General features: G+C 50.1%; 4 protein-coding genes across 6 annotated transcripts; all 4 read right to left on the reverse strand.

The window, feature by feature from the left end:
• Nucleotides 1–7,028: 7,028 nt before the first annotated feature.
• BPIFA2 (BPI fold containing family A member 2) lies at nt 7,029–11,957 on the reverse strand. The gene is given in 3 exon segments (XM_082362343.1): nt 7,029–7,664; nt 7,668–7,795; nt 10,599–11,957. Coding segments are annotated over 3 exon segments (378 nt in total). The 5' UTR covers nt 10,774–11,957; the 3' UTR covers nt 7,029–7,589.
• Nucleotides 11,958–47,815: 35,858 nt separating this feature from the next.
• BPIFB4 (BPI fold containing family B member 4) lies at nt 47,816–72,836 on the reverse strand. 3 transcript variants are annotated; one of them, XM_082358852.1, is made up of 17 exons: nt 72,753–72,836; nt 70,642–70,762; nt 69,610–69,672; nt 68,739–69,246; nt 67,670–67,774; nt 66,769–66,912; nt 64,270–64,333; nt 63,767–63,827; nt 62,680–62,771; nt 60,924–61,127; nt 59,491–59,544; nt 56,452–56,622; nt 55,810–55,877; nt 53,863–53,905; nt 53,472–53,535; nt 51,458–51,534; nt 47,816–48,174 (listed from the first exon to the last, which is right to left on the reverse strand). In XM_082358852.1, exons 2-17 carry the CDS (start codon nt 70,745–70,747, stop codon nt 48,151–48,153), a joined length of 1,848 nt encoding a protein of 615 aa, XP_082214978.1. In that variant the 5' UTR covers nt 70,748–70,762; nt 72,753–72,836; the 3' UTR covers nt 47,816–48,150. The 3 variants fall into 3 exon arrangements, with proteins under 3 accessions (XP_082214978.1, XP_082214979.1, XP_082214977.1); XM_082358853.1 differs by having other exon boundaries at nt 68,739–69,118; nt 69,620–69,672; nt 70,642–70,765; nt 72,753–72,835; XM_082358851.1 differs by having other exon boundaries at nt 70,642–70,765; nt 72,753–72,835.
• Nucleotides 72,837–72,957: 121 nt separating this feature from the next.
• Nucleotides 72,958–97,635, reverse strand: BPIFB3 (BPI fold containing family B member 3). Its single transcript, XM_082362344.1, is given in 17 exon segments — nt 72,958–78,808; nt 79,635–79,711; nt 80,321–80,570; nt 81,122–81,212; nt 82,403–82,470; nt 83,355–83,525; nt 85,477–85,530; nt 86,759–86,865; nt 86,868–86,937; nt 87,074–87,153; nt 87,156–87,164; nt 87,951–88,011; nt 89,798–89,861; nt 91,307–91,447; nt 91,870–91,974; nt 94,189–94,345; nt 95,065–97,635. Coding segments are annotated over 17 exon segments (1,950 nt in total). The 5' UTR covers nt 95,225–97,635; the 3' UTR covers nt 72,958–78,523.
• Nucleotides 97,636–97,720: 85 nt separating this feature from the next.
• Nucleotides 97,721–114,855, reverse strand: BPIFB6 (BPI fold containing family B member 6). The gene is given in 14 exon segments (XM_082358954.1): nt 97,721–103,936; nt 104,351–104,414; nt 105,223–105,274; nt 106,568–106,635; nt 107,415–107,588; nt 107,952–108,005; nt 109,158–109,331; nt 110,115–110,200; nt 110,203–110,205; nt 110,990–111,050; nt 111,512–111,575; nt 111,734–111,883; nt 112,368–112,472; nt 113,560–114,855. Coding segments are annotated over 14 exon segments (1,311 nt in total). The 5' UTR covers nt 113,646–114,855; the 3' UTR covers nt 97,721–103,766.
• Between the last annotated feature and the right edge of the window lie 6,918 nt (nt 114,856–121,773).

Consider the following 121,773-nt stretch of genomic DNA (forward strand, 5'->3'; position numbering starts at 1 on the left):
GGGAACACTTATCAAGTACTTCTGTGAGACCAGCCTTACCCTACTACCAAAACCAAACTAAGACCAATACAGACCAATATCCATTATGAACACAGCGACAAACACCCTCAAAATTTCAGTGATTTAAATATGGCAATGTATAAAAAGGATAATACATCATGACTATATGGGGGTTTATCTCAAGAATGAAAGATTGGTTTAGCATTTGAAAATTATCATATTAACAAACTAAAAAAAATTGCTTGATCATCTCAGTAGATGCAGAAAAAGCATTGGATAGATCTCCAACATCTAACTTTGATTAAAAACTTTCATCAAGCTAGGAAGAGAAGGGAGCTTCCTCAACCTGATAAAGGGCATCTACACAAAACCTACAACTAACATCATAGTTAATAGTAAAAGACTGAATGCTTGCCCTCTAGTTTCAGGAACAAGACAAGGATGTCTGCTCTCACTTCTATTCAACATTGTTTTGGAGGTTCTACCTAGATAAGAAAAGGAAATTAAAATCTGGATTGGAAAGACAGACATAAACTATCTTTATTCACAGATGATATGACCATCCACATAGAAATTTTGATGAACTCTACAAAAAAGTTACTAGAACTAACATGTGAGTTTAGCAAAGTTACAGGATACAAGATTGAGAAACAAAGTCAATTACATTCCTATATGCTAGCCATGAACAATTGGAAATTGAAATTAAAACAGTGCCATATTGATAACATTAAAAATATTAAATACTTTGGAATAATATGACAAAGGATGTATAAGATCTGTACACTGAAAACTACAAAATATTGCTGAGAGGAATTTTTAAAGATCTAAATAAATGGAGAGATATGTTCTGTTGTAAGACTCAATATTGTTAAGAAGTCTTCTCCTCCAAATTGATCTATAGACTCAATGAAATACCAATAAAAATCCCTGCAAGATTTTGTAGAAATTGATAAGGTGATTCTTAAAATTCACATGGAAACGTTAAGGACTTAGAATAGCTAAAATAACTGTGAAACAAAAGAAAAACAAAACAAAAGCAAAGTTGTAAATTCCGTGGTACTAGAAGCGTTTGTGATAGGAAATAATAACATGTGGAGCCTTTGTCAAGCCCCAGTAGAAAAATCACAGCACATACCCCTTGGAGTTCTAGAAAAAAGCCATGCCATCTGCTGCAGAGGACTATGCATCATTTGGAAAATAGCACCTAGCTTGATACCAGCACCTGGTAGGTAGACACCTGTGTCTGACCATGGCTATCAAATAACCATGTGGTCAGAACTACTTCTCATGAGCTGAGTACACCCAGACCCAGAAAATAAGCCAGAAAGTCAGGTGGGCCCAGGAGCAATCCATCATACATTGGAAATGTCATATCCAGGATTAGGCACCTTATTAAGGTGCACAGGCAGGTGGCCCAGACCCCATGTCATCCCTCACTGTTGCACTGGCACCTCTTCCTCAACTAACATTTACGGCTTCATGGAGGTTTCCTCTGACCAGCCGACAGAGGAGAAAAAATCTGGAATTTGATTCATGGATGGGTCAGCTTGGTATGCTGGTATAAGAGGAAAATGGTCTGCTGCGGCACTACAGCTCCACTCATGAGGAGCCCAAAGAGGGGACCAAATCATCTCTCTGGGCAGAGCTTTGGGCAGCGCACCTGTCATCTACTCTGTGCAGAGAGAGAAGTGGCCTGAGGTAAGGCTAGACATGGGCTTGTGGGTAGTGATGAAGGGCTCATTGGTCAAAGGACTGGAAGGAACAATATTGGATGATCAGGGATATTGGATGGGTCTGGGGAAAAGGCACATGAATGGACAATGTGAGTGAATACTGCTATAAATGGAATTTTTGTGTCCCCCTGAAATTCATATGTTGAAACCTAACCCCCAATGTGATGGCATTTGGACGTGGGGCCTTTGGGAGGTGATTAGATCATGAAGTTTGCAGGATTAGTGCCCTTATATAGGAGACCCCAGAGCAAAAGATGGCCATCTATGAACCAGGAAGCGAACCCTCAGCAGACACTGAATCTGCCGTTTACTTGATCTTGGGCTTCCCAGTCTGCAGAACTGTGAGAAATAAATTTCTGTTATTTACAAGCCACCCAGTCTATGGTATCTTGTTATAGCAGCTTGAATGAACTGAGACATATACAAAGGGTATGAATCTTTTTTTTCTTAACATCTTTATTGGAATATAATTGCTTTACAGTGTTGTGTTAGTTTCTGCTGTATAACAAAGTGAATCAGCTATATGCATACGTATATCCCCATATCCCCTCCCTCTTGTGTCTCCCTCCCACCCTCCTTATCCCACACCTCTGGGTGGTCGCAAAGCATGGAGCTGATCTCCCTGTGCTATGCAGCTGCTTCCCACTAGCTATCTATTTTACATTTGGTAGTGTATGTATGTCAATGTTACTCTCTCTCTTCGTCCCAGCTTACCCTTCCCCCAACCCGTATCCTCAAGTCCATTCTCCACATCTGTGTCTTTATTCCTGTCCTATCCCTAGGTTCATTAGAACCATTTTTTTTTTTAGATTCCATATATATGTGTTAGTGTACAGTATTGGTTTTTCTCTTTCTTACTTACTTCACTCTGTATGACAGACTCTAGGTCCATCCACCTCACTACAAATAACTCAATTTCGTTTCTTTTTATGGCTGAGTAATATTCCATTGTATATATGTGCCACATCTTCTTTATCCATTCATCTGTCGATGGACACTTAGGTTGCTTCCATGTCCTGGCTATTGTAAATAGTGCTGCAGTGAACATTGTGGCACATGACTCTTTTGAATTATGGTTTTTTCAGGGTATATGCCCAGTAGTGGGATTGCTGGGTCATATGGTAGTTCTATTTTTAGTTTTTTAAGGAACCTCCATACTGTTCTCCATAGTGGCTGTACCAATTTACATTCCCACCAACAGTGCAAGAGGGTTCCCTTTTCTCCACACCCTCTCCAGCATTTATTGTTTGTAGATTTTTTGATGATGGCCATTCGGACCGGTGTGAGGTGATACCTCATTGTAGTTTTGATTTGCATTTCTCTAATGATTAGTGATGTCGAGCATCGTTTCATGTGTTTGTTGGCCATCTGTGTATCTTCTTTGGACAAATGTCTATTTAGGTCTTCTGCCTATTTTTGGATTGGGTTGTTTGTTTTTTTGATGTTGAGTTGGATGAGCTGCTTGTATATTTTGGAGATTAATCCTTTGTCAGTTGCTTCGTTTGCAAATATTTTCTCCCATTCTGAGGTTGTCTTTTTGTCTTGTTTATGGTTTCCTTTGCTGTGCAAAAGCTTTTAAGTTTCATTAGGTCCCATTTGTTTATTTTTGTTTTTATTTCCATTTCTCTAGGAGGTGGGTCAAAAAGTATCTTGCTGTGATGTATGTCATATAGAGTGTTCTGCCTATGTTTTCCTCAAAGAGTTTTATAGTGTCTGGCCTTACATTTAGGTCTTTAATCCATTCTGAGTTTATTTTTGTGTATGGTGTTAGGAAGTGTTCCAATTTCATTCTTTTACATGTAGCTGTCCAGTTTTCCCAGCACCACTTATTGAAGAGGCAGACTTTTCTCCATTGTATACTCTTGCATCCTTTATCAAAGATAAGGTGACCATATGTGCGTGGGTTTATCTCTGGGTTTTCTATCCTGTTCCATTGATTTATATTTCTGTTTTTGTGCCAGTACCATATTGTCTTGATTATTATAGCTTTGTAGTATGGTCTGAAGTCCGGGAGCCTGATTCCTCCAGCTCTGTTTTTCTTTCTTAAGATGTTTTGGCTATTCGGGGGTCTTTTTGTTTCCATACAAATTGTGCAATTTTTTGTTCTAGTTCTGTGAAAATTGCCATTGGTAGTTTGATAGGGATTGCATTGAATCTGTAGATTGCTTTAGGTAGTATAGTCATTTTCACAATATTGAGTCTTCCAATCCAAGAACATGGTATATCTCGTCATCTGTTTGTATCATCTTTAATTTCTTTCATCAGTGTCTTATAGTTTTCTGCATACATGTCTTTTGTCTCCTTAGGTAGGTTTATTCCTAGGTATTTTATTCTTTTTGTTGCAATGGTAAATGGGAGTGTTTCCTTAATTTCTCTTTCAGATTTTTCATCATTAGTGTATAGGAATGCAAGAGATTTCTGTGCATTAATTTTGTATCCTGCTACTCTACCAAATTCATTGATTAGCTCTAGTAGTTTTCTGGTAGCATCTTTAGGATTCTCTATGTATAGCATCATGTCATCTGCAAACAGGGACAGTTTCACTTCTTCTGTGCTTATTTTTTAATTATATGATAAGTGATATTAATTTCTATTTATGATAGTGGTATAAAGTTTCCTTTTAAAAATAAATGTATTTAAATAAATTTAAGTAAAATTGTGTTGATTAAAGAAAATATTAGCTAGAAGGCCTACTGGCAGTACATGGGTATGCAAATGGTTCAAATGTGGGACCCAGTGATTTCAGCTAATTGTCAGGCCCCTGCTCCCCTCCTCCTGCTGCCAGGCCAGGGAATGTCACACCTGCCCCCCAGCAGGCCTGGCTCTGGGCCCGCAGGAGTTGGGGACTCACCTCATACTGCACCACAAGGGACATTGTCTTTCTCACGAGTTTGACCACAGTGTTCACGGCTTCACTGACCAGTCCAATGGGGCCGGAAAAGGGAGGAAACTGATAAAGCTTGGTGAAGTTGGCAGAGCAGCCAAGCAGGAGACGTGGGAAGAGGGTGGAAGATGGTGGAGCACCTTGAAGTCAGGTGACTTGAGCCTCTATCCAGGGGTATCATCACTTAGAACCCCATGTCTGACCAGCAGCTCACCCCAATACCCCATGAGTCTCATCACAACCCTGAGACCTCATCCATTCATCGATCCATCCATTCATCTATCCATCCATCCATTCATCCATCTATCCATTCATTCATTCAACACATATTTATAGAGCACCAACTATGCGCCAGAAACCAAGTGAGACTGGGGACACAGGGATGAGCAAAGCACAAGCAGCTCCTAAACTGGCACCTAAATAGTATATTAAACAATTTTGGCTAAAGCTGGCTCCTTCCCACCTGCAGCTCTCAGCATAACTGTCACCTCCTCAGAGCAGCCCTCCGTGACTGCTTGCCTAAGGGAGGGCTTTGTATCATAGTACCCTGTTAAGTGTGCTGCTCTGCCCAGGGATCATTGCAATGTGACACTTCCCTTGTGGGCTCTTTATTAGTGTACTGAATGCTCGTCTGTCTGCCTTTCCCTCAAGAGAATAAACTCCATGAGAACAAGTTCCTTGTCTGCTGTCACCAGTACCTTCTCCAGAGCTCAGAATGGTGGCTGCCTGGCATGTAGCAGATGTGTAATACATTTTTGGCTGAAGGAATAAATGAAGTAAACATACAATTAAATATATAATGAAAACTTGTGACAAGAACTCAGAAGGGCAAGGGTAGATTCTTACAAGAGAGAATAGGAGAAACTTTGTTTTAGACCCTGAAGAATGAGACGTACATTGAGATGACTTGGGGGAAAAGGTGTTCTTTGTAGCCAGAGCAGCCCGTGCACAGGTTTTGAGGCGGGAAGAAGTTTGTCTGAGGCACAGAGCAAAAGCTAGCATGTCCAGGGCAGGGTGGGCAAAGGGGAGAGCACAGGGACACGAAGGTGGATCCAGACCAAGCAGTGCCTAGATGGCCCTGAGGAGGGCTTGGGATTCCACCCAAAGTGGAGAGAAAAGCCCTGAGAGAATTTGGAGCAGCAGAGTGGAATGCCATTTTACAGATATGGACACTGGGACCCAGAGGGCAGGATGAATTCCCTGGGACTATGCGCAAGGCAGTATCCAGCAGGGCTCAGGCATTTGGACTTACATCTCAGTCTTTCCAAGTAATAGTAGGCTGTGGAGCCTTTCTTTGGCTTTGGGGGGTCTTTAGGTAACCTGTGATCAGATTCCTTGTTGGGGTAGGATGGATTGACTTCTGCTCATGGCTCAGCCTTGTTCCCTGCCAAAGGCAACCTTCCCCCAGCCTTCAGCTTCCAGACCACTTTTCCTCTGCCAGCCATGACCAGAGTCAGCCTTTCCCCCTCCACTCTCCTCCCTGGGCTACACATGCTCTTTCAAGCACACAGTTTAAGATGTAGATTTTGTGGGTTACCAGAGATCAGTGATTTAAATGGAGAGGATTATGTTTTCAAGATCTCATTTTTGGAATTTTCCAGTGGGTGGAGGATGATTTGGGGAAATCTGAAATTAGAGCCCATGGTAGGTACTCACTCCTCTTTCTCCCTCCGAACTGGAGGCAAGAAGGTAAACACAGTTTATTATTATTATTGTTATTATTATTATTATTATTATTAAGAGACATTATATAATAACAAAAGGGTCAGTTTTTCAAGAAGATATAGCAATGCTAAATGTGCATGCACCTAACAACAGATCTTCAAAAAACATAAAGCAAAAATGGGTAAAGCTGAAAGGTGAAATAGGCAAATTCACAGTTATGGTTGGAGAGGTCAACACTCGTGTCTCACTAATGGGAAGAACAAAGAGACAGAAAGTCAGCATGGATATTATTATTACTGAGAGCTTAGTATATGCCAGGCTGAATGCTAAACACTTGCATTTTCTCATTTGGTCAGCACAGTACCTATGAATTAGGTATTATTATCATCCTCAGTTTACAGATGTGAAAACTGAAGCTCAGAGAGGCTAAATTGGTTACAAAGTCACAAGTTAGTGGCAAAGCAAACTTGACACAAGAGTCTGAACTCCTTTTCACCATACTATGTTCCCTCCCAGGTATAGGAATAAGGTTTAAATTAGGGGTCCCAAATCCTCTGGGAGCCCTGCTCTGGTGAGATGGGTGGGCCTGACCTATCCGGTAAGGTGAGTGAGATGTTGGCTGGGTCGTTGGTGAATTATTCCACGACCACTGTGGAGACACCAGTCTTGGCATCAGTTTCAATGCTGACACTAGTCTGGAGGTCCAAGTTGAGGCCCAGGTCGACAAGCTCACCCAACAGAGGCCTGCAGGAAATAAGATTCACAGTGAACAGAAGTCTAGAAGTCCCTTCACATTGCCCACTTGAGTTCCTCCATCTGTGTGGACATTATATGGGATGTCTATGGATAATGTCAATATGGTCTATTTTCTTTATGGAATCTACTTTTTTACATTAGGAGTTTATTCACCTGGCCACATGGGTTTGGTTCATGTGATATTTCTATACAGTATCACACTGATGATTAAAATAAAAATAATAGTTAACATTTATTGAGAACAAATTCTGTGTTAGGTGTTTCAAAAAAAACTATTTTACATGGATTGATCCATTGAATCATTACACCAATACCATGAGGGGAAAGTACTATTATTATCTCTATTTTCAGAAAGAGGAAACATTTGGTATAGAGAAGTTAAGTAGCTATCCCAAGATCTCATAGCTAATGGATGATGAAATCATAGTGCAGTTAATTTATAAAGACTCTTCTACACATCCTCATTTTCCTATCTCTGTATCTGATTCCAGATTGGAGATTCATCGGCCATGCTGCACTGCCTCTCCCAAACCTCAGATTCTAATGCCTACTCATAGGGTCAGGGTGACGTTAGTGGTGATGGGGATACTCAGGCTAGCGCCTTTGCCATCAGGAGTCACTTCGAATTATTTGATATCCAGGATGTGGACGTTACTGATTTTCAACCTGTGCAAAAACCACAATTCACCCTTGTCACTCCTCATGACAGCCATTGCTGGGCACTTCTCTATGCCAGCATCGTGATGCGAATATGAGCCTCACTGACCTTGCCTGCTTTGTTCTTCATGAGAACCCTGTTCAGAGGTTTGAATCTCTCCATTGGATGGCGTGGCATACTGAGATTCAGACAAATGTGGTTTCCCCCAAGACTCCAAGGGTAAATATGTGCCAGAGCCAGAATTTGTTGTTGTTTTTTTTTAAATTGAAGTATAGTTGCTTTACAATGTTGTCTTAGTTTCAGGTATACTGCAAAGTGATTCAGATATAGATATAGAGATAGATTGAGGTAGATAGAGATATATATTTTATTTCAGATTCTTTCCCCTTATAGGTAATTACAAAATATTGAGTATAGTTCCCTATGCTATGCAGTAGGTCCTTGTTGGTTATCCATTTTATATATAGTAGTGTGTATAAATTAATCCCAAACTCCTAATTTATCCCCCCACAGCGCTTTCCCCTTTGGTAACCATAAGTTTGTTTTTGATGTCAGTGAGTCTGTTTCTGTTTTGTAAATAAGTTCATTTGTGTCATATTTTAGATTCCACATATAAGTGATATCATATGACATTTGCCTTTCTCTGACTTACTTCACTTAGTATGTTCATCTGTAGGTCCATCCATGTTGCTGCAAGTGGCATTATTTCATTCTCTTTTATGTACAGTCAGAATCTGAACCCAGAACTGCTGGACTCTAGAACTTCGTGTGTGGAGCCACCCATGTATTGTGGATTCTGGTTTCCTCTCTCCTGAGGGCATTCAGACTATATATACTCAGCTATTTTCAGAGAAGACAAGTCTTATTCCTTGGAAAAGTGGTTTTAGGCACCAGCAAACAGGTAGAGGTAAGGGTAAAGAGAACCTTCATCCTGACCCTGAAATCACAGAATGAGAAAGCCCAAACCCATGAGATGCCCAGATAGGCCCTGCAGCCCTGCCTGTAATTTACCCAAGCTCTGGTAGAGCTGGCCTCAGACGACTTCCGCTCTGCAGGGACACACAAGGTTTATTCACCTTTCTGTCTTTGACCTTAATCTTACGTCCCTTAAAGATATGTATTCTCTTTTCTTGGAACAAAGATTTCTACCATGAAGCAGCGACTCACCCCATAACCTTTTCCACTACTTGAAAAATTTTAGAAAGGACTTTGTCCAACAAGTTCTCAGCTTCCTGGATCTTCTGCTGGGCCTCCTGCCAAGACGTGAATTCCTGGAGCGCCTCCAAGTCGGCCTTCAATTCCTGAAGGATAGCTGTAGAAACAATCTCCATTTAGTGTGATACACAACTTATGAAGCAGCTACTATGCACCAGATACTAAATGAGACCATTTGCCTCTGTTATTTCATTTAATCTTTATAACAACTCCATAAAGTAGATATTATTATTGTCTGCACTTTCAGATGAGGAAATAAAGGATCAAAAGGTTAAGAAATGGGCCTAAAGTCACACAGCTAAGGAGACCTTGTTCCTTCCATGCTGCCTTCACACTAAGATATACTCATCATTCATCAACAAAGCAATCGATCCAGTGACCAGGCAATAGATATTGATTGCACATCAGCTTCTAGTAGTGAAGCTCTAATGAGATGCTCACACAAACAAAATAAACTTAGAATAAACTAAGAAATGGAAAATCTAGAATCAAGGAAAAAATATGGCTCCAACTCACGAAAGTGGCAAATAAGCTGGATTACAGCTTCGCAGCAGGCCTAGAAAGCAATAATTCATACAGGAGCAGGAGGACAGAGTGTCCTAAAGGGGGATCTTCAGAGAAAAGAGGGATTTGGTAGAGTAAGTGGTATGGTAGAAGTTGAATGGCACATTTGAAAATAATTAAGAATATATGTGCAGAAAATAATTCAAATAAGAAGCAACAAGGCAACAACTCACTCAAGGAGAAAAAAAAGGCTACAAGAAAAGATATGTAATCAATAGTACAACAACATGGCTCTGCAATGGACAGTATCTATCTACCTAGTTATAATGACGCAAACAGAGATGGAAACTACATCTGGTCCTGAAACTAACTAGGTGACCTTGATCCAGACACTTCTGTTTCTGAGCTCAGTTTTATCAGCAATGAAATTGGAGAGTGGATCCCTTCTGTTTCTTTGCAAGTTGCCTAAGCCCTGGCAAGGTTTGAAAGGCAGTCATGTACAGAAGTTAGTTTCTCCTATAAAGAATGTTTGTCAGTGTGCTGCCAATGTTTCCAGAAAATGAAAAGCAGGCCAAGTTCTTTCAAGAAATCATAATTATAAGGAGATATGATTAAGTAGAAAGGTAGGTAGTTTTAAAGCTACCTAAGCTAAGTAGGGCTCAATTTCCAATCAGTTAATACAAATTACTAAGCTAATTGAATGACTCAACAGAAGAATATGCTAAAAATATAAATAAAATATTTGAGTTAAAATATGTAGATTCTTTCATAATTAGAGAGATGGTAAGTGAGATGAATTATAACCTTTCATCTGTGAGACTGGCAAAATATTTAAGTTTTCCATACCAGTGCCGTCAAGGGAGTAGAAAAAAAGACTATTGGAGAAAATGTTAACATAGGGGATTATTTGTCAATATCCAGTATAATTTAAAATGTGCATACCTTTTGAACTTTTGAAATGTTACTTTTAGGAATTTATCCTATGCATGTATTAGAAAATTTACCGTGATATAATATGTAAAGTTTTATTTATTTAAGCATTACTTGTTTCTAGAAAAATAAAAAATGAATGAACCAGGAACCAAATCACCACCTCTCTCAGGAAACCACCCATAAAGAGCAGCCCCTGGTGGCAGCCTTTGGTAATACAGGCATAGTGTTTAGGAGGCAAGCTCCTAGTTGCCACTGATCATCCCTCTTGCTGACTCACGTCCAAGTGTACTGTCAACGGTCTCAAGTCCTTTATCGAGAACAGGTTTCAGCATGCTAACAACATCATTGCCGAGATCCTCAAGAAGAGACGCTGAGGTCCCAGTGAGCAGGCCGCACAAGAGAACAAGTTTCCAAAGCTGAAACATCTTGTCCTGACACCTGGACAGTCATGGGGGGAACAGGAGTGAGAATTACCCATAGAGAAAAGGGATCTTTGATGAGCACCTATCACTCTTACACTCAACAGTCCTTTAAGATCGATGTGGTTATCTCCTCTCTTACAGATGGGCAGCACAGGTCAGAAAGCTAGAGCAACTTGCCCAGACATACACAGCCAGTGAGTGGAGGAGCTGCTATATGACAAGTCACACTTGACTCCAAGTCAATGCTCTTTACACAGAGGTCCTTTGCACATGCTGTCTTCTCTGCCTGGAACATTTCCCTCTTCTTTGCCTTTTTACCTAAGTCACTTCCTACTGACTCTCCAGCTTTGGTAAAGACATCTTGTCCTCTATGAAACCCACTCTAGGCCCCTCCCCAGAGTCTAGGTTTAGGGGGCCCCACTCCACCATTTTGCTGCCTTCATTCTCTAATCGGAGTCCTGGGTACCAATTAGTGATGACTTGTCTATCTTTCCCTCCACTCTGTGAACTCCTTAGAGGAGGGACTGTGACTTATTTCACTGTTGAATTCCCAACCCATAGTAAAAAGTCTGCACCTCGTACAGTACAACAAAATAAAGGTTTGCCAAATAAAAGTATGAACAAATAAAAGGGTGCCACATCATGACCCTGCATTGCTCATCAGTTTGACACTTCTAATATAATCTATCTATTTCTTAATTTCCTATTTTCAAAATAGTAGCTAACTCAAGTGGCCCTTCCCTTTGCCTCTTGCCCCCAACACCTTCTGAAGGCCTCCATGTGGGGAGACATTAATGGGGAAGTCCACCATTCACAGGTTTAGAGGAAAATACCAAATCCTTGCTCCCCTGCACAGTCTCCTGAAATTGTGCTGGGTGGTGATGGCCCTTACATGGTGGCGATGGGATGGGAGGCTGCCCATGGAAGCAAGTCCTGGTTTCAGAGCCATCCAAGGAGACTCCAAAGAAAATAACCCCTGTCCAGAGTGAACACAGAGACTTCCAACCCAAAGGTCACCGAGGAGGCTTGAACTGGAATGGATGGATATGGAGAGGACTTTGTGCCAAGACTAAGATCAGGTTCTCATAGAGCCTCCAGCTGCCAAGACGGTTGCCATTGTGGGTGGGGGCTGGGGTAAAGACTGAGAATGGATAGAATTGATGAGTTGGAGAATGTTCTGGTAGGAGGACCCAGAATATACGGGTCCAGGCTGATCATCCAGCTTAATCCTGTCTTCATTTGGAAACTCAGGCTCAGAGAGGGAAAACAACCAGCTTGAGGTCACCCAGTAAGACAGGGACAGAGATGGAGCTAGAATTGTGACCCATAGAGTCAGGGTCAGAGACCAGTGGGGTCATTTATGCCAACCCTCCTCTGGCTTCTGAGTGCTCTCCACAACATCCCTCATGGTGGAGCCAGCCTCTGGGCAAATGTTTGCAATGACGGGTTGCTCACTACAATCCTCCCAAGCCTGCCTACTCCATTTATTCAGTAGTGTTCCTCCTGAGAGTGAACAAAATCTGCCTCCATATTAACCCCCAATATTCGGTCTCCCTCTGCACACTTGCCCCCAACCCCTCTACCTTCAATGCAGCAGCCAGAGGGGTCTCTCAGCTTAAACCCAAAGTGCTCACCACGGCCCACAAGAGCCTGTGTCATCTGCTCACTGCCTCTCCAAACTCATCTACCCCTCCCTCCCTGGCCCCTACTGTCTTCCTTCTGTTCCAGAAAGATGACAGCCTCTTTGCTGCGTTGGGCCTTTGCACAGACCATTCCCTCTTCCCAGAACTTTCCTCCGCAACTGTCTCTGGCTCTCGACATCACCTCAGAACCTCCGTGACTGCCTGCCTGAGGTGGTCCCTCCCCGTCTTCCCCGATCTCAGCTCCTTGCTGGCTTCTTTCATGGCAAATCATCAAAATTTGACTTTTTTCCTTTGCTCTCTGCCCTCAGCCAGTTGTTACCACACCCACTCTGGGGTTTTCCTCTCACATGGGTCCCCTAGACCCTGACCTGTCTGTAGAATGCTCCAAGCCTCTCTCTGGGGCATCCTATAAGGCCATCTACTACCTGGGAAGGTGGCGAAGGCCCCCTCACCAGAGATGCTCAAGAATTTGATCAGATGACTGCTAAGGTCCTGTGTGACTTCATGTGACTGTGAACCGTGTGTGATTCTAAATTTCCTCAGTCTATTGTTCAAAGACCATTGTTGCATATTTGTATGATTCTTCCCCCCAGATTTTCTTTCTACCTGAGTCTGGCTGCCTCATGGGGATATGGTTCCCTCAGGCTTCCTGCCTCTTTCCTTTTCTCACCCTCCCTCCTCCCAAGACCCCACCTCCACCTGGCCGTGGCCTCCTGGGGTCACAGTGGCTGGTGTGGGTGCTGTTTCTCATCATGGACCACACCCAGGACAAAGCCAGCTTCTCCCACTGATGTCGGCCGCCTCTCATGGCTGAGCTTTGAGGTGAAATTAACTAGACACTCTTGTCCCCTGGGGGTGGGCCTGGAGGTGGGCACACATGCACCTCAAAGGTCCTGCTTTCTAAGGAGCCATATTCTCAGGGTCGCTCACTCCTCTGCAGGGTCACTGGCTCCAATCCACATGAGGATAGGACTTTACCACACCCTCAAGGGCCCCCTTCTGCTAAAGGTTTAGTGTACACCAAGTCTGAGGTACACTAGACTAAATCTACCTAAGTGGAGAGAAACCATGCCCCCCTTTTTTCTGAGGTCTTCTGGATCCTAATCCCAGCAGTGTGTGTGGGACTCTTGAACAAGCACATACGTACTTACACATGTGAACATGTGCACATTCACACATGCACGTATGCACACGTGCAAGAACAAGACAGCATAAGCTAGACTCATATGAAGAAAACACATACATTTCCATCCCTACACAAGGGGTACATTTACAGTATCATGGAGACCATATAACTACTGTTCTGGATAAAAGAGCTCACTACCAGCAAAGGGGGCTTTGGGTTTGCACAGATTGCCTGGGTCTGTTTTTGTCCTTAAAAAATTTAGATACAATTATCTGACAAATCTCACTAGAGAATGAAGCCATATTAAGGGAATGAGAAAATGTATCCTTTTAGTGCCTGGATTCAGCTGTGCCTGAAGTCCTCTATGCCCAGGACTTTCCAGTTCAAATACATTTCTCCCTCCCTCTTTTATATTTGTTGAAGCCAGTGTGAGTTGGATCATGCCATTCAAACCCACAGTAAATCCTGACTTAACACATTTGTAGATACACATCTGCTTCCTCCCTTCTGATGACTACTCAAGGGTCACATGACCACATTGGAAACATAACAGACATCAAAGCCACAGGAGAGCTTAGAGTTCATCAATTTAACCTCTTTCCTGGGAAGTCTGGGGAGGCTGTGCCCCAGAGAAGGAGAAGGACTCATCCAAGGCTACACGGTGACGTGAACCCCACTTATTTTCCTCTTTCATTTCATATCTTTTAGGTTTGTTGAAATTTTCTACTCTGGGCAATAACTTTTTAAAAAAAGGTTAAACAAAATCACCTAATAAGTTTGTTTAAACTATAGATGCCTGATGCCCTCCCTAGATACTTAGGGTCAGGGGCTCCGGGATGGAGCTGCCTGGGGGTGGCTGGCTAGAAATGGAAACAACTGGACTAGATGGCTTGAAGGTAATTTCTACCTGAATTCTATGAGCTGTGACCTCCACCCCATCCTCTGGAACCCCAGCTCAGCCCAGATGTGACCCTCACAACCCTAGGTGCTTATCCTGCTTCATCTTGTTTCATCCCCTGAGCAACCACGCAGGGGGTGTTACTGCCCCCATTTCCCGGCTGAGGAGCGTGAGGCTCAGAAGGGGAGCATGACTTGCTCAAGGCCACACAGATGGGAAAGGGCAAGGCTGGAGAGTGCACGCAGTTCTGCATCCTCTCCCATTGAGATCGGCTGTTCCAGCTCGCAGCCTCTGGGGGCAGCAGCGAGTCGCATTCTTTGGCCCCAGTGCCCAGCACCCAGTAGGTGCGGGTGAGTGCCTGGCCCTGGGCTTCTTACTGCAGGTCCACTTTCACCGTTCGTGCCCACGACAACCCCGTGAGGAGGTTTGGAAAGCGCCATTTTCCAGCTGAGGAAACAGGTTCAGGGAAGGGAGGTGGCTCGCCCAGGACTCACAAGGACAGAAATTTGGGTCCCCAGGGAAGGACCTTTCTACCATGTCACTTGAGGCCAGCTGGTGGAGCAGGAGAGTCCTTGGGCTAGAATATCCTGTTTATTCCTCAGCCTCTGCTGTTTGATTTGGTTGTAACGCCTGGTGCATTGGGCCCGTGTCAACCTGGAATACGGTCCAGGAAGCACAGATGGGTGCCCACTTGGCATCAGGCTGGGAGCACCAGCAGAGAGCTCCAGGTCACCCAGTGTCCATCTCCTCCGGTCGCCCACCTGCAGCTCAGTAGGGACCTGTAAGCCTGTCCTCCACATGGACGCGTCCAGAGCAAAGTAGGGGTAGGGCTGGAGGCTTCGGGAGCTAGTTTTCCTCACGCTGACTGTGGTCCCACCATCAGAGCACAGAGCAGGGAGAAGGTGGCAGCCCAGGTGCCCAAGCCTGGGCCTGGGATGTGGAAGATGCCGTCCAGCAGAGCCTTGGGCCGGTCAGCAGACGCCTCTCCCTGGCTGTCTGTGCCCAGTTCTGCAAACACATGAGGTCCCTCTTGCCCTGGTTGTGGGCACAGAGCTGAGGGCTGCGCTGAAATCTTGTGAAGAGAGTTTTTCCCGCCTCAGGAACGCAGCCCAGGGGGCCAAGTGTGATGTAGTGACCTCAGACCCGGTGTTCACACCAGGCCTTAGCTGTCTCATCGTAAAATGGGTAAACACCCGCATGCCTGGATCCAGGTTACCAAATGGAAATTAAAAGGGTACTGAGGGGGTGGTAGTCAGACCCCGGCTCTGGAGTTGGGCAGGCTGGGATCGAATCCTCTCTCGTTGCCTGTTGCTGGCTGTGCTGCCTGGACAAGGGGCTTCATCACCCTGAGCCTCAGGTTCCCCTACCTGTGAAATGGGACTGATGATGGGACTTTCCTCCCAGGCATATTGTGAGGATGCGGTGGGATAATGTGTGGTAGGCCCCCGATACATGGTAACAACAGTGATGATGATGATTATAATTATTGCTGGTTTCTGGTCACTTCACTCCCCTCCAGCTCAGGTCTCCCATCTGTATGCGGCCCTGCCCCACAGGGTTATGGAGAAGATTAAATGAGAAGATTAAGCATCCAGTATGCTTAATGCTTAATCAATGGCAACAGCATTTCTTATTTTTGTGTGCAGTAAAGACCAGATGAGCTAAAATGGTCTCAGGCCTCCAGTATACCAGTGTCTGGAAATTCCGACTCCCTTAGGTGCTGGTGTATAGCCCTTGGCAGGTGTGATTCCTCACTGAGCCTCAGTTTCCCTTCCGGGGCCACGTAAGGGAACTCTTAAGAACTATGTTCTCAACTACAAGTCTGATTGATTGTAGGGACTGGATGGAGCGTTCTGCTGAGAAGCCCTCCCAGGCAGCTCCTGGGCTTAGAGGGCATCATTGATTAGTAATGTCTGCCACAAGTTCAGGAGGGGAGAGTGGAGCAACCGCACATTTGGTGGTACGGGACCAGGTCATCTCTAAAGATCCCTCCAGCTGGTGATGGACACATTGACACCACATGTTCATAGAGGGTGGGACTCTGGGGCCTGCCTGGTGCTGGGGTATGGAGGAGGAGACCCCGATCTGGGTTCCAGTCTTGGCTCTGTTAATAACCTGCTTCGTGACCTGGAGCAAGACACTCATTTTCTCCTAGGGTCTCTGTTTCCTCTAACTACAAAAATGAGCAGAGGTTCCCTGCTAGACAGCTGAGCTCTCAGGACTCTGAGAGGTGGTCAGGAACATCTGGGGGCTACTTGCTACATTCCCACCAGCTGGGGCACCCCACGCTCTTGCTCTGAGCAGGAATCCCACCAGCTCCTAGGGCACAGTGATAATCGTCCCTGCTCTGAGGCCATGAGGGCCAGGACCACAGGGCATCATCCCCAGGGCCTGACACACAGTAGATGCTCAATAAATATTTATTACAGTCTGCAGAAGCATTTTTCTTTATTGCTGATTAATTAAAATATACACATTTAAAAATTCATGCATTTTATTTATAACAGCACAATAAGCTTGCTCTTAGTGACAGCCTCGGCTGTGCATCCCAGACTTTTCCCTTGTTGGCTGTGTGACAGCAGGCAAGTACCCTAACCTCTCTGAGGTCTGGGGTTTTTAACCATAAAATGAGAACTAGAATGTCCTCTACCTTAGAAGAACTAAATGAGGAAATGTCAGTAGAGAGCCCAGCCCAGCCCTGGCTGCAGAAGGTGCTCCATGAATAATTGCGATCATCATCATTACTATTACTACAATAAATAGTAGTGAGTGGTGACCTATCACAGCATTTAGGAGCCCAGGAAAATAGGAGGGTGACAAGGGGCAGTGTGTGCAGTTCTCAAAAGCATGCTAGGCCTGGGTTCAAATCCTGACTCTGCCACTTACTAGCCTTGTGACCTTTCCCTCTCAGAGACTCAGCTTACTCACCTGTAAAGTGGGCACAATGGGTCTACCTACCTCACTGAACCAGTCTGAAGGGTACACAAGTTAACATGTATAAACCTGGACACAATCTCTAAAGATGTTCTCCTCTTGCTCTTCCACTGGAATGGGAGCCCCATGAGGCAGGGCTTTTGTCTGTTTTGTTCCCTGATGTGTCCCCAGTGCCATAACAATGTCCTGTAATAGTAGCTATTGAATACATGTTCCCTGACTTGTCATTGTTGTTGTTGTTGTTGTTATTATAATACACAGATCAGGGATCTTGCCCACGGGTGACTTCCTGAGGGAGAGCCATGTTGCTCTGTTTTCAAGTACTTTGCTTGCACATCTGCCTCTCCCCAGACACTTGGCACGTTTGCTGCATTACGACCCATTGCTCCTTTCTCTCAGGCCCCTCCATGTTATGGTGACCCCAGGTCTGTGTAGTGGCTGAGAGCGTGGGCTTGGTTGGCCGGGGGCTTCTCCCCTCAGCTGTGGGCCCCTCTGAGCCTGTTGTTTCTCTGCTCTGGGCGCTAATGCCAGGCTGAGTGCTTCTCCAGGCGCCTGTGACGTGCAACAAGAGGATGACAGTCGGGTGGGCACAACTCGGGGTGCATCAGTGCCCCTTCCCGCCCAAACACTCTCCAAACCCTGCAGGGCCTGGGTATGGGGGGCACGCAAAGGGCGCTGGTGGTGGGTAGGGAGGTTGGTACCCTCTGAGGACACCTGAGGTCCAGACAGGCTGGTCCAGGTCATCCCGGAAAGAGAAGTGATGACAGCTCCTTGCACCAAAGGTATTTGTCTTTCAGGGACAAAGGTCCCAGCCACGAGGGTCGTGAGATGGATTTCTTATTGAAAATCTTCAGCGAGGCATTAAGGGTTAGCCGTCCCAGGACTAGGACATGCTACTCACCGCGTGACTGCTAAACCTCAGCCATGGCAGCTTCCTGGTCCCACTGACTCAGCCCTTAAGCTCCGAGCTGGTATCTCTTTCCACACACGGCTCAGCCCCGAGTCGAGAAAGGTCCTAGGAGGTCATCCAGGCTGCTGAGATCAGAGAGGACGTGGACGGGGCTGAGGTTGCACAGAGGCAGGGACAGGGCTGGCTGAGTCTCCACGCTCCCACTCAGCTCCCAGGTTCTGCCCACAGGCTCCCCTCCCCCACCACTTCCCTCACAATGGCAGACATACGGAAGGGCACCCACGTCCCATCCACCAAATGTAATTTCTTCATGTTGCTATAAAAAAAGCTGAAAGAATTGTCAGTTTGCTTTTGAAATCAGTCAGGCAGGAATAATTCACCCAATTTATAATAGGCTCGCATTTCTCAGACTTGAATTGCTTCCTCGGGAATTCTTGCCAAATACGAAAGATCGAAGTAACAACTGTTTTCAAACATATTGTCATGTTCATGACTGTTAAATATAACAATTAACAAAGTTGTTATAATGTTACAGTCTGAAGACCTTTAATTTAAACTTCAAGATTTTGACATTTTTCTGATTTTGAAGGTGACACATTTTGTTTTTTTTCAGCTTGCAAACATTTTTCTAAGCCCTGGACTCTGTGTCTGGAACACCTATTGGGTTAAACAGCTCCCCCAGGTGCCAGCCCCTAGAAAGTGAAGAACTACTTTTCATGGACTGACCGATGGACAGGCGGCTCGTCCCACACCCCTCCCAGGTTCAGGTCTTCTTCCTTCTGCCGCATGAAATGTCCCCTGAACACTTTGCCCAAATCTCCCAGAGAAGATTCAGCACACAGTTGAAAGGAATGTTCAGCGGGTCTGGCTCCTTCCCCGAGTCCCTTGAAGTCTGGACACCTTACCTTTTTTCACCTTGGTTCCCTCAGAGCAAGATCTGATTAAAGTAGGAATCAAATGATGTTTGTGGGAGGGAAGAAGAGAGAGAGGATGGAAAGAGAGGGGAAGGGAGGAAAGGAAGGAGAAAAGAAGAAAGAGAAGGGTTGGGAAAGGGAGGTCAGCTATGTCCTATCAGATCAGATCTCTGAGGTGAGGGATCACATCATCTCCGAGGTCCCAGTGACCAGCACAGGACCTGGCTTGGCTAACTGGCATTGGCTGACTGTCTGAATGAATGAATGGGCAAAAGAATGAGGTCAGCAGCCCATTGACATGAGTGAGTTCTGAATCCCTCCCTAGTCTTAGCTGACCTCCCAGAATTTGACCTCTTGTCTGTCTTCACCCTGTGTCATCTTCCAGATCCTTCCTGCTAAAGTGAACTGGGCCCCCCATCCATCTATCTATCCCTTCATTCATTCATTCATTTAACAAATGTTAATAGTTTTGTGCTGGGACCACTCATCCATTTGATAACTGTTTATTGGGCACTTCCTGAGGGCCAAGCCCTATGTCAAAGATGAATAAATCTTGGTCCTTGTCCCAGAGATGGGCCACCCTCCAGGGCAGTAGATGAGCCACTGAGATCAGCTCATGACTGTAGGAAAGTGTAATCTCATTGTTTACTCCTCCAAACAACCAGAGGCAGGTAATATATTATCCCCATTTTATAGACAAGGAAACTGAGGCACAGAGAGGGAAAGTGAATTGTTCAGGGTCACTCACCTAGTAAGTGGCTGAGCTGGGATTCAAACCTAGGTAGCCTGATCCCAGAGCCCATGCTCTGAGCCACTTATATCACACTGTCATTTACATCTTAATAACTGACATCCCTCTTGGACTGTCTGAGCCCTTCAAGGGTAGGAAGCACTCTGATTCATCTCCGTTTCCCTAGCATCACTCTGTGTCAGAGGGGTCACTCCATAAAAGTTTGTTGGTTGAAGGAATGTGTGTTAGCCCTTTCCCCTCTGCTAGACTGGGGCTCCTTCAGGTCAGGGACCACGGTTCTGCTATCTTTGTGTCCCCAGGAGCCAGCTAGGGCCTGGCTTGTGGTAGGTCCCAATAAGCACTACATTGAATTAAAGTGAAAAGAGCAACTTAATCAAGTTTGACCAACTGGCTGAATAGATGAATGTAGGGGATGAGACCCAGAATCTAGCAAGAAGAATCCAGAATTCCATCCATCCATCCATCCATCCATCCTCCCACCCTTCCATCCATCCACTCATCCCATCATCCATTCATTCATCACATTTTTTTGGAACTTCTGTTCTGGCCCTGCCCCATGCCAGGCTCTGGGGTCCCAAAGAGCACTCGTGTGTGCCCACCCACAGCGCCCACCAGCAGTGGGTGGAGGCAAACATACATACTGACAACTATTTTCCCCAAAGCAGGTAATGTTCTTGAAAATGTTCTGTACATTGAAAACTTCATGCAAATGGTCAGAATTTTCCCTCTTCCTGCCTTGGCTTCTGTCCCTGGCACAGAGCCTGGTCCTGAGGAAAGTCTTTCATAAACACTAAATTGGGTTGAATTGAGCACTTCGGGACATGAAAGAAGAAACAATATGACATTATGGTGTAGCTGGAGATAATACAGATAATACAAAAGACCGATGTTGGCAGAATCCCCAAACTTGGGGTAGCTCTGAGTGTGTTTGTCTCACAGGGCTTTCAATAATTAGCCAGACCTCAGCTGGAACCCTAACCTTGCTGCTGACCAGCTGTGTGACCTTGGGCAAGTTACACAGACTCTCTGAGCCTCCACTCCTCATTTGCCAAGTAGAGCTCACGATAGTGCATTTGATAAAGTTGGTGTGAGGATTAGGTGAGATTTAAGCCTGAAGGCAGTTAGCCCAGTGTCTGGCACATGGTGAGTACTCAGAAAAGCTAACTCTGCCCAGGGGAAGGATTAAGGGTGAGAAAAAGGACAGGGTCTCTTTCCTGACCCTACTTCTTACAGGTGGTGATTTGAGGCAAGTCAGCTCTCTGAACCTCTTCTCTAAAATCAGATGCTGATCCTGGCTGGGAGACACTGGGGATGCACTGAATAAAAAGGAGAATAAAACATCCTGGAGGGGCTTCCCTGGTGGCGCAGTGATTGAGAATCTGCCTGCCAATGCAGGGCACACGGGTTCGAGCCCTGGTCTGGGAAGATCCCACATGCCGCGGAGCGACTAGGCCCGTGCGCCACAACTACTGAGCCTGCGCGTCTGAAGCCTGTACTCCGCAACAAGAGAGGCCGCGACAGTGAGGGGCCCACGCACCGCGATGAGGAGTGGCCCCCACTTGCCGCAACTAGAGGAAGCCCTCGCACAGAAACGAAGACCCAACACAGCCAAAAATAAATAAATAAATAAATAAATTTTAAAAAATGAAAAAAAACCCCAAAACGTCCTGGAGCCTTATGTGGTGGCCACTGAATTAAAGGAGAGGAAATGCAGAGAAAATAGCAGAACTCTTTGCCTTTCCTCACGGGACCCATGTCATGTGGGGTCTCTCTCACTATCATTCTCAGGCTTCTTGTCTCTCTGGACCATCCCCAGGGCCTCCTCTCTGGCTTCCTGGACCTGCTTTGCACCAACTTTTCCCAGTGCCCAGAGCCAGGTCTGACGATGTCACACCCTGCAGATCTCCCCCATCTGGCAGGACAGGAATAAAGGCGCAGACGTAGAGAATGGACTTGAGGACACGGGACGGGGAAGGGTATGCTGGGATGAAGTGAGAGAGTGCCATGGACATATATACTCTGCCATATGTAAAATAGATAGCTAGTGGGAAGCAGCTACATAGCACAGGGAGATCAGCTCGGTGCTTTGTGACCACCTAGAAGGGTGGGATAGGGACGGTGGGAGGGAGACGCAAGGGGGAGGGGATATGGGGATATATGAATACATATAGCTGATTCACTTTGTTATACAGCAGAAACTAACAAAACATTGTAAAGCAATTATACTCCAATAAAGATGTTAAAAAAAAAATCTCCCCCACCCTTCAGGGAACATCCCCTATGAGACCCTCAATGATCCACCCCGCTGGCCCTTCTTACTTTCCTGCCTTGTGGTTTTTGAATAGGTCTCTTCCTTTTCCACACACACACACACACACACACACACACACACACACACACACGATTGTCAACTCTGAGAGGCCAATGTCTGTCTGAGATTCTTCTCTTGTTTCCCAGGATGGCTTACACAGAATGAGCTGAAATGTGTTTGTCAATTGCATCTGTCAGGATTATTTGTGTTATTTGTAATGGAAAACACTACCCAAACTGACTTAAGTGTAAAAGGGAGTCATTGGCTCACATTAACTCAAAGGTCAATGGATTTCAGGCATGGCTGAATCCAAGTGCTCAAAGGAAAGTTTCAGGACGGGTTTCTGTCTGTGACTTGGCTCTGCCTTCTTCTTCATTGGCTTCATTCTCAAACCGATTCTCCCCAAGGGGTAGCAGAGATGACACCAGGCTCACATTCTCTCTTAACAACCCTAGCAGAAAGAGCATTATCTCTCTCCTAATATCTCTTCCAAAGTCTAGGGCTGATCTGCATTGGTCCGGCTGGGGTTACATGCTGAGCTCTGAGCCAATCACAGTGGCTGCGGTGAAGGAATACACCGATGGACCAATATGAAAACATCATGCCTGCAAAGGCGGCAGAGATGGAATGGTGGGCAGGGCAGGAGGACAAGCAGGGGAGGATGGCCAAGGAAGAGCTGGTTTCAAGGAGGAGGAAGTGATGTCTGCGCTGCCATCAAGTAAGATGAGGCTGAAAAGGGCCCGCTGGTTTCTTCCACGTGGAGATTGTTGACGTCCTGCTGAGCCCTGAGCTGGTAGGGTGACCAGTGAAACTGGGTGGGCAGAGGGGTAAACGTGTCCCAAGCAAGCGTGCTGCTCAGGGGGTGCCCTGTGGGTCAGTAGCATCAGTGTCTCCAGGGAGCTTTGAGGAAATGCAGACTCTCAGGCCCTGGCCCCAACCAACCCACCAGAACCTGCATTTTAACAAGAGCCCCAGGGCGTTTTGCACCTGTTCCAGGCTGAGAAGCCCAGCTCTGGGGAAACCTGGCTGTGAAGGGGGAGAGGGAGGGGAGGAGGGAGCTGGAGGGAACGTGGCATTAAGAGAGGAACCTTGACTCTTCCTTAGGAGGGAGAGCCTGAGACGTGTTCAGTTGTGCATTCTTAACGATGAGAAAAATTAACTTTCTGTTCCCAACATGAAACTTCATTCATATTTTGCAAGACCCTGTTTCAGATTTGCCTAAATCAGATTCACGTAGATGTGACCTGAACGTATTTACTGCCTGAGGGAAGGAACGTCGTGGTGGTGGTGTATCCTGAGAGTCTCCCACGGCAGGTCCTTTGGTGCCTGGAAGCCTTCCTGGGATCATTGATTCTGGACGAGGGACACCTGGCCCCGCAGAGACTTGGGGAAGAACCAAAGGCCACTCCAATTCCCTCTTCTCTCCCTTCTTTGTCCCCCCATCTGGCTCCACGTGACTCTGCCCCAGGCCCATGGAAACCCTCGGAGTGTTCACAGAGATGGTGCTGGCAAAAGGAGGTTGACAAAACAAATGCTGTCACATGTGTCACTGGACCAGAAGGGCACATGAGCCACCACAGTCAGGGTGTCTTCAGGCCGGGGCCCAAGGGGCACGAGGGAGGCCTAGAGAGAACTGGGCTTTGGCGTCGCTTTGTGTGGGGTGTGGGGAGAGCCCTGGGGGCTTGGGACCCTCCTGTCACTGCGGGTTCCCAATGGCCTGACATGGCACCTCCAGGATGTGGTCTCTTGGCTGCCACCCCATGAGTCCCCCCATCCCCAGGATAGAGTTGTAGAACCAGGCAGTGGTGAAGGGGCCCAGCTTCATGAATCCCAATTCCCTGTGGTACCAGTGGGGAAACTGAGGCCAGAGCAACACGGGGGACTCAGCAAGGATATGGCAGGTTAATGCTGGGCCAGAACGAGAACCTAGGGCATCTCTCCTCCCTGAGGCCCTGGGCACCCTCCCTCTTCCAGCTCCTCCTGCTCTCTGCCAGAAGACCTGGGTTCTAATTCACTCTACCTCCTCCCAGCTGTGTGGAAGTCGGCTAGGCAGCAAACCTCTCTGAGCCTCAATTTCCTCATCTGCAAAACAGGGATATTAACAGCCACTTCCTAGGATGGTTGTGAGGACCACATGGAATGGCCCATGTAAGGAGCACAGCACAGGGCTGGGCAGAGACTAAGAATAAACAAACAGCTAAGGTCTATTACCTATCGTAATGGTATTGCTATTATTATCCCTATTTTTCAGATGGGGAGACTGAGGTTAAGTGTCTCAGGAGACTGAAGAATTGGGATCTGAGCCCAAGAGTTCTGACTCCCAACCCACACGTTTAGTAGCATCACTTCTCTGAGCCTCAGTTTCCCATCTTTAAGATGAAGCTAATTACACTGACCTTGAGAGATGGCTTTGAAAATTAAGCGAGATCATGAAAGCCAAGTGCTCAGCACAGTACCCGGCATAAAAAAAAAATGCTGCTTTATACACGTTATCTTCACAGTGTAAGAAACATGAATTTGCAGGGTCATGGCTCCACCTTGTGGTGTCATTTGGGAACTGCACGTCTACCACCCAACCTGGGCCAACCCCATGGATTCTTCTTACTCCTTCCTCACGGGGCCAGGAGGGTAGGGGGGTAGGGGGGTTGGGGGGAGTGGAGAAGAAGGTGACTGAAGCTCATGGAGTCTCCAGCCCCTGTGATTGCGGGGGCTCATCTATGGGGAGCAGGAGTGAAGCGGGGTGGGGGGTTGACAGTGTGTTCTCACAGCCCTTTGCATTTTCCCTCCACATCTTTGCACCAGTACTTCCCTCTGCCTCTCAGTTTTTGGACCACCCACCGGTGGAGGCAGTTTGTGACACTGTCCCAGGCTCTGCATCTAGGCTTTCCTCATGCATTGTCTCAGGATTATCCTATAAAATAGCCACTATTCTCACTCCCATTTTGCAGAAGAAACTGAGGTTCGGAGTCAGTGGGAAGGGTAGCATTTGAACGTAGGTCTACCTGACTCCAAAGCTGTGCCCTTCACTGCACACCAAAGTGCCACAACAGGTCACCCACTCACTGAAACACACAACTGCATCATGAAAGTCTCATGCGAAGAAAGGGTTCAGGGCTTCAATTGTGTGAGACCAGCAGGCCCGACATTCCCACCTACTGGGAAGGGCCTGGGATTCCCAGGGCCTTTGAGGCCAGGATTCTGACCTTCTGGAATTCTAAATGTGTATTATCTTACGCTTCAATTTTATCATTTCTAGGCAGATGCTGAAGTGTACCTTATACACTGAAAAAGCGGCTTTGGAGCAATTTTCTTTTTCTTTCTTTTTTTAAAAAAATTTTGTTTATTTATTTATTTATTTTTGCCTGTGTTGGGTCTTCGTTGTTGTGCGCGGGCTTTCTCTAGTTGCGTTGAGTGGGGGTTACTCTTCATTGCGGTGTGCGGGCTTCTCATTGCAGTGGCTTCTCTTGTTGCAGAGCACGGGCCCTAGGTGCACGGGCTTCAGTAGTTGTGGCTCGCGGGCCCTTGAGCACAGGCTCAGTAGTTGTGGCGCACGGGCTTAGCTGCTCTGCAGCATGTGGGATCTTCCCGGACCAGGGCTCGAACCCGTGTCCCCTGCATTGGCAGGCGGATTCTTAACCACTGTCCCACCAGGGTAGCCCGGAGCAATTTTCTTATACAGGAAAGGAAGGCAGAGTACAGAGGAGCAGGATTGGGAGATACAGGATTAGAGGGTTACAGGCAGCTTCACTAGTAGCACCTATTGATTCTGAGTCCTAAACATCTTGGAGCCAGTCCTTCAGCCTGGCTTATGCATCTCACTGGAATGCCATTGCTGTACTGGGTGGAACATCTCCTCGGCCTCAGTGGTCCTCAGAAATACGCAGACCCTAGGCTGCAAATCAGACCAACTGCCTGAAGGGGGAGGACATTCACTCCTGTCCCTCACCCATTAGATCCTCACTCTTTTGGTTGGGTTCTTAGAGGCTTTCCTGCCTCAATCAGTACCCACCCTGGAGAGGTGTTTCATCTGATCAGTTCTGAGCAAATCCAAACCCAAGCTCTAACGAAGGGACTATTTGCAGTTTGGCTGTGAGAGATCAATTGTGGGTAAACCAAGATGGCAGTTTCTCGAGATGGGGTCAGAGGGCTCCACAGTGACTCTCCTGGGCTTAACATCCTTACCATGGTCCTGGCAGGGTTCCCAAGCTGATCCTAGTGATAAGAGGACTGCTGGGTCTCTGCAATTGACAGCAAAGAGAGACATTAGAAGATGCCACCGTGAGAAAGACCTGTAGCGGCCACAGTTTTGTCAAGGGCCTCTCTGGCCTCTGGTCTTGTCCCGCCCCCGTTTCCCCGGCACTCATCATTGACGGAAAGATCTTTAGAGACTGTGCATGTTTTATAGATGGGAGAAGAGAGGTCCAGAGAGAGGATGGGACTGGTATAGGGTCACCAGAGAGCTGGCAGCTGAACTGGGATTTGAGCCCAGGTCTCCGGATGCCCAGGCCAGGGCATCTTTCTGGTCATCTTCTCTGGCTTTCGCAATAATCATAGAGAATTCCAGGGAAGCAGCAAGAGGGCTCACGGATAAGTCAGGCCCTCCCTGGCTCCACAGGGAGACTATAGGCTGCCCCTCCTGCTTGGCAGGGAATCCTATCTCCTTCCTGCTTCCTGCCTGGGACCCAGTCTTGGTGAGAAGCCCAGAGGAGGTAGAGGCGGCTTGAAAGAGGCTATTGATGAAAATCCAGAAGCTTGGCCAGGACAGCGCTCCTTCTTTGTCCAGCCCAGGCCCCCACAGAGGGCATAAGGGGTTTGGGGATGGAATGGAAGCACAATGACTAAACAAATTCCTTTAAGACTCAGAAATCAGTTGGCTCTACTGGAAAGCTCCTCACAATAGATCAGTGGAGTATCTCCAGAATCTCACCACAATGCTCTTTACCATAAAGTGGGATAGGCTGGAAACTTAACCATAATATGAACAAACGCCTCACCAAGGAAAGGGACTGGCCTAGAAACCTAATGGAATGAGATATTCCCATTAACTGACCACCAGAGTGAAATATTTTAGGAATCCATCATGTAGTCTTCCCTACGGGGTGAGATAGCCCAGGAATCCCATAACACTGATCATTATGGAGTAAAGAATTTCAGCAATTTCACTAAAAGATTAATCATTATAGAGTAGGTGATTCCAGGAATGTCATGACAGAACTCTTCGCCATGGAGTAGGTTAGTTCAGGAGCTCCACCTTGACACTGCTGACTCTGGAGTGGGCTGTCCCGGGAACCTACTCTAACACTCATCACTATGGAATGGGCTGCTCCAGACATCTCTCTCTAGCAAGAGTCACTATGGAATAAGACAGCCTGGACGCCCACCGTCACAGTCATCACTATGGAATGGGCGATCTCAGGAACCCTACTGTGACACTGGTCCCTGGGGAGCCGGTGTCCACGAAGCCAGCTTCAGTGCTCGATGTTGATCAAAGCATGGAATCTGTGTCCGGTGGGCTCTCTGTGGTCCCAAGATTTTACACCTGCTTTCAGGACTCTTGAGGAAGAACAGTTCAACATGAAGATGGAGGGGACTGGGAGACAGTGGGGGTAGGTATGAGAAGAAAAAACTTACATTCAGTCAGCCAGTTAATGAAAGAGGCCGGGAAGTGTTTGTCCTGGGAAAAGCCAGAAAGCCCACGTTAACTGAGCACCTACTACACCAAGTTCTGCGCCTCTCATTTAATCCTCACAACAACCTCGCAATATAGGGACCATAGACAAGGAAGAGAAGACTCAGAGATGTGAATGGCTTTGCCCAGGTCATACAGGATGCTGGTGGCAGAGCTGTTCCTAAAATCTGGACTTTTGACTTTTATCCTGAACAGCTGAGTGCTGGGAGCACAGGGGCTGTTAGTCCCAAGGTCCCTGAAGTTCTTACTTTGTGGAGCAAAGCACATTCCCCATAAATCAGGACTTCCCATTAGTTAGACGGGGCTGGCAGTATCATGTTAATGCTTAAAAGAAGCTCAGAAGGGAAGGATGCATTTAAGACCACCATGAACCACTCCTCCATTCTGGGGTCCCCATGTACTGTGATGCCAAGTACCTAGCTTGATTGTTTGTTTTAAATATTTAAATCAAGGGCAAAGGGGAATAAACCACTAGTTTTTTCGTTCCTCCTCTGCGCTGGACAAATAATCAGACATCTTCTCATCTAGCCATTGTACTATATTACATGCATGCCAAGATATCATTTATGAAGGTACACATTATTTAATATGTCAGTAAGAAAAAATTTTAATTCCCAGTTGAACTGTGGCATACCACTGAATGTAGGACACAAGCCAATTTTAGAAATGTTATAATGTGGGGAAAATGTGTGTCTTGGAAGTGATGCTCTATGATAACTTTACATGGGTATGATAATCATCCTCATCTGATAGATGAGAAAACTGAGATGTGGAGAGGTAAGGGGACTTGCCCAAGGTTGCACAGTCAAAGCAGCAGCTAAGCCTGCCTGTCTCCAAAACCATGGCGCATACACTTCTCTTGATGGGATAGCAGTGGGAACATTTGCCTGGCCAAGGAGACTCCAGTGAGTGATGGGGTGGGGCCGCCATTAGCTGCTCATACCTGAAAATCCAGGCAGTAATATGGCTCAGATGCTGGGGGCACTCTGGAGAGAGCAGAGTGGAGGTTCCTAAATAACTCAAGTGAGTGGACATCTGATGAAGAGAGAGGGAGAGAGGTGGCAGTGAGAAGGGAGGACAAGAGATTAAGTTGACTGAAACACAGACTCATAAAACTCATTCATTTGTCCCTGTCATACACAGACTTATCCAGAAGAGGGAGATTATTCCCAAACTATTGGAAAATACACTGTAGCCCCAATGCCCTACCATCTTCTAGCACAAGAGAGTGGAGCAGTCTCACCTTGGCAGGTAGTAACCCATCCATCCATCCATCCATCCATTCGTATGTCCTACTTGCCTCCCTTACCATCATCTTTCTCCTCATCTTCCCATTTACCCACCTATCCATCCACCTAATATTCCCTCCCTCCCTTCCTTTTATCCATCCACCCTCCATCCATCTCTATAATTTCCTTTTTTCTTCCTTCACCCATTCAATTAATACATATATTGTCTATACACACCTCTCCACCATCCATCTTCCCACACAACAGTAATAGACCCTTCTTTCCTTCCATTCATCCACTCACCCACCTGTCTATATATGTACCCTTTCACCCATTCATCCTTTTATCCAACCATCCTCTCTTGCTTCTTTCATTATTTTATCCATTCTTCTTTCCATCCATTCATCCGTCTATCCCTCCATCCCTCCATCATCTTTCATCTTTCCAGTTTCTCTTATATCCATCAATCATTTTATCTCTTTCCTTTGTCTTTCCATCTATCCATAAATCCACTTATATTCCCTTTCTTCCATTTTCCCCTCCTTCCATCATATTCTGTTCACACTTCCTTGTATTTATCCATCCACGCATCCATCCATCTATCCACCTACTCTTCCATACATATTTCCACTTATTTATATTTATACTTTTGTCCTTTGTTCCATTCATCGATGTTCTTCTCTTTCATCTCCAGTTCATATTCCAACAAAGTATACTTGGAGTGCCTCCTCTGTGCCTAACTAGGAACTATGAGACAAACACAAGAAAGAATATAATACAGAGTCCCTGCTCTCAAGGAGCTTCTGTTCTCGTGGAAGAAACAGCCAAGAAGCAGACAAGTACTACACAGTCTGGTACAAGTGATGGATAGGTGTGCGTGGGAGTCCTGAGGAGGGAGTCGTTCTACCTGGAGAGGTCTGCAAAGGCTTTGGGGGGAACTAACCATTGGAGTCACACCTTGAAGGGGTGCAGAAATTTTCCAGGTGCAGAAGGAGGGTGTGGGAAGTCATTCGGAGCAAAGCTATAATGTCTCAAAAGGGCCTGGAGCGTATGGGATGATTGAGATCAGCTGGCTGAAGCAGCATGAGGGGGACAGAGGAGAATAAGGCTGGGGCAGTTGCAGGAAAGACCTTGACTGCCAACTTTGGGGGTTTGAACTTGATCCTCCTACAGAAGACTCTGAGCAGAGGTGTGATTCAGAAAAACCTCTCTGGAAGCCATGAAAGGGAGAAAACAGGAGCGGGTGTGTGGCTACTGCAATAGTCTAAGCCAGAGAGCAAGTCTCAGGTCCATAACACAACTTACTTTTCAGGATGCTCAACTGTTGATTGATGATGTAGAACCAGAATCGGACCACTGAGCACAGGTAAAATACAGAGGAGCAGAGGCCTCCCACCTTCCAGCCCAGCCTGACCTCTGACTGGTTGTATAAAACTGAGTGGTTCTATCAGAGGCTTTTATAAACACAATACAAATCATCCTCTCCCACAGGTGTAAACTGCTTAGCACACATTAGTCCCTCAGTAAATGTCCCTTTCCCAGTAGCAGGGACCTGGACAAAGGACAGGACAGCAAAGCTCTGGGAGGCTGGAGAGTCCAAAGAAAAAAATCGCCTGCCCTGGCTGCCTCTCTCTACCTTGGTTGCTTCTCTGTGCCTCCAGCTGCAAAGCCTTTCCAGCTAATCTCTAGGGTCTGCCTGGGGCCCACTTTGTCAAACTCACCATGTTGGGTAGAGAGCTCTGCAGGATCTGTTTCAGCATGGCTTCTCTCACTGCAGAGAGCAGGCCGGGGAAGGCAACAGGGACATTCGAAATAATGACAATTATGGCTAATGGTTACAAAATGTTTCCTCCACTCCAGGGACTAGCCTAAGTACTTGGCATATACTAACTCAAATTACTATAATATTAAAAACACAGATTGCTTGAATCCCAGCACCACTACTTCCTGGCTGTGTGACCTTGCCCAATTTACATAACGTCTCTGTGCCTCTCCTGTGTAATATGTAAAATAGAGTTGCTGTGAGGATGCAGTAAGTGAAAGAAAGAGATGGGCTAGAGGACATTCAACCCCCTCACCAGCAGGGCTTCTGCCACCTCACAAACAGGTGGTGTCTTTTACATTCTTTGTGACTTGATTTAAGGCCCATAGAGGGCATTTCCTCTTAGAAATCAGCTTTCAAGATAGAGGCTGCAGAATAGTAGGTTGCAGCCCAAATGAGGTCCATAGGTGTGTTTTCTTTTTCAAGGACAGTCTTTTAAAACTTTACAGTTTTAAAAATTCAAATTTACAATTTCTCTTTAAAATACAGAAAACTGACAAGACTGGGCCCACCTTCCCACATGGCCACAGTCAACTGGAGCTGAAGAGGAGCTGCCCTCTTCAGATGAGGCATGTGCTGTCCAGTTTGCCACAGACCCCACCACTCTCTATTGCCTCCCTAAAATTAAAATTGAACTTGTATGCTGTACTTCTCTTAAACGGGGCTCCCTTACTAATTTATGCTAAATTCTTACTTCAATAGGCATTTAAGTTTGTGATATCTATGCTAAGTTGTTGAATTCAGAATCTGAGAACTACAAAGGATCTCAGATACCAGGCAGTTGGGTTCTCAGGCTAGCCTGCCTATCTTTTAAAACTCATAATGAAATTTAACTGTAGCACTCCTGAGTTATAGCACCTATCTGTGACTTACAGCATCCTTCTCAACCATGAAATAATGACATTAGAGATCATCTTTAAGGTGGTGATTGGGCGCAGCCCAGGCTCTGGACATCATTTTAGAGAATGGCCTGTTTGAAATATAGTGCTACAGAATCTGATTAACCCTTAGCTCATTGCTCTTAAATTAAGTAGGCATGCATTTTCAGACTTCATCTAGTGAAACAAGCTTAGGTTTTCAGGGTACTCCACAAAAGTCTTTTTGTCAGTTTATCTCTTCACCCTTCAATCCATTCCTCCATCCATCCATCCATCCATCCTCCCAGCTACCCATCCTCCCACTCATCCTCCCACTCATCCTCCCACTCATCTATCTGTGCAACCATGTACTCATCCTTCTCTGTCTTGTTCCCCAATGTATCTCCAGGAACAACTCTGTAGTGGCTGGCTCAATATTTGTTGAATAGGACTTCCCTGGTGATCCAGTGGTTAAGAATCCACCTGCCAACGCAGGGTATATGGATTCGAGCCCTGCTCCGGGAAGATCCCACATGCCACGGAGCAACTAAGTCCGTGCGCCACAACTACTGAGCCTGCACTCTAGAGCCCGCACACCGCAGCTACTGAGCCCACATGCTGCAATTACTGAAGCCCACGTGCCTAGAGCCCGTGCTCCACAACAAGAGAAGCCACCGCAATGAGAAGCCCGCGCACCGCTATGAGAAGCCTGCGCACCACAACGAAGAACCAGCGCAGCCAAAAAGAAAAAAATTTTGTTGAATAAATAAAAGAACTACGAATCCATGTGTGTGTGCTTGAGAGTCTGTGTGTGTGTGCCTTGTGTCTGTGTATGTGACTGTGTGTGTGTGTGTGTGTGTCGGGGGTCTCTGGTGTGCTCCTGTCTCCATGTGCACATCTGCAAAGTTCTGGGAAGAGGCCACATCTTTCCCCAAGGCAACCTCAGCCCCCTGTAAGTTAGCTCCCTATTCTAAGCCCCCTCTCTGTGAAGTCTCTCAATTTTCTTGGAGAGAATCACTGACTTGGGAAGACTGTCAGCCCTCCTGTGAGTGCCTCATTGTTCCTCAGAGACATCGTGAAATTCCTATGGGAACTGAGGGGACACGCAGAATTCCCGAGGAATGCTAACTTTTCCTTGTGAAATCTCTCTCTTTCTGAGAGCCTTTTTATTTGTTTCTAAAAGAATTCTCAGTGTTTCCTGACAGCTCAGTGTTTCCTCAGAAATACCAGTGTTGCATAAGCATGTCAGAAATAACAAATTCTGGAGAAGGTGTGGAGAAAACAGAACCCTCCTACGCTGTTGGTGGGAATGTATGTTGGTGCAGCCACCATGGAGAACAGTATGGAGGTTCCTTCAAAAACTAAAAATAGAATTGCCATATGATCCAGCAATCCCACTCCTGGGCATAATCTGGAGAAAATTATAATTCGAAAAGATCCATGCACCCCAATGTTCACAGCAGCATTACTTACAATAGCCAAGACATGGAAGCAACCTAAATGTCCATCGACAGATGAATGGATAAAGAAGATGTGGTATATCTATATACAATGGAATATTATTCAGCTGTAAAAAGAATGAAATTATGCCATTATGGATGGACCTAGAGATTATCATACTAAGTGAAGTCAGAAAGAGAAAGACAAATACCATATGATATCACTTATATGTGGAATCTGAAATATGATACCCAGCAGGGGGATCACCTTGTCCCATTAGCCTGGGAATATCCTGGTCTCAGCCCTGAACTAGCCTTGTCCCAGAAATCCTCTCAGTCCTGGCCAAACTAAGATAGTTGTTCATGCTAAGATGACCTGAACATTTCTTGCAAATTCTTTGAGACCAATGGTGAATATGATGTTCCAGTAAACACATTGAATAAAATTTTCAAATAAGGAGAAATAAAAAAAAATAAAATATGATACAAATTAATTTATCTACAAAACAGAAACAGACTCACAGACATAGAAAAAAAACTTATGGTTACCAAAGGGGTAAGGGGGTAGGGAAGGGATAAATTTGGAGTTTGGGATTAGCAGATACAAACTACCATATATAAAATAGATAAACAACAAGGTTCTACAGCATAGCACAGGGACCTATATTCAGTGTCCTGCAATAAACCATGATGGAAAAGAATATGAAAAAGAATATATATATGTATAACTGAATCACTTTGCTGCACACCAGAAATTAACATGACATTGTAAATCAACTATACTACAATTTAAAAAAAAATACATGCAAAAAAAAAAAAGAATGTCAGTGTCTCTGAGGAAGCTGCAGGAATCCTGTGGGAATTCCGGGGAACTTATCAACATTCCTAAGGAATCTTGGTGTACCTGAGAAATCATGGTGCTGGCTGACAGAAGGTCCACTATTTCTCTGGAAATGCCAGAAATAATGCCAGCACTCTCCCTCCTCCCGAGGGGCACCGAAGGAGTTTGGGAGCCCCCAGGCTGCACCTGGAGTCTGCACTGGGGCCTTAGGGTCCCACAGGCCAGGTGTGGGACCTTGAATGTATCCCTTCCTGTTGCTGGGTCTCAGGTACCCGCTAGGTACTGGCCTTAGCGGTGCCTCCCTGATGGACGGAGAGGGTAACTTGCAAACTGTAAAGGGTGGTACCCATTGAAGGGGCTGTTATGGCCACGAGGATGGGTGTCTCTGTTGCTTTTCGCTCATCCTCAGTGTGACTCTCCCAGGGCCCATCCTGGGTAGAGAGGAATCAGAGGAGAGGATGCCAGGGCCCAGAGTGGCAAAGGGGCCCAGCAAGGTCACACAGCAAATCAGGCTCCTCTGACCCCTGTGGGCCTCTCCTAAGCCCACTCCCTTATCCCTCCCAGGCACCCAGGTGCCAAGGGGCACGTGGGCTGGGCAGGCTGCCTGGGAGGGCTGGCTGGCCTGTGCCCTGCCTGTAGACTCTTGGCCCATTTCACACCTCACTTAGCAGGAGGAAGACTAACAGCCCTGCCAGGGTGGGGTGATGCCAGGCCTGAGGGATAGGACAGTGTGACCAGGCTGAGTCAGGGGTGAGTGCATGCAGAGCCAAAGAGCCAGGATGGCCCCCTGGGTAAATCCCTTCCATTCTCAAGCCTCAGTTTGCACCATCTGTAAAACAGGCATATCAGGGTCTGGAGACAGCCATGTGGGAGAGTTGGCAGGAGGGGTATCTGCTGATGGTGGGGCAAACCTGACTGGCCAGCTCTCATCCCCAACCTGCAGTCAGCTCTGCCCCAGAATCTGGACGCGGCACCTAGTGGGCCCTCCCTTTCTCTGACTGTTCGCAGCCGCGAGAGTTTATGTGGCACGTCACTCTACAGCCTTGGAAGATACACTATGATTTTTAATCAGAGCAACTTCCACCTGAGAGGGCTCCAAACCTTTTTGTTTGTACTGAGTTATAGAATTTTTAAAACCATGTACCTCTCACACCTTTCTTGAAGCAGAGCACACAGACATAAAGTGCACCATCATAAGCATAGAGCTGGGGGAACTGGTATAAAGTGAAGCTTCCCACGTATTATGGGCTGAATTGTGTCCACACCCCCCAAATTGATATGTTGACGCCTCACTGCCAGAACCTCAGAATGTGACTGTATTTGGAAATAGGGTCTTTAAAGAGATGACTAAGTTAAATGAAGTCATGAGGGTCAGCTCTAATCCAGTAAGACTGGTGTCCTTATAAGAAGAAGAGGATGGTGCTCAGGGAGAGAAAAGCAAGGCAGGGAATATAAAGGATTGAGAGGGAGAGAGAAATTTTAGACACAGAGGTCAGAGAAGACCTTACTGAAAAGGTGACTTAGGGAAGATTGCAGGGGGTAAGAGAGCCACCCATAGTTATGTCTAGGGGGATGAGCAATCCAGGCAGAGGGACAGCATGTGCAAAGGCCCTGGGGTGGGAAAGGTGCTGGTGTGTTAGAGGAATAGTTAGGAGGCCAGCAAAGCTTTCTTGAAGCTGACAAGTGGTAAAAGAACACGGGATGGGGTCGGACAGGCAAGGAGAGAGATGTGCTTCTTTGCATCAACAATATGTATCTTGATTAAAATCTTTTTCAAATTCCCCCTTGACCATAAGGCACTAAATATTAAAAATAATCTTTTACATTGTTATTGTAGGGGAGGAACACTTTTTTCTCTACCCTTCTAGGTTCTTTTGGTTGGTCTATTGATTAAATTGATGTAAGACAGATTAACAGGAGAAAACCAAATTTAATTATGTATGTATGGGAGTTCCATAAAAATATGAGAACCGAGGCCAAATCCAGCAGCTGACACTTCTATGCCATCCTGAGCTAAGGAATGGGATAGTGGCCTGGGGCTTCAAAGGGGAGGAGGGTAATTCACAGGACAATAAGAAGAGGAGATGTTTGGTAGTTAGATGTTTGCCCTGCCATACAGTTAGGGTATTCAGATAAAAGTTATCTCCAGTAATAGCTCTATCTCTGAACCAGACCCCCTGTCTAATTATTTTAGGTGGTTAAGGGAGACGTAAAAGTTTTTCTTGAGTCTGTATGCTGCGCTTGATTGCCTTCAGCTCAAAATAATCTACAGGCCAAAGTAGGTTATTTTGGGGTCACATATTCTGCTCCTCTTCATTATCATGACAATTAATGGTCACATGCATTCTATTAAAATTTTTAATAATAATTTAACACAGAGAAGTATTGGTTGAGAAATGGATGTTTTAATGAAATGGACAGTTTTTTCCCAGTTAGTCGTTTTATCTGTGAATTACTTTACTCATTGCTAGAAGGAGGCAGGGTTCAGCACCCATCAGAGACCTAATTTTCATCTTTAGAGATCTAAGTGCTACAAAAAATTCTGTGTACTTGTTCAACAAATAAGCAGATGGACATGAGAGGAGTTTGATTAAAACAGTGTTGCTCAATTCTTTGAACTGCTTTCAATGTATATGACAAAAATCACGTGGCGGTGGGGGCGGGGTGGGGGGGGCTTCCCTGGTGGCGCAGTGGTTGAGAATCTGCCTGCCAATGCAGGGGACACGGGTTCGAGCCCTGGTATGGGAAGATCCCACATGCCGCGGAGCAACTGGGCCCGTGAGCCGCAACTACTGAGCCTGCGCATCTGGAGCCTGTGCTCCGCAACAAGAGAGGCCGCGATAGTGAGAGGCCCGCGCACCGCGATGAAGAGTGGCCCCCGCTTGCCGCAACTAGAGAAAGCCCTCGCACAGAAACGAAGACCCAACATAGCCAAAAATAAATAAATATATAAATAAATAAATAAAATTCTGTTATTAAAAAAAAAAAAGGCAATGGTCTATTTAAAAAAAAAATCACGTGGGGTTGTATTATCAAGAAATGTTTCTCAATAACTCCAAGCAGATTAAGACTAGGAACAGTAGTAACACTCTTCTTTAGTTGAAAGAAAATTGAAAACCACCTGGCTTATTTCCTGGACATTCTAGGATCACTCAGAGCCCATTTATTCCACGTCTTGGAGGTGATGTTCCAAGGCAATGCTCTTGAGTAGGGACTGAGGCAAAGAGAAAATGCTTCATAAGGAGGCGGAAGGAACATTTGAGGAAGGGAAGGTGGGAAGGTTTGTGGAAGAAGCCACTCTTGAAAAGAGGGTTCTTGGGAAAGAGAGCATAGAAAAATTGAGAATCAGTAAATGGTTTCTCATAAATATCCTATAAATGAACCACGGACAGTTTTTTTATATCCCTGCTCCAACCCACTAGACTCACAACGTAGTGACGCATGGAAGATGCATCTGCGGATTCTGGGTTTAAATCCTGAGTCTTCCCTTTATTATCGGTGTGTTCTCAGACTGCTTATCTAAGCTGACTAAGCCTCAATTTCCTCCTTTGTAGAATGGGGACAAGAATAAAGAAATGAAAGAATAAGAAAATAAAGGGCTTGGCCATGTGGTACCCAGCACAAGGCAAGTGCTCAGAGGATCTTAGCTGCTATTGTGATAATACTTTACATCTGTCTTTGATAGTGCTTTATCACCATTTTGCCATTATTATTCTCGTTAATTAGGCTATCTTGGGAGTGAGGGAGCCCGAGAGGCAGGGCTTCTGAATCCCACCTTCCTGCAACCCAAGTAGCTCATCTGTTTTTCCATTTGGGCTGTCCAGAAACCCTCACTAATTTTCCGTCTTGATTATACTATAGTATAATCACCTCAACCCAGGCAGAAACCAGCTGATGAGAGGGCTCAGTGTGAACACCCCTGGTGCAACATGGGCCGCCAGTTATCAACTTCACCCCCACCTCCTCTGGTCACTTCGCAGGACCCCATGTTTGGTTGGGTTTAAATGTCACCCCATCATCTCTGTGGCTTAGGTTGGAAGCATGTGCAGCAAAGTCAGGATAACCTGCATTCGAATCTCAGCTCTGCTCTTTGGGCACTGGGTGACCGCAAATCCCCTCTCTGAGTCTCAGTCTCCTCATCTATAAAGTGGAGTTAATGGTTGCACCTGCCGTGAAGCGTTGTTGTGATGGCTGAATGAATCTCATGCCAAGAGCTTATCACGCTACCAGGCACCAAGTAAACTCATCCACTGTTGCTGTTAGGATTCGCACAAAGAGCCCTGCAGGCGAGCTCAGGAGGCCTGGGTTGCCATCAAGCACTGCCTTTTCCTCACCAGGTAGCCTTGGCAAGTCACACCTTTCCCGTGCCTCCGTTCCCCCCTCTGTGAAATGCGAATCCCAATCCCTCCTTCGCCTCACAGTTCCCAGATGAAGGTCAAATGAGGTCACAGCTACAACCTGCTTTGGAACCCTCCGGTGAGAGACAGGTTGCCCAAGTCTGGGAAGGAGCAGTGAGGCCTACACCTGGCTCCTGGCAGTACCCTGGAGAGAGGATAGGACCCCAGAGGTTAGAGGCTGTGTGGGAGCCAAGGTGCCAGGACGCAGCCTGGGCAAAGATTTCCAGGCTCAAACCTGGCTCCCCAAGCAGTAGAGCTGCCTAAATTCAAAGGATCGCAGGGAGGGGAGGCTGTCCTACTCCTGCATCCTGGAATATAGTAGTTGCTCATTAGATGAAGGATCAGATGTGTGGCTCACAATAGGGTAGCGACAGGAGCTGGGAGATTTTTCTGGTCCAGAAACCAGGGAACAAGGACTGAACCGAGACAGGGACAACAGAACAGTTTGAAAGGTCCCAGCAACTTGGAGGGGGTGCTGGAGCAAGTCTGAGATGGAGGAAGAAGGCGGGTAGAGGGAGGACAGAGAGAGCTCTGAGGGTGCCGCCTGAGTGACTGGGAGAAAGACGCAGAATTCCCCAGGGGGAGATACATGCCGTAGGCTAACAGGTGGGATGGATGTCAACATTCAGGTGAGGCAGGGGCGGGGCCCTTGAGGGTCAGCTCAGGGCTCAGAACAAGGGCTCTTTATCGCTGGCCCCGCAGCTCCCCTAAGGCAATTGCCTGGTTTGTTTTTATCAAGCCCAGGCCATGGCAGCTCCTGCGTTTGCACTTTTCAGAGTCACCTCTTGCCTGGAAAGCGACTGGGGGTGGGAGTTGAAGGCTGGTAAACTCTGTCACAGTTGGTTCGTACCTCGATGCAGGGGAGAGGAACAGACTCAAGGGCTTGGGGGTATCCCTTGAAACACCCTACAAGTAAGGCAAGCCCAACCGAGTTCAGGGCTGAGCATCGAATATCAGGTCTAAAACCAACCCTGTCACCTGCTTGCTCTTTCCCGGCCTCAGTGTCCCTGACTGCACAATGGGGATGGTAGACTAAAGTAATATTCGTCAAAGTCTTTTCCCCAATCTATCTGTGAAACTTATTAAACTCAGATTCCAGTCCCCCATCCTGAAGCTACTGAGTCAGAAGCTCTGAGGAGTAGGGGTCCTGGGAACCTGCCTCTTTACATGCTGCCCGGGGATTCTGTGCTCACCAGGATTTGAGACCCGGAGATGTTGCAGAAGGAGCTTTGATGTGGACTCAGGGGACTTGGTCCTGACCCCACCATACTACTCCTGGCATGTGGCCCTGGGCTAGTCCCGTTGCCTCTCTGGGCCTCTGTTTCCCTTTTTTCCAAAACAGCAAAGGCTGTGCTTAAAGATCTGCAAGGGGGTGGGGTCTGCATTTCTTGAGCACCTGTCAGGTGCCCAGCAACACACACTTGGGCTTTCAGGTTGACTGTGTCGTTGAATCACACACGTTGACTCTACTCCAGAAGCATGTGCAAAATGGGAAGTTTAACCATTTGAGAGCGAGACTGGACAACATTGGTGGAGTGCCTGCATCCAGTCAGAGACGCTTTGGTGTGGCAGGAAGAAGGTGGTAGCTGGGGGCACGGGAGCCTTCCGTGCCTAAGCTTAGACCTCGGGGCTCGGCACTGGGGAACCTCAGAGGCTCAGATTGGGTGGGCATCCTCTTCACACAGGGAAGTCCTGGGAAAAAGAAATGCCAATATCCAGGTGACCTAGGCCTCTCCCGGTGGCCTCCTCTCTTCCTTCAAGACCCTGACTGAGGCTCCAGCCTTTCCCACTGCGGTCTGCCTTGTCCACTTCGGCATATCCAACACCAATGTCAGGTTCCTCCTCCCCGCCCTCCCTGTAAGACCTTCCATAGCTCCCCACTGCCTACCAGAGAAAATTCAAACTCTTTGGCCAGCCTTCCAGGCTGCTCACCTGCTCTGATCAGACTATTCCTTTTTCTCTTCCCCAAACCCTCTGGGCTTCCTTACTCTCTGCCTTTACTCGCTGCGGTGCAGTAGAAGAGAGCAAGTTCTGAAGCCAAACCCAGGCCAGGTTCCGGGCAAGTCACTTAAGACTCCCGGAGCTCACATCCTCATCTGTGAAGTGAGGATCATACCCTTTATCCCCCAGAATGGCTGTGACAATTTCACAAGACAATGCGTGGGAAAGTCTTGGCATTTGCTAGGCCTTTAGTCAATGGTGCTGCTTCTCCTTCCACCCTCTCCCCCCTGTCAAACCTGATCTGCATAAATGGGTTTAAACTTGGACATCCTTCTCCCCCTCTTGCTTTGATCCAAAGACGCACCCAATAACGCCCAAAGGCGCAAGGCTTTTTTTGCTGTGGGTGCTGCCTTCTCCGAGGTTCCCAAATGGCTTTCAGGTGGTAGCTGGGGGCTCCCACCATGTCCGGAAGCACGGGGACGCACAGGGCCGAAGGGGTCACAGGAAGGGCATACTCAAAGAAGAGGCGCTCTCGGGCTGGGATGGCGCTGGCACGGGGAGGGCCACGCAGAGCAGTGACACCCCTGCGGCTGGAGCAGCACGGAATGTGGAACCACTGGCCAGGGAGTGCAGTCCCCCATGCGGTCCGTCGCTTTCCGGGGGACATCATCTGTGAGCAATGCTCCCCGGACCCCCGGCGGAGGTCCCGGCAAAAGGACCACTGGAATACAGGGATGAACGTCACCTCCAGGCAAAGCCAAGACACAGAAAAGCGCGTGCAGGGAACACACATGCGCACGCGCACACACACAGTCTCCTCAGCCTTCCTCTCGCTCTGCCAATTCCTTGTTACGCCCCCACGAGACCACCACCACCACTGCCACCCAAGCTGTCGCCACCACCCCCTAACCACCCACCACCAGCTAGTAAACGTTTTCCGAACAAGGGAACCTCGTCGACAGGCCGCCTCCAGCACTCAGCCCTGTTGACACGGCTGGGCGCACCTCCGGCAAGGCCACGGCCAGATGCATTCACTTGCAGGGACTGGCTGCCAAAGGCCAAGATTCCTCCCACCCCCGCCCGCCGCGGCCCCCTCGCTAGCACTGCGGTGCCGTCCTTGCTGCTCCCGGACATGAAGTCTCCTCCTAGGCCCGCACGGCGTCCCCAGACAAAGCGCAGCTGCAGGGCTGGCCACCCTCAGCATCCCTGCCACCTGCTGCCACCCCCACAGCCCTCACTGCCGTTGCCCCCGCAGTGAACCGCCTCCTGCTGTCCCCCCAGAGCACCTGACACCCCGACTGTGCCCCCGTGAAGCCTGTTCAGCACGACCCCGGATATCCTACCACCTACGTCCCCAAGCCCCCCCTCGCTGCCTGCCGTCCGGGGCGTCCTGGAGCAGCGCTCCGCTCAGCACACCAGCTCCTCTGTTGTCACTCACACTCAGCTCAGCGACCTGCTCCTATCGCACCACCCGCGCCGCTCAGCCATCCTCCCCGCAGCGCAGGAGGGGTCATCTTCGGCAACTTCTCTCTGAACTCTCTGAGGTCTATCCTTCGGCAACCCCGAAGCAGCAAAACATTTGAAAACATCGATATCTCGTATGTGCCCTACTCCACCCTTCCTTCCCGTGCACCCTGTATTTAAACCTCATGACAATCCCATGTGGTGGGGACTTCTGTCATCGTTTGACAGTAGGGCACCAGCTTCAGCGTCGTAGGCCTAGGAGAGAGTTTCAGCCCTGCTGCCCACATACTGCATGCCAACGGGCAGCTTAGCCTCTCAGAGCCTCCGCTCCCTCGTCTGTAGAATAGGAAGGATAAGTAATCATACTGCCACGATGGTAGTTGTGAGTGCTCAGTGCGGCACCCTGCACGGCGTAAGTGCTCAGTCAGTGGCTGTGATAACCTTGATGATGAGGATGAGGATGAGGATGAGGATGAAGATGATTTCCATGTGTTGATTCAAAGGACTTAGCTTCTTGAGTTGTCAGAGAGAGGTTAAGGCTCCACAGTACAAACTAGAAGGGCTCAGCCTGGGAGTCCAGGGCTGGTCTGGCACCCGTAGGGACTACAGTCCACTCCACACTGCTTCTAGGTGCTTCTGGGGTTGGTGGTAGGGTCTTGGTGCCCAACCCCAAGGTGGGACCTGGGCACAAGCAGGGCCTGGCAGGACTTGCAGGGGCATCAGAGGCCAATGCAAATGGCCCACCTGGGGCCTGGGACAAGCAGGCTCTACTGGAGGACACTGGCAGGACCCAACCTTCTCTTTGAATGCTTGACAGATGCCAAACAATTGTTCAGGCCGAAGGGAAGTCCTTAGGCCCAACACTGGATGTTCCAGCCATCCCAGTGCCCCAGCCAACACCACATATGACAGAAGAACTGCTCAGTTAACCCACAGAAGCATGATAAATAATAAGTTGTCGGGCTTTTAAAGCCACTAGGTTTTGGAGTGGTTAGTGATCAGTGATAAATAACTGAAACAGAGCATTTCCTAGGAATCAGCAGCCTCAAAGGCAATTTTATCACACATGTCAGCATCCCATGTTGTGCCTGTTGCTTCAATCTGTGGGATGCCCTTGCCCTTTCTCAACCTCACTTGATTCATCTGAAAAATGGAAGGATTGGACCAGAAGACTACTCTTTCTCCTAGTGAAACTACAACTGAGATTTTAGGTGTGGGATTGAAGGCCAGGGTGGTGAAGTTAGGAAGGAAAGAAATGAATTTCAGAGGCAGTGGGGTCACTCGCAGGACTTTGTGACATTGTGACAAGACTCTGATGAAGTAGCCATTTCAATGAATCTGGAAGGACCTTTGTGAATGATTTGACTAAATGAGTATAACAGATGTCACACCACGTGACTTCCAAAACTGGATCATAAAAATGCCATTCAGCTTCCATTCTGTGCCTTTGGGATGCTCAGCCTTTGAACCCAGTACATGGACAGGCCACGTGTAGGTGTTCTGACGACAGCCACCATCAACCACCAGCCAGGTGAGCGAGGGACCCCCCCAGGTGACTCCATCCGCCAGACAGCAAGTCACCCCAGCCATTCTTCCCAGCTGAGGCCTGACATCTTGGAGCAGAGATAAACTGTCCTGACCCACAGAATCTGTGCAAAAACTAAAAGTGTGCTTTATGCCATTAAGTTTTCAGATGGTCTGTTACTCAACATTAGTAGCAGAAACACCTACTAAGTGAGCTCTTTGGGGGGCTTCTAGCATTTGTTATTCGTCAGCTACAAATGAAATAGGACATCAGTGGAGTTACCTAAGAAGTCTCATTGCATGTCCTGCCATGAAATCTGCTGTGCTGCAGTGCTTCAAGGAGCAGCCTCGCTCACATGCAGAGAACTGGAATCCCTGCAATTCTGAGGAGCATCCTTGGTTTATTCGTGGAAACTCAGTATCATCCAAAGCTGGTGGAGATGCTTAATAGAGCCTCTTCTCACTTTTAAATTTAAATGAACTGTTCATTTGGTTTTGTCATTGTCAACTCAAGATGTAGTGATGGTTTGGTCCATTTCACCGTGAGCGGAAGGAGGAGGGGGCAGTGCGGTCTGAGGCCTGAACAATCAGGCCGGGTGTTGAAGACTCTCTTGAGTCAGCGGCACTGATCTCATCGAGCCTCACTCCTCTGCTATACCCGGCGCTGCCCCAGAAGTCCCAGCGTGCCAGACCACTCTTTATCACTTGGATCGTCCACCCCAAGCTACTCTGCCCAGATTCTAATCTGATCCGTGACTCTTTCTCCTTCCCTAGTCTTCCAAATCCACTTTCTCACTTTGAAAGAATGCTTGAGCATACCCTTTGACTTTTGAGAAATCATAGCCGATGGGAAATGAAATGAGTTATTTATAACCGCAAAATGTACACCGCCCCCAAAGTTTCAATTCTTTCAGAAATCAAATAGCAGAAAAACTTAAACCTGTTGAAGGCTGTGGGTGTGTTTTAATGTCTGAGGAAGGGGTATGAGGGCCATATGGAGGGCTTCACCATCCCTCCTCCAGCACAGGACCAGTGGACAGATGGGGCTGAAGAACAGGGTGGGGGCAGAGTTTGCAGGGCCTTGTGAGCAGTGGTGAGGGGTCTGCATTTTGCTCTGGGTGCCATGAAAAGTCCATAGAAGAGCTTGAAGCAGAGAAGGGAGATGACTGGATGTGTAGTTTTAAAAACCCAGCCTTCTGGCTGCTGAGTGGAGAAAGGATAGTAGGTGCAAGATTGGAAGAAGGGAGACCAGTGAGGAGGCCGGAGCAGTGGTTCAGAGGAAAGGTGATGGGAGGGGGTAGAAAGGTGGAGGTAGGAACAGAAACAAACGGATGAATTCATAAGGATTTGTAGGAGGTGGTTCTAACATTGGAAGTAGGAACAGAGCAGCCTTAGCCACTGGCCTGGAAATCAAGTTCCTGTGGCCCTCTTGAGGCAGGACTTCCTCCCCTCTAGCCTTTCCCAGGGCAGACTGGACAGGAAATCCTGCCCTACTTCTCTCTGAGCCCCCTTCCCAGGAGCTAGGATTTGGGTGTTACCAAGGAGACCAGGAGAGAAAGAGACCCCGGATCCTGGGGAAAGGAAGGGTGATAGACTGTGAAGTCCCCTAGAGGGGTCTCTGATGATGCTTCCTCCTCAGAGAGACCTTCTCTGACCACCCAGTGGTGCCTCCCCCTCCCCCTTCCCTCCCTGATATGCGTCCCCGTTTATCCCCCTTATAACCCTCAAGACGATCTCAAAATAGCCTTTTTGTTTACTAATTTACTTGTTTTTGTTTCCTTAGACCTTATTGTTACAGGTCTGTCTTGCGGACTAGGATGTAAGCTCCAGGAGGGCAGAGTTGGTAACCACTTAGTGAATGAATGAATGATGCAGCCAGGAATAAACACAATATATTGGGTTACAATAAACTGTTGCAACTAAACTAAATAGTTTAGCTCCCCAACATTTAAGTGAAAGAAAAAACAAGACATGGGCGGGGGGAAAGGCTTTTTAAAAATCACTGGGAGGAAGAAATATCTTACTTGTGTAAAAGGGACTTCAGTATTTATATGTCCCTTCAAGGCTAGAAGCTGGGATCAAATAAGTCTGTTAAAACTGCTCTAAATGTGCTGTGTGGCTCTAAACATAGACATGGAGCTGTTTGGGGGATCTGCTCCTGCCTTGCTCTAGGAAGGATCCCTTGGGCATTCTCTTGCCAGCATGCCAAGTGCCCCTCCTTGTTCTCCGTTTAGCTCTGATCAGAGGTGTAAAAGTTAATAAACAGAAACCTCAATTAATTAGAGTTGGGAGACCAGAAAGGGGAGCTGTCACATCCCACAACAATAGCAGAGCCCAACAGGAAGAAGAAAGACTCCTCTTCCCTGATGAGGACTCGGCCCATGAAAAGCCACGGGCTCTTTGTTCACTACAACCCCAGCAACTCCCTTTCCCCCCTCTATAAAAGGGTTCTCTTCCCTTGCTGCGGGGGAACTTGCACGTGGTTCACCATGGTGGCAGACCCCAGACTGCAATTTTCTGCTGATCCTGAATAAGCCCATCTTTGCTGAAGAAATAACTGGCAGTCTATTTGTTCTAGGTCAACAGAGGCAAGAGGTCCCATAGGCTCACACTCTAGAAATTAGCTCTAACCACAGCAAGCACAAATTAAGCACTTACTGCGTGCCACACTCAGTGCTAAGCACCTCAGAAAGAAAATGATCTCATTTAAATAGCCTCACACTCATTTTAGAGTATTATTACTATTTTCCATTTTATAGGCGGGAAAACTGAGCATCAGAAGATTAAGGGGTTCACTAAGTCAACCAAGTGACAGTGATGGAATGTGAGCCCCATTCTCCTGACTCCAAAATTCTTCCTCTTTAATGACCTCCTGATGCCTGATGTAATGATACATCCTGATGGTGATGTATAAAGCTGTCCTGCGGCAGGGGAACCTCTCTATAGAACGCTGTCTGATTGTTCTCAATATGGAGACATTGGCTGTTTCCCTCACTGTCTGGCAGATAGGGTTTCCAGGAGCAGTGGGGTGGGGCTTGGGGAGCAGTTGCTTTGAGCAGACAATACACGGCCAAGATCTAGGTTTCATTGGATGTATAGTTACTGGGCTTTATTTCTAGAAACCAAGGGCTTGTCTGTAAAGAACTGATTTGGGAGCTTCCTTGCTCACTTTGTGGGCTGCTGCTGCATCCGTGCCTCCCCAGCTTGGACCTGAAGGCATGAGGTGCCTAGTATTTCTGCAAAATCTCTATGGCAGCAGGAGCCTCACCTCCCCTCGGCCACGTCTCCAGCCTCACCTACACAGGAGGACACGGGAGAGTGTGGAAGACATTACTGTGCTCAACGATATACCTGTTTTTCCTTTCCTCCTGATCACACTTCCCTACCCCTTGAGGTCAGGCAAGATCACGTGACCTGCTTTGGCCGATGAACTGTCAGCGGAAGTGATGTGCTTCTCTTCCTGGTGGAAGCCTGGAAGTGCTGATGCTTGACTCCCTATGCTTTCTTTGTTCTGGGGACTGTGCAGCTTTGGGGCCAAATTCAGCCCAGGGCTTCTTCTTGCAGCTTACCAACAGAGGAAGTGTGGTGTGGAGAGGACATGGGCCCTGCAGCTAAATCATCAGGTTTAAACCCCAGCTCTGTCACTTTGCAGCTGTGTGACCTTGGGCAAGTCACTGCATTACTTGGTGCCTCGGTTTCCCCACCTGCAAAATAGGGACCATCCTGGTGGTCTCATGGTGCTCTCATGAGATTAAATGAGATCAAGTCCCAAAGCCTCAGTGCTGGGCTCAGCAGGTAGCAAGCAGTCAATAAACGTCTCTCAGGAAGATGAGGCAGGAGGATATCTTATTTTTGCCTCTTTCATCTCTCCCCTGGGACCTGAGACGTGCCCATCCACCCTTCTGGACCTGGGCAAATCACATGCTGGGAACACAGAGGGGAGGGGGTGGCGAGAGGGCAACTGAAAGCTGAGAAAGGAGAGGAGACCCTTGTCATCGTGGTGCATGGCAGTTAGGCTAGAGGGCGGTCTCTCTGGCAGTGTGCAGTCAGTCTGATGACTTTGAACTTGCTGCTTCTGAGTCCTGGCCCTCCCCGTGTGCTGCGGAGTTGGGGGGTGGGGGGACTGAGGCATGAGGGATAGGCCAAGTGAAGGCTGAAGAAGGCAGTGAGACCTGAACTCAGGTCTCCTCCTGCCCACCCGCGGCATCCCCAGAGGCGTCTGGCAGTTTTCAGTCATGAACTGAACCACCCTTCAGGCGGCCGTAGCTACATCTGCCAGGTGCCCCCCGCGAAGACTTGAAGGAAAGAAACACCCAGACCCCGAGGGAGGGTCCTTTGTGGAGACTCACCCCAACTGCAGGGAAAGTGGAATCTTTTATTGAAAGCGTAAAGTTCTCGGCTTGGGGTCTGGGGGCGGCCTGGAGTCCGAGAGGCCTCAGTCCTCCAGGCGACCGCCATCCCCCAGCGGGGGTGGGGAGCAGGGCTGACCGTGGATGAGATTGTTTGTCAACAGGGGCAATGGCTGGGCCCTTTCTCAGGGTGGGGGCAGGTGAGAAGAGGGTTGGAGGACTGGGGAGGGGACTGTCGAAGGGCTGAAGGGACTTGGAGCTGGGGAGCGTGTCAGGATGAGCCTTTCCAGCGCTGGTTCTGGCTTCTTTCGGGGCTGTGCCAGCATCTCTGCCTCTGTCGCTCAGGTGCTCAGCACCAGAAGGTCCTTGGAGGGCAGAACAGAGAACCCAGTTAGTGGGTGGGGTGGCTTCTGGCTGCAGCCTCCACAGACAGTCACCTGCCTGTGGATCGAGCTAGTCGCATTTCTCGGCAGCAGTAACTCTGAACGGAGGAGACAGCTGGGGTCAAAGGGGCCTGAGAATCACCCTGGCCATGTCATCAGCTTGCTGTGTACAGGGGATCCTGGGCAAGACCTTTCCCTCCCTGCTCCTCATTTCCTTCTTTTCCAAAATAAGAGAAGCAGGTCTGAGCCCCTTCCACACTCTTCCAAAATCCAGTTTTTGTAATTAAAAAACAATAATAAATAATAAAAGTAATAGACCTAATCCATAGAACAAAGGAATACCCATGCGTCCATACTGATATAAATCATTGAGTAAATAAATAAATGGGGGAGAAGGGACGGCTTTTCTTTACAGCAGAACTCCATTAATAAGTGTAAAAGGAATTACAGAAATAGAAAATCACAATCGGGCAAACAGCACGGTAATAACTTAGGCAAGAACCATTAATGAATGTCCAAATCAGTGGTAAAAGTATAGTGAGAAACAGGATATTTGTGTAGTGTCAAAGAAGTTTAAGTCCCATGAGATATTTATTAGTTGCAAAGGGAAAACATAGTAACTTAGTGGAGAAACCTAGCAGGAACCACCTTAACCACAAGATCAAAGTGAACATCTCCAGGAATAAGATGCTGACATCATGTGCCCCGACACAGTGCACAGCAGCATTTGGTGGAGTTCTTGCCCAAAATACATAACCTCAATCTAATCGTGAGAAAATATCGGTCAAATCCAAATCGAGAGACATCCCTCAAAACGGGCCCGACTCATCAGAAATGTGAAGGTCATAAAACACAAGGAAAATTGAGGAACTGTCACAGATTGGAGGACACTAAGGAGGCTCACGTGACTGGAGGCAAAGTGGGACCCTGGACCCTGAACCAGACAAAGGACATTAGTGGGAAACCTGGTGGGTGAGGCCTGTAGATTAGTTAATAGCTTTGTATCAATGTTAATTTCCTGATTTTGATCATGGTACTCCGGTTATAGCAGATGCTAACATTAGAGGAAGCTGGGTGAAGAGTGTTCTGGAACTCTCTGTACTATTTTTGCAATTTTTCTGTAAGTCTAAAATTATTTCAAAATAAAAAGTTAAAATAAATGGCTAGACCCGTATAATAGTTATAATAATTAGAAGAATAGCTACCATTTACAGAGGGCCTTCAAGATCCTCTGAGTCTTTCTTTTGTTTTTCTGAGTGTTTCTTTGAACCAGTGGTTCTTCACCTTTCAGACTCAACACCCATTTTACATTTTATTATAGGTCTCCATATTATTTCCTTTATTATTCTGAAACAAAATTCATAGATTATACAGTCTACTTACACATTTTTTTTTAAAAACTAGTATAAATTCACTCACCGGAATATAAAGAAGAAATAAGAGGTAAGTAATTTATAATAAAATAATATGTATTTTGATGTGAAATATTGAAACATGATTATTCAGGAGAGAAAGACTCATCCCCACTAACTTCAAAAATCCCCTCAGGTTGGGAGGTGGGTTGCAGTACAGCCCTGGTTGAGAACCACTGGTTTGAGCTGCCTCTATTATTTCAGGGCAAATCCTACCTCTCACTAGCTGAGTGACCTTGGGCAAATGGCCTACCCTCTCTGATACTCAGGACCTTCACCTATGATGTTAGGGCAAACATCAACCGGAGCCCTGGTAAGGCCCAAATGCCTACAAAACAGGGCAGGAGGCACTGCACATGCTCAGTAAATGGTAGAAATGATGATGGTGCTGCTGCTGCTGATGATAAATTTGTGCCAATCCTGTTCATATTTCCTAACCTATTTTTCAAAGTGAATGATAACCGTTAACACTAAAATGCTGTATCTCATTTAACCTGTCACCATAAATTCCATGAGGTGGGTAGTGTTGTTCCCCATTTTCAGATGAGGAAACTGAGGCTCAGAGAGATGCTGAGGTCATGCAGGAGCTCAAGAGAAGGGACCAGGACCGGCACCCCTGAGGACTGTCCCACAGCCTGCATCTGACCGCTGCTCACACTGCCTATCCAAGGTCTCTGCCACTTGCCTTGACTGCTCCCCTAAGGGGGTGGGGGGCTGCCCCTGGGCCGAGGCCCAAGCCTGGCATGAGCGTGAGGAGCTGGGCTCTCTGCACACGGCTGGTGGCTGTGCAAATAGGTGCCACCTTTGGGAAAGGAAATTGTCAATCTGGGGCAAAGGCCCATTCACTCTGCTTCCGGGAGCATGTTCTAAGGAAGTAAATCCTGAGGCCAGAAACAGTTCTGTCCACCAGGATTTACACTGGAGCCTTCTTTATTACAATGATGACACTGATAACGATGGACACTTCTAGAATGCTTACTATGTGCCAGGGGCTGTATAAGGCACCTATATGCAGAATCTCCTTTTATCCTAAATGCAGTCCTATAGGTAGGTACTATGATTAGCCCCTTTCTATAGAGGAGAAAACTGAGGCCCAGGGTTACTCAGCTGGAAACTGACAGAGTCAGGATTTGAACCCAGGCTATTGGGCACCAGCACCCTTATTCTTTAACTCCAATGCTCTACTGACTGACCCCCTGATCAAGTAATGTTTAAAAATAAAACTCCAGAAAGATTGGAATGAAAAACAGCAAAATGTTCTAAGGGGTAATTTCTGGGTTGCAAATACATCAAGGAGGATAAACACGTTTTTGATTAATCTTTTCGGTATTTTCCAAATTTCAGATGCTGAGCACTTGTGTTTTTTGTAGTGGTAGTAGACCCCCTTCATGGCACCAGCCATGATTATAATTAGCGACTATTTCAGGAATATTTACCCAAAGGCCCATCTCCCCACTGGTTGGGGAAGCTTTGCAAGGGCCAGGATTGTGCATGTTTTTGTTCACTGCTGTATCCCCAGCCCCTTGGGAGTTGTCTGGCACACAGCAGGTGCTCAATAAAAGTTTTTCTGATGAACCATGTCACACTTCCACTTTGGGCAAGCCCCTTACTGCTCTGAGCCTCAGTATTCCCATCTGTGAGATGGGGCAATGACATCTGTCTTGAGGACTAAATGAGAGCATGGATGTGAGAAGCTTCATTTAAGGCTCTTTGGCAGCTTTGTTTCTTGTTTGCTCAGCCCCATCCTTTGAAGGAAGAGACGCCTGTTACCCCGCCCTTCCCTTCCCTTCTCTTTCTCCTCCCAATTCCTAGGTGTGGAGGGGAAAGCAGAACAGAGCTCTATCTCCCCTTACCTCCAGGATGTCGATGTCTGCATTGCTGAAGTCAATGTTGAGGATTTTGGGGAGAGGGATGCCAGAGCCCAGCACGGCTGCAGAGAAAAAAGAATGATTGGGCATAGTCAGCATGGCGGCAGCCTTTCAGAAGCCACCAGTGTCTTCAGGAAGACTAACCATGTCTTTCATGCCTCTAGGCCTTTGTCCTTGCAGGTCCTCGTGCCAGGAGCACACTGCCTCACCCTTGCCTGCCTGCTGAGTTCTGAGCCTTCCCCGAGACTCTGTTTGGATGTCACCTCTGTGACCCTTCCTCCACCCCAGACCAAGCAACTCTGGGGCCTGCCACTCTTCCCGAACAACTCCATTCCAGAAATCACAAAATATTAATCCCCTGTCTCCACATCTGTCACCTCCCCAGATTGTGAGTTTCTTCAGGCAGGGACTGTCCCCAGCATCACCCAGCCCTGGGCCGGGAACAGAGGAGGAGACAGATATTTGCTGAATGAAGGTGTGGAAGGATGCACATGGGACCCCAACAAGTGACCGCCATGGGATGTACTGTTTGGTTTAGATCATCAGAGCCTAAGCTGACCCACTGATTAACATTCCAAGAAGGAAGGAAGAAAGGAAATGAGGAAGGGAGCAGGAAAGGGCAGGTGGGGGAAATAGGATGGAGTGAGGTTGAACAGACTTCCTGACTCCAGCAGGATTTTTCAGAGAGCTAAGAACACTGTGAATCTACCCCAGAGGAACCTATTCAGTATTTCCCAAACTTGCTTGACCACGGAACCCTTTTCGCAGAGTATCTTGTGGGACTAGTTTTCTATGTAACCCTCTTTGGGAATCATGGATCTAATCCACTCTCTCACTTTTGAGAATGGTTAAATCGCACTAGAGCGAGATTGAGGGACTTGCTGCCAGGTTCACAGTGCCTCTGCCAGGACGAGTGTCTCCATCTCTTGGCTTCCAGGTCAGCCCAGCCTGGCCAGCTCCTGACAGCATCCTCTCCTGCCAGGGAACGAGCATGGGCCTGGTGACCAGCACTTCCCTGTGATTCAGATTCAACCTCCTCTGGTGACAGTTCCCAGAATAAGGGTCTGTTTGACATCCAGAGCTCTCCAAACGAACCCGGCTGGTACAGCTGATGCTGCCCCTCTTCATCCTCTCTTCCAGGAAGCGGAAGTGGGGAGAGAGAGGTTGGGGCCCAGAAGCATGAGGGTTGGGAACTGAGGTTACTGATGGGGAGGCTGTCCCAGCCTCCAGTGGCCCCAGAGTTCAACAAGGAGCCGCAGAGAGGAGGCACCACGCTCAGTCTGTTCTATTTATAAATTTGGGTAAGAAAACTCTCTAACTGACAATGTGACTGCCTAGGGGGCAGATTCTGGGTTAGGAGGTTAGGGATCCTGGCAAAAGCAACTTTAGCTTTGTACTGATTGAACTTTTTACAATAATAATGTGTGCACGTGGTCCTTATGAAAGGAAAAATAAATACACAATTAAAAATAAGTCAGGAACACAACCATGTGAATATACTTAACTTAAAAATGGCTAAGAAGGTAAATTTTATGTTATGTGTATTTTACAACTAAAAAGAAACACTTAAAAAAATAAATCTGGAAACATCTTGAACTGTATGCTAAAAAACAGAGGAAGAAGAGTTTAGAAGGAAATATACCCAGATGTTGGGATTAATTGTCTCTGGGAGGTGAGATTTTCTTTCCTAGACTCTTCTGGACTCTCTAAAATGTACACACATATAATTTTCATATACAATCAGAAGTTTACATAGATAATCAGAAAAATCAGCCAAATACGGGCGGCAGGAAGAATATAGCAAAAGCGGCAAATAAAGAAGTTGATGGACTCTTGGGGCAACATTTGCATTCAGAGGCTGAAATAAATAAGCTTAGAGTGAAGTTCTCAGAAATACTATTGAGGTGGAACAGCTGTGCATCAAATATGCCCAACAAACCAGTAGCCACCCAGTTCCCAAGTCACAGGCCCCCAGGGAGGCCCGGGCACCTGCTCTCACCATTCATCGCGGGCATGAACGCCAGGTCAAAAATCTTTCCAGCCAGCACCTCCAAGAGGCCAACCTGCAGAGGAAGAACAAAAAGGCAGTGGTTGGCTCAGATCCGAAGGGATACTTGAGGCCTCCCTGTGGCCGGAAGGAAAGCCGCAGAGCTGCCCCGGGAGAACCTGGGAGGCGGCAGTCAGAGCCCCTGTGATTCCAGAACCCCCAAGGTGGTAGCCCCGAAGCGCACCTGGTCAGCCTGCTCCCTGTACAGTTGGGAAGCGGAGGCCCAGAATGGGGCAAGTGCTGGTCCAAGGCTTATGGTGAGGCAGGGGCCGAGGGAAGCCCAGCCAGCCTCACAGGGATGCTATTCCTAGATCTCACTCTGGGGCCTGAGCTTGGTACTTACATCAAAATTGCCCACATTTGAGGTTCTGAGATTGAGCCTGGTCCTGCAGATAAAGAAAACATCTCATTAGAAGTAGCGATTGCCTGAGAATCATAAGGGGCTCACATTTCAATAAACTGCCAGAAGCCCCTCCACCAACATCCTCACAGAGACCTCTTTCAGTCTGGGGGAGGTAATAAGAACAAGGCTGGTCTCCACGTGGGGAGCACCAACTATGTACCAGACACGATGCCATATGCATAAGGCTCACATCACAGCTGTGTGTCCTTGGCAAAGTACCTAACTTCCCAGTGCCTCAGTTTCCTCCTCTGCAGAGTGGGTGGCTGCAACGACTAAATGAGATAATTCAAGTAAAGCCCTTAGAATCACGCCTGGGACCCAGTGAGCGCCGTGCACGTGAGCATCGCTACTACCTCGTGTGATCCTTCAGGAACCCCGTGGAGGAGGAACCGGAGACTCCCAGGGAACTGGCCAGGGCCACAGAGCTGGGGAGAGGGCGCCCCAGTCTCGCACCCTGAGCTGCACTCATGGCTGCTGTGCTGTCCTGAGCAGGGAGGCCCAAGGCCTGGGTTTGAGGTCTTTCTCTGCACCGTGAGGGCCTCAGTCTCGCTGCACCTGCAAACCGACAGTCCCACCCAAGAGGCCAGACCAGACCCGTCCACAGGGCAGAGAGACATTGGAGCCACTGGCGTCCAGAGCGAGAGAAACAAATGAGGCTTCTCAGGGGAGAAGACTCTGCTTTGAAATGTTGGATTCCTTCCCGACTTCCACTCCCATCCCTCCTTCTCCCTCGACCACTCCATCCACGACGCCCAAGCTCTTTCCTGCCCCTGGAAGTTTGCCTGCGCCGCTCTCGCTGCCGGAAACCCCAGCTCTTCACCTGGCTGCCCCCTTCTCCCCATCCAGGCCTCAGTCTCAGATCTCCTTAGAGACTCCTGAATGGCTCTGATTAGCATCACCTTATGAGTAGCTCTCACTGTTGGGCTTGATAAATATTTGTTGTAAGATGAAAACCTTACAATGAACTAGGCACATGCTGAAAATGTTATATACTCTCTCATTTATCTTGAAGTGGGACTAATAATAGCCCTTGCTGCCATAGGCTGATGTCAAGAATTAAATGAATGGGAATTCCCTGGCAGCCCAGTGGTTAGGAGTCTGCGCTTCCACTGCTGGGGGCCTGCGTTCAATCCCTGGTTGGGGAACTAAGATCCCACAAGCCGCATGGTACGGCCAAAAAAAAAGAATTAAATGAATACATTGAAGGCTTAGCTCAATGCCTGGAACTTAGAAAGAGCATCTAATAAATAATAGTTCTTATTATGAGTCCTATGAGGTAGAGACAAAGATGCCTATTTTCAGATGAGAAAACTGAGTTTCAGAGAGGCAAGGTCACTTGCCTTACATCACACAGCCAGTCGGTGGTCATGTGAGGATTTGAACCCACACCACTGGCTCCACAGCCTGTGCTTGTAACCATTTGACACAGCTCCAGGTCAGACAGACCCGGGTTGGTTCACAGCCCCTCTCTGTTCTCATGCTGCAGCCTTGAGTAAGTAAATCCACCTCTCTGAGCCCTAGTTTTCTCCTCTTTAAAATGGGAGAATAACAGCCCTGACTCTGCAGGGCTAAACCAGATAAGACATCGAAGTAGCCAGTGCAGAGCTTAGCACATCGTCACCACCAGCAGCATCATTATTGATCATGCTGTTGTCAGCAGTAGGTCCTTCTGTGAAGCTCACGGCTCCACCCACCCTACCTGGCTCATGCCAGTGATCTTGGCAATCACGGACCATTTTCCCCTGTGTGGCCCCTTGGATTTACCCTGGCAGCCGTGCCCGGAGACCTCTAAGCCCTCCCTGGTCCCTCAGTCAATTGGCACCAGACACAAGAGCACCAAAGAGGCCTTTCTGAGGAGCAGGAGCCCGCAGCAGCAAACCCCCTTACTTGTCCAGCTTGGTGTCAACCATGAGCTTATCATTCTCCACGGAAAACATGGCCAAGAGATCTGTGTCCTGGAGGAAAGGGAAGGTGAGTGGAACATCACTGCTGTTATATGCTGGTCATTGCTTGCTGGGGGCTCACTGGGAGACCCCCCGTAATGCAAACCATATGATGGATTTTCTCCACCTCCGGAGGGAAGAAGTTGGGAATCATAAATTGCCTGCATTAACTGTTGTTCACAAGTAAGTCACAGCAAGGGCTGGGGAACATTCCTCAGAAAGACAACTGTCACAGGAAGCTGACGATTGGCATGGGAGGTGTTTACCAACTTTCTCTGAGCTGTCTCAGAGGAGGTGGGGGTGGCCTGCAGCCTAGGAGGCCTGCTTCAGATCAGCCATTGCAGATGGGATTGGGCATCATCACTGTCAATCATAACTGCCCCGCCCCCCCAAGGAGAGGGCATAAAAGGTCCAAACTCATCCGCCTTTCCAAGCAGAAGTCTTGTAAGAAGATCCCTCTTTGCTTCCCTGCCCTCCAGATCACCTGGCCCCCAAACTGGACTCGTAGTCACTGTGGTGGGGACCATGGGTATTTGTAGGTGTCTGCAGACTCCCTGAGACCACGTGACCACTCAGCCCCACTCACCACATCGATGAGGCAGACGGTGGTCTCGACATCATTGGGCTGGGAGACCATGACCATGGAGGTGGCGAACACCTTCACCAGCGCCTGGTCCTTCTGCAGCATCACTGAAGGTGGGTTTGGCACCTGGATCCTGATGGTGAGGGAGCAGGACTCGGGGTACTGCTGGAACACCTGTAGGCGGACACTGGGTGAGGTGAGCAGGGCCCTCGGTGATGGGCGGGCTCAGGGGGTCGTCAGTCAACCTCTAAACACACAGCACAGGGTCCCACACTGGATACCTTCAGACCCAACAATATTGCTCGAGTCCTACAAACCACATGCAAAGCCTCCAACCACTGTGCGGTTTGGACAGGGGCTGCCTTCTCAGAGCCTCTCACACAGAGTTATCATGAGAATTCAATGTGATCATGCCAGCAAAGCTTTGAACTCAATGCCTGACCCTCAGAAATGTTCAAAACCTGGTCCTTAGGGAGATGGGGCAGGGGCGATGGGCACTGAGGCCAGTGCTGGGCATTCATGATTTCATTGATCCTTCACAACTCCATAGGGTAATTTTTTCTCCATGTTACAGATGAGAAAACTGAGACTCAGAGGGAAACATCAAGCGAATTATCCAAGGCCAACAGGAGAGTTGAGATTCCAGGCCAAGTCTGTGTGACTCAGAAACCCAGGACCTCTCTCCCCTCTCACTGACTCTCTCGCCCCACCTGGAATGAGAAAGTCCACAATTCGGGGTGCCTCACCGTGAAATTCCCAGAGCAAGGCACAGCCTGCCCCACCCGCCTGGAATTGCTGGGTTCTCCGGAGACCCACAGCGGGAGGGATCTGAGCCCGTTGGCTGCAAACTGATTTCTCCAAAGCTAATTGGCTAAAGGGACAATTCATCAAATGACCAGCTTCCCATATTTGCTAAATAACTGATTTACCAAAAAATTTATTTTAAGGAACACTTTTCTTGAATATTTTAAATGAGCATAAGTATATGGGAAAAACCACAAAGTTACTTTAAAAAGAAACTAATTTAAACATAAACTTTTATATTTGCAGTGCAGCAGTGTGGGTCCTAAGAAGACATTCATTTTCTTGAACACATTCAAGGTGAAACTCTTCTGGACAAGCTCTTGGTCTAATGGCAAATCTAGCAAATTCAGCCAATTGACCACTCAGTGGACTCACCTTTTGGCAAATCGGCTTTCAACAAATCAGTGATTTGGTGCATTGGCTTTTCACAAAAGGATTTTCAGGATACTTCCTCAGAGGGGCCTGGTGTCTCAACCACCTCCGCCCCAACATGCAGAATCTCCAAGAACTAGCAGCACCGCCTTCACAGGAACCCTGAAAGGTTACCTTGAACTCTCTCCCCGCAGCAGTACGGGACCCAGGATGCCCTCATAGCTCTGGTCAAGCATCTCCAGGTGACTCCAGGAGACATTCCTCTGTGTCTAGCCTGAGCCCCCCTGCTGCAGACCCAGCTCCACATGAAGCCCTGCGTCCCTGCTTTGGCCACATTGTGTGACCGCTCTGAGCCTATTTCCCCATCTGTAAACTAGCCCCGTGGAGGGGGGATGATTAAAACCAAATGAAACAGTGGATTCTTAAAAACTTTCATGAACCGTAAAGTGCAGTGCACATAAGAAGTGGTCCAATAAATAAAAGATCCAGCTGACTGAGGGGTCCACTTGCCTCCTGGAGAGGCCACCATTTACGGCGTTAGTAATGGTGCCCTGCCATTCGGCTTTCAACCACATGAGGGTGATAGTGACCATCTGTGGAATTTGATCTCCTTTCCTGTCTCCTTTGAATTCCACCCAGAACCAGATGGGACAGGTAGAAAGGAGATGAAAAATGTCTAAAATGGCTGTAAAGTACCGCAGTCCTTTGCATCTGTATAACACTACATAAGAAGTTCTTTGGGGCTTCCCTGGTGGCGCAGTGGTTAAGAACCCGCCTGCCAATGCAGGGGACACGGGTTCGAGCCCTGGTCTGGGAAGATCCCACATGCCGCGGAGCAGCTGGGCCCGTGAGCCACAACTACTGAGCCTGCGCGTCTGGAGCCTGTGCTCCGCAACAAGAGAGGCCGCGACAGTGAGAGGCCCGCGCACCGCGATGAGGAGTAGCCCCCGCTTGCCGCAACTGGAGAAAGCCCTCGCACAGGAACTAAGACCCAACACAGCCATAAATAAATAAATAAATAAAATTCAAAAGAGATGAGCAAAACATTCTCTCTATAAATTAAAAAAAAAAAAAAAGAAGACGTTCTCTGGTGCCAGGTGCAGGGTAGCAGGCCTGGGACCAGAGCTGGGACGAGAACTGGCATCAGAAAGGCCTTTGTTCCAACTGTGTATGGTGGCTGATCCAACAAGAGCACATTTGCTCTTTTTTTAAAAAAAACAATCACAGATAACATTTATCAAACGCCTACTCTGGGCCTAGGTTCAAATCCCAGGTCTGCAGCCGCCCTGTGAGGTGGGCTTTGTTGCTCCTGTTTTCCAGATGAGAAAACTGAGGCTCAGAGAGAAGTCACTTGCCTAAAGGAGTCCGGTATGGTTGGGATGTGCTGAGTTGGAATTCAAATTCATGTCTATCTGCTCCAAAGATCTGGCCCTTTCCCTCTAGGCCTCCATGCACCTACATGTGCCCCATGTCGGCATCTGTACGTGCATTATCTCCTTCGTCTCCTTTACCCTCCTGGATGAAACTGTGCAAAAGGTATTAGCATCCTTTTTTGACAGATAAGGAAACTTAGGCTCAGAGATGTTAAGACCCTTGCCCAAAGACACACAGCGAGGAAGTGACCAGGCTGGAATTAGACCTGGGCAGGCCAGTCCACTGCTAGAGCTCAAGTTCTTTCCATCTCAGCCCTCTGTGCCGCGCCCCCTCACAGGGGTCCAGCCTCCAAGCTTTTGTCACTGCACTCCCGGGGGGCGGGGGTGTGGAGCACCTCACCCTAGTACTGAGTGTCTTCCCTTCGCACCCAGCTCCTGGGACAGCTAGAGGGAGCGTGAGGCTGAGACAAGGGTAGGCACCAGCCTTACGTACCTCGGGAATCAGGGCTCCCAGTGTAGACGTGGTGAGTGGAGGAAGCTCTTCAAACTGCAGGGAAAGAAGAAGGGTTATGTGAGTCCCTGAAGCTAAAGGGACAGACAGGAGTTGCTAACACACTGTGTTAAACTCCTGCACCCTCTCAGACAACCAGTGGGGGCATCTCCTCCCCCTTAAAGACCTCTTGGGAGGCTCTGCCTGTCCAACAGCGGCCACCATGCAGACCATGGTAGCCGTTTTGTGGTTAAGTGGATGGGGGCAGCCACTGAAGCTTACCACAGAGAGGACTTTTCAGGGCAGGAGGCAAGACCTGACTCTTCTCCTCTAAAAATGTGATTCTTTATTAAAACAAGGTGAGCATCAGTGTGTCCATGTGCAAAACCCAGGGTCCACTAAGTGCATGATTCTGCCATATCCCTGAACTACCTGCACTATAATTTACTTAATATCTTCTTTAGATGACTTTACTTTTAAAAATATCAAATACTAAAGAATGGAAAGCCAGTACCACTTGACAGAAGGAGATGGCAGGTGTAAAACTAAATGCAATAAAAACAAAACAATGACATTGCATTCTGCATGGATACCATTGTCTTCGGGGGCCTTTGGGTGTGAGTTCTGTTCTCTCTCAATTAAAAGAGGACACCTTAAAGTTTAAGAGAGGGTTACATTATACTGGCATCAAATGGAGACTTTCCTCTTGATAGAATCGAGGTTGACATAATGTATATGATTTTTTTTTTTTTTTTGAGAACATCTTGTTCTTATGAGATACACACTGAAGTTTATGGAGCGACATGTCATGATGTCACCAAACACTCAAGTTGTTCAACAGCAGATGGATGGATGGATGGATGAGTAGATAGGTGGGTGGGCAGATGGATGGATGGATGGAAATGAAGCAAATGTGGCAAAATATTAACTGGTGAATTTGGTGAAGGATATTATGGCATTAATTGTACTATTTTGCAGCTTTTATGAAGGCTTGAATTTTTTTGAAAGAAAAGATTTGGAGAGAAAATGACTCTGGAACATACCTAAAGGTGGTATTTTATTCTTACGTATCTTTTAGTTACATAGTATCAATGTTTACCGAGTAAAAGGATTCTAAATATTTATATTGAGATACAGATATATGGATTTAAATCACGCTTTTTTTAAAAGGATGGGAATAAAATAGAATTGGATAGGGAGCAACTTTTTGATGTTGTTTAGTGTCATGTCTGTGAATCACCTAAAACCCTCCCAGGCACCACGCTTTAGTAAACACTGACATAATCAATACACATTCTGAACTGGAGATAAGTCAAGGGGTAGACTGTCTACAGTTTTTGCTTTAAAGCCATTTCCCCAAGGCCCTGGGGACTAGAGAGGATCAACAGCGGGCTGTTTGCTGCCCAGCCCACCTCACCCCGGGGGCTGCGACTCACCATGCCGTCGGTGATGTCAATATCCAGTGCCCCTTGTTTCTGCAGGAGAGTCAGCACTGAGCCCAGAAAGTTGGCAGAAATGGCCAGTTGGGAGTTGGTGTTGTCGCCCATGGGGGGCAATTCTGGCATCTTCTGCCTGGGAGACATGGCTGGCCGCCCCAGTGGATAGTCAATGAGCTCTCCTCCAACCTCCCCAACCAGAGTCTGGGGAAGCAGAGAGGAAAGGGGTCACGGAAGGGAGAGGTGCAGGGAGAAGAGTGGAGGAAGGGGGCTGAAGGCTGGGGGGAGGCCCTGCATCTGCGTCCAGGAAGCCTTCCTCGGTTAAACCCACTGGATCTTGAGTGACTCTTTCATTTATGGCCCTCACAAATTCAATTTGTGATGGAATGGCATCTCTTGCAGTTCCCGCGTTATGACCACTTATAATTAAGCCGTGGTACAGCGCCATATATTTGAAATAGAAGTATGCCATAGATTCTGCCCCACCCCACCCTCCCAGCCCTGCTCTAACAAGGTAGCAAGTTAATGCACCCGCACAATATACACCGGAGTATCTACTCTAAAGACCAGACCGCTTTCCACAGCCTGCAAGGCGTTGTGCGGTTTGCCCCATCTGGAGCCACTCTGCCCCTCACCCACCCTTCCGCAGGGCAGCCACAAGGGTCTCGTCCATCCCTGCCTCCACCTCAGCGCCTCCACCATGGTGCTTCCCGCCTGCCGTTCCCTCCCCCACACTCTTCTTTTGTTACATCCCGCTCATCTGGCTGGTCTCAGCTCAAGTGTCACGTCCTCCAGGAAGCCCTCTGTGACCTCCCTGGGTGAATCATACCCCCTGCTTTAGGCTCTGATAGCCTGGGACCCTCCTTCACAGAGCTCACGGTCTCTAATTGTTTGAGGGATTCTCGGATGGCCTATCCGGCTCCATCAGGTCAGAGATCTTGTCGTGCTCATCACTGCACCTCTAGCCCCAGCCCAGAGCCTGGCACACAGCAGGTAACTGATAAACGTCTCTTGAATAACTATGTGTTTATGGATACACTCGGTGTGCACAGGTGTGCTGTGTCTGTGAGAGCACGGTGTGCGCTCTAGCTCTGCGTCTGATGGACGAAGCGGGGAGGCATTCAGGTTTGTGCAGCCCAGGGGAAGTACGTCTGTGCGTGCGCCTGTGCAGTTATGGGCCAGATTCAGTAGTGTGCTTGAGCCAGCTCACGAGAGCCAATTCCAGGCACCTCTTCCCAACACCATGTTTAGGCCAGGGAGGGAGTACTTATACCATGGAAATCAGCAAACACTACAAATCAGGGACTTTAAAAAAAAATCATGCAGAGTGGTTAATGCTTACCAGCACACAATTAGCCAGATTCACTCCTCCAGCAAACCCAAGCCCATAGCAGCAGCTCTCATAGCTAGAAGCCAGATTGCCTGGTTCAGAGCCCAGGTTCACATTTATTAGCTGTGTGACCTTTGGCAAGTGGCTTAACCTCTCTGTGCCTCAGTTTTCTCAAGAAGAGTGCCTACCTCATATGGTTAATCTACATAAAGCACTAGGAATGTGCCTGGCACACAGTAAGCACTCGGTAAGTGTTGGCTATGATTGTGTTTCCCAGCACGGCTCCTAGAAGGTCTTCATCTAAGCAGAAAAGGGTTCTGTTCAAATGCTGCTTCCCAGGCATTCAGCAGCAGCCCTGGGGTCTCTCACTCTCACCTCTGCCTATGGGGAGAGGGCCACCTCCCCTGCCCGAGCCCAGGCACTCACATTGAGGTCCAGCTCCAGGAATTCCCCAGTCACAAGTGGGAGGCTGGAGAAGGTGTACTGGACGCTTCCCAATATTCCCAGAGGAATCAGAGCTGCAGGCAAAGGTGGGGGTCACAGGAAGGTCCCCCTCACCCACCCAGACACCCTCCTGTGCCCTGAGTGGAGAGGGGCAGCAAGGTTCCAGCTCCAGACACCATGGAAAAAGCAAGCATTCTGGGTAAAAATCCCAGCTCTGCCTCTTCCTTGCTGTGTGATCTCCGTCAAGACACTGCACCTCTCTGAATCTCCATTTCCTCCTCCGTAAAATAGGCTTAATAGAATTCCTTGGACTATATTGGTGAGCCAAAGAGATTCTGCATATTGATAAGCTTTGTAAGCTGTGAAGTGCTGTACACCAGGGAAGAAGGTTTAGGGCTCCACAACGTGGTGCTTAATTGAATCTGTCATTTTCCTGACTGCTTGTGATGGACAGCCCGACCTTCTGGGCTCTTCTGGCCTTGTACGGCTGTAGAGACTGTGCACTGCATAACTGATGCTACCATTATGTTGTGGTCTATCTGGAAGGAGGTCCCTGGAATCATGGAGTGGACGACCTGGACAACCACGTGGGGCAGGCTTGCCTTCATGAATGTTCACTCAGAAATCCTGGATCAAGGACTAGTGCTGGAGCCTGAGTCTGAGGACCTGGACAGTCTATACAGCGTCTGTCACTCTCTAATCTATTGCTATTCACTCCAGTCTCTCTGGGGGTTGAAGCCAACTCCCCCATTTTAGAGATGAGGAAATTGGGAAGAGTCTCTCCAAGTCCACACGATGCCCGGGCAGAGCCAGGGCTCGAACCCAGCCAGTCCAGAGCCATAGCGCCCTTGGGTCCAAGCGGGAACCTCCTCCCTCTGGGACTTGGGGGGATGTCTGGGGACAAGAGGAAAGGCCAGGCAGCCCCTCTCCCCTGGCATCAGCCGCATAGCACTCCACCCCACTGAGCCTTCCTCCCAGACATTGCTGTGTCCCCAGGGCCTTCCGAGGGCTGGCCCAGATCAGGCGCTAGTAGATGTTGGTTGAATGAAGCAAAGCAGGAAGGACTTACAGTCCACGAGACCCAGCTGGTCGTTGACAAGACCCAGCACCACGTCCACGATGGGGCAGAGCTGTAGGGTAGAGAGGGCACGGAGCTCTGGTGACGGCGCAGGGGGTGGAGGAGGGGGTGCACGAACAGTAACAACGACAATAGCTACTGTGTACTGACTGCCTCTCTGTGCACTATGCGGGGGCACTGTCTTCCCTGCAGCCCTATGGGGAAGGCTTTCTCATGATCCCCATTTTACAGATGGGAAAACTGAGACTCAGAGAGGTGATTCAAACCCAGAACTGTGTGAGTCTCGAGCTTCACCTCCTTATCCCTTCACTAATCTGTCCCTCCACATTCCTCAGGGCCCTTCCCAGACCCCCAAGGACACATCCCAGCCCCCTGGCTCCCCCCATCCCTCTGGGTCACCTGCAGGCCTCCAGGGATGGAGGCTGGACGACTGTGGCCCCTCGGTCTGAGGAAAGTCTGTGCCCCCCACACCCCGTCCCAGGATGGGTTCTTACCAAGTCTGGGAGGACGTTGGCCAGGACTTGGTTTACTAAGTTGTCCACAAGGTTGGGAAGAAGCCTGAGGAGAGAGGAGTGGGGCGAGGAGAGGCTCACCAAGCTGTCCACACTCGGGGCCCCTGTCCAGGTGCTGTCTGAGCAGCAGAGCCCTTGAGTGCTGGAAAATTGTTCTGAAGGCTAGAAGGTCAGTGTATACTCACCCTAGACCTGGCTGGACAGGCTGCTCAAGCAAATGGCTTGGCTTTTCATCATTCATTCACTCATCTATTCATTCATTCATTCATTCAAGAAACAAACAAATGTTCCTTGAGCTCTACTATGGGCCTAGCCTAGGCTCGCACATTCCTGTTTTTTAACTGCAAATGGCATTCTCTCCTGCTCATCTGCCCCTCTAACGGGCTGTTTGCTGCAGCTTTGCATAATCTTCCCAAAGGGAAGATGAGTGTATTATTTTATCCAAGCACCTAGCACAGTATCTGGTGCATAGTAGGTGCTCAATAAATGTTTGTGGAGGGGAGGGAAGGAGAAATACTGGCCCACCAGAGAAAATGAGTTCTTGGTGCTGAAAAGATTGGGAAATGTGGTCCATTCTACAGACAAGGAAACTAAGGCCCAGAGAAGTGAGCCAGAGCAAGTTCTAAGTGCATCACCCAGCTCTAAACTAACTCTCCTAACCAGTTAGTGAAGGGGGGAAAGAGATTACTGATACATAGACAAAACACACAGATGGACGGACAGACAGACTTGTAACGCATTTGTTTGTTTCTAATGTATTTGTTTCCCGAGGCCCTGTGGTGATGAGAAAATGAGGGAAACATGGTTATCCTAACACAAAAGTATCACTGACAGCCTGACCCCTTAGATCGGTCCCCCTCTGCCCTGCTGTGCCCCTTCCCCACCCCCAGGTTGTAGCTGATTGTTCTGTGCTATGCAAAGCAAAGAATTTCTTCAGATAAAGTCCTAATTCCATCATTTCCCCCAAGGTTACTATGTGTTATGGTCTCCTTTTTAAGCGAATTCACCTTGAGGGGTCTTGTCTTGGTTCTACTTCTCCTTGGATGATAAGGGCTGTGAGAATGCACGTGCATGTTTATCCGTGTGTGTGTGTGTGTGTGCCCGCCCATGTGTGTTGGGGGATAATTTGAAGTTAATCTATGTATATTCAGGGCACAGACTGCTTTCTCCTGGGAAGTTATCCAACAGACACATTGGCCCATGTGTGAAAAGATGTATGTAAAAGACTATTCATTATAACCTCATTTGTCAGAGCAGATTAGACAAATTGCAGTGTTCAGCACCACGGGATAGGGCAAATCAATGATGGTTCATCAAGACAGTGGAATATTATGCAGCTGTAAAAAGGTAAACAAAAGGAAACCATGTTCCATACAGAAAATTCTCCCAATAGATAAATGGTGAGAGAAAAGTGCAAAACAGTGTTTACAGTATGTGCTCATTTGTATTAAAATGAGGGCGGGGAATGAGAATTTACATTCACGTTTGCTTCATTTGTTCAAAGAAATTGGATGGAGAATCAAGAAACAAATAACCATGGTAAGGTCAATGGGAAGGGGGCAGATGGGAGACAGGGAGGGAGGGGGCTGTGCCTTTTTATCATTTTATATTTTGAACCATGTACTACCAGATATATTTCCTCGTGAAAATGTGAATTAAAAATCTGTGAGGTTTTTGTGTTTCCCTCCCCCTCCTCTTCTCACCAGAACACCTGGGGCTGATTTTCTCTGCCTCCACCCACCCTGGAGCAGAAACAAAGACTCAGAGAAGCCCACATGAATCAGAAATGTGGGGCTCAAGTTACACAATGATTTTCTCTGATCCCACAGTCTAGATAAGATGAGGGCTGGGGGGATTGGGCCAAGAAATTGATAAGACAGGAGGGGAAGGAGTAGGGGGCCTCAAAGAGAGAAGCAGAACAAGCATCTCCCAGGATGAGGGCTGGGGAGTGAAGAGAAAGGGACTCAGCTCTGAGCTGCCCTGATGTGCCCTCATCTAAGACCATCACCTGGGGGCAGCGTACCGGTCAATATACAGACACTTGAAACCACTCTGCACAGAAGGTGCCGACTTGGCCACTTTGTGGGGAGTGTGTAATAGAAAATACTCATCACCTGACCAAGGTCACATTGAACAGAATCAATTGGGAAATTTCCCTGTGAGTTGGAGCACCAATGGATGCAAAACCTCTGTTAGACAAATATTCATAAACTCTTAAAATGTGCCAGATTCTTCACTAAGTTTTTTACATTCATTATGTTAATTCCAAAGGGGAAAAGAATCACCCCCATTTCACAGATAAAGAAAGTGGAGCTCAGAGAGGGGCAACGGAGTTGCCCAAAAGTCACACAGCAAGCGATAATGAAGCTGAAGAGGTTTGAACCCCAGGCTGCTTCCAGAGCCTCTGCTCTTAAATATGGTTTGCCAAAGACAGACCACTCCAGCATCTGCCAAGGCACTCCACAGCCCGCTGGTACTCACCCTCGCAGCAGCTTGACTTTGATACCCCCCAGGAGGGTGTCACATTGCTCCATGACCAGCCGTGGGTAACCCGTGCGGTCCATGGTCAGCTGGACCTTGGCCGTGATGTTCACCTCCACTGCGATGTCCAAGAAGCCGATAAGACTGGAGGAGACCATGGGGCCAGGGAGACAATGAGTCAACTCCCAACCACCACCTCACACCTCGGCTTTTGCTCTGGCTGGCCCCACCATCTACTATGCTGCTGGCTCACGTCTAGGGGTCCCAAACCAGAAGGCTTCCCTGGTCCCTCAAGTCATCTGTGAACAATTCTATCTCCACTTAGCCTATGAGAGCTCAAAGGCTAGGAACAGAGGTCCATAAATGAACTCTATGTATAAATTCTGGTTTCCAAGGTGACCACCCAATCATCCAGCTTTGTAGGCATGACCTCATCCCATGGGGATAAATCGATGCAAAAGTCCACTGTCTGAGGTTCTCTAACGAACACCACCTATGTGGCAGGCACTGTTCAGCGAGGCCTTTGCTTGCTGTCCCTCGCTGTGGCTGCAGCCACCTGGAAAAGGATATGTCTTATCATGCCCATTGCAGGTGAAGACACTACAGCTCAGTGAAATTAGGGGGACTGGCCTGAGGTCACAGATTAAAAGAGAGAGTCAGGATTCGAACCCAGGCAGTCCCCAGACTCCAGCCTTGCAGATCTTAACCACTACACAGACTGCCTTTACTGCTCGCCGCTCAGGAGATGACCTGAGCCCAAAGGTATAAGCCATGCGTGTGCTGGTGACACCTCAGGTCTTTTAGTCCCCACATTATGGACAAAGATGGGAGATGACCTGCCCAAGATCTCCCAGCTAGGTTGTAGCGGGGCAGGGACCCCTCCAGGACCAAGGGCACACACCTTTTCCCGTTGATGGCCACGCGGGTGTACAAGCTCAGGTAGACGCCCACACCCGGCAGGAGCCGCACAGACACCTGAGGGAGAGTCAGCTCCACGATGCGCAGCCTGAACAGGACCGAGAGCGGTGAGAGGGCGGCCAGCCCCACTGCCTGCCACGCTGCTCACCCGGGACCACCCTCCCTATGCCCTCCTCCTCTGCACCCCATTCATTCCTCCAGACTCCAGAAAGACCTGTGGTTTGTGGATAGAACTTGGAAAACACAGAGAAGTTAAAGGCAAAAAAACACCACGACCCATACTCCCACTGCCTGGAGACCCACCGTTTATATTTCCATGTATTTCCTTTGAATTTTTTTTTCATGTAAAGATGCTATTCCTTCTGCCTGTCCCTGCCCCTCTTTGCCTGGTTCCCTCCTACACATTCTTTAGATTTCAGCTCCAGGTCCTCTTCCTCCAGGAAGCCTCCCCTGATCTCTCCACTATACACATCCTCACTTCTCCATGAATTTCTTAGCACTGTTGTAATTGTATGATTGTTTCCAGGCTTCTTTATTGATGCCATATACCCCACCAAGCTGCAAGCTCTGTGAGGACAAGAGATGTGTCTTGTCTTGGCTCACCATGAGGTTGTGTCCCTAGTGCCAATATAGTGCCCCACACATAGTAGGCACTCTAAATATTGGTTGAATTAAATAGTGAATGTGAGGAGGAGGCTGGGTATAGTTGAAATTATAATATGTATGTATGATCCTTGGGTTTTTTACACCTAGACTATATTACTATGACGATTCTACAGATGAGGGAACTGAGACTCAGAGAGAGGAAAAGAATGACCCAGAGTCACACACTAATATAAAAGGTTGAACTGGGACTCAAACTCAGGGCTGTCTAACGACAAGACCCCAAATCATACAACTTGGGACTTGAGATGTCCAGTCCTGAGGCCAAGCCCTAAAGTGTACAGGGCACTGAAGACCATCCCTTTTCCAACTCCAGGCCCCTGGGGGTGATCATTCCTGTTTGGAGGTTCATCAGGGAGCTTGATAGGGAAAGCCTGGCCCCTCCTTACCCTGTGATGCCCTGCACGGTGCTGAGGATGCCACCCTCGCCGAGTGCGCCCAGGACGCCCCCTCCTCCGAGAAGTCCTCCATCACCAAGGAGACCACCTCCACCGAGCAGGCCGCCTTGGCCCGCTAGGATGCCATCGGCTGCCAGTATGCCTCCAGTGCCCAACAAACCACCTGGGCCCAGCGCCCCAGGTGGGATCTCTCCAGGCTGCAGCTCTTGCTGGTGAAGTCTGCCCATGGTCGCCGCCACTTCCGCTGACCTGTACCGCCTGTGGCCCCTCTGGCTGCCATATGCATTCTCAGCGTTGCGGTAGTTGCCCTTCCGGAGGTCCCTGATGCTTCCATCAGACTCAAGGGTCTCACCGTATCGGTATTTGCCCCCCTGATGAGCGGTGTTGTCATTGGCCTCAATGTGACCGTACTTGTAATTATGACCAAGCTGGTTGCCGTTGGTATACTCTGGGGGTGGTTCTTGGACGTGAAACTCATTGTAGGGAACACCACCGACACCTCGGGGGAATTCAGCGCCTCTGTAGTCATCGTAATGGTGTCGGCCACCGCCCAAAAGACCACCCAAGAGACCGCCACTGTCACCCAGCAACCCCCGACCACCGTGGCCTCCACCACCCAGCAGCCCCCCACCACTGCTACTCCCTCCACCCAAAAGCCCCCCACCATTACCACCCAGGAGGCCTCCATCACTGCGGCTACTGCCACCCAGTAAGCTTCCGCCAACTCCACCCAACAGGTCACCACCCCTGCCACCACCCCCGCCACCAAGCAAGCCCCCCAGAAGACCACCTCCCCGGCCACCTCCACCTCCACCAAGCAAAGCCCCCAGGAGAGGCCCACCAGCATCACCACCAGCTTTACCCACGGGCACCTCTCTCAGGGCTGAGCGGAGAGCATCACTTTGCTGCAAGGTGCCCGAGATGGCTGCAGAGAAGCAAAGGTCTGTTAGGGGCGCCTCCCCCTCCGGCCCCCAGGCACTGCCTCCCAGCATTGCTCGGCTCTCTGGGCCCCACTTTCCCCACTGGTAAAATGCTGAGGTCGAATGGAAAGACTCCTCCACACCAACCCAGCCCTGACACCCCCGGGAACTCATTAGCTGCTGGCTTTGACCTCTCACACTTTAACTGGATTTCGACAGTATTCAGCCAAACCTGGATAGATTTTCTTCATGATCTTCCCTTCCAGTGCTCCACGCTTTACAGCTTAAAAAAAACCTACTTCCTTGTGCATTATTCAATCTGATTCCTGGGAAATAGTCAGGACCAGAATTATTGTCCTCATTTGATGGATAAAGAAATTGAGGCTTGTGACTCTTAGGAAATGACCTCATTTTTTTATTCTTATGATAGCCTTGGATAGGAATTAGGGCAGGGAATGTGTCCTCATTTGCCAGATGACAAAAGTGGGGCCCCAAGAATTGAAGGCAGAATCAATATCAGCTCCCACTTTTGAGGGCTTTCTATGAATCAGGAACTGTGCAGAGTTTTCAAAAGTTCATCTCATTTAATTCTTGAATCATTTCTCTGAGAAGGGGACCATAATTACACCTTCTTTGCAGATGAGAAAACTGAGGCTCAGAGAACTCAAGTCATGGGCTTAAGGTCACACAGTCAGTATCTGAACCCCAAGAAGGCTGACTCTAGGACCCAAGCTCTTAATCACTGCTTTCTACTGCCTCAAGCATAAAGTCCCCAACATGGTGTCTGGCACATAGCAGGTGCTCAGGAGATGGGAACCAAAAGAAAAAGAGGAAGCTAAGGCCCAGAGAAAAGCCACCCATCCATCTGATGTAGAATCTGCCAGTGAGGAAGAGAGTCCTTGGGAACTTCAGACTTGGCTGGACTTCCCTACCTGCCCCCTGCCACTCCCCACCCACTGCAGGGCTGGACTCACCGTTGCTCAGCACGTCTTTGGTAATCCTGAGGACAGCGTTTGTCTCTTGGCGGATGCCACACACAGCCACCACGGACAGAGTAGCCACACACCACGCTGTCCACATGCTGGCCCTGCTTCTCTGCTAAGGAGACAGTGGGTCGGTCATATGGCCATGGCTGTGTGTCACCGCACTGGCCAGCAGGTGGAGTTAGCACCACCACCTCCCAACCTGCCAAGAGTCACATCAAGACCCTGAGGCCCAGAGACAGGGTAAACGACCCCAGGTCATAGAATGGGGCAGGTCCAGAGTTCCTGATACCACCTTCTGAGTTTTTCAAATTGCAATGAATCTGGAGGCCCAAAGCAGACCCATTAACCAAACTGTCCCATAACATAGATGTTTTATTATCTCCTGAGATGAAAATTTACAAATGGAGCCTCAGGAAGAGAGAAGAGTAATCGGGATTCCAACCAAAATAGCAAATTAGTAGAAGACAGACTCTGGGGAAATCTCTCCAGAGATTTCTGGAGAAATCTACTCATATATTCATCCAACCACCTACCCATCCATCCTTCCATTCATTCATCCAACCATCCATCCATCCATCCATCCATCCATCCATCCATCTATCCATCCTCCTTCCATCTATCCATCATTTATCCATGTTCCAACCAGCCAGCAAGCCAGTCATATGTCTATCCATCTATCTTTCCTTTCTTCCATTTTTCCTTCCATACATCCATCATCCATATATCCTTCCATCAGTCCATGCAGCTGTCAAACATTCATCTAGCCACACTTGCATGCATCCAGCCAGCCAGCAAATACCTTTTCCCACCTCTTTGGAGGAGACAGTTCTACACCATGTACTTAAGATGAAGGGCTCTGGATCAGAGCTATCTGGGTTCTAATCCTTAGGCAAGAGACTTGACCTTTTTGAACTACAGCTTCCTAGTCACCAGCACATCATATCTGGTACATAGCAGACACTCAGTAAACAGTAGTTATTGTTTGGGGACTATTATTTCAGACCCCTAAGAAGTGGGTGTGGGGCTTCCCTGGTGGCGCGGTGGTTGAGAGTCTGCCTGCTAATGCAGGGGACACGGGTTCGAGCCCTGGTCTGGGAGGATCCCACATGCCGTGGAGCAACTGGGCCTGTGTGCCACAACTACTGATACTGAGCCTGCGCGTCTGGAGCCTGTGCTCCGCAACAAGAGAGGCCGCGACAGTGAGAGGCCCGCGCACCGCGATGAAGAGTGGCCCCCACTTGCCGCAACTAGAGAAAGCCCTCGCACAGAAACGAAGACCCAACACAGCCATAAATAAATAAATAAATAAAATTAAAAAAAAAAAAAAAAAAGAAGTGGGTGTGAAGTATTATGAGATTGGAGGGGTGAAGCATGCATTTGCGGATGAGCAGGTCAACCTCCAGGAGACTTTATTTTGCTGCCTCCACGTCTAGTCCACTTCTCTCACTCCACCAGCCCAGTCTAACCGTTCTCCAGCCTCAGAGAATCAGAACAGGACATGGCCTCCCATCTGGGCCAGACTGTGAAATTTTTGGCTTCAGCGCCACTTATGCACGCTCTTCCCTTTTCCCTGCCCCCACGTCCCTTGAAGTTCACAAAGCCCCCAAGTTCTTTCCTCCCTGCTAATTGCTCCCAGGAGAGTATCAGAGGCACTCATTTATACTAGAGTATTAAGGACTCATATGTTCAAGAGTTTTTTTTCCCCCTGGCTTCCTCACCTCATCCTAACCCCACTGCCCAGAGAGTTCTGTGTTCAAAGAGGGATCACCACCTTCAGTTTAAAAAGATGGGCATCAAAGGAGGGATTTCTGGCATCAGCAAGCAGCTGCAGTGTCTCAGGGAGGTAGCAAAGGTCCCAGGTACCCAGCATCCCTGGGAAAGATGAGCGCAGCTCGGTTCACCATGTAACTAAAGGGACTCGGGCCCTTTTGCTGATCCCTGAGAGGTTCTCCTGACTATGCCCATGTTTCAGACAAGATCACTGAGGTTCAGAAAAGGGTCTCCCAGGCAGGTCTCCAGTCTGGGACATGCCCCACTGCCTCCCCAGGCCTCAGCCTCCCCCTGCCCAGACTCTGAAGAGGGAGGAGGCTCCTCCTTACCCCCAGGAGGTCCCCGCAGCTCAGCCTTGAGAGGTCCCGTTCACCGGGCCTTCTGCTTTGGCTGAACCTGATCACAGGCCAGTCTTATATAGCAGCTGGAGTCTGATCCTGGACCCAGGGAGGGAAACACCATGTAATTACGAGAGACCGGAATCCAGATTTGCTCTGCCCATTGGGCATCGGGACCCAAAACCACAAGGGTTTGCGGTTTGTGGCTAATTCTGAGAACTTGTTCAGCCCCAGATGGTGTCACATGAGCTGGGGTTTATCAGCCCCTGGTCTGGGCACATTCCTGGAGACCCTAGCTAGGCCCCCAGATGGCGGAAGTGGAAACACCCCCAGACGCATCTAGTTTCCAGCTCTAAAGCAGGCACTGCCCACTCCAGATGGCCTGGGCAGACTACTGTGCCCAGACTCGGCGTCAGGCTGACCTTGGTTCAGACCTCGCTCAACCCTGAACTCACTGGTTGACGTTGGGCCGGCCACTTCCCTGCTCTGTGCCTCTCATTACATATTTCCGTCTGCTAAATGAGTACAATACCTGCCTCACAGGACTGATTTGAGGATTCAGGGAGATGGATACGGATCTGCTCTTCAAACTTCGGGCAGGTGCGAAGAGAATAAGCAGATAGGCTTCTGTTGACCTGCAGAAGATTTTCTCCCAATATTTCATTATGAAATGTCTATACGTACAGCGAAGTTGAAAGAAGTATACAGCGAACACCCATATGCTTGTCATCTTACACCCACCAGCTACATCTACCATTAACATTTTGTTATACTTGCTTTATTGCATATCTATTCATCCATTAATCCATCTTTTTAAAAAAAAATGTATTTCAAAGAAAGTTACAGTTAGCAGTATATTTCCCTTTAAACATTTCAACATGCATGCCATTATGATTCTTTTCTTTAGATGTAAAATTTTCTTTAGATGTAAAAAGGCACAAATGTTGTGTTTACTTGTTGAAAATTGACATGTTATACAGTATGTAGCCTGCACCCTTATCTTAATATAGAGCATTTTCATCACCCCAGAATATTCCCTCCTGTTCTTTCCCAGTCAGTGCCTGCTCCCACCCCTCAGTGGCAGTCACTGCCCCCTCCAAAACCTTCTGGGACACGGCCCCGACCTCCTCCTTGGCATTCAAGGAGGATCTGCCTTCCACACCAGTGCTGCTCGTTCCTTTCACCACCACCACCTCCAGCCTCCCTGCCTCCGGGCCTTTGCATGTGCAATCTCTGCCATAGAATACCCTTCTCCAGATTCCATTAGTCACACTATTGCAGAAATGCCAGCTGCTCTAGAAAGCCTTCTGTGACAACCCCTAACTCTGACCCTTCCTCTGGATGCCCCCCCCAAGGCCCTCTGCAATGCCAACCCCCTGAGATGGTGTTACTCTGGGGAAACCAAGCCTGTGCCCCACTCCCAGCCCAACACAGGTACAGATACCAGTGTAGCAAATGAATGAATGAATGAATGAATGCCCTTACTCTCTCCATACCAGTTGGGGAGAAATCTGAGTCCTCCTTGCCTCTTACCCCCAGCCCCAGCCTAGGTCCTACCTCCATGTTTAATTGATGCCACTTCCTCCCTCCCCCACCAGGCCTACCTGAGAACCTCTCTAGGGTGAGGGGGCATTTGTCTCTCCCCACCGAGGCCTGCTCTCAAGCCAGGCTGAGAATAAATGTGAGTTCTGCCGAACTCTGCAGGGAGATGCTTCCTCCCTACTCCCTGGGGGCAATGGAGGCTCTGAAGGCAGGCATGGGTGATGTTAAGTCCTGCCAAGCTCACCAATGTCACCACTGGCCCCTGGGCCAGCCCCTCTCTGGGACTCAGTTTCCCTATCTGCAGTGGGTGCATTAATGGGACAGGCTTTGGAGCCAGATGTTGGGTTCAAATTCTGCTGCCAGTTCTCTCCAAGCCTGTTTCTTTGGTGTTGAGATGGTGACCAGAATGGCCTGGCCTCAAGAGGAGGTTGTAAAGGTCAGGTGACTTAATCATGCAAAGTGCTGAGAACAGGGCGCAGCACACAGTAGGTGCTCAGTAGATGGCATTTTTATTCCCATAATTCCGGGTCCCTGCTGGCACCACAAGGCAGCAAGTCAGTGAAAACCATGAGGGGTGTAAGGGGGGTGCTTGAGCCCGGGCCCTGGACCATCTTATCATCTGTAGGGGCTAGACGGGCTCCAGGGTAGGGACCCTAAGAACCACATGTGCCTGTGTTCCTACATCCCATATGCCTTCTCAGCTCTGGACAATCACTTCTCCTCTGGGGCCTCAGTCTGGCCATCTGAGAAATGGGCATAATCACACTTTCCCAGCAGGGTTTTGAGGATTAAAGAGGAAACATCTGGAATATACCTGGAGCTTCATGGGGGCTCAGTAAACCCCGTTTTTGACTCCCCATTCCTGGCACTTAGTGTGATAAAACTGCTTGTTAAACAAAAATATTGCCTTTTAAAATTGAAATACAGGGGCTTCCCTGGTGGCGCAGTGGTTGAGCGGCCGCCTGCCAATGCAGGGGACACGGGTTCCAGCCCTGGTCCGGGAGGATCCCGCAAGCCGCGGAGCAACTGGGCCCGTGCACCACAACTACTGAGCCCGTGTGCCACAACTGCTGAAGCCTGCGTGCCTGGAGCCTGTGCTCCGCAACAAGAGAAGCCACCGCAAGAGAAGCCCTCGGCAACTAGAGAAAGCCCGCGCACAGCCACGGAAGATGCAATGCAGCCAATAAATAAATAAAATCTATTTTAAAAAATTAAAAAATAAAATAAAATAAAATTGAAATACAATGCAAAGAGGGCAACTGTGCCTTTCTCCACCTCCCCATCCCTCCCACCAGAGAGCAGGGATCAACGCCCACTGTAAATTGTAGAGGGCGGTGCACACATGAAGGTCAGTCATCAGAGGCTCTGTGCCTGTCCTCAGTCCTGAGACCAGCCAAGTCCTGGTGGCCATGAGGCCAGCCTGCCCCTTCAGGCCCCGAGAGGATTAGTGTAGCTCCGGCACCAGGGAGATCACCTGGGCTTAGCGTTCAAAAGGCACCTTTGTCTGGAGCTGGTGGGACCAGGCCCTGGGAGGTAACTCACCCTGAAGGTGACTCAGCCTGCAGGGGGCCACGTGGGGGATTCATGCAGGAGGCTGTCAAGACCAGGAAACAGAACCAGCCCCACTATCAACCCCTCCTCTCAGCACTGGTCCCCCTCATGAACCGTCAGCTCGCCAGGCCTGCGGGGGGCTGCCGAACGGGGGGCTTCCTGCACGTCTGGTTTCATTGCCCACTCTAAGTGCGGAGGTTCAGAGCCTGGGCTCTGGAGTCAAGGGCCTGGGTTCAGGTTCTAACCTCATTACTTCCTAGCTGTGTGGCCTTGGGCAAGTCTCTTAACCTCTCTGTGCCTCAGGTTTCCTCAACTCTAGAATGAAGGTAAAAACAGTTCCTAGAAAGAAGGGTTGATTCAAGGAGTTGATGACATATGTATCTAAAGCCCTTAGAACAGTTTCTGGCTCTTATTAAGCATAAAATTAACACAGCAAGTATTACTTTTATAGCGTAGCCATGAAAAGCCCAGGCTTTGGAGTAAGGGTAAGAAGGACCTGGTTCAAATCCTGGTTTTGCCACTTAGAAGCTGTCCAATTCCATTTCTCTGAGCCTGTTTCCTCATATGTAATACAGGGTGATAATACCCACTGATCATGGTCACTATGAAAATTAACTGAGCAAAGGGATGTTAAGCATCTAACACAATGTCCGGTATACAGTAAGTGCTCAGTAGAGGTTAGCTGCTCTCACTGCTACTGTGTGCAGCCACAGGTCTCGCCATGACAAAGACCCTCCCTGACCTTGAGGTGCTCTTGGTCAAGTGGAAAACAGGGTGAGGCAGTGACATCCAGTGTGAACACAATAATAGACCCTGCCTAGGGCACGTGAGGCTGGAGGCGCTCTTCTCAGTACTCTACAAGGACTGTCTCATTTCATCCTCAAACGACCTATGAGTGAGTCCTACGGGATTCCCATTTCGCAGATGAGGAGCCTGAGGCACAGAGATAGCTCTGCTCCCTCTTCATGCTCCAAGAGGATCAGCTGAGGCCACGTCTAGGCAGCCTTGAATGCCAAACCTGGGAGTTTGGATGATTTCCTGTTGGCCGTGAGAATCCAGCCATGGAAGGTCAAGAATGAGCTGAAGGAGGACAGGATGGAAGAGAGGAGGTTGTGAGGACAGGGAGGGCAGGTGCGGTCCTCGTGAGAGAGGAGGAGGGTGTGCTGGGGTTTGGGTAGAGAGGCAGGAACAGGTGAAGGCAGGATGAGGAGGGAGAATAATGCAGCAGTAACACGAGCTAAAGGCACTGAGGGCTTCTGATGGGTGAGTCACCATCCTGAGTGCTGGTTAACCCTCAAAACCAAATTACTATCATCTCCAAGTTACTGATGAAGAAATCGAAAGTCAGCGAGATTAAAAGACTTGCCTGAGGCCACACGGCAGCTCGGATGGGATCTGAACACAGGCAGCTAACACAAGCTACTCATTTAATCACTGCATTGTTCTGGATGGGAGTCAGGAGACACTGGAGATGAGAAAGGAGTCAAAGATAAATCCCAACATGTCACTCAGCACTAGGCCTGGCATGTAGTAGGTGCCAGTAATTGTAGGTGGGTGGATGGGAGGGAAGGAGGAAAGAAGGGACAGGGGTAGGAAGAAAGGGTAGAAGGTGGATGGATGGATGGATGAATGGGTATGGGAATGGATGGATGGGTAGATGGAAGGATGAATGGGTGGGTGGGTGGATGAATGGATGGATGGATGAATGGATGGAAGGATGAATGGGTATGTGAATGGATGGATGGGTAGATGGGTGGGTGGGTGGATGGATGGGTAGATGGAAGGATGAATGGGTGGGTGGATGAAAGGATGGATGGATGGATGGATGGATGGGAGGATGGTCATTCCTATTGGTGGGTAAACCTCTAGATGGGTTCCAACTCTCCTCTGCACCCCCCTCAAATCCTCTGATCCAGTTCCCAAAACTTAACTGGCACCTTTTCACTCAGGCCCACTCATAAGTACCAACTTGGGGCCATTCCCCAGAACCAAGGAGGCCCATCCTGAGCAGCAGAGAGGAGCCCAGGAGAGAGAGGCAGGACTCCCACTTTCCCATCCCAGCTCTGCTACTGTGAGGCCTTGGGCCAACCAGGCTCCTGTCTGGTGTCAGTTTCCCTGCCCGCACAGTGTAGCTTTCCTCAGTGTAGCTTTGTCCTGAGGTCTATCCTGAGGTGTGTCAACAGCAGGTGTGTAGTCAGTAGTGATCCCTCCCGGGCAACACTGAGTCTCACTCATCTTTGCTTCCTGGAATGCTGGCTCCTTTTCTCCCTGGAAAACTCTTACCCTTCAAAATTCAGCTCAGACATCACTTCTGAGAAATGTCCCAAAGTCAGAGAGACAGAGACAGACAGACACAGACTCAGACTCAGAGAGACAGAGTGAAAGATGGAGGTATTTAGAAAAATAGAGAGAGGAGAGTGAAAGGGTGGGAGGGGAGAGGGACACAGGGAGCTCGAGGCAGAGGCGGAGGAAGGCAGGACGAGACACAGAGGCTGCCCGGGCCAACCAGCAAAGTTTGGGATGTGAAGCTACAATGACTAGGCCCCAAGTTCCCTCACCTCCCAGGAGCCCTGCCTGGAGCTGGGGAGGGCACCAGAGGCAGAGGCCAAGGTAGCCCCTGTGTGACTGGAGAACAAACCAGCCGGGAGGTGCTGAGATAGAGGAGTCGTTTATTGAGAGCTCAGGACTTGCCAAGGAGGCGCCAGAGCTTTCTCCAAAGCAGAGTGCTGGGGCTGACCCTGCAGTCCCCACCCCAGACTGGGGGCAGAGCTGCAGGGCCAGAGCACCTGGGTGAGCCTGCGTGGATAAAGGACACTTACACTGTCACCGACACAGGCTGGAGCCTGGGAGGGAAACTGAGGCAGAGCGGGCAGATGGACAGGACTCTGGCAGTCAACAGGGAGGGATGGTGGCCAGCTGTCAGCCTCAGGATGCCACGTCAGCACAACAGCATTCTGCAAGTGGCAACGGCTCAAGGTTAGGCCCTCTGAGTCCTTGTGCCCAACACCGCCACCACATACCCTCATCCCTGCAGCCATCTCTGTGTGCCCCCCCACCCCATGCCCTGGGGTTAGCACTGTACTTGGGACACAGCTGGCACTTATTAAGTGAATGAATGAAGAAATGAATGAATGATGAATAAACGACATTCAGTGTGGGAGAGGTCACTGACTTTAGGACTTAAAGAGACATAAGTTCAAGTGCCATTTCTCCTGCTAATTTATTGTGTGAACTTGGGCCAGAAATGTGGCCTCCTTCAGCCTTGGTCCTCATCTGAGAAATGGGCCCAGAATTCCCTGATCTGCCCACCTCCCAGAGCTGTACTGAGACTCAAAGCTGTGCTGGATTGAAAAGGATTGTGAGGCCATGTCAATATTCAGTAAGAAAAAATGTCATGATCTATTAGCCACGCCTGCCACGGGCACAGCAGAAGGGAGAGACAGAACGTGTACTTGCTACCCCTGGACCAGGGGAACTGTGATTCTGTGAGTAAACCTGAGGTTCCATCCTATCGGCCAGTCCTGTGTCTGAATTGAGCAGGAAAGAACTCTGTGACTGCTTGACAATGTCTGCCACGGGCAAGTAAGGAAGGAGTGATAGCACATACGTTGTATATTTGCCATTCCCAAATTAGGTAATTTATAATCCCTGAGCAACTTAGAAAATGGTGCAGGGACAGACCAGCTGATGAAGCAGAGCAGTCCCCTCATGAGTTTCAAGCAGGGCTCTCCAGAGACAAGCTTAAGGCCCATCTAGGCCACACCTGCATGGGAAACTCACCGCTATGATCACGAGAGCCGCACTGGCAAAATTGACATTGAGAACCTTAGGCAGGGGGATTCCAACATCCAGGTTCACTGTGAAGAGGGTGTGGCTGAAAGCAAAGATATGTGGGGAGCCAAGGTGGGACCTGCTGACCCTATTCCACAACTTTCTTTAGCGAGGCAGTTCTCTTCTTGGAGACTCAGGTTCCCATACTGGCAGACTCCTACTCATCCTGCTAAACCCAAATAAAAATGTCCTTTTTCTGTATCATCTTAAGGGGTCCCTTCAGTAGAACCTCCTTGAGGTTCTGTCAGTCCCTTGCACATTCTGGGTCATCTATATTCTACTCATTTGTTTACATGACTATTTCACTCTGGATTGTGAGCTTGAACACAAGCTCTTGAGGCCCAGAGTCCGGCATGATGTAGGAGCTAATCAATGTTGTCTGTATGGAAACAAACTTGGTTTCTGCATCTTGGAAATGGGGATCAACCCCTCTCCAGCCTCAGTGTCTCTATTAAGAACAATGGATAATAACCAAATCACTTTGCTGTACACTTGAAACTAACACAACATTGTAAATTAACTATACTTCAATAAAAAATTAAAAAAAAAAAAAACAATGGAGAGAGGCAATGGATTTGGCAATACTGAGTTCAGACACTCCATGTGTCCAAGAAGACAGTGAAGGCTGCCCTTACCATTGAGCTTTGGCATGTAAGCTACCCGGACCACATTACTGAGCCATTCTTCTAAACGGGACGCCTGCAACAGAGCACACAGAGGGCTGGGAGGTGTGGCTTTGCAGGGAGCTGTGCAACCCTTCCCCAGGGATAAAAATCCAGAGGTCCAGCTGCCCCAGCCTCCCCACCCCCATGCCTGAGGACATAGCTCCTGGTAGACACAGGGCCCGCTGGGGTGGGCTGTCCACCAGTGACCCCAAAGGGGATTCTGTGATTTAGGCAGGGTTCACCCTGTGCCCCATGAGCTTGGACGAGCCGCTCTCCCGGAGGAAGGGTCTGTGGGGCCTGTGTCTGAGAAAGAGGGAGGAAATGTGCCCAGCGCCAGTAACTCTGTGTGGTCTGATCTTAGATTCCTGTGAGTTTAGAAACACTTAGAATGACCTAGAACCTGAGACCATCGTGAAATTCTAGAACCTCAGGCCTCTGAGAAGCAGGAAACTAAGGGCTCTGTGGGCCTCTGAAATGTTAGAACTTTCTGAGTTTAGGAACCTTATTACTGTGTGAAATTCCAGAATTCTGAACCCTAGTGAGGTTCTACACATTTACAACTTTGTGAGGTTCCAAGACTTTGGAAGATCATGAGATTCACTTTCCTAAGACAATGACTATATTATACGTGCGTATGTGTGTCCGCAACCCCCCCTTCCCACACACACCTGTCCGGATGTTTGCCCACTCTGGCTTATTGGGGCAGAGCCCAGACTGGGGCCAGCTCAGTCATATGGCCCATGACTCATCCTGCCTCCTTTCCACCCCGACCTGTAGACCCTCACCAATGCCAAGCTGCTCACCCTCCCAGGAACTTGCAACAAAGGCGTGGGCGAAGGAGGAGGCCAGCTTGACACTGAGCCTGGTGGAGAGAAAAGAGATGTTGAGGGGCCCCAGCACCCACCACACCCCCAGCCTGCCCCACCCCTAGCTCTCCAGGATCAGGAAGCAGGGTTACAGGGCCAACTCTGCCTCTATCCAGCCTTGACTCAGAGACTCAGTTTTCCCACCTGTAAAATGGGCCTGGAGGGAGCTAACCTCCTTCTGAGATATCATGACTGCCACCTCCGACTCCATGGCCCTGGAGCCTTGGTCTGAATCCCAGTTGTTTGACTGAACCTCTCTAAGGAGTGGCCCTCCCATAGACTGAGCCTTGGACACAGAGTGCCCTGCACCCAACAGCTGCTCACTAAAGGCAATAAACCACCAACGGATCACAGCTGGCTCAAATGCAGGTCCAGGGCCAGAGCCCGGACACACATCTCTGTCTCCTGAAGGGCTGAGGCTTCAATTGCCACCAGGAAGGGGAGACGAACCCTGGCAGTCAGTGAGGGCTTTTGTCAAGCTTACAAATGGGGCGATGGTGGAGCCCTGTAGGGGGGTAGTAGTAGCCTGAGGGGCCGGCAGGGGTCCGGTGAGCACCGGGTACCTATGGCCCAGGACAGTCTGATCCCAGAGTCCCCTGGGAAAACCCCTGTATCCAGGGGAGGGACAGAGAGGCCCCAGGCCAAGGTGAGAGCACTGGGCCCAGAGAATGGAGGCCCAGACTGTGGACCTGCTTCCAGGGACAACCCACTGTGCGAGCGTGGGCTTTGTGCCATGCACGTGTAAGGAAAGATCGTCATCAACATCACCATCTTGGTCATTATGATTATCATGAGGCCTAGTTACCACAGGGGTGGAGAAACTAGAGAAATAGCTAGTCCACATGAATAACAAAGCATCTGACAACATTCAAGGACAGTTACCTCCACGGCCAGCCTCTAGGGCTGATAACTCAGGAGTCTAGACTCCATACCCCACAGCAGGTTTATCTCCAGGGCCAGCTTTTGAGCAGGTGCAGTGGAAGATGCCCACTCTGGAGCCAATTCTCTGGGCCCCAGTTGCCTCATCTGTACAATGGGCTAATACCACCCCTTCCCAGCAGGTCCCAGAGGCAAGGAAGATGCTGGTAAAACACTTGCAATTTAGTTGCTGCTCAAGAAATAAGAGAGGGTTTCTGTCGGTCCCTAATTCTTGTTCGTAAAGACAAGGCCCAGGATCCCACATTACCGTTCCAGGGACAGGGAGAGGTGCAGCTTGGTAGCTGACGGAGCCAGCTGGGCATTTAAAGTCATCACCTGCATGGGAACAGCAGGCAGAGATTACACTGAATTTGGCAGAAGGAACTTGAGGACAGGTCTGCCTTGGCCAACAGGTGAATTTCCACCGTCTATTTCCTCCACTACCCCTTGCTGAGGCCCTACCGTGTGTTAGGGTCCACGCTGGGCTATGAGGAGGTAACTTGAAGGTTCTGGCGCTCAAGAACCAGGGTACTGAGGGCAATCGGTGTTGGAGGCGAGGCAGCTCTAGGGCTGCAGGAGCTTGGACAGACCCTCAACCCAGCCTGCAGTGGGTGAGGGAAGGCATCCCCCGTGAGGTGACTCCTGAGCTGAATCTTGGAAGGTGAGGAGTTAGCCAAGGGAAGGGGAGAAACTGCCCTCCAGGTGGTGGTCCCTGCACAAACAAAGGCAGGGTGGTGCGACCAGGTAGCCCTGAGTAACTGGCTTAGGGCGCAAGGCTGGGAAAGGCACAAGGATGAGGCAAGGGGCTGGGGATGGAATGGTGTTTGGCCGTGCAGAGCCAGGGCAGAGAGTGAGCAGGGGAAGGACCTGCCACTGCCCGGATGTATGGCTGGGAAAACCAGTAGCGGTGGGGTAGAGGGGAGCAGACTGGAGGTGGGGGCCAGGAGGGAGCTGGAGGGTCATCCAAGAGATATGTGAGCACAGAGAGGCTGGGGAGGTGGGGGCAATTCCTGAGGTCCTGAGGAAGCACAGTGGACACGTGTGTGATGAGGGAGCAGCTGGGAGTCCAAGGGCACTTGGGTCTCAGCTCAGGTGATGACAGTGGGGGCGGGGTTTCCTGTGCTGTGCCACATGGGGCCTCCCACCCTGAGATCCGCAGCCTGGAGAGGGTCAGCCCTACTTAGAACCCCAGTGCCAGCTCCCACCCCTCAGCTGCTCACTCTGTTCAGCTGGAAGAAGGCTTCACGGGTCCCTTTAGGGAGGTAGGACAGCACATGGATGTTAGCTGGGACGGAGACCATGGCCTTCTTGTCCTGGAGCGTGACCGTGGGTGCTTCTTTTACCCGCAGTGAGAGCAGGAGCTGCTGGCCTGGTGGCAGCTTCCTCAGGGTCTGGAGAGAAGCAGGGGCAGAGTCGGGGGCAGAGTAGGGGCACGAGGAGAGAAGCAGGGGCAGCTTAGATGCTCCACTAATAGAATCAGTTAGTCAGTCAACAAACACTCATTGAGCACCTAGTGGGCCCAAGGCACCGTGCTGGGAGCTGAGGTAACAGCCTGAACCAGACAGGCCTGGTCTTGGCCCCCACGAGGCTGACACTCAGGTGCGGAGATACCAATCCACAGAACAACCAATCAGAGTCAAAATCCTCCCCCTAGGACACACTTTATTACACAACATAAAAAAACAAAACAAAAAATATCCCCGATGCCTACACTCCCTACATCATCCATCCTCTGCCCTCCTATCTCACTTCCCACCACTGGCCCCTCATTCTCTCCTCTCCAGACTCACTGACCACTTCGCTGTTCCTCCAACTAGCCAGGCATGCTCCCACCTCAGGGCCTTTGCACTTGCTGCTCCCTCTGCCAGAACTGTCTTCCCCAGACACCCGCATGGCTCCCTCCATCCCCTCCTTCAGCCTTCAGCTCACACATCGCCTCCTCAATGAGGGCTTTGCAGAGCACCCTCCTCCACCTTTCTGACACTGTGTATATTCTACTTATTTATTTGTTCAATGTCTGTCCCTCCCACCACAATGGCAGCTCCTTGAACACGGAGACTTTTGTCTACTTTTCACCAATTGCCCCTTCTGCATGCCCAGCACCTAGCACAGGGCCTGGTACATAGTAGGTGCTCAGTGAATATTAGTTGACTGAATGAATCACACAATCAGCAAATGCTGAATCTCATAATCACGACATCGTGGATTACAGAAATGCTGGAAACCACGCATCCACAGAAGGTTAGAATCACTTGAATGCTGGGATCTGGTGACCAATTCCTCAAGCCCCAACTCCCGGGGTTGCAGTATCATAAAGACAGGGGGAATCACCGGATTCCAGCCTCCTATATCCACAGATTCTGAAGCCATGGAACCAAACTCAGAACTGGGGCCACACACAGGGCTCTGATGCTGTGAAAACAAAGGCTTCAGGCTCCAGAGACAAGCCCAGCCTCCCTAGGCTAAGAGACATGGCATGCCTTGTTGCATCCATGGGTCCCTGCTCCTGCCACCCTGGCCTCCCCCAAGTCCCTTTCCACCATCTTACAACTCCTCAGAAGAACGAGGTTCTTCTGAATGTCTAGCCCCAATCTCAGCCTTTGCCTGAGACACCTATGCCCTTTAGCCCAAAACACCAATAAGCAGAGGCCCCACTCAGGCCCACCAAAGCTGCTTTCCATCACCACCTTCAAGGACTCACAGAATTTGTCTGTGTCCCCAAATTCAGCTGCCCTCTCCATCTTCTCTGGTGGAAGCCCAGGCCTTGTGGGTCTCTTTCTAACCTCTGTCAGAATCTGCTGTTACGTAAAGACCTTGTAGTAGTCATTTCAACTTCAGTATAATTCAGATTCCCACAGCTGGAAAGAAGCTGATTCAGCACCAGTTGGAGGGATGGGAAAGCTGAGGACCAGGCCCTGCAGTCACGTACTGACTGATGCCCACTAGTCAAATCTCCCTGAATCTCCCCCCTTCTCTTTCATCTCCATGGCCACTGCCCTGAGTCTTCTCTCTGAGGACAAGAAGACTGAGACCAAGATGAAGTAAGGCAGTTGGAGGGAGGGGGCTCAATCACTTGGAAAGAATCTGCTTGACATAGGAGCAACAGCCCCAGGACAAATGCCCAGTTGACTTCTGGCGCAGTTAGACGCTGGTCCTTTCTTCTCTAAGCAAAATCTGCTATCAGGAAAGGATAAGGTGTTAGTCAATCACACTTTAGTATGAATTTGCACTCAACATTCAATTGCAGCTGTCTGGAGAGCTGTATTGAGAAAGATTCTGGAGTCCACTCAGGGTCATCAGGAAAGAGCTACAGTGAACAAAGCCCACGAAAGGGTCACTCACCTCAGGGACCAAAGCTGCCAGCTCTGTAGTTGTCAGTGGAACACTGCTGGAAACCTGGACCCAAGACCAAATGGGATGGGGGTGGGGGGTAAACACAGAGCCAAATAGGGATCCCTCAGCACACACAAAGTAGTTTTCCCCTACCCAATTTTATACATACCTCTCTACAGACACTCATGTTCCTTCTATTGACCAATGATGAGTGCTTACTACATGCCAGACACATGCTAAGGGTCTTGTGTGCCTTCACTCATTTCACCTTTATAACTGCTCGAGGAGGTGGGTGCTACGATTATTCCCATTTTACAGATGGGAAACCTGAGGCTCCTGTCCAGGGTCATAAGCTGGTAAATGGTGGCACCAGGCTTTAACCCAGTCAGGCTAATTCTAGAACTTCTAAACTGCCCTGCCAGAGCGCATAATCTGAAGGCCCAGGGATCTGATCCCAGACATTTTTGCCTTTTACCCCAAAAATATTTTCAAATACTATAAATTTGTTTCCACTATTTACACATCAGGACATTTCATATAAATTTGCAGTTTCTGGCTAAAAAATTGGAAAATCTGGTCACACCTGCCTCCCAGCTCAGGACCCTGTTCCAACCACCCCATAGGCCTTCAGTGTGCTCTCTGGACCCCACCTGCAGGAAGTGAGTAATCAGTCCCTGCTCCCTTGGGCTGAGCTGCAGGTAGGATCCCAGGTAGCTCAGAGCTCCCTGCCTTTGGACAGGGCTGAGACCAAGAAAATGTCTCTGGCTAAGGCTTCCGGGGGCTGGGGCTTCCAGACATCTGTGAGGGTGTGAGAGGGGGCCAGAATGGAAACAGAGAGGTCTCAGAAGCTTCAAAACAAATGTCCAAGTGACCTTTGGTATAGTCCAACCCTAGTCTTCTTCTCTCCAACTCAAATATGCTCTTAAGAAAGCAGTGGGAATGTTAGCCATTCACACTTTAGTGTAAAATTGGGCTTTGACTCTAGAAGGGCTCATCTGGTGCAGGGATGGGAAGTTGGCTACATTTCATATGCCAATTTTGACCAATTCAAAGTAACGTCCTGAGTGTCATGTTGAGAAGGATTTGGAAATTCCATTCAGGTTTAGCCAAGTAGAGGCCATTATCAATTAGCAATGTCTGCCTGAAGGACAAGAGTGGGTATGTGCATGCTATAAACCTGTCCAACTCTCTCCTATTATAAGAAGAGGGCTCGTCAAGGCTGATCAGTGATGATGTGACTAGGTCACCGCTAGCATTGCCAAGGTCCAGCAGGGCAGGGTGCCGTACTCACCAGTTCAAGGGTGATGTCCAGGTCAAGGGCACTAATGGTCTGCAGGAGCCCAAACACGGTGTTAAAGAGGTAGAGAGGCACAGTCACCTGGGATGTGTGGTCCTCCTTGGGGGCACCTTGATGTGGTTGGGGGGCTTGGGGAAGTCGATGATGTCACCTGCTACGCTCTTCACAATGGGCTGCAGGGGCAGGAGACAGCGCGTGGCAGGGTCTCAGGGCAGCTCACTCACCTGGCTTTGACTTAGCATCCCCTGCCTGGCCTCCACTTGTACCCCACCACCCCTACCTGTGGGCGGGGCCTCGGCAGGCACTCACATTGATGTCCAGCTCTATGTACTGGTTGGAGATGAGAGACAATGTGGCCAGAGTGAATTCCACGGACCCAAGAGCCCCGAGGGCACCAGGCCTGCATGAGGAGGGGAGGAAGGAGAAAGACCTCATGAGCCCAGGCCCCAGTAATAACAGGCTCTGCTTCTATTTATAGAGTGCCTGCTGAACGCCTAAAACTCTACTAAGCATTCACCAGGGCACTACTGTCATCCCCATTCTACAGATATGGAAACTGAGGCTCCAATAGAGGAAGTCACCAGCCCCAGCCCACACAAGCCACAGAGTAGCAAAGCCAGGGTTCCTGTTTTCCAGAGCCGGTGCCACCAACCACGTTGTTGCCCTGTCTCTCTCATATAATACCACATTCAGAGACATATCTGCCCCCAAGTTTTCTATCCTTATCCTAGTTATGCATTTTTATACTTTTCAAGGCCCTTTTGTGAATACAAAAGGCATCCATGTCTCCACAAGGCTCAGAGAGGCTGGGGGCCACTGTGGCTGCAGGGCCTTGGGTTCCTTACCTAAGCTCTGAGCCTCAGTCATCTTGTCTGTCCAGATAATAACAGTATCTGCCTCATGCTTCTGACAGTGCCAGACACACCGCCGGTGCTCAGTAAGTGGCCTGAAGCCCCCGGCAGATGGAGACCTGGATGGCTCCGGGTCTCCTCACCCTGCGGAACTGACCTCAACCCAGAACACCACCATTAGGCCTCCTCAAAGTGGCGGCCTCGTCAGTCTGAGGAAGACATGAAAGGTCCCAGAATTCTGCCCCGTCCTCTTCCCTGGTACCCCACCCGCTGGGGTAATGGTGGGGGAGACGTAAGAGCAGGTGCAGAGAGGAGGAGGGTGGGCCCCAACTTACACAGCACGGCCCCCAGGAGCTCATTCACCACGCCCAGCACGCTGTCCACCACGGGGCACGGCTGTGTCCGGAGGAGACAGGAGTTACAGGAGAGTAACAGCGGGCCCCAGCCTGGCACGGGGAACAGCTTCATTTTCTTTGAACGATTTGCTATGTGGTCCCAGGGACCGAGGTAAGGCAGACGATGTAGATGGATGGCGAGACACACAGATGGGAGGCAGGGGAGGGGCTGGAGCTTGAAGTGTCAGAGGGCGGAGTGGGTGGTGGAGAGGGCCAGTTACATGAGTCCCCTCAGAAAACCTTGGAGGATGCTGGGGGGACAAGAAGACACATTCCAGAGGCTAGCTGGGGTGTAGGGACAAGGCCCTCCCCCAAGGAAACAAGGTCTCAGGTCCCTCCTGCCATCCATGTGGGCACTGGGAGACCTACAATCCAGATCCCCCAGAGGGGCGCCTCCTCCCCTCCACCTGGAATCAGGGCTGGCCCAGGGCATCCACTGTGCACACCACCCCGGGTTTCCTAAAAACCCCTGGGCTCTGCCATCAGGGAACAAGTTGTCCGGCTTCCAGAATCCCAAGTCTGGGAATCACAGAATCTGAGTCCACCAGAGCAGGAATCCCAGAGGTGGTCCAGCCCAGCCCCTTCACTCCTTCAGCCCCTTCATTCTACTGCTGGGGCCGGAGAAGAGAAGTGACCTGTCCAAGGTCACAGCTGTTCTCAGAGAGACAAGCTGTTTTCATTTAAACTTGGAGCCCCAAACTCCAGGGCTTCTGAGGTCAGGCACGTCTCGGAAATGAGAGGAGACCAGAGGGGCTGTGATGGGTGGGGGGAAGAGCCTCCTGGGCACCAGCCATGTGCGGCCTACAGGAAGGAGGTACGTGCAGCTGGGGTGGCTGATTGCATAAGAGAAGCCAGAAATGGGATTGTTTAGAGAAATCTCCAATCTCTAAGTGCTGGTAATTAACTCTTATTTTTAAAACCTCTTTGAGTCACATGAATCCTGTCTTGCAGCTAATGGTCCAGAGACCCCAGTTATGGGCCACAATTTAAATGTACTCACACCCCCTTGTTGAAATCTACCTGAGATGGGCCTGGGCTGGGGTCTCTGCTGCTGGGAGCTCCCCTTCTCCCCCTGAGCTTCTTTTCTGATTGGATTCTTCAAGCCCAGGGCAGTTTTGCTAACCTCAGTCCCCCACACGCTTGCCATCTCCATGGGTGTTCTTAACAAGGACTCACAGGAGAGGTCCTGCCAGGACTGGGGATCAGGAGGCCTGACTGCTCTTTGCTGGCTGTGTGACCCCAACAAGCCCTCCTCTCTCTGTCCTCAGTGAATTGGGGCTTTGGCCAGACCAGCTTTTCTTAAGTGTGGTTCAAGGGACGACGGGGGCAGGCCATGGACAAGCATCCTGGAGCAGTTTAATCATAATGTGTTTAACATGTACATGTATGTGATCTTCTAGACACGTTTGCCAAGCACAGGGCTTCGTTTAAAATCACTGAGTGACCGAATTTTTTAATTCAAACCTAGTTTAAAGAAAAGTATAAAGTCAATAATAATAATACAGGTGGCAAAGACAGAGCAGGGGGTAAGAAAGGGACTTACTTGGATTTGGGAGCAGGGGACTCAGGTCACCTGGATTCAGAGGTCTGGGGACAGATTGTGCCAGCCCACCTACAGACTCGCAGGCGGCGGCACCTGGGAGGCCCGTGCGCAGGCCAGGATGGGATTACCTGATGGGCGTGGAAGGAAAACACAGCCTAATCCTGCCTGGCGCCCAGATTAACTCAAAGCCGGGGGAGGAGGGGCACGGCTCAGGGTGTACTTGGCTTGCAGCCCTCACACTCACGAATTCTGGCAGCACCTTGAAGAGCGTCTGTTCCACGACCCCAAAGAGCGGTGCGGGCAGCAGCCTGGGCAGAGTGAGATGCGTGAAGGTGTGGCCACCACGCGGGGACAGCGCCAACCCAGATGACGGGGCAGGGTGGGCACTGGAGGTTCTGGACATCACGCATCTCCTCTCCTCGTGGGCTCGGCTGGGGCTTTGGGCAGCTGGGTTTAAATCTTGGCTTTGCCTCACCATGGGACCCAGAGGAGGATTTCAGTTTCCCCATCCGTACAGTGCCTGCCTTAGAGAGAGCAGTTGCTGCTGAGATCAAATGGGAGTGTATACATGTCTGGTGCTCAGTAAAAGTCTGTTCCCTTCGTCTTCTCCAATATGTGTAGACATTTGGGCCTAAAACAGCACCTGGCTTAGAGTGAGGGTTCAATAAGTACTTGTTGAATAAATGAGTATTTGTTAAGTGAATGAATGCCTGAGAGGGTGCCCTGAGGATGTGCATGTATCGATAGATGGGCTTAGGTCTGTTTGGAGAGTATGGGGGTACAGAGGGAGGGGTGACAATCACAGAACCACAACCACAGGACACCCTCCTGAGCTTCACCCCCTCCAAGCCCCCTCTAGCCCAGAGGAACAGGATGGAGCCACTGGGGTTTAAGGAGCCCAAGACCCTGCCTGGAAACCTCTTACTAAGACCCTTCTGCAGACAGGGCCAACCCCGGTTCACCCTGTTCCTGGGCGCTAACACAGAGCTGTCCGATAACCCATCACTGGTCAGGGCCACCCAGCAAAGGTGGGGTGTAGGTGTGGGTGTGGGATTTAGCCTGGAACAGAGGGACTAACAGGGGTTGACTCAACGTGTGAGGCAGGGGAGGCAGCAGGTGTCGCTGGGCGGGGATGCAGAGTGCTGTGAGAAAGCCTTGGACCTGAGTCCAAAGACCAGCTCATCTCCGTGCTTGCCTCAAGCTGTGTGTGTGACCTTGGGCAAGTCCCTTGCCCTCTGTGGACCTCAGCTGTCCCATGGAAGAAGGATCACTGTGACCTGACAGTTGGGGGAAGAGATGGATATAAAAGTGCCAGATCATTAAATTTAGGTCCTCATTATACAGATGGGGACGCTGAAGCCCAGACAGGGGAAGGGGTTCCCCTGGAGGGTCACACAGCAAGTCAGGGGCTGAGCTGGGTCTCGTATATGCCAAGAGCAGGGACTGAAATGCCTACAGGTCAAGGGACCACAGAGGGCCCTTGTTCTACCTGGAAGAAGGGAGGCAGGATCTCGGGGGCTGGAGAAGGGGGACGCTCAGGAGTGGACGTTGCAAGCTGCAGGCTGGGCCAGAGTCCCCGTCCCTGCCAGTCTGCAGGTCTGCGCCGAGGCTTGATCTGGTGAGACAGGCCCCGCCCAGCCGTCCGCTCCCTGGAGACCCAGGAGACTTCCGCCCGGTGCGCGCACGCGCGATGAGCCCGAGGAGGTCCGGGCGCGGGGAGCAGCTCAACACCGGCTGCAGACCGCGGACTCACCCTGAGAGCAGGCTGATGTGGCCCAGGTGCGTGCTGCAGCGCGTGAGGATGTGGATGGGCGTACGCCACGCGCTCACGCCCAGCGCCACCCGCGACGACACTTTCACCTCAGCTGCCAGCTGCAAGAGGCCCCCCGGGGGGCTGCGAGACCTGATGCTGGGGGCGTGGCCAGGCGGCCAGGCACCACCCACCAGGGCCGCCTTAGCCGCGGCCACCCCGGGGCCGCTGACCAGGGCTCTGACGAGCGGCGGGTGGGGTAGCCCTGTGAGCGGCCCCATTCCCTCCTCTCACCTCCTGCCTCCCTGCCCCTTTGCATGTCCCTGCGCCCCCTCCCTCACCCCCACCAGTGAGCTCCAGGCAGTGGGGTAGGGGTCTCCAGAGAGAGAGATGGAAGTCTCTGGACGTCAGTGGGATGGAGATCCCTGGGGAGGGGTAGTGGGGTGGGATCCAGGAAGGGAATAGGAAAGTGGGAGTCTCTTGGGAAGGAAGGAAGGAGGAAATAGGGGGGCAGGGGGTGGGTGTGGAGAGACAATGAGGTAGGGGGTCCCCAGGGGCACACTCACCCGGAGCCACGCAGGCCCACCTTGGTGTGCAGGCTCAGCTGCACCCCAAACCCAGGCAGCAGCCTCAGAGACACCTTCGGCAGTGTGATTTCCTCAGTCTTCAGCCTGCATGGAGGAGAGGGCCACTGACTACCAGACAACCCCCCCACCCCCACCCTGCCCCAGGACCAGTCCCTCAGTGCCTGGACCATCTCAGACCAGGCAGAGCCTGGAGCCTCTCTTGGGTGTGTCCACTGTCCCACTTCTAACCCATAAACCCAACTGTGGGCCCTTGAGCCAGTTACTTCACCTCTCTGGACCTCAGTTTCTGCATCTGTTAAGTGGGGTTATACAAGTTCCCACTTCATAGGGATGTTGCAGAGAAAAATTAGATAATGTAGGTGCACAGCTGGTAAAGCATATGCTCTGGAACTGTAATATCATCATCCTCACTGGAGGCTCAATGAGCTAAAGTGCTCCCCCCACCCCATCCCAATGGCCTCAGCCCTGGTTCAGTCTCTGGCCTGGGTCATTGTCCTTCCACTCCCATCTCCTAGGCTCTCACACACACAACCCAAGGGGGTTCTCAAACACAGCTCCCCACAGTTCATTATTTTCTCTGTCCACTGGGCCTTTGCCCAGGCTGTTCCCTCAGTCTGGAATACCCTTTCCTTAATTTTCCTTCCACTCTGCATCCACTGTCAGCTAGGTGACTCCTCTGGCTCTCCTGATTTCAGCTAGGGTATCTCCTCCTCCAGGAAGCCCTCCTTACTGCTTCTCTGACTCAGGCAAATACGCTCCTCTGAGCAGCTCCCACACCCTGCCTGGACTGCCTCTATCACTGCCCTGAGCTTACAGGATCATGACTGCTGGGTCCGACCTCATACTGGCGGCTCTTTGAAGCTAGGACAATGGTTCATGTCTGCGGCCCCAGCCTCACCAAGTAGAGGGGATTCTACAGTGGGAGGGGGACTAGATCTATTAATAATGATAATAATAATAGTTAATATTTATGGAGCATTTATTATGTGCCAGGCTCTGTTTCAGCCTGATACAGATTCACTGTCCTGGCAACAACCCCATGAGTAGTTGCTCATGGTGCAGCCAGTAAAAGCCAGATGGTTCAAATCCCAGCTCTACCACTAATTGACTGGGTGACGTTGGGCAAATCACATTGCTGCTCCGTACCTCAGTTTCCCTGTGTGTAAAATAGGGATAATGACAATACCTACCACAGATTGGCACTTAGTGATCCTTGAGCAGTCAGTCCTTACCAGCTCCCCTTCCAGACATCTGTTTACTGTTTTGGGAGGTGGGCATCCATTCCCCTTCTGCTCCCAGCACTCCATTTCCTCCTGTACAGTGACACTTCCCCATACCCCTCTCCTGGCCTTCAGCCTTTCTTGAGGCCTGTTGTTTGGCCATCCCCTGATCCACCACCAGCCGTGGACTCGTTCCTGCCTACCTGGGGCAGGCAGTATGGCGGTGATTAAACACCCAGACACCGCCCCCGCCCTGCCCTGCTACTGCACTTCCTAGCTGGGTGAGTTCGCGCAAGTCCCTTCACTGCCTGTGGGGACGTCGATCGTCTCACCTATTAAGTGCAGTTGATGACGTTCCTACCTCTGGATTCACTGGATAATTTACTCACAGTGCTTAGCACGGTGCTAGGCACCCAGAAAACCTGTCTACGTGGTCAGTAAGTTATAAATATTAGCTCTTAAGGGATTTCATTCATTCATTCAAAAATATTTTTTGAGCATCTGTTATGTGTCAAGCACTACTTATGATACTGGGGACACAGCAGTGAACAAGCCAGACAAAAGTCCTAGCCCTCCTGGGGTTTATAATCTAGCAAGGGAGGCAAGGAAAAAAAAAAGTGAAATATATGGGGTACAGGGATGTGATTCATTCCCTATAGAACATGAAGGCAGGCAAGGGGACAAGGAGAGGCTGGTCAGGGCAGGGGTCTTTGGAGCAGACACCTGAAGAGGAGGAGGGAGAGAGCCATGCAGATACCTGGATTAACCCAGAGAGAGCAACTTGGATTAGCCCAGAGAGACTGAGCAACTTGCCCCAGGTCACACAGTGAGTAATTGAAATTGACCCCAGAGCTGGAACCCTCAACCACAGGGGCATACTGCCTGGCACGCAGTAGACTCCTTATTTTCTGACTCTGGTTCTTGGGACTCCCTGTCCAGGCTCCCCATGAAATTCCCACTGCCTGCCAACAAATTAAAAAGAGTCAACATCTTCTCTATTCCCTGAAGCAAAGAAAAGATCAGACTTCGTGTAGGGCACACAGGTAGGTGGTCAAGCGGCCACACTGTAAGGACTCACCCAGAAAGCTCCTTGACAATGCCAAGAACCCCTCCGTAGCTCAGCAGGCCACCTCCTCCGAGCAGGCCCCCTGAGCCCAGGAGGCCCTGGTTCACAGATGTGACAGTCCCCAGCATGTTCTGCAAAATGGGCCCCCCAACCAGCGAGTTCTGGATGGCTGAAAACAGGGTGGTGGGGAGGAAGGTTCATTTTACAGATGAGGAAGCTAAGGCCCAGAGAGGGGCAGAGATTTGCCCAAAGTCACACAGCAAATTGGGTTTGGGACCAAGAGTATGACTAGGGCTCCTGACCCTGGGTCACCCGGTAGCACCGAAAGTTGGGGCAAAAGTAAAGGAGGGAGCACACAGCCACCAGGGAACGATCAAGAGGGAGGAGGCGACCTCTGCCCCTCCTGGGCACCCTTGGTCTGACTCTGTGCAGATCGTGAGAAGGGCAAGATGGAAAGGACCGCCTTGTGGAGGTTGCAACAGGGCGGGGTAGCCTCCGTGAAGCATTTGCTATTCACAACTATGGTCACCCTGGGCCATTGAGCCCTGGAGCAGCAAATGCCCAGTGGAGTTCCCCCACCCCAGAAACGTGGGGCAGAGATGTTGGCCCAGCCAGCACCCTCCCCTGGACCTCCTCAACCACCCCCGCCCCCGTCCCTGAGGGAGACACAGGCCCCGCATGCCCATCCCACCTGGTTCACCTCTCAGAAGAGAGTGAACTAATCGCCCACTGGAACCTGCAAGCAAACTTTTAACCCCCTGAACTCCCTATGCAGTTGGGAATCAAAACCTGTTCTCATCTGTTCCTGAAGCATAAGCATGTGAGCCTATCTATGGGGTGGTTTACTCTGCAGCTGGACCCCTCACACACTGCCCACCTCGGGCTCACCTTTGCCGAGTTCATCCTTGTCAATCCGAGCAAGCATGCCCACCGTCTCAAGCAGCCCCTGGCACGGAGTCACCAGACCCCAGAGGAGAAGCAGAGACCACACGCCCAGCATCGCCGGCATCACACCTACTGGGGGCGGAAGCAGGAACCCTGAGGCCATCCTTTTGCCCAGACGTTATCCTCCCTCTGCCCCTTCCCCAACCCGGGGTCCTCCTGCCCACCTGGCACAACTCAAGTCCAGCTTCACTCCCTGGAAAGCCCTCTCCATCCAATTCAAGCAGCGGCTAACACATTTGACTTAAAAGTCTTAGTCCTCTGTGGCCCCAGTGACCCTGGACCTGTCTCTGAGGGAGAGCCACAGAGGGGCCTTCCTCTCTGGGACAGCAGGATGGGAGCTCTGTTTCCTGGACTGCTTTCCCATTGGCTCAAGAGGCCATTTTAGAAGGTGTGGCTGATTGGAGACATTCAGCAGTTAGATTTAGCATGTCCCGTTTCTCTCCTCCTCCCCTGCCTCTATCCTGGATTGATGTTGAAAGGAACGAGATAGGAGGTGAGAGCAGGGCTAACTTACTAGTTTCATAGAATGGGATTTTTCTGTATGAAGTTCCATATCTGCCAACCCAGTCACATACCCATCTATCCCCTCATGTGACCCCTGCTTAAACCCTTCAGCAGTCCCCCACTGCCCTTGGGATAAAACCCAGGCTCCTTACTGTTACTCACAAGGGCCCTGCCTGCCTCTTTGACCTTCTTAGTCTTAGCCATGACAAGCTCCTTCCACCTCAGGGCCTTTGCACATGCTGTTCTTTCTGTTCGGGAGGCTCTTCCTCTGGTTCTTTGCATGACTACCTCCTCATCTTTCAGGTTCTGAATAAATGTCAACTGCTTGGAAAGGCCTCCATCCTTTACTTTGTCCACAGAAGCCCGTCTGTCACTAACATCACCCAGAATATTTACTTTAAGGCAATTTGTGATCATGCATTGTGCTTGTGTCCTCATGAGCCATCTCTGTGAGCTCTGTGAGGGCAGGGACTGTGTCTAGGGCCTCCATGCACTGTTGTGTGCTGGAGGGGGTGCCTGCTGAGGGGGCAAGAGTGGATGGAAATCCAGCCCCACTTCACTCGCCAATAGTTTGCCCTGGTGCAGGCTGTGTCTACCCAAGAGGACACCTTTTCCTCATTTGCACAGAGGTACATATGGGCTCTGTATGGACTAGCAGCCATCTCAGCAGGACTGGTCCCAGAGGGGTTCCCTGTAACCTTGAATCTCTTATGAAGGAAATATTACCACAATGAGAAACCAGTCAGAATCCATGGCTTAGAGAAAAATGGACACCCCGCCTTGAGCCTAGGACAATTCTGTCCTCAGTCCACACATCCCTGCTTTTGCCCCTCTCTGAGCCCCAGTCTTCCCATCTGCAAAATGGGCTTTTTCTCCCATCACCCTCCAGGTACCCCCAGTGTTCTCCTAGGGAGAATTCTTTCAGTGCCCATTATTCAGATGGGACAGCAGGATGGTCACAGGATCAACGATTGAGGATCTGGATAAAGCCTCCCGCAGGTCTCCCGCAGGCTGCCTTACCCGCTCCTGCAGCTCCACGAGGAGTGGGTGGGCGATCCCGGCCTCCTGTCGGCTCCTCCACCCTCTCAGGCCTGGGGGCAGCTCTTATATGCCCACAATGGCTCTGGGGACATAAAGGGGGCACAGCCACCAGAAACCCTTTAGTGTGTCCTGTCAGAAGCAAATTGCAGCTTTCCCTGTGGGCCTGGGCTAAGCCTTCCTTCTGGGGGGAGAGTAAAAGGGGGGACTGGCTGGGGTCAGTGCCCAGGGGTGGGAATGAAACCATGGGGACTGCAAAGGCAGCCACCTCCCCCCAGAACTTGGGCTGGGGTAGGGCATTGAGCCTATCTATAGGATCTCCCTCCAGGGTTCTCCAAGGGTCACACCCCGATGGCACAGAATCCACCCTGCTTCCCCACCTACCCCAACTGAGGCCCAGGGAAAGAAGGAAGGAGCTTAAGGCTGCTGGGTCTTCTGTCCCTCTGCCACTACCCCCATCCCAGGCCTGGCAGGGAGATGGCCATGGGGCCTGGAGAGAGGAACTCTGGGCCAGCAGGGGGGAGGGGCACCAACTCCACCCCCACCTCCCAAGACCCAGTGTTCCCCCTGGAGTTCCAGAGCAGGCTGCTTTTTTCCCTTCCTGAGTCTGGTGCAGATGACGGTAGAGAGAAATTCATTCATTCATCCATCCATTCATTCATTCGTTCTTCAGCAGGCGTTTGTGGAGCACCTACTGTTTGCTAGGTGCTGGGGATACACCTGTAAACAAAAGAAACAAACCACCTGCCCTGAAGGAGATGACCAGTAGAAATATAATGCAATTAAAAAGTTTTCTAGTAGCCACATTTTTTAAAAAGGTGAAAAAGAAACAAATGAATTAATTTTTTTAACATGTTTATTGGAGTATAATTGCTTTACAATGGTGTGTTAGTTTCTGCTTTATAAGAAAGTGAATCAGCTATACATATACATATATCCCCATATCTCCTCCCACTTGCGTCTCCCTCCCACCCTCCCTGTCCCACCCCTCTAGGTGGTCACAAAACACCGAGCTGTTCTCCCTGTGAAATGAATTAATTTTAATAGTATAGTTTAAATTGTACGTGAAGAGTATGTGGCTGTTTACTGTTGCTATACTTTCAACTCCTCTGTGGATTTGAACATTTTCAAATACAAAAATGGAAAAAGGACTTCCCTGGTGGCGCAGTGGTTAAGAATCCGCCTGCCATTGCAGGGGACATGGGTTCAAGCCCTGATCCGGGAAGATCCCACATGCCGCAGAACAACTAAGCCTGAGCGCCACAACTACTGAGTCTGCGCTCTAGAGCCCGTGAACCACAACTACTGAGCCCGCGTGCCACAACTACTGAGCCCGCGTGCCACAACTACTGAAGCCTGTGCACGTAGAGCCCGTGCTCCACAGCAAGAGAAGCCACCGCAATGAGAAGCCCGCGCACCACAACAAAGAGTAGCCCCTGCTTGCCGCAGCTAGAGAAAACCCGCGTGCAGCAATGAAGACCCAATGCAGCCAAAGATAAATAAATAAATAAATAAACAAATTTATTTTAAAAATGGAAAAAAAATCTAAAAAAAATAGTATAGTTTATTTAACCCAATATATCCAAACATTCAATCAATATAAAATTCTTAATAGGTACCCTACACTCTTTTTCTCATACTAAATCTGGACACCAAACTTGGACTCGCGCATTTCAAGTGCTCAGTCTCTTTGTATGACTGTTGGCCATCCATCATGTTGCTCAGTGCAGCTCTGGAGGGAACAGGTAAGCCTGTGATGCAGTAAGTCAGGGGCTGATGACAAAAATAAAGCAGGGGAGGGGGTGTAGTTTTCAGTATGGTGGTCGGGGGGGGGCCTTACATTTAGGCAGGTGTGACTTTTGACCTGCAGGAGGAGAAGGAGTGGGCCAGGTGGTTACCTGAAGAAAATCCTGTCAGATGGAGGGAAGGGCAAGTTCAAAGGCCCTGAGGTGATGTGTTCCAGGAACACCAAGAGGCCTGTGCGGTTCAAGGGGTGTGGGGACCATGGGGCCGAAGAGGTGACAGGGCCCTGCAGGTTACCATACGGACTTAGAGACTTTGGCTTTTGTTTACAATTCTTCAGCAAGTCCTAGCTAGGCATCCCCTCCTCCAGGAAGCCTTCCTGACTCCCAAGCTGGCTGTGATCCCACAGCCTCCTGGGATCCCCTCTGTCAGAATCTGTGACATGCAAGACTGTAACCATGTCTCTGGGTACTCATGGATCTGCCTCCTGCATGGGGTCCTGAGGCCCTGCCTGGTGAGATGGGAGGAGGGATGGTATTTGCGTGATTCACCTCATAACCTCTGAACCCCTAACCATACAGTGTTTAGCCTATGACTTTAGACACTGAGCCGGGTTACTCAACCACACCACTTTTTAAAAAAGTAAACCTTTTATTGAAATATAAAGCCCAGATCCCAAGTGTACAGCTTGATGAATTTTTACAAAATTCTTCTACTCCAGAAGCCCCCTTGTGTCCCTCAATCCTGATCTCTAACACAATGCATGAGCTTGGTCAGCTCTTGAGGGTCCTGTAAATGGAATTGCACATGTGCACTCTTTGGTGCATGGCCCCTTCACACCCCATGTCCATGCAATTCATTCACGTTGTGCAAGGCAATGATTTGTTCTTCTTTGCTCTATGCTACTCCACTGTGTGAACACATCCAGTTTGCTTATCCATTCTCTTGTCTAGAGGCACCCAGGCCTTCCAGTTGTTGGCTATTAGAATAAAGCTGCTCTGAACATTCGTGTTGAGTGTTTTTGTGGACATGTGTTTATTGTTCACTTCTCTTGGGTGGCCAGCCAGGAGACTGGGGTTGCTGGGTCCCAGCAGCGCATCGCTTGGAGAGTTTTCCTAGGAGCCGCCGGGGCTCTCCCAGTGCCTCTGCACTTGCACACCCACCAGCGGTCTGAGAGTCGCAGCTGCTCCGCATCCTCGCCAGCACTGGGTACCACCAATATTTTTAAGACATTTGTTAGGGGGGGGAGGAAAGCTATCACCTGCCATTTATTGAGCGCTTATTGTTTGCAAGGCACTGATGTGTACGAATCCGTACAGTCATCACGATGACCAGGAAGGTCAGCTCTGTCATAACTCCCTGTCTTACCCTCAAGGAGCCAAGGCTCTGTCTCCAAGGGGAAGCCATTGGCCCAAGGTCAGAGGAGAGTCCAGCCAGCCCATCTGACTCTGACACTGTTCATCTCCCCCCACCACCTTTTTATTATTGTAATATATTTGATTTACAATGTTGTGTTAATGACACTCATCATCTTAACCACTGCCCTGCCCAGCCCAGCCCCCAGAAAGGAGAAAAGTGCTACTTAGTTTCTGGCCTGCCTTATCTTCACCAATTCCTTCCAGACCCCACTCCAGAGGAGACCCCTACTCGCCAGCTCCCTAGGCACCTACAAGCCACCTCATGCACCAAGGCTGAGTCAGGGATTGGGCCTGCCAATGGGAAGGATGAATGAAAATACATTTCTCCAGGCCCCACCCTGCAACTCTGACTCAATAGGCCCAGGGTGGAGGACCCAGGAACTGGCGTGTTTAACCAGCCTCCAGGGGCAATCTGATGTGCAGCCCTTTTGAGAACCCTGGGTGATGTGGAGCCACAGAAGGGATTAGAGCAGGGGAGTGACTTGATGAGGAGATGTACCCCTGGATATTAGCTCCTAGAGTGAAGTCCCTGGAGCCAGAATTCCTGGGTCCAAATCCTGACTCTGATCATCACTATCTCCAAGCCTCAGTTTCCCCAGCTGCAAAAGGGGCCGATGTTACAGATGCCCACCCTCACCTGTGAGGACAGGTATCCAGGAGATGGACCTTAGGGCATTAAGGAAGGGCTGCCAAAGATGCCTGAGAAATTCAGACGATGGCAAGATCCCTGGGGGGCCTTCCCGTAGGTACTGGAGCTGACAGTGGGCTGGGAAGGGAGAAGGCAGGATGGGTGGTGACTGGTGTAGACACAAATGTGGGGGATGGTGTATGGTCTTCAGCTTCTCTGGGGGGCTGCCTGGCAGGCTCTGGGGGTCGATAGCCGTGGGCTCAGGATCAAAGATGTGGCTCTGCTCCCTCCTTGCTCTGTGACCTTGAGCTGATCACACACCCTCTCTGGACCTCCGTTTCTTTAAAGAAGGATGATGCATCTCGCTGCTGAATGTGATGTGAAGAAGCAAGGAGGAGACTTGGACTCAGGCAGGCAGGGTTCAAGTCCCAGCCCCACATGCAAGTGTGCCCTTGGGCTCTGGCTTCATTTCTCTGAGCCTCCACTTACTCATCCAGGGTTGGGAGTCTTGGAAGATGAGCAATGCCCACAGGCAGAGAACCCCCATCATTGCCTCTCCAGGAGGTGGGGTCATAGCCCAGGGCTCCCCTTGCCAGCCCAGCTCTCATTTTCTGCCCAGGGTAAATCTGGGGTAACTGATCACTCAAAGAATGTCGCAATCAGATTAGAGGTCAGAGCACTCAACCTATTTCCCAGATGGGAAAACTGAGGTCCAGAGAGGAGCTATGGTTTGTCCAAGGCCAAGGCAAGAACCCCATCCTCCTGACTCAAGCTTTGTGCCTTGGTTTCTCCATCTGTGTACTGGCCTGGGAAAGATGGTGGTGTGGCTTTAGGTGGCCATGAGTGTGCTATGTGAACATCCAAGGACGGGATTAGGGGAGTGGAGGGGGCGTCTCTGGCACGCCTAGGGTCAAGCATCAGCCACCCATGGGTAACCCAGGCGTCCGTATCTGCCAGGCCAGTCTCAAGGCCACCATTGTCCCAGAGCTGGGAGGTGATGGGTGATGAGTTTAGGGCTGACTCTGAGGGAAAAGGGGACGGCCCTGGCACCCGGGCCAAGGCGAGGGAGGGGCCCTCCTTCCTCTGAGACATGGGTCTGGGCCAGGCTGGTACACAGACCCACCCCCATGGAGACAGAGACCTTCTGACAGACGCACACAGCAACACAAGGACACGTGGACACGTGGGGCCACCATCTCAATAATTTCCAGGGCTGGAGCACCAGCTGATCATAGGGGGCTCCGATGTACTTTTATTTCAAAGTTATGGATTTTTTTTTTTTACATTCTAGCAAATGATACTGATTTTCAGGGTCCACTTGTAAAACATTTATTTTAAATTGTATTTTTAACTTAGTTATATGTAAACATACATTTACTTTAAAAAGAGTCAATTTGAAGAATAGTATCAGTGTGAATCCCGGGAGAGGTGATGGGGCAGATATGACAAACAGCAGGAGCCAATTCTCACATGAGTGTCGTCTGTGAGACGTGGAAACACCCCCGGGGCAGACGACATGTGAGTGACGTGGGAACATGCAGACGCACGCAGACATAGACGGACACCAGCGGTCTCTTCACACACAAACCTCCACAACTGGACACTGGTGTCTGCACGGATGCCCTGGGCCGCCGTGATCCAAAGGCCATTTATACCCTGACACGTGCTCCAAAATGCACATGTGCTCCAAAATGCACACTCCAGCACACAGGTGTGTCTCTGTTGGAGTGGTTACACACACTCCAACACAGACACACCTGTCCACATCTCTCTCAGCCTTACAAACTCACCGGTGCTCACTTATGAGCACTTACTTTGTGCCAGGTGCCATGCTAAGCAGTTTTCATGATTCGATTCATTTAACCTTCATGACAACCCTGCTGAGCAGGGCTGGTACTGTCATCATTCCCATTTTACAGGTGAGGAAACTGAGGTTCAGAGAGGTAAAAGTGTCTTACCCAGGGCACACAGCAGCAGGGAGGCAGGGCCAGGAGTTGAACCCAGGCAGATTGGCTCCAGAGCTTGAATTCCGATCCCAGCTCTGTCCCCTGAATTGCTGGGTTCCACCTCTCTGAGCCTCAGCCTCCTCATCTGTGAGATGGGGACAGTGCTTATCTCCCTCAACTGTTGGGAGGATTAAAGGAGGTGATGCAGGGAGAACACCAGGGAGCGCACCAGGCCTTCTACAGGCTCCTTGTGAATAGGGCTGCCCTCAAGTTACCAAGATTTGGGGGCAAGCAGCTAAGGTGGGGTGAGAAGAGCTTGTTAAACTGTGTAACCATGGGCAAGGGAGTGGACATCCCTGGGCCTCAACTCCCTCTCTGTAAAGTGGGGATGGCAATGGTCACCCTCCCCTCATAGGGTTATTGCATGGATTAAATGAGACGGTACAAGTAAAGCCCTGAGCATGGCATTCAGCAGGTACTCAATATATGCTCAAGCCTGCCCTTCAGACCCCAACCTGCTCCTAGATCCCAAAACCCACTGAAGGGGAAGAAAAAACACACGTCGATTTGCTACAAACAAAGAGGTCAAAACGTCAGACGTTCGTAAGGGCCTTTCTCCTGTTTATTGCCAAGCCCCCAGCCCAGTCCCGCCCTGCTCACTCCTCACCAAGGGAAGCAGCCCCGGTGATAGGGGGCCAGACCCACCGAGCTCCAGCTGGGCTCCTCCACTGGGTGCAGCCGGTTGGTGGTGTGTGGGCAGCTGGCAGGCAAATACTGCCGTGGTCAGTCCAGCTTCAAGTCCAGCAGCAGAGCATTCTGGCAGGAGACAGAGGGCCAGGTGGTAGTGCAGGGATCAATGACGGGGCCACCCAGACACAGGATGGGATGGACTGGGGTGTGGTCAGGAAATGAAATCAGCGTGGTGTTTAAGAACAAAGGATGAACTTGACTGGCCTTATGACCCTTCACCTCTCTGAGCCTCGACTTTCTCAACAGTCAAGTGGGGAGAAGCCTCCCCTACCTCCCAGAGTGGAGCAATCAAATGAGAAAAATGTCCATTCAATGCTCCGAGTGCAATGCTTGGTGTACAATGCAAAGCTAATATGTACCGTATGCCTTTAGGTGAATTATCTCAATGAATCATCACAACAGCTCTCTGAGGTGGATACCATATTATTATCCCCGTTTTAGGCAACAGAAAAATTGAAGCATAGAGAAAGAGGAAGCAATTTGCCCGAGGTGGCAGAGAAGGAGAGTAGCAGAATTTACTTTTCCTCCTGGGGATCCCTGGCCAAGGAGGGCCCAGGTTCTGAGGGGAAGGGTCTTGCCCAAGGGATTGGCAGGATTGTACTGATGCCACTGCCCTCCTCAGCCCAACTCCCTCCAGATTGAGAGAGGCAGGCTTTTGCTCATTGGCCAAAAGTATTGGCGGACATGGCCTTCCCCAGCTCCTTTCCTCACCTCTGCTATGTCCAGCTCTGCCAGGTTGTAATTCATGTCCAGGAAGTCTGGAATTGGGAGCCCAGCTTGGAGCACATCTGAGAAATACAGGAAGAGTCATTGCAGCCTGCCTGCTCTGCGACTGATTGAGTGACTGCCTGGAGCAGAGTAGTGGGAAATAGTGCAGTGATCGATTCAGGATGTCTGCCAGCTGCACAGGCCTAGAGAACATCAGCTGGATCACCATGTACTTGCATCCCAGGTCTGGGTCAAGATCTGATGCATGGTGTGTGGTCAAGGGTCAGAGTCCAAGTTGTGGGAGGGGCCTTTGTCCCCAGGTAAGTGACATTAAGATGACATCAGCCTCAAAGATTCGGCAATGACTATCCACTCCCTTTTAGGTTCCCTCATCTGGGGCCAATGGAGGGGCTTTGAGACCACCCAGGTGGCGTCCCTTCCTGCTCAGAGTGCTTCCTGGCACCAGCAAAATCAAAGCCTGCTGGAGCCCTCACCATTGATGGCTGGGATGTAGGCTTCTTGGAGAAAATCAGTGATGAAGCCAGTCAATGCCTTCTCCTGGCGGAGAGAGAGAAAGAGAGAAAACACCCCCATGCCATCACTCAATTAAATTCAACAGATCTTTTCAGCCCTCACTCCAGCTGGGTTCGGGGACCACAGGAATGAATATTAGAGACATCAAACTGCATCAGAACTGCGTCTGACTGTTAGACTGTAGGCTGATGCCCTTCACCTCTGCTTAGCCCCTCTTCAGGTGATACGTGGGCCTTAGGTCACAGTGAAGGCATGGAGGAATTCAGGAGACACTGGGTGGCCTGTGGACCTACCCCTGATCCTACAGAAAACTCAGTAGCTTTGATGAGTGATTCATTCACTGCCTTTCTGTTCCTCAGTTACCCCATCTGTGAAAGAGAAATATAATAACACCCACTCACAGTTTCCGGGAGGATTCAGTGGGTTTGGATAACGCACAGAGTAAATGCTCAGCAAGTAGTGTTGCCGCTCTTGCTGTGATTATGATTCTTATTAGCGCCTACTCTGTCAGGTTCTGTGTTGGGCCCTGAGGCTACAGAGACTAATAAAAATAGCAGCTGGGCCAACCAAGCCAGCTCAGGTTGCTGCTATGCATGACAATGCTTTTAAAATCAATCTAGGGAGATGTCCAGATTCTATCCAGAAGAGAGAACAGAGACTCAGAGAGGCTAAATGATTTTCCCAAGGTCACACAGTCAGTCAGGAGCCCCAAGGCCCACAGTGACCTACTCTATTCTCTCTGCCTCCATTTCAGAGCCCTTCCCCACAGTCCCAAGGAAAAACAGGCCCAGTTTCTTGCTTTTAAGCCAGACCAGGCAGAAGTACTTGGGACACTTTCGTTGAAGGCACCAATCAATGAGGACCCCCGGGACAGGCTCAGTAATCTGCAGAAGAGAGGGAAACAAGGAGGAGAAAGGGCAGTCAGAGCCATTCCCCTGGCCCTGGAGAAAAGGGATCTCAAACACCCCCAACCCCTCCCTGTTGCAGAAGTCCCCTCTACAGTCTTAGCCCAGGTGCTCCTAAGTCTGTTTACATGCTACCTGTGATGGGGCACTTAACACTTTTCATTACAGCCCATTTTGTTTCCCCCAGCACAAACCACTGCCTCCTCTCATTGGTCCTGATTCCTCCCTTTGGCAACCCAGCCCTGTCTATTGCTCCTGCCCAAGGCCAGATATGCAGAGGTTTGTAGTTCAACTAGCCAGGCCCAGATTTTTGCAGGACACAGAATTGGGGCCCCTCACACAGCCCCCTCCCTTGCACAGCCTCTGGTGGGCACTAATACATCTTGGCACCAGAACAGGCCATGTGATGGTCATCTGGTGGTTCTATCTTCCCAACATCTATTCTCTATTCCAGTAACAGACCCTCCATTTTCCACTCTCAATCCAAGGCGTTAAAGTGGGGCAGAACCCAGAGCTCCCAGGGTGAGGACATGACCCAGGCCTGGCCAATCAGAGCATTCCATCTTTAGAGTCACAGTGATTAGCTTAGAGTTGGTCATGTGATCCATGATAGATCAATGAGAAGCAGCCTTTGGGATTTTGTTAGAACTATTAAACAAGAAGCCTCTCTTCTTGTTGGGGTCGCTTTGCCACCAGCTGGGGAGAGGCTGCCTGAGACTGTCCGATAAAGTGGACAACAAAGGCCAAGGGAGGAGGGGGACAGATTGTGAGAATTTTGTGCACCTAGGTCCAGCCATGCCTGAAAGGGGAGATCTACCCCTAGAGATTTTAATTATGTGAGTCAAAAAGATTCCCTTTTGGGCTTAAGCCAGGTAAAGTCGGAATTGTCTCTTGCAACTATAAATGTTAACTGTTATTGGTATAAAGAAAGGCTTCCTGGAGGAGGTGGTATTTGAGGTGGGCGATGACAGGCAGGTGGCATTTGGATGGCATAGGTAAAGCCTATTAATGCAAAGGGGACGTGGGCTTACAATCAGATTCACTCTCCAAGAGGCTAGTGGAATAGTGGGAGCAGTGGTGGGAGAATTTAAGAAGGGCCTAGAGTGCCAGGCTAAGATTTGACAAAAGATCGTGCAGACTCTTGGGAGCCATTGAGGGTTCTAGAACAGGGATAGTGACCTGAGCAGCCTGGCAGTGTGGGCTGTGCTGGATGGATCAGAGGGAGGTCCTAGAGCAGGAAACCAAGTGGTGTTGGTAGCAGCAGACTCCTACCTGTCCAGAGAGGTGGCCATCTGCAGCGGGTCCTCACGAACTGAGTACTGGATTTTCAGGTTGAAGTGCTGATATGGGGGGAAGCAGAGAGAAGGCAGTGGGTCCCCCATCAGGGCTGGTAAAACCAGGGGCTCTACCACCTTCCCAAGACCACCACCACTGCCAAGACAAAGCAGGAGTCTTCCTCTCTGCCCCTCCCACCCTCAGGAACTGAACACAGCAGTCCCCCCATGTGCCCAGCCCAGGGTCCTCATCTTCCCTGTACCTAGCCCAGGATAGCACTATCAAAAATCCTGGCATGTTTGTAGGTGCCTGAACACAACATGTTATTGCTCCAGGTTACATCCTGCGACTCTATCTGGAGTGCCCTCCATCACCAGCTTCCCCAACATCAATCCTTTCCCTGGCCAGCTCCTGCTCAACTTTCAAAACATAGCTCAGGCATCACCTCCTCTAGGAAGTCCTCTGGATTTCCTCAAACTAGATTGGGGATCTCTCTAGACTCCCATAGTTCCCTGAGTGAGCTTTCACTGCCCTTATAGATGCTAATGAATGTTGGTGGGAGGAAGAGAAGCAGAAGGGAAGGAGGGGGGTGGGCAGGAGGGAGGAGAAAGAAAGGAAGGACTAAACTTTTGACCATTCTTTTGTTGATCTTTCTAGTCATTCAAAGTTTCAATTGCAGAGCCAAAAATCAGACAGCAGGTGACAGTGCCCGGGAGGTTAGGATCACACAATTGAGATTAACTAAGAACACTTCAATCCATTGCTTGACTATGAGCTAAAAGCCTACCCTCCAGCCTCGAATATACATGAGATTGGGCCAAACTGGGAAACAGATTCCACTCACAATTTCCAGGAGAAAGAGGGATACAGGAGCCTTGCCCCGCAGCAGAGGAGCAAACGTCTCCAGGGTGCCATGGAGCTGCAGCAGGCTCTTGCCTGTCTTCATAGTGACCTTGGGGGGCTTGTTTATCCTGATCTGGGTCACCAGGGGTTTCAGCTTGGGATAGGCCTTGGCCACCTATAGAAACCAGGAAACTCCCCTCAGGGCAAAACCCCAGACTAGTGGCTTCAGTTGAAACCAGGAGTCCATAATGAAATAGGTGATTTCTACCTTGGAAGCATGATATGCAAAGGCTGGGATGTGTCTATCAGGAAATAAAAGAAACAAAACAGACAATCTGGCTATTTCTATATTGGACACAGAAAGTACAATGCACAAAAGCTGGGCTGTTTCTGTGCGGGGCCCAAAGAGTACTTTATGGAGAAGCTGGGATGATTCCACACTGGACAAGGGAGACACGGTACTCAAAAATCCCTTGTCCCTTTGCCTGGAGAACAGGGCAGGGCAGCCGTGGTGATCATGGGTAGTTGGGTCACTCACTTCAGGGATGAAGCCAGCCAGTGTCCCAGTGGTTTGTGGGGGCAGCTCGCCAATCTACCAAATAAAAGTCAAGGTTAGGATTACTGAAGGCTTCCCTGAGCCATCCTAACAAACCTCTCCTCTGACCCAATAAGGCATGCCCTCTGAGATTCCTTCATCAAAACAGTTATCACTCTTTGATTAAGTAGATAATGAGCTCCTGGGTAGCCCAGACTGTGGCTCATACATTCCAATGCCCACAGTTCTGAGTACAAGATCACAAGTTGAGAAAATTTTGTTTGATGAAAAAGCAGACAGATAGATGGGAGAACAGGTGGATGCAATGGATCAGAGGGGGTGGGTGAATGGATTCATGGATAGCTAGATGGATGCGGAAAATGGATAAACAGATGAGTGGCTGAATGGATGGGTGGGATGGATGAGTGTTTGTGTAGGAGAATGAATAATGGATAGATGGGCAGGTGGATGGGTGGGTGGAGGGATGAAAAGAATAATGGATGGGAGGATGCGTGAATGGAAAGATGGTGGAATGGCCTGACAAATGGATGAGAGAATGGGTGATGAATGGATTGATGGGTGGCAGGATGGATGTGAAGGTACATGGATGGATGGTGGGTAAATGGATGAGAGGATGAATAAAGGGATCAGTGGGGAGTGAATGAATGGATGGATGGATGGATGGATGGATGGTTGGATGGATGGATGGATGAGCAGATGAGTAGGAGGATGGATAGTGGAGAATTGGATGGGTAGATGGGTGGGTATCTGGGTTTTTGGGTGGTAGATGACAGATGCATAGATTCAATCATTCAGTAATATCAGGCCCTGTTCTAGGTGTGGATGGTATGAAGTGTTGGGTGGGTGCTAACTGGAAGGATAGAGTCTAGGACATGAATACATAGTAGCGAGATAGACTGGATATAAAGAAGGTGGCTGGATGGCCAATGCATGAGAGTTATAGGTTGATGGATAAATACCTGGTTGTATGGACAATTGAATGGATGGATGAATAGACGGTGGTTACATGGACAGAGAGATGGTGGATGGTGGGTGAAATGATGATGGAAACTCAAATCAGTCCTGGCCCCTCCCAGTCCTAGCATTACCCACACCCCTGGATAATTCTCAGAATGCGTGTTCTGGGCAGGGGCTGTCATTACAGGGGGCAGATGCAGAGGTGGGCGGTGTGGCCACTGGGCAGCTCACCGTCATTTCCTGGACATTCACATCAAAGGACTTCTGCAGAAGAGCAAGCTCTGCTGTGAGGAGGGTGGCTGAGAGCAGCAGCTGTGAGGCGCCTTCGGCATAGTCCTCGGGGAACTCGGCCTCCCCGGCATCAGCAAGCTGGATGGTGTTGCCCTTTTGCTGCTGCACCACAGGCTGTGGGACAGCCAGGGGAGAGACACTCAGCCTTGGCCATGAAGGACTGTGGCTGAGGGCAAGTCTCAGACCTCCAAACAAATGGTGCTCAAATCAGCCCCAAGTCAGCAAGTCATAAGATGGTGAAGCCAGAGCAGGCTGTAGTGGCTCAACTCTCCCAGTGTGCAGGTAGGTAGACTGAGGCCCAAGAGGATAAGGGAGTCAGTCACTAAACCACTGGCGGTTCCTCCTAGGATTGTGAAAGTAACCTCAGTTAACCCTCTAACGAGGGTTAGAGCCCTCATTTATACAGAACCTGTTCCCTGTTTTCTTCTCAGGAGAAAGAGGTAAACGGAAAACAACATGGGGCCTGTAGGAACCACGCTGGAGGAAGACTTCATAGGGAGGTGACTGCTTGGGATTTTTCTTCCCATTCCTGGAAGATGCATTCACCTAGTCACCGGGGCTCTGGAGTCCTGGGTGATGACCCAACTCTGCCACCACTCACAGGAGGCCCTAGCCAAATCCTGCCTCCCTCCTGGGCCCGGTGCTCTCATCTGCAAAATGACAGGGTACAACTGGGCGAGCCACTCATCGGGAGAAGCAGGCAGCCTTGGGAGAAGGCGTGGGTGTGGGCTCAGCCATTCCGGAAATCAGCTCAGGATTCGGGGTTCACGTTGAGACAGAAAGAGGGAGAGGGCCCTCCCACCCTCCGCAGTCCCAGCTCAGCCACCTGCCCTGGTGGAAGCAGCCCCCGGCCCTCAGGCCAGTGAGACCCCCACCTGCTGGTGCCCCCTAGCTTACACTGAAGTCCACTTGAATATGGCTGGCAGTGGTGGTCGGTATGGACGCCAGGACATATCTGATGGTGCCCATCTGGCCCACGGGCAGGGGGCTGTGCAAAGAGGAAGGTTCACTCAGAGAGGCACCAGCCCGGGGGCAGCCTAGAGAAGCCTGCACCGGCCAGCTGCCACCTGAGCTTGGCCTGGGCACCAGGACCCCTGGCCCTTTGTGTGACACAAGGCAAATTGCTTAGCATCTCTGGGCCTCAGTAGTTTTATCTGCAGAATGGAAGCAATTCTGGCCTAGAAAATCACGCCCTCTCACATCACTCTGTAGGCACAGAGCTTGAACATTCACCAAGGGTTGTCCAGCTCAGTTCTCACAACAGATTGGCAGGGTCAGGATTATTGGCTCTATTTTACAGATGCACAGACTGAGGCTTGGGGGAGCGAGGTGATGTCCCAGGCCACACTGCTGGGCACGTGAACCAGTTTTCCTCAGTCCCAGCCATTGGACTTTCCTCTCCCCCACCCTGGGGAGCCCTCTGGACCCTGAGATGCAGGGATCCCCTTGGCAAAGGAAATAGTGGGGTTACTATTGGGATTATTATTTGTGGTGCAAGGTTTGTGGATGAGCCCACAAAAGCTGCTGTCCTTGGAGTCTGGGGGGTGATGGATAGAACATTGGATGGAAGGCTGAGAGGCAAGAACCCCAGAGTCCCCCAGGGTCTCAGGCGCCCCATCTGGCCAGTGAGGGGGCTGGGCGGACTCCATGACCTCAGACCTCCTCTAGTCCCAAGGCTGGGCTGGGAGCAGGCACTTGAATGGGGAGTGGGGCATCAAAGTCCAGCCATCCTGCTATCCCCACGCAGGAGCAAGTTATGGCTAGCTGCTCACCATTCAGGTTGGCCCACTTCTTGTTCACATACACCAGGACCGCATCAATGGCTGGACACATCTGGAAGAGAGAAGGCACTGAGCTGAGGGGGTCCCTGCGTGGAGGGTCTCACTCCTCACAGCTGAATGTTACTCCATGGGGAGTCTGAAGAGCCCTGGAGGGACCCGGACAGGGACAGAAACCAAGGCCATAGTCCCGCAGGAAGTCAGTGGCAGAGCCTGGGCTAGAATCCAGATCTCCTGACCATAGCCTGCAAGATCCGTGAGGACTCATTCCCCAGGGGCTGGTGCTCTCAGCGGGGTTGGCAAGCTGTGCTGTGCAGGCTGCCGTTTTCTCCTCCCCGTCTCACGGAAGACATCACTAGCTGATCATCGTACTTTCTCCCACCGAGCCAGCCACAGTCTCAGAATCCTCAGCCACCAGCGGTCAGTCAGGGTCAGCACCCGAGATGAAATGCGCTTGCCAGCCCTGGTCTAAGCACTGCTGCAGATGAGGGGCGGAGGCTTGCTCTGGGCACTCACCAGGCCAGGAAGGACTTTGTGTAAGGTGCTGTCCAGGAACTTGTTGACCATCTTGGGCAGCATGCTGGACACAGAGGACAGGGACAGGGGCACAGATGACAGAAAGTTAGGCACGGGACATGCAGGGACATGGCTAAGGCAGTTCAGTGGCTCAGGAAGTGGGATGCTGGGCTGGGCTGGCAAGGTGAACCCAGCCTTCCACCCCAGCCACAGAGCCCTCACTTGCTAGGCAGGTTCGTCTTCGCGCTGACAAGGATGACCTCACAGCCCTCGCTCTTGAACATGGGAAGGCCCGTCTCCTCATCCTGCAGAAGCCGGTTGGTGGCTGTGATGTTCAGGACCACGAAGATATCCATGTTCTCACCCATGAAGCTGGAGGAGGGGGGAGGCAGGTATCATGGGGATCACTGCCACTGTGGCCACTATCCCTGTCATCTCTTTGCTCACAATCTCAGCAGCTCTGAGAGAGGGAAATGGTGGGGGACCACGCCACAGGACAGAAAGAGGGATGGGACCTACCCAAGGTCATATGACTAGGCTTTCCTCTCCCCTTTTGCTTTGGTGAACTCCTACACATCCTTCAAAACCCTGCTCTGCCCAGCTGTCATCATTTCCCAAAGGCGTTTTCTAATCTCCACCCCCTGCACTCTGCTAATGTTTATTCTGTCCCAGGCCAGTCCCTGGTCAGTCTGTGATCATCTGTGCTCAGGTCCATTTCCCATCAAAGCTAGGAACCAAGTTTGCATCATCTCAGACCACAGCACCCAGATGGTACACAGTAGGTACTCAATAAATGTGCATGTAAGGTCGAGACAAAGAAGTTGTCCTTTCCTTCTTACCTCCCCACCATACTCACCTCTTGCCAGTGATGGTCATGCCCATGGACACACACTGGAAGATGCCCACCCCAGGTAGGAAGCTCAGTGTGATGACTGGTATCTGCACATCCTTTACCTTCAGACTGGGAGGGGCAGACATCCAAGCAATGAGAACTGGACAGGTGAGACCCAGGCCCTCAACCCACTCCTCCACCGCTTTGCTGGGAGGCCTTGGGTAAATCCCCCACCCCATGTCATAGGGATAAACCTACCTCTGGGGCTGTCATGAAATGCAGACAAAAGGCTGGACATGAACCAATTTGTACACAAAAAGCTCTCATCATGTGTGAGATGAGATGCGGCTTAATTTGTGACTTTGGACTGCTCCCTTCCCTGCTGTGGGCCTCAGTTTCCCCACTGGCAAAAAGGAGAGGTTTGCTTAGATCAGGGTTTCTGGATGCTGTCAAATGCTATTGACATTTTGGGCAGGATCATTCTGTGCTATGGGCTGTCCTGTGCATTGCAGGATGTTTCATAGCACCCCTGGCCTCTGCCCACTAGAGGCACTAGATGCACTCCCTCTTCCCCACTCCACAAGTTGTGACAACCAAAAATGTCTCCAGACATTGCCAAATGTCCCCCGGAGACAAAATCACCCCTGGTTGAAAACCACCAGTCAAGATCCAGTATAACAAAGTTGTGGCACATCTACCTCACCTGCCCATCCTGAGCTCTTGGCAGACATTGCTAATTGATCAGAGTCCTATTTCCTGCTAAGTCCAGAAGGTGCCTCAGAACCCTCCCCAGTACATCATTCCAGGCAGCCCCTGCCAATCAATCCCATCTGACACTTGCAATGAAACCAGTTTGCCCCAGTCATTAGATGATTGTTTCCATTCTGCCACTGGATGATTTTTCATTCAATTTCATGTATATTCAGTGAGTTCCTGCTGCATGCAGGGAGTTGAAGTTTGACTTTCCAAACTCACTTCCTCCTCCCATTGGCTCTGCTCACAACAGGACTAGAATTGTCCCAGTGGATGACTGAGGGGACTGAGGCCCAGTCAGGAGCAGTGACCTGCCCAAGGTCACACAGCAAGCCAGCAGCAAGGCCAGGAAGAGGCCCCATGCCCTGCACCACCTCTCCCACTCAGATCCTGGGCACAGCATTACCTACTACCTTCTGCCCTAACAGCCACCCCCTGCCCCCAAAACCCCTCCCCTGCTCACTCAGTGATGCCTTTGATGGGTTTCATGCCTGGGAGTTTTTTGCCTGCCTCAGCTGCCATCTTCTCCAGGATATGGCTCTCATGCATGGCATTCTGTACCTCTGGAAAGGGGGAGGGTGGGAGAGACCCTCAGCTGGACTCCTCACTGCTTCCCTGACCTGGGCCAGTCTCTTGGTCATCCCAGTGATGAGTCATGCCCAGCCCTGCCCTCTTCCAGCCTCACAGGGGAGACAGAGTCACCAGCAATGACAGTAATGAGTGATGAGAGCCATAATAAGCACAGGCAGCTGGAAGAACCACATGAAGGGTTTGGGGCAGGAAAGGAAGAGCTGGGGAAGGCTTCCAGGAGGAGGTGACATGCCAGTTAGTCCTTGAGGGAGGAATAGGAATTTTCACCAGGAAGCAAAGGGGTAAAAGAGGCCACTCAGGGCAGAGGGGCCAGCAAGTGCAAAGGTGGGGAAGGGGGGAAAGAGGTGGCATGGTGAGGGAGGAGTGAGAAATACAGCGTGGCTGGAGGGGGGAGGGACAGGACAGGGAAACTGGAGCAGTTTCAGGCGGCACATCATGGAGGACTTGAAGCCCAAGCTACAGTGTCGACTTTATCCTGTGGCCCAGCCACTCTCAAACCTGGGTGGTAAGGGAATTCAACTGGGAGCTTGTTAAGGGGAAGATTTGGGGCCTGAAGCCAAGACATTCTGATTCCCCAGGCCTGGAGACCCCAAGCCCAAATGACATGGTGCCAGAAACACTCCATAATGGTCACAGGCTAGTTCCCAGAGAGGAGACAAATCCTGAGCTGATGAACTGTCATTTGCCCTTTGCACCTGGATGTGACTTCCCTGGGGGTCACAGAGCTAGGGGTGGAAAATACTTCTTAGTAAAGTGCCCCCAGGGCCTTTCAATCTCATATTTCATCTAATCCTGCCCAAAAAGGATGGTTCACCCTATTCTACATTTCTTTACATCTGCAGATGAGCAAACGGCAACACAGAGAGGGTAAGTGACTTGCCTAAGGTCACACAGTAAATTGTTGGCAGAGCTGGGATTTGGCTCATGTCAGCCCACTTGTGGACACCAACCCCTGCCATCAGGGCCAAAGAGAGGATCCAGGGAAATAGGATTTCCAGCTCTACCTCCAACTTGTGGGGGGACCTTGGGCAAGTTACCCTGTTTTCTCTGGGCCTCTGTAAAATGGAAGAAGAATAACATGTTGCTTTTAAGTTTATGTTGAGGATCACAAAATACTCAGGTCTATGCGAACATGAGCAGTCACTACTGACCCCCTACCGCCAGTCCCATACCTCCCCCGTACCCCTCCCCCACCCCGCCCCACACCCAGCACCAGCTCACTACGATTCATGACGTCCATGCCCAACCGCAGCAGAGCCCCAGGGTCCCCTCGTGCGGGGGTCAGTGGGTCGCAGAGCACCAGACACAGGATTCGCAGCCCGGCTCCACCTGTGTCACGGGGCCTGAATTGGGTGCAGCCCAGCAGGCGCTGGTTCCCCTGGGGACCTCCCATGCTCCAGAGCAGACCGAGCCCCCTGGATGACCTCAGATGTCCAGGAGCCTTTGGACGCCAGGCAGTTCAGCAACCCTCATGACTGCCTCCTCCAGAAGGGCCCAGGAGTGTCCAGATTAAATACAAGGCCTCTGGAGTCACCCGAGCAGGTCACTTTCCCCTCTAAGCCTCAGTCTCCTCGTCTGTGAGCGTGATGCATTCTGATCAGCCTGCATGATGGGGTTGGTGAGAGGTTTAGCTGCAATTTTTCATGAGTTCAGGTGTGGCTCAGAGGGCAGCGCTGGGGCCACAGAGGGGATTCCAACCTGGTCCTGACTTGGGAACTCCCACTGCAGTGTGGGAATGGGGGAACCCTCTGCTCCCCCAACAATGACACAACAGCCAGTGGCATCCCCCACCTTCTCCAGCTCAGCCTCACTTCCAGAAATCTCAGCTCACAGCCCCTTAAGGCCCCTTGAGACATCGCCTCACCAATAAGGAAACTGAGACACAGTTTGGGCCAGACCTAAGGTCTCACAGCCGGTGAGTAGAGAATCGAATAACGACCTCCCACCCCAGATCCTTCAACATTCCCAGGAAAGCACCATCCCACCCCTGGGCCCCCAGACACCCCTTCCTCCTACTGACTACTTACCAAGACCTGAAATTCTCCCAACCAGAGGCCAAGTGTTTATTTCAGGGCTGAGCTGTGGCTGAAAAGAATCAAGGGGGGTGGCCTGTGTCACCAGAGAGGAAGAGTTCCAGATGATCTCCTGCTGACAGCAGGCTCGGCCACTGAGGGCTCCACCGATCCGCAAACAGAAGTGGGTGCCTACTGGGGGCCCATCTTTTTAGTCCCAGCCTATGCCTGCCTGCATGCATTCATTCACTCAACTCGAATTGACTGAGTACCTACTATGTGCCAGGCAGGCCAGGCTACAAGGTACACACAGCAGAGATAGTCCTGTTCCTCCTGAACCTTAAAGAGAAGCAATGGAATGGGGTACAGTGTGTATGGGGGACAGAGGGAGGATTAGGGAAGAACTCTCTAAAGAGGAAATATTTAGGCTGAGATCTAAAGAATGAGAAGCAGCCAGCACATAAAACCCAAGGAGACCTTCGGGCCTACAATCAATATTTGCTAAGTGAAAGCGTGATCTATTTGTCTCTCGTCCCATTCAATTTTTAAATATCTATCTGGGCTTGAAAATAATCAATCGTGGTGTTTCTTCTACCCCTATGAACACACACACGTGTGCCATGGGAATGCCGGGCACAGCACACCCAGTGCCAAATCTCTGAAGTTCATCCTGTGAGGGACCGTGGAGTTCAGTGCAAGCGGCAGAGCTGGAAGGGGCTGGGTAAAGGTCTCCTCCAGCCCCGCCCCGTCTCCCAGGTGGGGAGATGGAGCCCCAGGACTGAGCACCACCCCAGTTCCCCCATTCCCAGGCCAGAACTGATGTCAGATGTCAAGGCCACTTGGAGCAGGATCCTTTGCCCTCTTACAATAATAAGTGGCTTGGGGTACACGATCGTGTGGATGTTTCTGGGACAAACGGTCAATGCCAGGGTTTTGTTTCTGACTGTGCTTGTGCTTTTGCCTAAGCTGTCCCTCCCTCTTACAGTGCCCTCTCTCCAGCCACCTACTACCTGCTTATCCCTCAAGTCCTAATTTCAGCCCTTGCATCCTCCACCAGGAATCCTCCCCTCCACCTCCAATCACTCCCAGTCTCAAAAACCATGGTTTGAACCTGAGTGTGTAGCTAATCCATCCCACCCCAAGACAAGTGTTTCCTGCTGCTCCACCCCCACCCTCTGTTCACAGTTTCCTCCATCTGGAGTCCTTCCTCTCTCTCTCTGCTTAGCAAATGCTCCTAGATGCCCCCTACCACCACCACCCCCCCGCCATTGCCTCAGCTCAGCTCTGAGCTCCTGCAAAGCAGACCCTCCCTTGTCTCCCGTCAGCCTCAGATGGAGCCCAAGGAGGAGCCTCAGATCCGCTGTCTCCTTGATCCCGCCCAAGTCCTACAGCATCTGAGGATTGCGATGTCCAGTGGCTTCCTGTCAGGTGAGGAGCACTGGGCGGGGTTCAGGACATAGATCCAAGCCCTGTCCCTGCCACCCCGTTGCTGTGTGACCTCAGGCAAGTCCCTTGCCCTCTCTGAGCCTCAGTGTTTTCATCTATAAAATGACAGGGCTGAATTAGACATTATCTGGGGAGAGTTCCACAGATAGAGCCTGTCCTTACTTTGCTGAGCCTGGGACGTCCTGCCGATGACTGGCCCCTGCCTCCCCATCCTGGGACAAGGAAGCCCTTATAGTTGGGAGCTTGATTAGCTGCTTAGATAAGTAAGGGTTTAATAAGGCCCAGATAATTATCTAGACTCCGAAAGAACAGGAGCCCCGATGCTCACATGATGATTCAGTTTGTTCCAGTGTAAATAGCGCAGAGGAGGAGGGTGGCTGGAGATCCCAGGTGCCTGCACCGGGGCAGGCCCTGGGGAGGGGATGCGGTGGCCGGAGCGGGCACTGGGGCGCAAACTTCCCCTCCCCTAGACTCAGAGCCTCCCATAAGTCTGGACACACAGCTGGCACTCATCCATTCCTTTCACAAACGTTTATTGAGGACCCACTGTGTGCCAGGCCTGTGCAGGTGCTCGGGATGCCGTGGTGAGCAAGGCAGTCAGGGTTCCTATCCCAAGAGGGCTCCTGGAGCCTATGGGGGAGACGGGCACTCTGCAAGAGCCTGGTCAGTCCTGGGGACCTGAGGGTGGTGGAAGCCAGTGAACCGGGGGGTGGGGCACGGAGGGAAGAGCAGGGTTATCTTCAGAGCAGAAGACCCCTGGAGCAGGGGATGTTGGAGCTGATGCCTGAGGGCTGAGCAGAGCCAGCTCTGCAAGGCAGGGGAAGGGGTTTCACCTGGGGAGTTGGGGAGTGCAAAGGCCTAGGACCATCCCGACTGGGCCCCCTCGCCGCTCTAAAGCCAAGTTGGAACGGGGGACAGAAGGACCCAGGTCAGCCCAGTCGATCTCCATCCTGATCCGGGCCCTGAGCTGGAGGAGCCAGACTACAGATAGCATCACTGTATCCCTGCAGATCCGCCCCCCCACCCCCCCCACCCCCCGAACAGACAGAGGGACCGGCAGGCCCTGCCTCCTCCTGGCACGCAAATCCTCCCTAGTGCCTCCCATCACCTGGCCCTCCTCCCTCCCCCAGGACCATCCTGGGTGTTGGGGGGAAGGGGGAGGCAGGAAGGAAGTGGGGTGGATGGGGTGGGGGAGGCTGGAGAAACCCCCTTGCGTGGGTTTGGGGATCTGGGGCCCGGCGCCAGCCACTGCCCTCACAAGCTGTGCGGCCTTGGGTCGCTCCCTCAACTTCCCTGGGCCACTGTTTTAGCCTCTTTAAGATGAGGGGACAGAATAATAATAGCAATGCTGAGAGGGAAAATGACAGTCATGCCACCCCCTGTTCCTCTAAATTCAGAGTGGCCCCAGCCGAGTTCCAGTGGCCAGATAGGAGGCAAGCTCCCTAAAAGTAAATTACTTTAAGGAAACAAGAGAGTCTCTCCTGGGGCCCTGGATCATCACATGAGCGGGGAAGACTGGTCCAGCCAGCTTGTGGCTGGAAACACCGGAAGCGCCTCTGACTCAACTCTCACGATGCTGAAAATAATAGTAACAAGAGGGCCCATTTACTGTGAACCTGACCTGTGCCAGGCAGCGCTGTGTGTTTGATATGCACTAGTCCATATAAGCCTGAGGACTACCCTATGAGGTGGGCACTTTGGTAATTTTTTTCCATTTTACAGACAGAAAACCTGAGGCTCAGAGAGATCAAGCCACTTGCCCAAGGTATACAGCAAGCGATGGCACAGCCAGGCTGAATCTGGATCCGAGGGGCTCCAGAGTCCAGGCCAAGACCTGCCAAGGCACGCCCAAGGGGGCACTGCCTACCTGCTGACCTCCCTTCCCGCCTCCCCCACCCGCTGCCCCAGCATCACCCTGCCTGGTCCCTGACATGACTCCAAATCCCGCCATCCTTCCAGGACCAGCTGCAGCTCCTTCCTCCAGGGAAACTTCCCCTCCCCCCGGCCTCCCACGTCTCAGATACTGAAGACTGGGCCAGCCCTGAAGCTCAGTGGCATCTTTTCCCTTCCCCACAGACGCTTTGGGGACCCAAGGAGGGCGACTCCCAGCAGCCCCACCTGCCTGAGGGGACTGGGCTCCACGAGGCTTCCCGAGCTCAGGGCTGGGCCAGAGCTCTGGCATATACACGTGCAAGCCGCTCACGTACCACACGCTTATTATGCACTTGCTGTATGCGGGGCTCTGGAAGGGTCAGAGAGGTGTGGAGGGGAGGGAAGCCGAAGACACCAGCAACCGGAAATTGAAGGACATCAGAGTCACCGTGGTAGAGGAGTTTGCACGTGGCCAGGGGAGACTGCATTTGAGCTGGTGGGTGGGGTCATCGAGTTCAGGTTCAGGTGGCCCAGGTGGAGCAAAGAGCCAGGGCAAAGGCCAAGGCCTAGAGAGGAGACGTGCAGGGTGCATATTCAAGGTGAGGGGTGGGCCTCGCACGGACAAGTGGGAGGAGGCTGGAGGTTCATGAAGGAGCCAGACCTGCGAGCACGCGGCAGTGAATGCACCCTTCAATACAGGTCTGTATATAGGACGGAATTCAGAACTCGTTTCAGCACGTCTCCTTTAGAGTGAGCACGAAGCTAAACAGAGCACGTGGCGGGGAGGCGGGCGAGAGGAAGGGGCTTCCTGCAATTTCCAGGGCGTTGAGGTGAGCGGTGTAGGTAGGAGAACATCCAGAGAAGCCTGTCTCAGCCACAGACCCAGACTCAATCCCTCTGCAACCTTCAGCCTCAGCCTGGGACAGCCTTTCCGCAGCCCTTTCCAAACGAGCCAGGGTCCCCACCACACCCGCCCCTCTCTGGCCGTGCACTCACTCTGAAGGACACTGGCCCACAGCAGTGCCCGAAGGCCCTCCGGCAGCTGCTCAGTGTGTGGCTCTCTGGGCCTCAGGTGGCTGCCACATCTGCAGGTCACAAGCCCTCCCTCTCTCCTCTCCCCTCCCCGTGCTGCTTGCATGGAGGCTCTGGAGGTCTCTTTTGTTTTTTGCCCCACGGCTCGGCTTGTGGATCTTAGTTCCCCGACCAGGGACTGAACACCGGCCCTGCGCAGTGAGAGCGCAGAGTGCTACCCACTGGACCGCCAGGGAACGCCCTGGAGGTGTTTGCTGCCACCGTTTACCCAGCAACTCCAGGTCAGCTCCAACCTGGTAGCGAACCTCTCTGCTACCCAGGAAGCTGAACGGCACGCTCCCCTTCCAGGTCTGAGCCCTTCCAAGTTTCTCCTTCCTTGGGTACTCTCCCTCAGCCCTAGTGAACCGTGCAGAGTTTCCTTAGAGCTTATGCTCTTTTACCATAGTTAATAATCCTTCACACGGAACATCCCCTGTTTAAGATATCATGTGGTTTCTATCTTCTGATTGGCCCCAGACTGCTATGCTCATCTGTGCCTCTCAGCAGCCAGCGCCCAGAAGGCCCCTGACTGAATGGCTGAATGGGGTCCCTCAGGGACGGGGTGGCTCTCTTCAGGCAGACCATGGCTTCCCTCTGGGCAAGGAGCTTGACTCAGGTGCTTCATCCCCCTCCTCTTAAAGGAATGTATATTATAGAACCATGCACATCACGGGTACAGATAAGACCTAGACCACATCATTGAATACATGGGTAGCTGTGTGGATGAGAGGATGGATGGATGGATGGACGGATGGATGGATGGATGGATGGGCAGACAGGTGGGTAGAAAGAAGGAAGAACAGAAGGGAGGAAGAAAGGAATAGGGGCGGATCACTGGCCTGATCGTTTAATGAATCGATCTCACATATTGATCTTCTTCTAGGTTATTTACTTCCTTCATGGGGTGAGTCTTTCTCTTAAATTTTTGTCTCTCCCATATTCCAAACTACCTAGCCTTGGGCTGAGCCTGTATTAACACCCAATAAAAGTAGGATTAATGAATTAATTACCTAAGCAACCAAATGAAATAAGAGCCATGCTGTCCTGGGTGAAATCACGAGGCTGGATTTTACAGCCTGGCCCTTTCCATCCTCCAGCCCCAACCCCACTTCCTCCCCCCAAGACTCCAGGCTTGTTCCAGGCCCCTCTGCCTGTCACACGGAGGCTTTAGGGATGAACCTATAACTGTTACAGGGAGGGAGGCTAGCACCAAAGGCTTTGCTTACTGATGGTGGAAATTCGGGCACATTTTCTCCCCAGGGAAACATAAACAGAACGTGAATCCTGTGTATCTAGGCAGGAAGGAATACCATCTCTGGCTAAGAGATTAGTTTATCAGGGAGAGAAACTCACATGACTTTGTCCTGCCAGGGTTTGTGCCCCTCTGTCTTCCCTAGGCCATCTTGTCACGTGTGACTCGCTGGGTTTGAAGAGGTTTCAGAGGGAAAAGGAATTAGACATGTTCAGTGAGGCCACAGGCCCAAGAGGCAGATCCTGCCTCCTTTGAACAAAAGTTCGCCTGTGATCGGGGTAAACCAAGATGGAGAAGCCGCCTGAGAAGGCAGTGAGCTCCCGTCACCTGAGGCTCGTGACCCAAGGACAAACCCCAGGTGTGGGTGCTGGTGATGGAAGAGGGGACTGGACATCTTATGTCTGGATTCTAGGAAGGTCGCAGTCCTGGGGAT

Source organism: Balaenoptera borealis, assembly GCF_965194805.1.
Source record: "Balaenoptera borealis genome assembly, chromosome: 16".
Taxonomy (NCBI): domain Eukaryota; kingdom Metazoa; phylum Chordata; class Mammalia; order Artiodactyla; family Balaenopteridae; genus Balaenoptera; species Balaenoptera borealis.

Bases quoted from the DNA above. Each gene is read 5' to 3' on its own strand.
- BPIFB4 (XM_082358852.1), bottom strand. From the start codon at position 70,747: ATGTGGACAGCGTGGTGTGTGGCTACTCTGTCCGTGGTGGCTGTGTGT. The intron at 67,775-68,738 runs GTAAGGAGGGGC...GGTCCTGTTCAG, and splicing joins ACCGTGCAGGGCATCACAGG to GCTGCGCATCGTGGAGCTGA. The intron at 62,772-63,766 runs GTAAGTCCTTCC...CTTTGCCTGCAG, and splicing joins CCAGCTGGGTCTCGTGGACT to CTCTGATTCCTCTGGGAATA.